Source organism: Citrus sinensis, chromosome 6, assembly GCF_022201045.2.
Source record: "Citrus sinensis cultivar Valencia sweet orange chromosome 6, DVS_A1.0, whole genome shotgun sequence".
Classification (NCBI taxonomy): domain Eukaryota; kingdom Viridiplantae; phylum Streptophyta; class Magnoliopsida; order Sapindales; family Rutaceae; genus Citrus; species Citrus sinensis.
Genome location: NC_068561.1, coordinates 17,466,660 through 17,578,618, shown reverse-complemented (window position 1 = coordinate 17,578,618; position 111,959 = coordinate 17,466,660). Strand labels below are relative to the sequence as shown.

At 33.2% G+C, this 111,959-nt stretch overlaps 11 protein-coding genes, 1 long non-coding RNA gene and 1 other non-coding gene across 22 annotated transcripts; 8 read left to right on the top strand and 5 right to left on the bottom strand.

Annotated features, from left to right (window-relative positions):
- Positions 1 to 8,569: 8,569 nt before the first annotated feature.
- LOC102612783 (uncharacterized) lies at positions 8,570 to 10,887 on the bottom strand. Its single transcript, XR_370992.4, has 2 exons — positions 9,988 to 10,887; positions 8,570 to 9,140 (listed from the first exon to the last, which is right to left on the bottom strand). It is a non-coding gene; the product is annotated as an uncharacterized LOC102612783 (long non-coding RNA).
- Positions 10,056 to 10,294, bottom strand: MIR164A (microRNA MIR164a). Its single transcript, NR_161477.1, has one exon. It is a non-coding gene; the product is annotated as a microRNA MIR164a (primary transcript).
- An 8,552-nt stretch (positions 10,888 to 19,439) lies between the features above and the next one.
- On the top strand, positions 19,440 to 35,037 carry LOC102620172 (uncharacterized). Of its 2 annotated transcripts, XM_052443008.1 has the most exons (24): positions 19,463 to 20,220; positions 20,640 to 20,711; positions 20,837 to 20,880; positions 20,970 to 21,081; positions 21,196 to 21,267; positions 21,626 to 21,688; positions 22,154 to 22,231; positions 22,312 to 22,404; positions 22,840 to 22,959; positions 23,213 to 23,299; positions 23,407 to 23,616; positions 23,704 to 23,751; positions 24,393 to 24,647; positions 24,816 to 24,922; positions 25,180 to 25,424; positions 25,815 to 25,883; positions 25,975 to 26,039; positions 26,235 to 26,404; positions 26,556 to 26,634; positions 27,075 to 27,330; positions 27,697 to 27,742; positions 33,071 to 33,179; positions 33,411 to 33,473; positions 34,736 to 35,037. In XM_052443008.1, exons 1-24 carry the CDS (start codon positions 19,903 to 19,905, stop codon positions 34,814 to 34,816), a joined length of 2,862 nt encoding a protein of 953 aa, XP_052298968.1. In that variant the 5' UTR covers positions 19,463 to 19,902; the 3' UTR covers positions 34,817 to 35,037. The 2 variants fall into 2 exon arrangements, with proteins under 2 accessions (XP_052298969.1, XP_052298968.1); XM_052443009.1 differs by lacking the exons at positions 25,180 to 25,424; positions 25,815 to 25,883; positions 25,975 to 26,039; ... (5 more) ...; positions 33,411 to 33,473; positions 34,736 to 35,037 and having other exon boundaries at positions 19,440 to 20,220; positions 24,786 to 24,922.
- An 817-nt stretch (positions 35,038 to 35,854) lies between these two features.
- Positions 35,855 to 38,464, top strand: LOC102612179 (uncharacterized). 2 transcript variants are annotated; one of them, XM_025100210.2, is made up of 2 exons: positions 35,855 to 36,040; positions 36,510 to 38,464. In XM_025100210.2, the coding sequence occupies exon 2, from the start codon at positions 36,613 to 36,615 to the stop codon at positions 38,311 to 38,313; it is 1,701 nt and encodes a 566-aa protein (XP_024955978.1). In that variant the 5' UTR covers positions 35,855 to 36,040; positions 36,510 to 36,612; the 3' UTR covers positions 38,314 to 38,464. The 2 variants fall into 2 exon arrangements, with proteins under 2 accessions (XP_024955978.1, XP_006481137.1); XM_006481074.4 differs by having other exon boundaries at positions 35,856 to 36,040; positions 36,502 to 38,464.
- Positions 38,465 to 38,962: 498 nt separating this feature from the next.
- On the bottom strand, positions 38,963 to 39,696 carry LOC102611888 (wound-induced protein 1). Its single transcript, XM_006481073.4, has one exon. The coding sequence runs from the start codon at positions 39,575 to 39,577 to the stop codon at positions 39,086 to 39,088; it is 492 nt and encodes a 163-aa protein (XP_006481136.1). The 5' UTR covers positions 39,578 to 39,696; the 3' UTR covers positions 38,963 to 39,085.
- Positions 39,697 to 51,863: 12,167 nt separating this feature from the next.
- Positions 51,864 to 53,104, bottom strand: LOC102611586 (short-chain dehydrogenase reductase 2a). Its single transcript, XM_006481072.4, has 2 exons — positions 52,924 to 53,104; positions 51,864 to 52,779 (listed from the first exon to the last, which is right to left on the bottom strand). The coding sequence occupies exons 1-2, from the start codon at positions 53,004 to 53,006 to the stop codon at positions 51,945 to 51,947; spliced, it is 918 nt and encodes a 305-aa protein (XP_006481135.1). The 5' UTR covers positions 53,007 to 53,104; the 3' UTR covers positions 51,864 to 51,944.
- Positions 53,105 to 66,041: 12,937 nt separating this feature from the next.
- On the top strand, positions 66,042 to 73,177 carry LOC102611298 (protein SCAR2). The gene is made up of 9 exons (XM_006481071.4): positions 66,042 to 66,465; positions 66,953 to 67,116; positions 67,467 to 67,590; positions 67,696 to 67,822; positions 68,350 to 68,411; positions 68,493 to 72,153; positions 72,239 to 72,325; positions 72,444 to 72,548; positions 72,630 to 73,177. Exons 1-9 carry the CDS (start codon positions 66,311 to 66,313, stop codon positions 72,678 to 72,680), a joined length of 4,536 nt encoding a protein of 1,511 aa, XP_006481134.1. The 5' UTR covers positions 66,042 to 66,310; the 3' UTR covers positions 72,681 to 73,177.
- Positions 73,178 to 73,320: 143 nt separating this feature from the next.
- On the top strand, positions 73,321 to 75,583 carry LOC102611004 (putative pentatricopeptide repeat-containing protein At3g08820). The gene has a single exon (XM_006481070.4). The coding sequence runs from the start codon at positions 73,477 to 73,479 to the stop codon at positions 75,541 to 75,543; it is 2,067 nt and encodes a 688-aa protein (XP_006481133.1). The 5' UTR covers positions 73,321 to 73,476; the 3' UTR covers positions 75,544 to 75,583.
- A 587-nt stretch (positions 75,584 to 76,170) lies between these two features.
- Positions 76,171 to 79,299, top strand: LOC102610400 (hypothetical protein). 3 transcript variants are annotated; one of them, XR_370991.4, is made up of 5 exons: positions 76,234 to 76,655; positions 76,967 to 77,036; positions 77,142 to 77,229; positions 78,212 to 78,265; positions 79,058 to 79,299. XR_370991.4 is itself a non-coding variant. In XM_006481069.4 (4 exons), exons 1-3 carry the CDS (start codon positions 76,428 to 76,430, stop codon positions 77,189 to 77,191), a joined length of 348 nt encoding a protein of 115 aa, XP_006481132.1. In that variant the 5' UTR covers positions 76,249 to 76,427; the 3' UTR covers positions 77,192 to 77,229; positions 79,058 to 79,299. The 3 variants fall into 3 exon arrangements, 2 of the variants coding, with proteins under 2 accessions (XP_006481131.1, XP_006481132.1); XM_006481069.4 differs by lacking the exon at positions 78,212 to 78,265 and having other exon boundaries at positions 76,249 to 76,655; XM_006481068.4 differs by lacking the exons at positions 77,142 to 77,229; positions 78,212 to 78,265 and having other exon boundaries at positions 76,171 to 76,655.
- A 9,675-nt stretch (positions 79,300 to 88,974) lies between these two features.
- On the top strand, positions 88,975 to 92,945 carry LOC102609874 (solute carrier family 40 member 2). 3 transcript variants are annotated; one of them, XM_025099807.2, is made up of 8 exons: positions 88,975 to 89,367; positions 89,543 to 89,693; positions 90,354 to 90,550; positions 90,636 to 91,118; positions 91,364 to 91,535; positions 91,705 to 91,842; positions 92,026 to 92,136; positions 92,418 to 92,945. In XM_025099807.2, exons 1-8 carry the CDS (start codon positions 89,303 to 89,305, stop codon positions 92,544 to 92,546), a joined length of 1,446 nt encoding a protein of 481 aa, XP_024955575.1. In that variant the 5' UTR covers positions 88,975 to 89,302; the 3' UTR covers positions 92,547 to 92,945. The 3 variants fall into 3 exon arrangements, with proteins under 3 accessions (XP_024955575.1, XP_006481130.1, XP_006481129.1); XM_006481067.4 differs by having other exon boundaries at positions 88,976 to 89,403; positions 92,455 to 92,945; XM_006481066.4 differs by having other exon boundaries at positions 88,977 to 89,403.
- Positions 92,946 to 95,935: 2,990 nt separating this feature from the next.
- Positions 95,936 to 99,536, top strand: LOC102609404 (F-box/LRR-repeat protein 3). 3 transcript variants are annotated; one of them, XM_006481065.4, is made up of 8 exons: positions 95,936 to 96,782; positions 96,964 to 97,089; positions 97,411 to 97,515; positions 97,603 to 97,996; positions 98,081 to 98,210; positions 98,368 to 98,662; positions 98,761 to 99,003; positions 99,216 to 99,536. In XM_006481065.4, exons 1-8 carry the CDS (start codon positions 96,144 to 96,146, stop codon positions 99,267 to 99,269), a joined length of 1,986 nt encoding a protein of 661 aa, XP_006481128.1. In that variant the 5' UTR covers positions 95,936 to 96,143; the 3' UTR covers positions 99,270 to 99,536. The 3 variants fall into 3 exon arrangements, with proteins under 3 accessions (XP_006481128.1, XP_015386726.1, XP_006481127.1); XM_015531240.3 differs by having other exon boundaries at positions 95,937 to 96,782; positions 97,411 to 97,553; positions 97,683 to 97,996; positions 98,761 to 99,012; XM_006481064.4 differs by having other exon boundaries at positions 95,938 to 96,782; positions 98,761 to 99,012.
- Positions 99,537 to 102,335: 2,799 nt separating this feature from the next.
- On the top strand, positions 102,336 to 105,335 carry LOC102608921 (probable WRKY transcription factor 33). Of its 2 annotated transcripts, none has more exons than XM_006481063.3 (5): positions 102,336 to 102,832; positions 102,955 to 103,089; positions 103,697 to 104,334; positions 104,419 to 104,580; positions 104,670 to 105,335. In XM_006481063.3, the coding sequence occupies exons 1-5, from the start codon at positions 102,539 to 102,541 to the stop codon at positions 105,136 to 105,138; spliced, it is 1,698 nt and encodes a 565-aa protein (XP_006481126.1). In that variant the 5' UTR covers positions 102,336 to 102,538; the 3' UTR covers positions 105,139 to 105,335. The 2 variants fall into 2 exon arrangements, with proteins under 2 accessions (XP_006481126.1, XP_006481125.1); XM_006481062.3 differs by having other exon boundaries at positions 103,694 to 104,334.
- An 80-nt stretch (positions 105,336 to 105,415) lies between these two features.
- On the bottom strand, positions 105,416 to 107,200 carry LOC102608629 (CASP-like protein 4B1). Its single transcript, XM_006481061.4, has 3 exons — positions 106,621 to 107,200; positions 106,393 to 106,528; positions 105,416 to 105,836 (listed from the first exon to the last, which is right to left on the bottom strand). Exons 1-3 carry the CDS (start codon positions 106,887 to 106,889, stop codon positions 105,645 to 105,647), a joined length of 597 nt encoding a protein of 198 aa, XP_006481124.1. The 5' UTR covers positions 106,890 to 107,200; the 3' UTR covers positions 105,416 to 105,644.
- Positions 107,201 to 111,959: the final 4,759 nt, after the last annotated feature.

Genomic DNA, 111,959 nt, shown 5'->3' with positions numbered 1-111,959 from the left:
CAAAACTAACCAAACAATTTTGTCATTTTTCACATTTAATCTTTGAAACTTTTTTCTATTATAACTAGTTAAACACAAGTTTTTTTACCCCAAAATACCCTTGTTAGTTCAATCCCAACTTCTCTCCTCTTTATCAAACCGAACACAATTTTTCCCTCTTGAATCATCGTCGGTAGCGGCAAATGGCAACGGCGACCGGTAACGGTAATGGTAAAAGGGGAGTTCGATCAAATTTAGTCGAATCCAACACCAATCCGACACGATTCTAACAAAGTGAATTAGAGTCCAAAATCTAGATAAGTTAATTGAAAAAAAATTAGTTTTGTAGAAGTATTGCACATTAAGTGTTTGATAAAATGTTTCTTAAATTATTTATTTTTTGTTTTTGCATCACCAAAGTGTTAAGAGGCATTTGTTGAGTTGATATGGTGCGACAAGAGTTTCGGTGGCATTGTATGTTGGTGTGACAGGTAACAGATAGTTGCACGCACACTGTCTCTTGGTGTGACAGGGTGTCTATCGCACCTGATCAGGTGCTATGCCTAGCCATGGCCGGCACCCCACACCCCCACAAATTGGCCAGCACCCCACACCCCTACAAATTGGCCATCACCCACTCCAACAACTTCACTCAAGCCACCAATATCACAAACTATTCAATCTTCCCTCACCATCACCAACACAACATAAAAAGAAGAAAAGATAATAGAACATGCAATAAAATTTAGGGTTTTTGAATTAATTATTGATTTCAGATTTTGGCCAAAATTTTGGTGACGTTGGTTGCTGAGAATGGACTCTGGAAAGTTGTCGGCGATGAGTGAACTTGGGAGAGAATCGTTCGTTAGAGAAAGAGGAAGCTTGGTGAATGAGAGGGGCATTTTCGCCACTTTGGATGTTGTTTGGCTAATGTTGATAGAAATAAATTTGGAGGGCTAATTTTGAAATTTGACCAAAGTTTTGGGTTAACAATTGATTTTGATATTCCTTAAATCCAATGGATAAACATAATTTTAACATAAAACAAAGTACAGATGTAATAATAATTTAAAGAAAATTTTTATTTTTAATCACATATTTACTTATTTTATCAAATAAGTACTTATTGATTTTTTAATAATTAAATGGTTTTGTCATCCATCTCTTTTACATTTATTTTTAAAACTTTATAAAGTTTTTACTATATTTTTATAAAGATTTAAATGATTATTATATTCATAAAGATCCACAAATTTTGAATATATTTTTATGCCTGTATTTATAATTTCTTGTCTCTCTTGAGACATAGGCTAGATTTTTCTTCTAACACACACACACACACACACATTCAATCTATTTTTCATCCTAAATACATACCATCAATGCTGTCACATAGATTTTGTAATCTAAATTTAGTATCCTGAATTATAAGAAATATTATATGTGATAACTATCTTACGAATCTAATGAATTATTAAAAAGATAGTATAATGAATAAATTACCGGAATCTTAATGAAAAATATCAACCATTTGATATGATCAATGATTCAAACATGTGAAGAAATAATTAATTAAATTGAATGTCACTATATTTATTAAATAAATTAGAAACCCCAAATTTATCTATAAATGACATAGAATGGGTAAACAAAATATTAGAAATTAATAATTTCAATGAAGGAAATATAAAAAAAAAATTAAAAAGTTAAGAGATCAACTAAGTAAAGAATTTAATAAAGTTAAACAATTTATAGAAGACTTCAACATTGAAGATCATGATATATTAAAGCAAGAGATCATTAATATAATCGTCACTTATTCAATTTGCCACCTTTGGGTTCCAATTTAGGCATAGTTGAAGGACGAGCACCAAATAGTCTTTGTTTGAGTTATATATCCTCTGCTGGAAAGAAAGTTAAGTTGCTATCCACCTGATTTCCGCATCACCTATTGTGCCTGCCATTTGTACCTGATATTGGGCTTGCAAAGGTGATGAATTCTGGCCTGCATCTACGCTATATATAACATCAACCTGACCCCCAGTGCAATTTTTAAAATGTAAGGACTTTGCTGGTAGTTAATTTGTCCGACAGATCCCAAGTTAACCACTAGGATGCTGAAGCTTGGCATATTAGCTGGAGGCCTTTTGCATTATCGTTTAATGGACATTCAGAAGCATGCATTTCCTTTTATAATAGCAATGCACAAATATGCTGTCAGCATTCTTTCTTCAGTTTCTTGTATTCTTTCAATGGATTGCTTGTGGTAACAGTGCAGATGCTTCATCACCTTGCAGTATATTGCTCCAAATTCTGCCAGGTGGTATGGTAGCCAGTTGTAGGGTGATTAGTCTAAGAGCATCTTTACTTCCAAGTTCCAAGTTAGAATATCACGAAACGGTTTCACAGAAGAAACGAACAGCTTGTCCAGAGTTCCTTAAGTGGTGCAGTTGATCTATGCGACATTTTGCGACAAATTGGATCTTATGTTCTGGAATCCTAAACAGTTTGTCTACAGTTTGAAAGAGCGGGGGACGTGTCGTTTCTTGGTAACGAGATCATTCGGGGGAGAGATGTCATGTAGTTTAACTGTTCATTGCTTCTCCTTTACTCTCTTTGACGAATTTTCAACAGTCAAATGATTATTAGACAATTACCGAGTGATCTCGCTGTATTGAAAAGCTTAAACTTCAAGATTCAATTCAAAGCTTTAAAACTCCAAGAGAAAATACTTTTCTGAACCACAAATTCATGTAACTTTGCTTGTAGCTGACCGTGCCAGCTGGGAGCTGCAATTGTGATTCTAACCAGCCCATTTGCTTGCTTTTCTAATATGCTTTCATTAATATACTTTGGTCTATTTCTATCGTTTTCTTTATTTATATATTACTCAACAGAGACTTATTGCTTATTGATGTCGAATTATTTAAGTTTGTGGTTCTAATTATTACATATATGATGTCAGCTTGCTTTAAATGATTCGTTCACTTTCACCCGGCAAAAAATGTGGGACAAGAAGTTTGTAAATAAAGGAGAATAAATTTTACTGTCTTTTTAACTTTTTTTTTTCTTTTTTAAAGAAATCATTGAAGTTGGAAGCATCCTAGGAAGCATCCTAAGAGCACTCTTTGTGTCAATTTTTTTATTCCTTTCACAAAGTGAGCCTTGTTGATAATATCTCATATAACTTGGGGTGGTAATTTAAGTTAGGATTCATTGATTTAATTCTATTCGAGTCGAATTAAATGAGTTTGGGTTTAAAAAAATTAATTTGTTTACTAAATATATAAATTCAATTCGACTCATTAAAATAAACGAATCAAATGCGGGTTTGAGATCGATTTGTTTATTTGTTTAGAATTTGTTTATTAAGGGGAAAAGGACAAGCACACCCTCAACGTTTAGGTAAAGAGACAAAAATCCCCCTAACATTTTAAAAAAGACATTTACACCCCAATTTATTATAATTTTACCATTATACCCTTCTAGCATATAAAAAAGTTATTAGATTATCCAATTTATCTATATATTGTTAATAAAATTATAAATATACCCTCATTGCCTCATTCCTCTATTTAAATTTTTATCAATAACCAATTTTCAAAAAAGACATCTACACACTTAAAAAAAATTGTAAATAAATTATAATTTTATAAATAAAATTGGTTATTAATACCATAATAAATAACATAGAAAATTGGTTATAAATGTACAAGTTTAAATGATTGACATGTGGAGAATTGTTAAATATACAAGTTTAAAGTTTAAATAAAATTGATTATTAATAACCAATTTTATTTTTAAAATTATAATTTATTTATAATTTTTTTAGGTGTATAGATGTCTTTTTTGCAAATTGGTTATTGATAAAAATTTAAATAGAGAAATTGGGCAATGAGGGTATATTTAAATTTTTTTTATAATATCCAATTTGTCTATTTACAATTTTATTAACAATATATAGACAAATTGGATAATTTAATAAAAAAAATTTATATGCTAGAAGGGTATAATAGTAAAATTATAATAAATTGGGGTGTAAATGTCTTTTTTGAAATGTTAGGAGGATTTTTGTCCCTTTGCCTAAACGTTGGGGGTGTGTTTGTCCTTTTCCATTTATTAAGTGAATAGAATAATAAATGACCCTTTGAATAAAATTACTTATATACCATTAAAATTGAAAAAAATGTTTAAACACTCCAAGGTATAAGGTTATTTTTGTAATTATGAAATGATAACAAACCCAAAAAAAAAAAAGAGAAAATGAAAGCAAGGGCATGATCACTCATCAGCCCACCCTAGCTCCACTCTTCATTTTCCTTCCTGCATCGTTGTCTTTCACCTGGAGTTGAAGATTAGTTTCTTCATTCCCCTAAGTGGAAGCCAAACTAGACACTCCCAAGATCATATCAATGCTCTCACTCAAAATTTTCCAGTAAGCTTCACTTACGGTAGTGATAAGGTCTCGAATAGTCACATCCAGTGGTAGCTTTAAGTATAAGCAAACAAGACAGTCGCCTAAAGTCCCAAGAAAGGCATCATCTTTTGAGTATGTCCTTAATAATTTTTTAATTAATGAGTTTTTTTTTAATTATGTATTGTAGGAAAGGCTATCTATATTTTTTAATCTTAGTGTTAAAGAGATAAAATTAATAATATTATCTAACTATTAATTCATTCACTATTAATCTTTCCAAGAAAAAAAATTAAATTATTTACCTTTTCAGTTTTCTAGAAAACTTAATTATTCAACATTAGAATCTTTAACTTTTTGTATTCCTTTTAATTTCTATTAAAAATCTTATAATCTCAAAAATCAATTGATGAAACAATTTCTTGATGTCTTATCTACAAAGAAAATTATTACATTCATTAGTTCATTTAAAAAAGAAAAAGTTAATTACTTAAAATATAAAGCCCATATCCATTATCTGATTATCAATTCATCTTTTCAACTTTCTATGTTCTGCAATTCTAGATATTCTATTTTAAAATAGTATTTTTCCTATTTATTTGTTTGTTTATTTTTTAATGGTTCCGATGGAAGTAAAAAAAAAATATCTTCTTCCCTTTTAAAAAAAAAGATATCTTCTTCACTATTTTTTAAGTTCTATTTTTAAAAATTTTTAAGATCTTCTTAATTATTGTTGAAATTCAAGAACTAAATATAGAATAAATTTTGAGATTTTTATGTTTCTTGGAGTATTGAAGTTGCAGAATAAAAAGAGACCTCATAAAAAAAAATTCACCTAAGGCCCCAAAAACTTTAAAGCCGGCCGTGGTCACACCTGTTGCTAATTCGACCATCAACTTTGTCCTTCCTTATGCCTTTGAGTTTCTTCAGTTTCTTGTTTTTGGATTGTATTTGTGTTTGATTGGATCTAGTTGTAATGAATCGATTTTGTTTATTAATAAATGAATTTAGATGAATCTATTTGATTCTTTATTAAAAAATTAATTTATTATTTTATTTAATTTTATACAATAAATGAATTGTAAACGAATATTCATTTATTAAAATAATAGAATCTGAATCCATTGAATTTTGATTTGATTCATTTATGATTCGACATGAATTCGATTCACTAAATCGTTACTACCCCTACATGACTAAATAATCAAAACAAAATAAGAAACAAGTAAAATAAGAGAACACATTAATCGTTTTCTCTTTATTATCAAGAAAGATAAGTATGCAATCTATATTTGAGCACTTGGCAAAGTACCAAATCCATTTCCTATATCCTACATTTTCTAAGATTTGAATTTAGGTGGCCAATCAAATAATGATACTTCCACTTGGTCAAGCCTCAAAAGGCAAAACTCTTCTACCGATTTACTTGTTGGAGTAGGAATGGGGAGTGTTACTTCCTCTCACTCCAGCGTTTACTTTCTAATTTAAAAATAAGGATAAGAGTTTCACTCTGTAAGTCCCACTCATTTTTAAAGTGAGGAGTGAGATTCTCATTCACATGGAGAAGGTGGGAGTAGAAATTCTTTTTTTACCTTTCTATTATTAAATATCATATAATTATATTTATTAAAATAAAATTATGTTACATTTATTTAAAAATAATAATATCATATTATTACTTTTATTAAAAATACTAATATTAAACTTATTTAAATATAATATTATTATATTTATTTAATTTAAATATATTATATTTATTTAATATTAATAATTAATAATAAAATAGATAGTTTATCTACAAATGTACTTTTTATTACTTTGTAACTAAAACTATAATTCTTTAAATATGAGTAAAACTATGATTTAAAACAATTCATTCTCAACCAAGATAAAATAAACATATAAATGAAATTTTGATTCTTATTTCACACTCTCATTCTAATGTGAATAAGCACCCTACTCCAATTCTCACTCTCACTCTACGCTCCCAATCCAAGATTCTCGTTCCAATTCGAGAAGTAAATGTTACCTTGGTGTATTATTTTAGAAGCAGTGAAAACCTTCTCCACATACTGAGATAGTTTTTTCTATAATGAATATTGGCACTACAACAAAAATGGCTTTAGTAACAAACAATTTCGTCGTTGAAACATACAATTTTCGTCGTTAAAGGCTATAATGACGAAAAACATTTTGCTGCTATTTCGTTGCAATAGGAGCCTCATGTTAAGTCTTTGGCATCAAATTTTTAAATTTTGTCGCTAAGATTATTTTTAGCAACAAAATTGTTTTCATTGCTAAAAGCACATTTGGCGAAGAGAATTCTTCGTCGTCGAAAGTACTTTTGGCAACGAATTATATTTTATCACCAAAAGTTCTTTTAGTGACGAATTTTCTTTCATCACAAAAATAACTTTTAGCGACGAATAATAATTTTCGTCTATCGTTTTTCTTTTATTTATTTATTATTACTATTGTTAAAATATTATTATTTTAATACTAAATTTACAATGACAATTAACACCATTATGATAAAAGCAAAATTAGTTATTTTAAAAGAATTATTGTTATTGATGAACAATACAAAAATAATCACAAAATTTGATATCCATTTTTTGAAAGAAAATTGTCACAAATGAATAGAAATTTCTTGATTTTCTTCATCTTGATGTAACTGATCTTCAATATTCCCTACAAATAAACACACAATAATTAGGTAACATAATAAACACAAATATAATAATAATATAAGTTGGAATAAACAAGATAAGTAAAAAAAATTACACCATATTAAAAACAAAACAGAAAAGAAGTATAGATTAAATTAGAAAATGACAATTATATATTTAGAGATGAGAGAATTAAAGACTAAAAGTAAGGGAATGAGAGAATGAGACAAAGAAAGAGACAATGAAATAAATGATATATAAATATGATACAAGAGTTTTTAACGACGAAATTTAAAATTCATCTCTAAAACTTAATTTTAACGGAAAATAATCTGCCAAATTTTTAAATCTTAACATTTTTTAGCAACGAAATAAATATTTCATTGCTAAAACTATATTTAATGATGAAATCTAATTTTCGTCATTAAAAGTACACATTCAGCAATGAAATTCAAATTCATCACTAAAAGTCTTAAATTTTAGTGCAAAACATCCGCCAAATTTTTTTTTTAGATTTTCACTTTTTTTTAGCGATGCAATACAAATTTCGTCACTGAAGGTACACATTTAGTGATGAAATCTAATGTTCATTGCTAAAACATGGTCTTTTGACATATCAAAGAGTTTTAACGACCAACATATTTCATCACTAACATAGTTCGTCACTAAAACTATGTTAGTGACGGAATTTATTTTCGTCGCTAAAACATACTCTTTTGGTATATCAAAAAGTTTTAGCGACTAAATTTGATGAAAATAAATCTTGTCGCTAAAACTATTTTGTAGCAACGAAATTTATTTTTGTCACTAAAACATACTCTTTTGACATATTAAAAAGTTTTAACTACAAAATATGTTTTCGTCACTAAAACATGCTCGTTTGACATATAAAAGAGTTTTAGCGATGAAGAGTTTTGACAATAAACAAAATTTTTGGTCGCAATATATATTCATTGCTAAAAGTAATAATTAAATATTATTTTTTTATTATGAATTTAGCAACAAAATTTTTTTCATTGCTAAAAAGTACTTACAGTGATGATAATGTTTTCATCGCTAAAAGTTTCATTGATAAAAACCAATATTCTTGTAGTTTGGAAATTCTAAAATATTGATTTTGAGTAGTACATCACTATTTTGTAACAAAATAACTATTTATTGTTGTTAAAAAGAAGAAGCATATTATTAAGGAATAAGAAATAAAGATGTGCTATTCAAATTTACATTTTCTAAAGCGTGAACATGAACTTGAGAATTTTTCACATATTGATAGTTTAGGTTCATTAAAAGATCTGTCATCAAGAAATTTATGCGTGTGTGTTTTTGATAAAATATAGGCAAGGCAAAGCAAAGCAAATTTATTGCATATGAAACTTAAAAGAGAATAAAATAATAGGTTAGTGCTACTTCTTTAATATGTTTTGCAAAATCATGAACAACAAATATTACAAAAAAGAAAATGTTCAAAGAAAGCGCGCACTTAAGGTCAAGAAAGAAAATATTCAAATAATCGATGTCTAACTCTTTTTAATATGAATTAATTTTATATTCTGAAAAAGTTGGAATTTGTACACAACAAAAGCAAATAATATTTATGATCAGAAAGTACATGTAACGATGTATGCACACATCCTTTTCTATGGTATCTTCCAAACAGCTATTAAACAAAAATCTGTGATATATTGGATTCGGAAACCGAGAAATCATTCTTGGGTTGAAGAGCAAGCAATCGCCTAATCTATGGCTTTTCATTTTCGATCCAACGTGGATGTGAGGAGAAATGCCAGAGATTAAATAGACTTGTGTGCGGTATTGTAGTTTTCTTGAACTGTCTCCTCGGTGGTGGTACCAATTCTCTTAGCATCTTAATTGATCATGTCCTTAAGTAATCTCTTTTCTTGGGAATTTATGCTTTAATTCCTTAACGTGTCCTCAAGTTTACTAATCTCATACTAAGCAAATAATAATAATGATAACAATAACAATAATAATAATAATAATCTGTATAAAAAGAAACCAGTTTAAATATCCAGATTCGTTCCTGTCCTTATTTCTTAAGCCTTGAAAAGCTTCATGTCCTGAAAAACAAAGTTAATAATAATAATAATTAAAAATACAATGTTCTTTTGCGACTTCAGCTTAGGTGATAAATTCAAATGAATGTAATTAGAACAAAGCAAAGAAGTATGATATAAAAAGTAGTGCTTAATAGAAAATTAACTCGAAAAATAAGAAAACAACAAGAAGTAATCATCGATCAGCAACAGGAGGAAGAATCTTGGGTTGGTGCGAAGTTGCTTTTTTTTGTTTTGTTTCCCAATTGAGTATTTTACTTGATAAATATCGTATGTTAATAGAGAAATGCTAAATGGGTTTCTGCTTTGGGAAAATCAATTAAACAGAGAGTACGTATATTTGTCAGAAGACTTGTTGTACTTTATTTTTACATGTACACAGACAGCACACGTAATTCCAAACAGCTCTTTCTAAGTGAAAGAGAACGGAAAATTGAGATTCGAAATCCTGAAGTGAAGTTGGAGATCATTAATTTGATCAAACTTCACGGCGAAGATGGTGACTCTAAGTAAGCAGCTAGCTAGCCCTAATAATTAATTTCGTGATCAATGTTCAATTAGTCTCAAGATAGGGTCACGTTTTTATCCTGATTATGACAACATAGAATGATAACTATTCGGTCAATGTTTATCCAACCATAGGTTGTTGAACGTTGAAAAAACGGAAATTTCACTCTCACAATCACAATATATGTTCCACATCCGTCAGTATTGCATGCATATTTTTCTTACAGTCCTTATCGCTACAGCAGCTTATTAATTAGCTTCTCGGTTAATGTTAATTCAAAATTTTGCTTCCATGACAACAAACAGAATTTTCTTGCTAGGTTTTTGACAAGAATGGACTGACCTGAAATGGCGAGCTTTGCGGCTTTGGTAGGCTTTAGATTGGCACATGAATTTTGCTAAGAAGAAATTCAGATCTTGAGCTGATCCCTGATGATACACACACACACACAAGGTGCCGCGGTCATGATGGGGAAGAAGGGCACATGAAGAAATAACTCAACTCATGACTGAGCTATAACAACAGAAAGAGCATGCTGCTTCTTGATTTGGTTTCTTCAAAATGTGTGGATTAATTAATTTTTGTTAGTAGATGTATGTGCGGTTGAGTTAGTAATGCACGTGCCCTGCTTCTCCATCTTGCTCTACACACACCTTCTCATGCTGATGATGCCACAATTATATTAAAAGAAGAGAGAGGGAGAGAGAGAGAGAGAGAGAGAGAGCAGTTTTCAGGACTGATGATGGCTGGCTAGCTGTTAATGAAAATGGTGGATTTGGGATACTCACAGATGCAAATACCTATGCTCCATGCCCACTCATTTATAACAAATGAAGCAAGTTAATAAGCCATGCTTAAAGGGCACATGATGTAATGAAAAAGAGCTTAGTTGGGTGGGGGACCCCTGCCCCAAAACAGCTAATTGCCATCGCAATTTGTGTAGGGCCACTAAAGCAAGCGCCTATTTACTTTCATATTATTACAAAATTTACCCCCATCCCGTCCGCGACAGTGGCGGTAGGAGAGTGGGATGGGAAAAATGAAAAAAAAAAAAAAAAGAGAGAGAGAGACTGATCTCGCCGGTCTCGTCAATGCACGTGCTTTTGCCCTCAACCCTTTCACACCAAGTATTAAAGCTTCCCCTTTAAAATTGAGGTATGTTTGGAACAATCATACTACTCTTTTTTTCATTTTAAAAGCACAATATATAAAATATTAAGCAAATATATGTGTGGCAGAACTGATTTTGATTTGACGGAGCTATAATATAAAAATCATAAACTTTAGTAGGTTGTAACGAAGAATTAGTAAAATTGAGAGGCCGAAAATGAGGACCAAAATGGAAAAAATGTACTTAATTAAGCTACATGATTAAAAAAATATAAAACTAGGCGCCAAATGAAAATTTTACATAAATTAGTAAAATTTCATTGCAATCCTTTTCATCTGAAACTTTTTCCGGCTTCCAGGACTAGACCTAGTTCCGCCCCTAGCTAATGTAACAATTAACGACAACTTATACTTAATTAGCAATTATAATGATTCTATTAATTTTACCATATGGATTCAAATTATAGGAATGAAAAGTTTCTTTCTTTCTTTCTTTTTTCCTTCTGAAATCTTCTTTCTCAAAAAACTAGGTTATGACAAGTCTATTCATCATGCAAAACTGTTCAAATCCCCATGTACTGTATAGCCTATTCATTCCCTGAGCAGCTGGGTAAATTAACTCAATAGCAAATTACGAAAGTAGCATCATGCTTCATAATTAAGCACAAGGCTTCTAGCTAGTTCATTCTTAAGTATAAATTGCATCTAGTAAACAAATATCATAATATATATAAAGTTGTCATTATCATCATTGTTAATGCATAAAAAAGTAGGTATAATAATTAAATTAAGATTGATGTAGATATAACTTCCATATTTATTAGTTCATTAATTAATTTCAGTTTCGTTATTGATATATAATATGCCCCGCCGGCAAGGATATTTCATTATTACCGTCCATAATTCATATTTCATTTTTGGATAAATGGTGCTAAAATAAAATAGAGACGGTTGGTGTAACCACTGAGAAATGGACAGGTTATAATTCTGGCATATGAGCCTATCTTCTTCACAATTCAGTCAACATTAATCTTTATTTTCATGTTTATATTCTGGAGAAGCTGCCCGCCACAGAACATGCAATTTTGTGTCATAATCAGAAACGTTGCTGTCTGAATTTTCGCGACCAAAAATTATTTTTACATAATCAAAACTTACAATAACTAGAGAAATTAAGAATATGAAAACATACTAGTAAAATAAACACTCTAAGCAAGAATAGAATATTATTGCTCGGAAGTGAAGCAAATGTAATTTTTTTAGTTTCAAAACCTTTTTCTGTAAAATAAATCCGGAAGAAACCATTCTGAGTAAATTGTGAAAACTTCTCTCTCTCTCCATACCATCAACTGATTTGAGAATAAGATTTTAGGTCAAGCGATAATTGATGGCTTAATATGGTACTACTCAGGGGATTCACTAATTTAAGCTTAAATTTTTAGATCGAGTGATAATTAATAACTTTATTTATTATTAGAATAGGACTTACCATATGGTCTTGTGTTTAAATGATACATGGATATAGAAATCTTTCCCATGAATAAAATAACCAAAAAATAATCAAATTTTGGATGCAGATGCTACATAACAACTTTAAGCTAGTGATGCGCTCCTCTCAAAATTAATTGACCTAAAGCCATTTTGAAAAATTTTATTGGCTGGTCCAAAGATTGTGGGGAAAGCTCTAAGAGAACAGTGGAGCATATAGGCATATATATGGCACAAAGCAAGGAGGTGACTAGGGTTTTGTGGCCCTGGCAACTTTTGGTTAATTAATTTCTTTTGATTCTTTTTTCTTACGGTTGAAGAAGGTGGTGTGTAAGGTGTTTAAAACCTTCATGATTGTACCAATTGTCGTTTTAACTAGACCCACTTTCTCAACTGAAGGGACTCAAAGTCATTTTCCAAGTCCACTAATACTTCCCTTTGTGGAGGTCACAGATGCTTCTCTCATGTCTTGAAACATGGGCTAATAGTAGAATCTTTCTCTTTTTCCTTCTTATCACTCACAAATTATGTGCTTGCATAGGGAAAATCTAGTGTATGATTAGTCATCACAAATTGGAAGCGTACACATCTTTGATTAATAATGTTGCTTATTTTCTAGGAATTTTTCAATTGTTATTATCTTATTGACCCCACCATTGATCTTATATTATTAGTTTAATTTCCATTGAACATCTAATAATATAAGATTGGAACGAGGAATTTCAACTTAAAGAAAAGCTAAGTAATACAAGTCGAAATTCCTTACACGTTGATAACATTGTTAAGGGTGATGTAATCCTTAGATCATGGAGGGGAATGATTATGCAATTTTATACTTACAATAAAAAGTGAATATTAGAGAAATATACAACTCATAAAATTTTGGAGTAATTCTTTTCTATTGACAGACTTTCACATATTAAAAATGTAAATTTTGAATAATATAGTGTTGCTTTTATTGTAAAATAATGATATATGATTGTGAGAGAAAATTCTTGTCAGTACAAAATAGTAGCATATTGCTCAAATCCATATTCTGAAACATAAATACGTTCGCATCCGAAATTTCCATATGCAGGAGCAGGGAAAAAAGGACTTTAACGATAGAAACTATTTTGTGAGTAGACATCCATAGTGCCCTTCACAAGATTGTGGAAATCTTTGCCAGCCTATCAGAAAACAATAAAAACTTATACCTAATCCTGAGGAATGAATGGTCCAAGCCAAAAGCAACTTGGTAGATAGGCAAAGATAAAATATTTATCGATGACAATTTTCTGTGCTTCTTGACAATTCCAAGGCCCCCATATATTTGCTTCTCCCAAAAAGATTTTTAGATAAATAATTTGAGCACGAGTATGTGCTTATTTTGTTCCTTATCTCAAAATAATGTTGCAATATTTCCCTCGATGACAGTAGCATAACATGAATGGAATAAAAGATTATCAGTAGCAAACCCTAGGCTCTAACATTTCTCAATACATAGAACCAAGTGAAATGTGACATCTGGCAACCTGAGGTTCCGACAGATCATCGACTGTAAAATTTATGAAATAAAATATCAAATTGGAGATAAAAGATATAGCCATTGAGCACATTACTTGAATCATATTATAATTAATCTTTTTGGTAATCCAACCAAATAATTAACTTTATGGCTGGATGGTCTTGTTTTCTTGTGCTTAAGAATTTGTTGGATGCGGTCCATTGACCTGGCATTCCACTGAGACAGTGATAGTGATACGAGTAGGAACACAATTATAAAAAAAAATTATATAAAATTGCTATGCTATGGAAAGAAAGATACATTTTAGAATGTCTTTTTGAAAAAATTGAAGTACTGCATATATTTCTAAGTATGTCAATTTAAAAGCTATACTTGACATCAGATTCAAAAAGAAATAATATTTATTAACTATGAAGCGAAAAGGATGTGAGTTCATTAACTTGGTGGTTTATGAGGTGGGTGTATGCTAGTTAGATTAAGAAAAGAAAAAAAAATAGGAGACAAGCATGGAAGTAGGTAATTAAAGATGCCATTAAACAATATTGGTGTAAATGGAATACTTATCACTTAAAAGCAAAAGACGAAACAGTAGTGGAGTGACAAACAAAGATAATTATTGGACTCATCACCTTAATTAATTTGATATAATTTAAATTAAAGTAAGAATATATAAAAGAATGTGAGACCTACATACCATCAAATCATGGAGTGCACCACATTTTTGTCTCACATGTTGACAAGGCCAGATTTCAACTGACAACAGTGCGCTTGATTTATGTAAAAACTCAATTATTTGGAGTCCCATCACATTCTTCACAACTAATTCTTGCTTGACTGATTTTACACCATTTCTTTTTACTAACTAACTAAGTTATGCAAGCATTAATCCCTTATCTGTTTCTGTATATTTGAATTTTGTTATACCCTTTTTCAACTTTTTTAGCCAACTTTCAGTAGTGTCATTTTCTTATTGATATTTTGTGCTAATAAATTGTGAACTTTAGTCACTTGTACACATTATCAAATATAATAGGCGACAGTTCAGATTTTGTGCCATCAAATGTGCATATAACTTTATTCAAATACAATTTTTAAGTTGGGAATTTTGTATTCTCTAGGCGGTATTCATTTGTATTTTCATCATGGCATCGTCATGTTATCGCAATGTTTAGGTCATGAAATCTAACAATTTCCCTCTTTTGTGTGGTTAAGGGCTTGTTGTTGATTAGCCGCAGTTATAAGATCTAATCTGATTATCTGAAGCTTGAGGACAAACGGCTCCATTACTCAAGTGAGTGACAAGCATGATTGCATTGTTTAAATTTAAAATTTTTTTGTCTAATCAATAGAAAAGCAGGAGAAATTAAGTATTATTACCACTTTTTAATTTATTGTCTTATCGCTTTTGGATTCAAAGTACATTTTTTTCAAAATTATGTAATGCATGAATCACCTTACGGTTCTGACCGAATTGAATTCATTTAATTTGTTCATAATTCAAATGATATTTCGATTAAAATATAATTTCGTTTCAACTTAAATCCACCAGCTAGCATTCCATCTTTCCTTAATTTCTTGAACTGGACAGAAAAAATATTCAAATAAATTGTATTCTACCAGTTTGTGTTTCCGTCTTTCGTCTCATTGCTAATTAAACCCAAGTACTGAGAATCTAATCACAATTATTCTCCACTAGCTGTTTAATTAACTTTAGTCGCACGAAACTAAGAAAACTTGGGAAAACAAACGAAACCTCTCTGATATCTAATGGAATTAATTAATAATTTCCTGTTACTATTTCAAAATATACCAAAATTCCTCTATTGTCAAAACACTAACGAGTATACACACTTTTTGAAGGGCATTTAATCTTTTAAAAAATAATTATGTCACTCGTCAATTAAACTTCTGAGTTTAAAAGTGGGTCTATCCTAATTTTTCAATAATATGAGGAGGATTTTGATCAATTTTAAAATAGTATAGAGAAAATAGTTAGTTTTGTCAAGAGAAATCATATTTAGTCTAAGAATTGACATATCTACACAGATGTTAGTTTTTGTCTCGTCTTTATGGATGAAAAATAAAAATAAAAATAAAAAAAACCTCGTGGTCCTTAAATTTTATCAATCGAATTAATTGATATCTACAAAGGAGTACATTAAATATATTATATTATTTATGATTCTCTAATGCAAATACCTGTGTGCTTTAAATTGTGGAGATATAACTAGATGCAAGACAAGGTGAAAATTGAGAAAAAAAAAAAAAACTAGATCCTACGTCATCTCTACGTTTTACAACAGGACACAATGTCGCAGGATATGAAATTTTTCATACTCACATGCTAATCACAAAATACAGAGAAAAACATACACGTGAAAACATTTTATTGGGGGAACGCACTGCACCAGGTGAGTGGAAAATCTTTCAAAACCAAAACATGGGGGTAGTTAATTAGTAGTAGCTAAGATTAGGCTCAAAAATCAAGTTGCAAAAGAAGAGATCGATGGCAGTCATTTTCCATAGCTTTCAAAAATCTTGTTTCTTCAGAAAAAGCCAGCTATGATTTAGAATCAGTGTATAAAAGAACCCCACAAGAAAAAGAACTTTGGCCAGTCAAAATTAAAGCTCTCTAGGTTGCTTCCTCTTTGTTTCTAAAAGTTTTTTTTTTTTTTCAAATAATTGAGTTTGAATCTACATTATTCTTGGAAATATATCAACAACAAGATTGAAAGTTGGATGAAAGTGAAAGAAACCCATGTCAGTATAACAAACGACAGAAGCCCCCACTTGAAAATCTTGATCAGCTTTTCAATTCAAGATTTCAACTATTGCAGATATGTACGTGATGGTGAAAATTAACCAAATTGTTAATAGCAATGGATGTGCTAGAGAATTCTTTGGATCTTCAGTGTGTTTAGTGTGCAAAAATGAATGACTTATAATGAAATATTTGATAAAGATACTCGATCCGCAAATTGTTTTCGGTTGGTACCACCAAAAATCATTTTCATGATATTGTGATTTTGATGTCAAAGCTGATGAATTCAATTTTAAGACAAATTCTAACATTTTTTTTCCCTTCTACTCTAGCTTATTTCTAAGTTCATGATTATAGAAATCTAAATTTGAATAACATGAACATGAATATTAATTAAAAATAGAGATACAAGAAGAATTGGATTCAGAGTATTTTGGAATTATATATTTATTGATTATGCAGAAGTCCAAGACAATACATACTCAAAAGTTAACTTATTATAAATTGAGAGTTGCGTGGTACTTATAATCAAAGTCTATAAATTATATTTAACAGCTGTAAGATCTTCTCCTTAACACTGTTGCCACATGCATACCAATTTCAATCAAGTGAAAATGTAATGTGCGCCCACATGTTCATGAGTTTAACTATGATACTAGATAAAAAATTCATTAGTCTGTTTGTATTAAAAAATTCTAGCTCATTAGTTGAAGGATTTAGTTCAAAATAAATTCTTAGCCAATGTGAAGGCTGGGACTATTTGCACTCTAAAAATTATTTTGAACACTCTAATTTAAAAAAAAATTTACAAAAAAAATTATGTGAATTACTATTAAGGACAATTATTATAAGTTAATATTACATAATTATTTTAAACACTCATATATCATTATTCAATTTATAATTCTCATGTCTAAACTTTTACTTTCAGCATCTTCACCTATATTTTGAAAAAGTTTTCACTATTTTTTCAAAAATAAATTAAAACGAGAGTATTGTAAAATAGCCCTTTGTTTTTTTTTTCTTTTTGCATTTGACCCTTCTTCTTGTACTCTTCTTCTCTTTTTTTTTTTTTCTGGTAGTATTTATAGATCAATTTTTTGTTATTTTATTATGTTTTTACTGCAAGTTGTTTTGGATGCCCTATTAAAAATAATTATTTTGGATTCTGCATCTAATATTAATCAGAAATAAACAAAAAAATTGGTAAATAAAATTGCGTTACATAATTTTTTTTACACGTTGTGTTGATTATATGATTGTAACTATGTATTAAATCTCTTAAAATTGGGTATGCTGAATAGTTTTATTGGTGTTTTAAGTAAATACAACTAATTAATTTAAATAGTTTAGCAAGGAATTTTTTTTTTGGGAATTGTAAAAAGTATACAAACTAAAACTTAATTTTTTAATTTAATGTATGAATGATCAGACTATTAAAGTATTCAAAGTGATTTCTAAAGTGCAAATAGTCTTATCCCAATATGAACAATTCCCTTAACAATATATATAATATTCTTTGAAGTTATAAAATTTATATTGTAAAACTACAATTTTTATAATTTTTCTCATTATATCATATGTGTCCACCTAAAATTGACTAAGAAGATTAATTTTCTAGATTTAAATAGTCTCACGCTAATTTATTTTGAACATATATACGTTGCTATATGAAAACAAAAATTGCTTTCAAGATATTGGGCTCAGCATAATGTGAGTCCGGTGGATCTGTCTCGGGCCTGACTTTTTTGTTTGAGTAACTGGGCTAACATATGTATTACTTATTGGGCCAACCCGACTACTTACCACTCAACAAGTCAACTTCTTAGTGCTTACTTTTGCATTTTATATTTCTTAAAAAATTCTCAGTTTAATTCATAAAAATAGATACATTATATTAAAATTAACTATCTTCTCATTAACTTTCATCCTTAAAAAAAAAAACTTTTAAATTTTTTATTTATAAAATTCATACAAATCCTAAAATTTTAAACTATCTTCTTCTTTATCATATAATTCTTTTATTCTCCATAACTCTAAACTCTTATAACTTTGTTAAAAAAATAATATTTTTTAATTAAAATTTTAAGTACAAATATAGATTTTGAAATAGTACGGGTACAAAAAGTCGGTTAAAAGAATAATTTATTGAAGTGTTTAATTGAAATCTCATTAAAAATAAGAAATGAATTAATTTGTAAGGAATTTTAAAATGTGTCGATAGGTCTACTCCTTTATTAAGTTACTTTGCTTAACATAATTATGAGTAGATGTAAACGGAGCCCGAATTAGTATCTCATTTGAAAGATTCCAAGCACTCAGCTTTTGTTTCTAGCTGTTCATATTTTATTTTCAATGATCATTGATGTTAAATTATAATTTTAGATTATAATCAAGTCAAATCAAACTTCCAAATGTAAAGGGAATCTGGTAATATATTGCTTAAAGACATGCGAGCAGTCCTAATATCAACCTCATCATTTGGAAGCTATATAAGTTCAAAAATTAGGACATCTAAATCTATACAATATATAACCTGAAAAATTGCAATTAAAAAATTAAAATACGTAATTAATGTATAAATATAGTGTTAACATGTATGGTATATTTAATGTACTTAAGAATTCTGAGAAAACTTTGTAAGCATTAAGCAACATTCCCAACACTCATGTACAAAATTATATAATTAAAATCTTACCAAACACACACACACATATATGTAGATTAAGTTTAATTAATTTTTGTTTAATCCATGAATATGTGAATATTGTGTTTTTGCATTTCACAATTGGTGTCTGGGATTAGTATTAATACAAATGATTTGGCTAGTCCGAGGAGTTTTAGGTGCTGTTTTAATATTATTCCTCAAAGCTACTGAACGTCCTGATCTTAGCCATAAATGTTTGCAAGAGGATTTGTTATTTCTTCAATAATATTTCTTCTTAAAATACTAGAGAGTAGGCCGGAGGAGGGATATCAAACAAGTCCGGCCGCTCAAGGAAAAGACAAAAAAGGTGACAAAGAAATTTGTCTTATTATAAGCCAGACTGGGGCAGTTAAGTAGTTAACTATTTTGTCACTAATCATCATAACCATGTTTACTAATGAAAGGAGCTTCTTACTGATCAAATATCCACCGCGAGTCCACGAGTATATTTAATCTCCGGAATTCAAATAATCCAAATAGTAGATCCATCCGATAAAACGACGCCGCCAATAGCCAATGACGAACGCACGACACGTTCTTCTTCACTTGGCGTTACTTTGCCGCCCGAAAATATGAAGTCATTTTTTTAATGCAGATTTATAAAAATAAAAAATAAAAAATAAAAAATAAAGAAACAAACTCCGCTCCCATGCTCACTCTCTTCAGTCTTCAGTTCATCATCTGATGACTTCGCTCGCGTTTTCTTCAAGCTTCTCTTTCCTCCGAAACGACGCCGTTGGCGGAATAACTTTCCGGTCTCCGAAAGTTTTGAGCCGGAATCGGAAGCTGAAGTTGAAGAAGAGCGCTTGTCGTTACGCTACGAAAACGACGAGTTTGGGAGTCGAAGGTACACGCGCCAGCGTGGAGGTGTTGGAAGATCAAACTATGGCGAAGGAAGCGCGCGGTGGTAGGGTCTTGAGAGTCGGTCTCATCTGTGGAGGTCCGTCTGCTGAGCGTGGAATTTCGCTTAACTCGGCTAGATCAGTTCTTGATCATATTCAGGTATATATTCATTCACATTTAAATTTTGTATATATATACAGTACTGATCTATTTCATAATTCTGAACTTCTGAACTTTATTGAAGATTGAGAAAACTATTAAGTTATGTGATTTAATAATATAATATTATTACATTATTATTATAACATATGATTCAATAATTTTTTTATCATTACACTATTAAATTATATGATTTAACAGCTTTTCTGAATTTTAATAAATTCAAGATTCTAGTGTGTGTGTGTGTGTGTGTGTGTTAAGTGCTATGTTCAAATTTTATTAATATGCATGAAAATTATCATGTGCGGATTTCTGAATTTGGTGAAAAAATGTGAATTCTAATGCACTAATTAGATATTCAAGTAATGATGCATATCATTAAGGATCAATAACTGGATTTTTTTTTTTTTTTTTGTTAGGGAGATGATTTGCTTGTGAGGTGCTACTACATTGACCGTAATCTCAATGCCTACGCAATTTCCTCTGCTCAGGTTTGTTAAGTAATTAAGAAAAAAATGAAAGGTAGTTCATGTCTTGTTGATTCTAATTGAGCTTCATATTGTTGCTTGCTTTGAAACATTTTGGTAATTATCTTGATCCCATGTCTGATTTATAGGTGTACTCAAATACACCTGCAGATTTTGATTTTAAACTTGAAAGGTAAGCTGATTTGATTGTAAATTAGCTGTTACTAGTATTTGGTTAATCGAGAAGTGAGAATGTGAAGATTGGCTGATTGTTTATGGCAGCCTTGCCCAAGGTTTTGGGTCGTTGTCTGAATTTGGAGAACATCTTGTTGGAAATGTGGATATAGTATTCCCTGCTATACACGGTCGATTTGGTGAAGATGGTGGCATTCAGGTGTAGTATGCTATAATCGTTCATACAAGATTACAAGTGTGTAAAGAATAGGTGCATATTTTGTTAAAGGTTCTGAATGTAAGATATTGTTTCTACATTTGATGGATTATTCAGGAAGTTTTGGAAAAATATAATGTTCCATTTGTTGGCACAGGATCTCGTGCGTGTCGTCAAGCCTTTGACAAGGTAGATTAAGCTTTTTTCTTGGTCATTTTCAATGTTCTCTAGTTCTCATAGAGATTTATGGGGCATACTTTTATTTTGGAACCATAGAAATGAGTCATGGGTTTGTATATATATCACATATAGTGGATCTTACTTTTGTTGGCTATGTTCTTCCAGCAGCATCTCTTATTACCTATTTTAAAGAGAGACAGATTTTGAGTTTAATGTCTGCATCAGCAGTTGATTAGGGTTTTTGAAAATGAATACCTTCTGCAAGACGTCAATATAAATCTGACCATATCAAGTTAAGATACAGTTGTGATTTGTCCCTCAAACAAAGAAATGACACTAACACACTGTTCTTTTTTGTTATTGGCAGTATGATGCCTCCTTGGAGATGAGCAAACAAGGATTCATAACAGTACCTAGTTTCTTATTGCAGGTATTCTTCTTCAAGTACTTGCTTTTAATTAATTGTATTTCCCTTTTTTCTTCCCTGTTTTTCTTGTGTGGAAATGCATGTATCATACGTTTCTGCTTAGTGTTGCCTGTGGATCCCCATGGAATTATTTTATGAGTTGATTATTGAAAATGTTTGTCAGCCTCATTTATTCCCCATATTTTTTAAATTGACTCCATTTTCATTGCAACCTTTCTTCAAAGTAGATTTATTAATTTTAGATATTTCAGATGTAAGCACAAATGGATGCAGAATTTTGTGTGTCTGTATGTTCTTCAACACCCCCCCCCCCCCCCCCCCGCCCGGGGGGCATTGGGGGGTAAAGGTTCTTGATATGTTACTAATATGCTCTTTCACAATATCACTTTTGATATTCGACGAGACAATCATTAATGGGTCCCATTACTCTTAGCATTTTCTTTCGCTGACACTGGAAATGGCATTTAGGGAAGTGAAGTGAATGAATCTGAATTATCAAACTGGTTTGTTACTAACAAGTTGGACCCTAACTCTGGCAAAGTTGTGGTAAGGCAAATTTCCTGGTTTTTGGTTTAGTTTATCATGAAGTTTCCATAGCTAAAGATCTCAATTATACTCTTTTTCAGGTAAAACCGACAAGAGCAGGATCAAGCATTGGTGTTACAGTTGCATATGGTGTCATTGATTCCCTTAAAAAGGCTAAGGGAATTATGTTAGAGGTATTGCAGTTTCTCCCAACACTTAATAGTGATGCATGATTTAGGGATTCACTCCTTATGTGCTAAAGCTTAGACTAACTTGACATGGAGGATACCCAGTTCACTTAAAATTTAATTTAGACACTATTTGTCTGTTTTCTAAAATAAATCATTTAAATATACACTGATTGTATTGTTTTGCCTTTTTGATTTATTTGTTTTGAGTTATTGGGTATGAAAAAGTAACCATCCCAAAAAAATTGAAGCAGAAATTGTGAATTTCAGTAAATCAAAGTAGTAATTTCAATTAAATTTTCTTCAAAATATGCCTCAAAAGTCACAGGCTGGTTTAAGTTTGGATTTGGGCTACAATAGAGTTTACGGAAAATTTATACCAGTCGACTAAGGTTGTATAAGTTCAATCGTATGATTTATCTGTTTTTTTGTTTCTGATAGGGGATTGATGACAGAGTTGTGGTGGAATTATTTCTCGAGGGAGGAAGTGAGTTTACAGCCATTGTCCTTGATGTGGGATCTGGTTTTGATTGCCATCCTGTTGTCTTACTGCCAACTGAGGTTTTTTTTTTTTTTTCCTACTTGTTTGCATTATTTTCCCAGAATATATCCTAATTTTGGCTTAATCCTTCTTTGGATGAGTCGAAATATAAGATAGATACTCTAGATGAATTTATGAGAAATAATGGGCCAGCTTACTTGTTTTTGTAACTATCACTTTCATTGAATCATATACCAGAGTTTGGGTGAAACATAGTTATTTATCTTAGCCTAATAAATGGTTGGATATTAATATAATGGTGTCAATGTCCAGGTGGAGCTTCAATTTCAGGGCAGTGTTGATGTGAGGGAGAAGGATGCAATTTTTAATTATCGGAGGAAATATCTTCCAACGCAACAGGTAGTGGAGCATTGCATCCTTTGAGTTTTATTTAGTGACATGTAAATATTTCATTTAATTGCATCGTTCCAATTTCTTATTCTGAGAAATTTATGTATACTCTACAGGTTGCTTATCACACTCCGCCTCGTTTTCCTATTGTTGTTATTAATAGTATTCGGGAAGGTGCATCTCTGTTATTCCAGCGGCTTGGCCTATGTGATTTTGCTCGGATTGACGGATGGTTTCTTCCTTCTTCTACACATGTATTTTCATCTTCTGAAACCAAATATGGAAGCACTGAATGGGGAACAATTTTATTTACTGACATTAACCTGGTGAGACAGATCTCTGATTTTCCTCTACTTTGATTTTTGCCACTATTTTCCTTAGATATCTCATTTCAATGTTTTTCATATTATCAGATTAGTGGGATGGAACAGACTAGCTTCTTATTTCAGCAAGCATCAAAGGTAATTTGAAGTTTGTATATTGACAAGCATCGCAAGCTCGTAGCAGATTTATTATGTCTTGTAATTCATTGAGGATGAATAAATCATATGTTCTGCAATGTAGCTGGAACATCATTCTAGATGCTTGCATAGTGTAGATAGAATCTGCATCTGAACTATACCTAGTGCAGAACAACTGTTCTTTAGCAATTTCATTGCAGCAATGTTGAGTTTCGTGCTTCCTGAATGAAGTGTTCCAATAGATGACTACAGAAACTATGCCAACAATAATCTCATATATCTGTTTTTCTGATGTCAACATTCTATGTATTTGCAGCATAGTATTATAAGATTTTGAAGTATGGCATGTTCAGAGTTAAAAGAATTTTGATCATTTATGTGCATTTCATTGGCATGAAAGTTTTCGCAGGTCATAGTTTTAAAGTGTGGGTTGAGGAAGGATAATCTTTAAGAATTAAGATTTATTAATGAATGTTTCATATGCTTTTCCTAAGTTACTGTGCACATTCTTTCAAAAAACAATGTTTTCTGTGCAAATTGTTTTCATGTTCAATATGTTGCATACTTCTTTAATTTCTTGTAATGATTCATCCTTTTCCAAGCTTCCATTATCCCTCAGAAAGATCACTGATAATGTTTAGGTTGGATTTTCTCATTCAAACATTCTTCGAACCATTATTGGTCATGCTTGCTCGAGGTTTCCCAATCTTGCATCGTATAATAGTGTATCAAGTCATTTGCCTGGAAGATCAAGTGGCTCAAAACCTACCGAAGCACTCAACAAACGCGAAGGTATTCGTAAAGTTTTTGTCATATTTGGTGGTGACACCTCAGAGAGACAAGTATCCCTTATGAGTGGAACAAATGTATGGCTCAATTTGCAAGCATTTGATGATGTAAGTTCATAAATTCTTAGCATAAGACAATAAGACTTGTATGATTATTTATTGCTTATGGCCTCAAACATGGGTGAGAATAAATGATAAATCAACTAATAATCCAACTTACATTTTCCAGAGGTTGCCATTTTACAGGCATGATTGTCTCTTATTTGGTATCTACAGATTGAGGTAACTCCTTGTTTGCTTGCCCCTTCAATTGACTGTTCTTCTGGCATGGATGCCAATATAATGGATCCTGATTCAAGCTCCAGAGTGGTTTGGTCACTGCCGTAAGTATAGATTTTACATTTCCAGTCTTTTTTTAGGGTTTCTCTTTTCAACAAATATGTGAAGATATATATCACCTTGTCATAGTCATTTATTCATCTAATATTTGTGGGGTTCCCATTTCCTTTCTGCTGCTCATTTGCATACTAGTAGATTTTAGATCTTTAGTGATTCATAACCGTTTAGGTTCTCTTTCTCAGGACTTACATATTTTCTGATTCCAACACTGATTTTTTTTCTTCTCTTAAAAAAATTCCAGTTACTCTCTTGTGCTGAGACACACAACAGAGGAAGTTCTTGCTGTGTGCATAGAGGCAATTGAACCAGATCGAGCTGCATTCACTTCTCACTTAAGGAACCAAGTGGTAAATGATCTCGTGGAAGGTTTGAAGAAACACAGTTGGTTTACTGGGTTTGATATAGCTGATGAACTACCTATGAGACATTCAATAAATGAGTGGATTAAGCTTGCCAAGGAAAATCAGGCAACAGTTTTTATTGCAGGTTCTGTCTCTGGCTCTGCTCTTTATCTTTTTTTTTTTTTTAAAAGTTGTTTTGGGGGTGGGGTTTGGGGGGGGGGGGGGGTTTCTTTATTACGATGATTGCTCTACAGGAATTGTTAACTCTCCCTCTCCCTTAATCCTCCCAATCCCTGATGAAGGCAGCAGTGGATCTTAAGTCTTGCATTGGCATCAAGTTACTAGCTAGTTTAACTGGGACCTACTGTATATGCATCAAAATGTCCGGAGTGTAATTTACATAATATTTATATTCCAAAAATGATTGGTCTAGCATAATCTGTTCAGCCCTAGCAACTGTTAACTTAATCAATCAAAGTTCCCCCCCCCCCCCCCCCATCCGGTCATTATTAGGTTTATATACTTTTATATGCAGTTCATGGAGGCATCGGTGAAGATGGTACACTTCAGTCTTTGCTGGAGGCTGAAGGAGTTCCTTACACAGGTTTATTCTCACTGACACTTGGTAAAATAATATGTTCTCTGTGTACAAGATTACTCATTTTCCCTTTTGCTTTTGCTTCTCCTGAATGAAGGTCCTGGTGTGATGGCTTCTAAAACCTGTATGGACAAAGTTGCAACATCTTTAGCGCTTAATCATGTACGATAGCAAATAACACGTATTGTGTTCTCCAATAAAAATGCTGATCTTATCTTTCTCTTGAAAGCTTAAATTAGTTTCATTGCCAACCATTATTCCCATAAGCTTAGTTTTAAAACAGAGGTCCAAAAATTAGTGTTTAAGCTCTTGCCATTTTTTCTCTGTGGACTATTGAAATCTCCTCGATTTTTCCAGCTAGCAGACTTGGGAGTTCTTACCATAAATAAAGATGTGCGAAGGAAGGAGGATCTATTAAAGACACCCATAGTTGACATTTGGCATGAGCTGACCTCAAAGCTTCAGTGTAAAACACTGTGTGTTAAACCAGCAAGGGATGGGTGTTCAACCGGTGTTGCAAGATTATGGTAGGTTATTGCTTTGTGCTGATCTCTCTGCACCATAGAAAATATTGGGATGCTTGTAAAAATGGCAGGTCCTCATATGATATACATCTATGGCAATACTCTGTTTTCGAATTACTTTCATTCATATTGTGCTCCTCCATTTGTTATACAGCTGTGCTGAGGATCTCACTGTGTATGTGAAAGCATTGGAGGAGTGCCTTCTGCGGATACCTCCTAATAGTTTTTCAAGGGTTTGTAAGCCTGAATATTTCTTTTGTGGCATCTCTTTCTAAAATGTTTTATACAGATATCTTATCTCATTAAAAAAAAAATGATGACATTATTACTCAGAGAATATGTCTTATGTTATTAATGGAAATGTCTTAAAATGATAACTTGCAAGTGCCAATTGCAAAAATGATAACTAAAAGAAGTATTAGGTAAGAAAATTGGTGAAATTTTATCAGGTATTTGAAATTGAAGTGTATGAAATCTATGAACACACTTAACACCGTCGTGAGTGTAATTGATACATGCATCTAATGCTTTCCCATGAAAATCTTGTTCAATTGGTCAGGGTAGAGGGTCGCTTTTGTTTTTAAAACAATAGGAAAATTCTCTCACTTGGCTTTTGTGTTTAGAATAACAAAATCTCATGATACTTTTTTCTTCTTTTTGGAATACTATCCAGGCACATGGAATGATTGAGATGCCAAACCCTCCTCCAGAGATCTTGATCTTTGAACCATTTGTTGAGACTGACGAGATTCTTTTTTCATCGCAATCCACAAACAAAAATGCAGATCGCCTCATGTGGAAAGGAAACAGTCGATGGGTAGAAATTACTGTTGGTGTTATAGGAAAACGTGGATCGATGCATTCATTGATGCCTAGTGTTACTGTCAAAGAATCTGGTGACATCCTATCACTCGAGGAGAAATTTCAGGGTGCATCTTCGCTCCTTCCTTTCTTTGATAATGATACCCATGGAATTTCTTTGGTTTATTTCTTTTGAATTTTTGATCCTCAAACTACAAGGCAACATAACAAGTTAACAGTAACAGGAAGCAATAATTCAATGATTGAGCAATCTATTAAAGCATCATTAGAAGAAGCAGATAGATATACGATATCTGAACAAACTAGGATTTTGATAGCAGATGTCTTCTTTAGGCCCATAACAGAAACTTGTGTAATTCAAAGTTTGACTTGAGTTCTGTATAATGTATTTTTCAAGTAGAGTAGGAAAATGGTTGGATCCTTATGTCTAGAAAGGCATTTTTCCATGTGCTTACGTGGGTATTGTTTGACAGGTGGAACTGGCATCAATCTAACTCCACCTCCAGCATCAATTATGAGGTTAGTTTATGACCCTCAATTTTTGGAAGTTGAAGTTACATATGGTTTAGTTATATATGGTTAACTGCTTCTTTTATGCAATATTCCGTTGTTCCTCTTAGTTCTATAATGGCCCATGCTGGAATGTTATGCATGCATAAATTTCTTTTTATATTATGAAAATTGGATGTTTAGTATTTGGTTCTGTAGTAAAAAAGGAAAAAACAGAGAGACAAAGCTATAGAACTTTTCCTTATTATTATTATTCAAAACACAGTGATCGGTAGAAATAAATAGGAAAACTAGAGAGCAATTCTAGGGCTAATTTTTAGGACCATAAAATCAGAGTGTATCTACTTTCCTGATTTATGGTATTTTCCTATTTTATTCAAATAACAAGAAAATAGCTAAGAATCCCTAAATTATCGACACCCCCCCTCAAGTTGGCGCAAAGATATCAATCATGCCCAACTTGCTAACTTGAAGTTCAAATGGCTGTCTCATCAAGCTCTTGGTGAAGACATCTGCAAGCTGCTTCACAGTGGGAACAAAAGGAGTACAAATTATCCCTTCGTCAAGCTTCTCTTTTATAAAATGTCTATCAATCTCAACATGCTTTGTCCTGTCATGTAACACCGGATTATGGGCTATACTAATAGCTGACTTATTATCACAGTACAACCTCATAGGGAGACTAAATGGCTGTTTAAGTTCTTCTAGAACCCGTTTTAACCAAAGTACTTCACACACTCCTTGAGCCATTGAACGAAATTCAGCTTCAGCACTACTTCTAGCAACAACACTTTGCTTTTTGCTCCTCCAAGTAACTAGATTACCCCATATAAAAGTGCAGTATCCGGATGTTGATCTTCTGTCAGTGATTGAACCTGCCCAATCTGCATCGGTATAAACTTCAATTCCTCTTTGCTAATTTTTACCAAAAAACAGACCTTTCCCCGGAGTTGCTTTCAAATAACGAAGAATTCAAAACACGGCTTCAAAATGTTCCTCACAAGGAGAATGCATAAATTGACTTACCATACTTACAGCAAAAGCTATGTCAGGTCGAGTATGAGACAAATAAATCAACTTCCCAACTAACCTTTGATATCTGCCAGCATTCACATGAACTCCTCCTTTCACTTCTCCAAGCTTCACATTTGCTTCAATTAGAGTCTCAGCTGGCTTACACCCACTCATACCAGTTTCTTTCAAGAGATCCAAGGTATATTTTCTTTGTGATACCACTATACCTTCTTTTGATCTTGCAATTTCTATTCCCAAGAAATATCTTAATTGCCCCAAATCCTTTATCTCAAACTCCTTAGCTAAACATTGCTTTAATCGGTTCATTTCTTCTGTATCATCTCCTGTCAGAATTATATCATCTACATAAACGATTAAAACCGAGAGCTTGTCTTTGGTGGAGACTTTTGTAAAGAGAGTATGATCTGCTTGTCCTTAACTATAGCCCTGGCTCTTCACAAACTTTGTAAACCTTTCAAACCAGGCTCTAGGTGACTGCTTTAGACCATATAATGATCTTTTAAGTCTACATACTTTGGATCCGAACTTCTCAGTAAAACCCGGTGGAGGCTCCATATAGACTTCCTCTTCAAGATCACCATTGAGGAAAGCATTCTTTACATCTAATTGATTTAAAGACCAGTCAAGATTTGCAGCAACTGACAAAAGAACACGAACAATGTTTAGTTTAGCCACTGGAGAGAAAGTTTCAGAATAATCTATTCCATAAGTTTGTGTATAGTCTTTCGCTACCAGTCGAGCCTTGTATCGTTCTAAGGACCCATCAGAGTTATATTTCACAGTGAATACCCATTTACAACCAACACCTTTTCCTTGTGGTGGATCAACTTTTTCCCAAGTAGCATTCTTCTCCAGAGCTCTCATCTCCTCAAAAATAGCCTCCCTCCATTCAGGAACCTTTAGAGCTTCCTGTACATTAGTTGGAATAACCACACTAGAGACTTGTGAAATAAAGGCACGAAAGGAAGGGGTCACATTTTTATAAGAAATAAAGTTGGATAAAGGATGTTTAGTACAAGACCTAACACCTTTCCTAAGAGCAATAAGAAGATCTTTTTGATTTGAGGAATTTAACTCAAAATTACCTGGAGGATTCTTGTCAGAATTTTCGTGATCCAACCTCTGGTCAGATTCTTGGTGATGCTGTAGGACAGTGTTCCTCTTCTTTTTTTGTTCTAGGTACTCCTTTGAATACACAAGACCTTTATACCGTTTCGTGCACATCTTTGACATTCCAGAATTTTGGTTATGTGATGGCATTAACGGAGGTTGTCTAGAATTTTCAACAGTTGATTCATTTGGATTCCCTTTCTCATTTTCTTTCGGCAAAACATCATTATTAATACAATCAAATTCAATGTTTAAGTCAGAATCATTTAAGCACATATCATTTTCACTATTGTTTTTCTCCCCTTGAAAATGAAAATTGTGAGAATATGATTGTCCTTCGAAGAAAGTGACATCCATAGAAACAAACATTTTGTTCAAAACTGGATCAAAGCATTTATAACATTTTTGATTTGTAGGATAGCCTACAAAAATGCATTTATGTGCCTTTGGATCGAATTTTGTTCTTCTAGAGTCATGGTTATGAACAAAAGCAATACTGCCAAAAATTTTTAATGGAATACTTGTTATTAACCTTGAAGTTGGAAAACATTCATTGAAAAGATTTATTGGTGTCTTAAACCCTAAAGTTCTTGTAGGCATTCTATTTATCAAAAATGTGGCTGTCAAAACAGCTTCTCCCTAAAGATACTTTGGAACTTTAGTTGTAAAGCTCAAGGCCCTAGCAACTTCAAGGAGATGCTTATTCTTCCTTTCAGCCACTCCATTTTGTTGTGGAGTATTGATACAAGAACTTTGATGTATAATTCCTTTTTCATCAAAAAAATTCCCTAACACATGATTAAAAAACTCTTTGCCATTATCACTCGGAAAAATCTTAATCTGAGTTTGAAATTGTGTTTGTACCATAGTATAAAATTTTTTAAACACACTTTCAACATCAGATTTATCTTTTAGCAGAAATACCCAAGTAACTCTAGTATGATCATCAATAAATGTAAGAAACCAGCGTTTTCCAGAAAAAGTTGCCACTCTAGAAGGGCCCCATACATCACTATGAATCATAGTAAATGGTTTTGATTTTTGGTATGGTTGTGGCAGAAAAACAGCACGATGATGTTTAGCTAATTCACAAACTTCGCATTGAAAACTGAAAGCATTTTTATTCATGAATAATTTGGGTAATAACTGCTTTAAATATTGAAAACTTGGATGTCCTAATCGAAAATGCCATAACATAATCTCATTGTTACTGGAAATAGAAATAGAATTGAAACAAGTCTGCTGGTCTTGCCTTCCAAAGTTTGAACCATTATTAAAGAGGTAGAGGCCACCGTCTTGCCTAGCATCCCCAATCGTCTTCCCCGAGGTTAAATCCTGAAATTTACAATGAGAGGACCAAAAATTAATTTTACAGTTATGATCACGAGTTAATTTACTAACTGACAAGAGATTATAAAACAAATGAGGAACATGAAGAACATCTTTCAAAGTAAGAAGAGGAGAAATAATAATTTTTCCTTTCCCTGCAACAGTTGCAAAGGAACCATATGCTATTTTGACCTTTTGATTTCCTGCACAAGGTGAATAAGAAGAAAACAACTGCGAGGACCCAGTCATATGATCAGTTGCTCCAGAATCTAATATCCAGGATGTGTTTGGATTGATACAGGTAAAGGTTGTGGTGAAAATATTACCTGATTGGGCTAAAGAACAAGATGAACTAGAATTTCCTACGGATTGGGATTGAAACATCTTGTACAGGTGCTCCATTTGTTACTTAGTAAAAAGAAGAGATTCTGAGGATGACTGCTGCTCTGGATTAGTGGTGCTAACCTGGAAAGCACGATTATCTCCTGCTGGCCGAGCATCGTCACCTGATTTCTTCTTCCAATTTGCGGGTTTTCCATGGAGTTTCCAACAACTTTCTCGTGTATGCCACGGTTTCCGACAATGATCACACCATGGCCTTTGTTTGCCTCATCGTCTATCTCTTTGTTGCTCATTACCACGAGCTACAAGGGCTGAACCATCAAGATCAGTCTTTGGTTCCTCTACTCGCTTTAACATCACATGTCTCCGAGCTTCCTCGCGACGAACCTCTGAAAAAACTTCTCTAATAGAGGGTAGAGGTTTTCGCCCCAAAACTCGTCCTCGAACCTCATCAAGGTCTATATTTAGTCCTGCCAAAAATACAAACACTCGACTTTGCTCAATTTGTTTTTTGTATCGAGCGCTATCGTTTGGACTCTCCCATACCTCAACTTCAAACATATCCAATTCCTGCCACAAAATCATCATGTCGTTATAATATACAGTTACATCTCTATCACCTTGTTGCGTCCGCCACATCCGAGTGTTTATTTCATATAATTGAGAATGATTCTCTAGGTCTGAGTATGTCTCTCTAACAGCCTCCCAAACATCACGAGCAGTTGGCAAAAACATGAACGGCTTTCCCAAAGTAGGTTCCATGGAATTAATAAGCCAGACGGTAACCATTGAATTTTCTGATCGCCACTGTAGGAATTTTGGGTCATCAGCAGCTGGAGGTTGAATTTCTCCATTTAAATATCCAAGTTTGCCTTTGCCATCAATCACCAAACGCACAGACTGCGACCACTCTAAATAATTTTTACCATTTAACTTGTGAATGGTTATTTGTAAAGTGTTTTCACTAACAGGCACAATTGGGGATGGCTGGGAAATCCCTTCAGAGGATGTCGCAGTGCTGTTAGCGTCGGAGGAAGCCGAATTAGAGCCAACCATGGCTGCTTTGTAGTTCATGGCCGAACCCTAAAGCTCTGATACCATGTAGTAAAAAAGGAAAAAACAGAGAGACAAAGCTATAGAACTTTTCCTTATTATTATTATTCAAAACACAGTGATCGGTAGAAATAAATAGGAAAACTAGAGAGCAATTCTAGGGCTAATTTTTAGGACCATAAAATCAGAGTGTATCTACTTTCCTGATTTATGGTATTTTCCTATTTTATTCAAATAACAAGAAAATAGCTAAGAATCCCTAAATTATCGACATTGTGACTGGTAATACTGATACGCTTGCTGAAAATGGTATGCTCTTTTGGCCACAATTGTGACAAGAAACAATTTTGAATACTACAGCATTGTTAAACAAAAATCAAAAGATTGAAAATTTATTTGTAAAGCTTGTAACTTGTTTAACATTTCTTTTGTTGAATAATTTTTTCTTTGTTTTTCTTTTTGTTTCAGCACTGAGGCTCTGGATAAATGTAAACAACATATAGAACTAATTGCAAACGCTTTGCAGTTAGAAGGTTTTTCACGAATTGATGCATTTGTTAATGTTGATAATGGAGAGGTACAGTGATTTTATGATGCAAAGAATACGTTTCCATTTGTTGTTTGCCGAATTAGTAAAAGAGCAAGATTTAAGCTTCCTCCTTTTTTTTTAAAAGCCTTTTCTTGTGAATTATGTGGTTTATCTTGTGAATGATTTAGATTTTCACAATTTATATACGGGCATCCTATTCACTTGCTTTTGTTATCAATGAATAATCTGTTTACTTATTGCCAATTTCATATTTTTCAGGTATTGATTATTGAGGTGAATACTGTGCCGGGAATGACTCCTTCCACTGTATTGATACATCAGGTAATAACCAATTCCCAGATTCACATATTGTTTCTATGGATGGCAATGGGAAGGGGAGGGGAGGGGAGGGGACCAATTTCCCCTTACCCATCCCGATATTTTGCGTATGTCCCTGTCCTCGTCAGAATTACTTGAGAAAATCTTCATCTCCTCCCCGAATAATAACAGGGGATCCCCGAGGGTCCCCGATCCCCGAATAACTAATACATTTTTTGTTTTCGATTTTGAGTTAATCATATTAAAATAAAAAATTCAAATAAAAGTAAAGTTTGAAATATATCTTACATTAATATCCATTACAAAAGTCAAATATATTAAATTAGTAAGTAACGTAGCATGTAAGGGATACAAACTTTTTTTACAAACTATCGTGAATAAATTAATAGTCTAATATAAAATTGTTACAAATAAAATCGAATTTAGATTCAAAATTAACTTTTTCAATGGTGGCGTGGACACTTTATAAATGTGGATTATTCCCTTTACGTCACAATAGTTAAGTTGGAGCAAATCAAGAGCAAATATTAGATTAGATATTAAAATTGTGATTCGTTGTGGGCAATTATAACATCTTAAAATAAATAAAAAATAGAATTAAGTTTAAAACATTTAATGAATATTAAAATAAAAACAAAATTTTCGGGCTAATAAAATTTACTTAGTTTTTTTAATGTCCTAAATAAAAATTTAGGACTTTAATTAGTTAATTAGGCTTAAAAGTTTAATAATATAAATATTTTGATATTTTTTATTTTTACCAATATTTATAATTTTATAATTTATTTACTAGTAATTTTAAAAAATTAAAATTAAAATTAAAATGGAGAAATGGGTAAGGGATAGGGATTCCACCTCATCCTCGTCCCCTCCTCGAATAAGAAATTTGGTAAAAAATTTTCCTCATTCTTTCCCTAAATAAGAAATTGAGTATGAAATTATCTTCATACCTTCCTCGAATAGGAAAAATCTCTGAGTATAACCGTCCCTGTGGGAATTTTTGACATCCCTAATTGTTTCAACAACTTAGATTGTTTTGGTGTCCTATGGAAATTTGACTCAGCTAATGGTTCTGATAATTGCTCTGTAAAATCTAGTTTGTATCACCGAATGGAGAATTTAGAGATCATTTTATCTAGAAACGCTTGAATCATCTTAGCTCCTATCTAGAAGAAACTGACTAGTTCATGTTTTTTATGGAGATATAATTGACAAAAATGTGAATGTGGGTCCTGACATATTTTCATTGTGCTGTAATGTCTCAGGCTCTATCAGAGCAGCCACCCATGTATCCCCATCAGTTCTTCCGTAAGGTGCTTGACTTGGGGTCAGAGAGGTTCTTGTGAAATTGATATTTTATGCAAGAGTCAAACATTAACGGCTGATGCAATGCTTTCAAACAAGGGAGTAAAGAAATTTACAAAAAAACATTCGGTCAATAGAAATACAAATCGTTCTCCAATTGTACCCAGTGCAAATGTAATTTTTATAGTGCTGGTGAAATTGAATAGTACATTCTCTGCTGTAGAACGTTTGGACAAAGTCTGATCAACCCACTTTTCTTTTACCTTAGTTCGCTTTATATCTTTAATTATTGAAGGATATTGGACATGTGGCATAGTAGAATTTAATGACCATACAAAACCGGGCAGCTTCAACAACCTACTAACAGATTAAAAAAAAAAATATATATATATATATATATATATATATATATATATATATGAGGTGGTATTAGAAAAGTGAAAAGGGGTAAAAAAACGCCTTGCGCATGCAGTACGCGGCAGGCGCTGGCGCCGCTTGACGAAGATTTTTCTTTTATCTTTAACATGGACTAATAACGGCAATGGGGAAAGTGAACCCGTGTATTCTGGAAGACAGAACAGCCCCTACATGACTACGTCTACAAATTCAAAAGTGACGCCAATATAAATTTTTTTTTTCATTTATTAAAAAAAAGGGAAAGAAATTATTTGGAGAACCAAAAAATAAAAGCTACTATCATTTTAACAATTAATATTTACCCCAAATTAAAGCTAAGGGGATTGTTTGATATATTGCATCAACATGGTACAGATCCTTTGATGAGCAAACCTTACTTGGATTTTAAAGTTTTATTTATAACTATTTTCTTTTGTTTTTGTTTTTATTTTAAAAAAAAAAGCCTTCAAAGGGTCCACCACGCTGCTGCTTTGAAATGTATATCAATAACAAAAAGATATATTTTTTTCTCTTTATTGGATCGTGTAACTATGTAACTGCACCGAAATGTCCTTGAAATCAAGTACGAAAAGACAGAACAAGACAAAATAAATAAAGGAAAAAGTAACACTAAAAACAGAAATTTTGTATTCAAAATTTGAAACCCAATTTTAAAAAGAAAGAAAAGTGTAAAGTGACAATTCTCTTTAAAGCCAAAAATTTTGTCGGTATTAAATTTAATTCTCGGCAGTTTATATCTCGGGTTCACAGATATGTTGTAAGCCCGCCAGATGGTTAAAGCTTCTAGTTCCATGGAAACAAGTGGTGGAGACAACAAAGGTCGAGCTTCTTTGATGATCAATCTTTAGGTAAGTGGGTTTTAGTGTAAAGTTTTATTTTTTGTTTTCTCAATTACTTTGTTTCTCAAATTGCCATTAAGCTTCAGAGGTAATAAATTGTGTAAAAGCTTTCAGCTTTCACGCTCTGGATATATGAGTGCTTGTGTACGCTCTTTTTTTTTTTTTTAGTTTATAATTTTGCCTTGCGGTGGCTTGGATCATATACTTGACTGAATTCATTTGTGTTTTAAAGTATAATGGTTGTTGCGTTTATCACCAAAAGTCCTAACCATGTCTTATTGATGATTAAGTTTCTACCTTTCTCTGTTTACAGATTTTCATCATTTTCACAATACTAGTCTTGCTTTTAATTTCAAGGACCAAAATGCTCTTAAGTTCCAACTGGATTTGTCTTTTGATATCAAAGACTTGTACCTTGTCAATAAATCACCCTTTAATTTGTTGCGTCTGTTGTTTGTTCTTTTGGAAAGGTCTTCAGAAAGTTAAGCTCCTGTGGTGGTGGCAGTAACATGATTTTTGGAATTTGAGTGGAGAATTTTCTGGAACCCAAGAAACTGAAGAGAACGTTAACATTGAGGTAAATGGTTTCCAATAGTGATAAAGAGCTAGCAGAATTTCAGGAACATATGCCATCAAATGTGTCTCTGGATGGTCATAAAGCCAACGGCCAAAATGTTCTTCCTGTTTCGATGTCACAAAGGGGTTTGCTGAGTGATGAAAACCCCAGATTAGGGAAGTTACCACTTAATATTCCCAGCAGATTGAACTTTCTGAAATTTGGTTCCAGTGGAAATTTAACTTCTGCATCTGCTAAATTTCAGCAGAACACAGAGGAAAGAGATGTAGTCTCACATTCTATACCCTCGTCGAGTGGCCAAGGTATTCAAGGTTGGTTCAGTGGAAGTCTTGCTAAGAAAGTTGCATGGTCATCTCTGTGGAAAATCTGCAAAGAATGGATCAAGGATCCTTTGAACATGGCTCTTCTCTTATGGATCATTTGCGTTGCTGTCTCAGGAGCTATACTTTTTCTTGTGATGACAGGAATGCTTAATCACGCTCTACCAAAGAAGTCACAGAGAGATGCCTGGTTTGAGGTCAATAATCAAATCCTCAATGCTCTGTTTACTCTAATGTGCCTATACCAACACCCAAAGCGGTTTCACCACCTTGTACTTCTGTGTAGGTGGAAGCCAAAGGATGTCTCTACCTTGAGAAAAATATACTGTAAGAATGGTACTTACAAACCCCATGAATGGACCCATATGATGGTTGTAGTTGTGTTGCTCCATGTTAATTGCTTTGCTCAGTATACCTTGTGTGGCCTTAACTGGGGATATAAAAGATCTGAACGACCTGCTATAGGTGTTGGTATCTGCCTCTCTGTTGCAGTCGCTGCACCTGCAATTGCTGGTTTGTACTCAGTTATTAGTCCACTTGGGAAGGATTATAATTCTGAAGTTGAATTGAAAACCCAAGATCAAATTCCCATGAATGGCACTGGCTATTCCAGTAACCAGAGGTTGTCATTTGAGAAACAATTCTCGATTGCAGCATCAAACAAGCACAAAAGTGTTGAGTATGCCCCTGTATGGAGAGGGGGATTATTTGACATTTGGGAAGATATTGCCATATCATATCTTTCTCTATTCTTCAGTTTTTGTGTTTTTGGATGGAATATGGAAAGGCTTGGTTTTGGGAACATGTACGTTCATATTGCAACTTTTTTCCTCTTTTGCACAGCTCCATTCTGGGTTTTCAACTTTGCTGCCGTCAATATTGATAATGAGACTGTCCGGGAGGTTCTGAAATTAACTGGTCTTGTGCTTTGCATTTTTGGATTACTCTACGGTGGGTTCTGGAGAATTCAAATGAGAAAGAGGTTCAATTTGCCAGCAAATAACTCATGTTGTGGAAAACCAGCCATTGCAGATTTTGCTCAATGGCTATTCTGTTGTTGGTGCTCTCTTGCACAGGAAGTTAGAACAGCTGATTACTATGACGTTGTGGAAGGTAAGCTTTGCATGAAGCAAACAGATGAGAATAGCCAGCTTACACTGTCACCGTTACCTCGTGAAGATGGATCAGCTCAATTCAGATTGAGCCAAACTTCTCTCTCTGGAAACAATCCTGGGTTTTCGAGGATTGGGATTGGAAAATTTTCTGGTCCAGGCAGGTTTTCAAAAGATAAATATAGTCCCAATAGGCAGGCTTCTGAAGTGGAGGGAGAAAGAGATGCTGACTATCTTATGAAGCCACCGGTTCGACCATCGATTCAGAGATGAGACAATATGCTGAAGAAATCTGTATTGATAGTATCTTTGTAGCTTGTTGGACAATTTTGTCGCATCTCTGTGCTTTCACTTGCTACCTTATAGTGTCCACAACAATTTATTGAGCCATCTTTGCAGAAATACCAATCATAGTTTTGAATGAGCTCTTTTACTTGAGAACATAACCTTTACTGAAACCGTGGGTTTGTAGGAACTCGTGTTAATCATACAAATGCAAATACTGGACCTGAAACTCATTTTAGTTAAAATATGGTTTTAGACCACACATGATCACCATCTACAAGTGACCAAAACGGAACCATCACCAGTCATCATTGACCGCTCCGGTCCCTTTCAGCCTCAGGCTAACTCAAAATTTCAGACTTCACATCTACAAAATTGTAGGCAAGTCTAAGACCTAGATTCAAATTTAGAGGAAAGTTTAAAATTTTTTAGGGCTTTTTCAAATGTGGACGTTCACATTTTTTAAAATAAGAATTTACAATCCCAGTAATCAGTTATATATTTTATAGTTGCCGGCTTTAAGTGAAACGGCATACCACCCTTCAACTGGCAAGCAGCAAACTAAATATCAATTTTCAACAAAATAATCTCTTGAGATTTCCGTCAACAAAAGAAATGGACACCAACAATACGTTGATAACTTAAATAGCCCACATGCAAAATATACTTAAACATTAAATTTTACAGTTATTTCCAAAGCTAGCCAGCTAACCAAAGCTAGCTAGCTACATTTCCATGCAACAACAACAGCATCAAAAACCTAAATGGTGAGCAAAAGGCTAGGCAATGAGCGGCGAGCAAGATCCCTCGGCTGGCTCTGCCACAAAGTGTTCCGTTCATGTCTGACTCTGATCTCCCAACGCGGTGGCCTCAAATCTTTGACAGTGAGCCATGTATTAAAATACTCTCTAAATTGAGTGATCAAGCCATCTTTCACATTCACAGTCCACACATGCACCCAGTAAGCTGGAGCTCCTTCCCAGCCCTCAGCTATCACACAATCCCCCACCACCTCCACGCTTCGCGGCTCGAACTTGAACGTCGCTTTGCTTGATTCTCCGGTCAGCAACCTCACCATATGCTGGCATGTTGGTGGGCCATGAAACCAATACTCCAAGTCACTAGCCAAATATTTGGCCACGTTCTCCATTTCATCATTTGCCAATGCTTTGTATAGGGCTTTAACAATAGCCTCCTGGTTTTGTTCTGCCATTGAAGTTTCAACGTTGTTGGTGGTACCTTCCATTTGCATTATCAAAGTTGAGATAGCTAATAATTTGTTACAACAACTTTGAAGATCAAACGGAGCTAAGGTTTTGATTTTGGGTTGCTTGATTATTTTTGTTCATTGAGTTTGCTCCTTTTATAGAAGAAAATTAACAATGGAGACTGGAGAGTGGAGAGTGGGGTTTAGTCCTTTTTCCAAAAAAGAAAAAGAAAAAAGTGACGTATTATAAAATTCAAAGGTCTAGATTTGCTTATTAGAAGTTGATGAATTTAATGCTACATAATTGATAAGTTAACATCAACATATAAAAATTTAAATATATTAGTAATTTTCGAATGGTTCTTTACGGGACAAATCGATGGGGAGTTAATTTGTAGTTGGCACCGCTCCCACATAGCTACACAAATATCTACAATTTAATTTAACTTTTATAATTAAAGTGCCATTTCGTAGTTCGGAATGTCTGTGATTCCTTTGTCTGTTTGGCGTATAGACAATGCTAGAAGTTGACTCATTTGGTTTTATATTAATCGGGGGTTTTCTAAAATTTGTCCTGCAACATTTTGAGCCAGTGGTTGCTCTGATTGCTCCCTGGAACTAACAAAGCTGAGAAAGAGGACACAATTTGCAATTATGTAAAAATGATTGATTTGTTTAATTTCTTCGACATGTATACAAGTATTGGATCTTAAAACGGACAAAGCGGCCATTTTTTTATCATCCCTTTATGGAATAAAATTGACCATATTATAGTAACCTAAAATCTTAGAGAGTTTTGATGTTCTTTTCGTTGACACCAAACATATGGGAAATTAATAACAGCAGATAGATCGAGATCGTGCTTGCAAGTTGCAAGTAATTGTAACAATAAAGAATTTTTGTTGTTCAACTTTCACCCCGAGTTGCAGTTTGCTGGTTTTGGTAATAGAAAAATCTTAGTAGAGGCGTAGGTAAAGTGTAAATAACTTTTTGATTCCCTATCTTTTTTAAAATTTGAAATTGGATGACCAACTAAATAAAGTTTCTTGAAAACTACTTGTCAGACTCTTATCAACAAAAAACTTATGATTGAATATCTTGTAATGATATCACATATAGAATGTCCAAAATTATTTGAATTTTGACGAAATAACACCAATTCCTTAAAAAAAAAAAAACAATTCACATCAACAACAATTAATCTCTATACCAATCACTTATCCAATTATGCTTGAAAGTTTAGCGATCTTATACCATGTTTGCACCTCAACCAACTATATACCCTAGATATGTTAAAGATATATTAACTTTTCATTAGTGTTTTCGTCCTCTATGATTGCTATGAAAGTCTCTTTTAACCAGCTATTTTCATTGGGTAGACAAGAAGGACACTAGGAGTTAAGAGACAGTAAGTAGAGGACGAATATTTCGGCCATTTTCGGTGAATTACTAGATGGATGTGGCTCAAATTGAATGCCAGGCTGGAGGCAAAGTGGCAAACTTGACTGTTTTGACTCGTCTCTTTGCTTTAATTTTGTCCTTGTTTTTGATTGAAACCGAGACCAACCAAGGAAGCCGCCCGGTCACTTTCAGCGTGTGCTAATTACTGCTATTTGATAAAACCCTAAAAAGGCCGCAATTATTCTAAGGATGCCTGTATTCTAATTAAATAATTGTACCATGATTTGAAAGGTGAAGTGAACACAATTTTTCTTCTAACATGAAATAATGTTCCAAACAATCATTACTAACCATATAAAATTTTGAAAGATTTTATTCGTAAACTATGGTTGGATGAATATTAAGTTATTAAATTTAGGTCCCATTTGAGATTGAGATGCTATAGTTTTTAAGTTATAATTGTTGTAGAAAAAAGCTATAATTATCAAACAAAAGTTAATAATATGTAGTAAATATAACTTTTAAATAATAATTTAGACAAAATTATTAAAGAAATAATGTCAAACATTACAAAGTTTGAGTATGACAATGTCTAGTAATTATAACATTATTTGTTTGAGCACATCTGTGATATACACTACTGTATAGGGCAAAATGTGAATTTTCCAACTTTTAGGCATCTGTACAGAAGACTGACTCACAATAACAACGCGTAATTAACATAATTTGCCACATATGTTGTTGGGCAGGTGGTAAGGTAGTAGTCTTTCCTGTCATTTGGAAGGACAAAAGTTCGAGTTCCCATGAGAATTTAGTTCTTCCTTATAATATTTACATGTGCGACGTTGATTTTTCCAGAGGGAAGGAAGGTTCCCTTGGAGGGAAGTGACTGGAGCGAGTGAAGCGATCCGCCTGGGCGCCTTTGGCTTTCATCTTTTTATAATTTTTTGTGTTATTCTCCGCGAGCTTTTTAATTGTGCTATAGTTATATGATTTAAACTCCTACAGCTCCCAGACTATATATGTTTAAGTTTAATTGTATGAATTTAGACTTTTCCTACACAAAAACTATCTACTAAAAGTGCAATGGAGAGATAAAGAAATTAAGGAGAGTTGTTGGGTTTGATAAGAAAGTTCTACAAGAACAACATGGACCATTTCATTAATTTCTTCGACTTGCCAATGATCAAATTAAGTGGAGCCCTCATTGCATAATGCAAATCTCCTCGGTTGGAAAGCCCAAGGACCACAGCATTTTTATACCAAAAAGAAATAAATACTTGATACGTAAGCATGCATTTAAGCTACCAGTTGGATCCAACCAAGAACCCCTCGTGTACATGCATGAAGTTTTGGACATACATATACGCTCCTAATCCCAAACCCTACAATCATCGACTGAACGATCACATACACAAGCATATGGGGACTCAGTTGGCTATTATTGTGTCGGGTTTTCGATTCTAGCTGTCTGATAGAAGTATGGAAATTTCTTAAATGATATTTGCATTAACACTGCCAATTAAGTGCCTTTGCTTGATTGCTTCTGCACATTCATTTGAATCGTTTCTCATCCACTCAAATCATGTAATTAGCTCGTTGAGAGGTCATCTCAGCTGGAGAGAAATCCTTTTCAAGCAATGATGGCCCTTACTCGTTAGGTTTTCTTAAGAGGTTTGCTCACGAGGTCAGATGAAAATTCAAACAGAGGTACAAATATCATGATTTTCTTTCCTTGTAAATTGGTTTTCAAGGCGAATGATTCAAAATTTTATAGAGCTTTATTAATTTGACTACCCAGGGGTCTTGAAAGTTGAAATAGCCTTAGCGAATAGTCAGTGTCTTAATTTGTTCTGGAACATCAAATTAAATTGCAGAACTGCATTATGAAATCGGGCCGTTGGACCTACTGTGTTGCCATTAAAACTTTGTGGTTTTAATTTGTTAGAGATGGCCAAAAATATAAATGAGTGGTAAGAAGAGGACTAGGAAAATGGGGCCTTTGATTGATCGATGTGGTCTCTTTGATACAATACAAAGCAAGTTAAATGATTAACGAGAGCTCAGTCCTTTTCGATACAAATTAAAAAGGGTCTCATCGTTTGTCTTTGTTAGGTAATGAGTGCCAATCAATTTGCGATCCTGATTAAAGGGGTCTGTGACTGTCAATGTCATGGGATCATCATATGAGCCATGCGTGCAGCTTCATCGCCACTATCCAGAGTTTTTATGATCAAATGCATTGTTGTCAATTTGTCATAATTGGTCCAGTTGGTGACGAACTGTAGACAAGTTGTTAGTAGACAAATTTCGAACTCGCCAGCTTGAAGAGGAATGATACATGAAGATCCAAAGGAATCACATATAATCCTGAAAATCCTATGAATGATGAATTGGATCCTTCAGGACTATGAAGGTCATTATAAGCCATTGCATGCATGTATGGGGTTAGGCTACCTTATACAATCTGTAAGGTACAGTTCTCATAAAATGTGCAATTGGAAATCTTACATAATCTGTAAGCTATAACCCTCATAAAATAGGGTGTCTGGCTCACCTGCGCCCACCACTAATTACTAGTTTTGTGACCCGCATATACTACTAGAACCATTGACACCATGACAGGTAAATGTGACAAGATTATGACTATTATAGTATGTAGTTTTTAATATATATGGAAGAAATTCTTAAATTATGTAATTGATATGTCCTTTTATGCATTCAAATTTTGTATAAATTTGGCATTTGAGCCATATTCAATGAATAAGAGTAATTTTAAAAAAAAAGTTCGGATAATTAAAAGTCAAAAATTAAAATAAATTTTATGTTAGTTAATACAAGTAATTCTTGATGTAATAGTATATACTTTATTTAATATGTTAAATTATCAGTTTTAGGCTCATTTTGAGAGATAGTGTAAGTACTTGGATGTGGATGTAGTGCATGTTGGTAATTTGCTGTGAAGTTTTAATATTATTATTTGTGATTTTGTGCTGTTGCTTTCTCATTTTATTTTTTGTTACGGATTTTATAATTTGTAGTGAATTTTTAAACTATGTAAATTGTTTCATGTTAAACTTTATTATGTAAATTTTTTTTGATTTTATTATGTTGTTTATTGTTTGTGAATTTATGGACCGCTGATTGTTGTGATAATAATATTATATTACTATCATGTTGTTTTTTCATTGAATGTACAAGATAAAATTGCTCCAATCAAACAAAACAAGAACCAAACCGTGGAAACAAAATGAACTAAACTGAATTAATTTGATTGGTTCGGTTCGATTCTAGTATTTGGTTCCTGTTTAGTTTATAAAATTGTGAACTAATTGGTTTTGATTTTGTTCTGGGCTACAACGAAACTGAACCAAATAGTGCCTGGCCCTACTCAAAATAAATACCCAATCAATGCAGTGGAGGCTGAAATTGGGCTAAAGATGCATCCTCCAGCTGGGCAAGCACGGTTGTTTGGGTTTCTTCGGGCTCACTTGTATTGAATCTCTTTGTCTCAGAACAATAGAGATTCATATTATTGATTTTGAAATGAACCAGCTAAGATATGAAATGTTAAACATTCCATCACATTCACACTCATCCTCGCGTCATTACGAACACAAATATCTTCGATCTTTATTCTCCTCCTTTCATGATTCAACTCATATATCCAAACAAATAAAACTATTTAAAAACCATCCGATCAAAATAAATAAAATCATTTAAAAAGCATTAGATCAAATCTTTGAATCGAATTCTATCCTACTGCATTTATTTTATAGAATGAGAATAGACTAGGAATAAGAATAGACTAGACTGAAATAAGAATGAGGAATAGAAATGAGATTCCAATATTTACTTGGTAAAAATAAGTGAGAATATAAATGTGTTGAAATGTCATTGACGTGTTTACTTGACAAAATAAAAGAGAATAACGAATGAGAATGAGAATCGATTTACCCAAATATCTATAGTATTAAATAATATAATTTTCATTAACTAGATACATGTATAAATATTATTATAAAAATGATATTAATTAAAAAATAAAATTAATAATAATAAATATTAATAATTATAATATTAATAAAAATAATTAATAATTAATAATAATTAAAATAATAAAATTAGTAGAATTTAATAATAACAATAATAATGATATTTAAAATAATAAAATTAATTGTGATTTGAACGAGAGTAATTCGAAAAATATGAAAAAAACAGAGAAATACAAAAGTTAGTTCAGGAAATAGTAATCTCCGCTCCCAACCACCATGGAAATGGAATTCTCATTTCTTATTCCCAAATTGTATGGAACCCACACATTTTATTCTCATTCCCAAATTATATTTTGCCAAGTAAATATGAGTTTTATTCTCATTCCTTAAACACTCAAGTAAACACACCATTAATTTATATTCTCTCACTCGTAAAACTTTCAATACATGTATATTTATATTTACATAGTTAAATGAAATAATGTAAACAAATTTAAAATAAAGCATACATGATGAATTTTTAAGATGATCTTATAGATAAATGTGATAGACACATTTCAAATAAATTGAGTAGAGATAATTTTTTTCTCCTTTCACAAATTGTCAATAAAGTAAATATCTCTTAAATATTAATGAAAATAAAAGTTTAAAATTTGCTCCATAGATTTAATTTAAAATTATCTCAATAATTATATGATTGTATATATTACCAATTGTACTACAACTAATTATAATAATAGGATTGTTAAAAAATGAAAAAAAAAATAGGAGAAGGGATGATGACTATCAATGTTAACCCACTGAAATAATGACATGTGACCACACGGCACTGACAAGTGGCCATACAACTTTGTTATTGGATATTAATACATAATAGTTATGCTACAGTCATCATGCACACTTTCTAATGTGGCATTATTCTGGACTGATACATGTCCATACGTATTTGGTTACCTCTACAAAACTGGTTAATAACAATCCACTTGCTGCGTTATCTCTTATCTCATGCTACACATCACACAACCGATTAAAAATGGCATGATAAAGGCAGCAGGTGCAACACCCAATATTTTTAATTAACGTGTAGAAGTTAATAAAATGAAAATAATTATCGTATTAATTAATTATAAGTATATAAAACCCAATTAATTCGTGGAAACAAACGACGATTTTAATCTTATCTTATGGGTTTGTTGTTGTTGTGGTGTGATCACCTTGTTGATCATCACTTGTTGGAAACGTCAACCATTCATCAGGAGCTGTGTTTTGTTGATCATCACTTGCATCCACAGCAAATTTTCCTTCACCCAGTTTCAAATTATCCTGGCACCCAAACACCCTTGAATGTGGGTACTTGGAGTAATTTTCAACATTGTTAATCTTGCCATCCAATGTTTTCAGAAACCCCAGCCACCAATTATAAGCAGCAGCTTGGCTTTGACCCCACTCAAATTCTAGGCTTTCCATGGCAGCTGCTGCTGTTGCTGAAGGTGCTGCCGGTATTGTAGGTGCTGTAGTTGACCAAATAGGCTCGGGAATTGGCATTGCCTCAGTTAGTGAGTAGTAACAACACTGTGCTGATGACGATGTTGTCGCCGATGCTGATGTTGTTGTTGCTGCTGCTGCTGCTGCTGTTCTTGTTGATGATCTATGAAGCTGCAAGGCTTGAACAATCTCTCTTCTAGCTTCGGCCATGTTAATAACAGAGTCTTGGAGCATTCTTCTAGTTTGAGACCTCCTTCTCATTGGCTTTGATCCCCTTGAATCGTTTCCTTTGGAACCCATTTGGACTATAAATTGCGAGGAAAATAACAAAAGGGGACTCAAATGGGCCAAAAGAAAAGATTGAGATTTCTTAAATGTCAAGTGTTAAAGAAAGAGATGAGTCAGAGGAAGTAACACATGTAAGCTGACACGTGGTGGTGCTAAAGGACACATCAAATGTTTATCCCCCTTATTTTTAAGCAAAAAGTCACGGTAAAAAATAAAGTCCACGTCCACCGCTGGGTAGCTCTGTTAATTTGCTGCGTCTGGCCGGCCTTAAAGCCTCCTGATGAGAGGAGTGATCGTTATGATGATGCTACAGACACAGCCACTCTTTTGAAAGCAAATTTAAGGGAAAACAGAGAGGTTACTTCAATATTTGGTGTTTGATTTTTTCGAGGTCCAGCGGTATCTGGGATATTGCAAGCATATCTCGAACAGTGGCAATGTTGAGCATTTAGTCCTCGTCTGTTGCCTTAATTATAAATTGATTTGATGTGGGGGGAAGGACGACATCTCAACCCAACGGACTAGTCTATTCAGTGAACAGATTTATATTATTGATAGTTTCATCATTTCATTCATAATTTTTTCGTATTAAATCGCACAACTCAGTAATTTTCTTGCTTACAGCGAACCACTACTAACGATGAGACACCTGGGCTGGACTCTTTCATGGTTTCATCTGATAAACTTAAGTTATTTTTCCATATTTCAATTATTAAGATTTAGGACATCTTGATATCCGATCTAAAACATAGGACTTTATAATATACTACTCCTTTCAATTGGCCAATTTGTTTGGAGAAAGAAAAATGGAAAACTAACTTTATATCTTCTTAAAAGAGTCTGAAGATTTTGGCAACTTCTTGATAACTATCTAAAATAATGACAGAATCACAATAATTTTATACAACCTAATTGCATAAAATTATTATCAACTTACATAATTAAAAATAATAATTTTTATCATTTTTTAACTAATTTTTTTAGGCCACATTAGTTTGTACACATTAATTTATACAAAACTGTTTGTGGATCTACTATCATTGCATTTGATGAAATAAAAATCTCGTTAATTGATCTTAGAGTTGTGATATTTAATCTCCCATTATATCTTATCAGCCCTGACTAATCACTTCTATACTAATACATATGTTATACTTATGTAAAATGATTTAAAAGGGTAAAGAGCTTTTAAGTACACCCATATGATAATTTCTATTAATATCTAATGTAATTAATCTAATTTCTTAAACCTTAATTTCTTTAAAAAATTTTAAATTATTATTTCTTCTCAAATATTGTATATTCTACTTTTGTAATCATGGAAAAAAAATCAATTTATAGTACTCAATAAAGGATGATGAAGAAGTATCAAATCTTTTTCTATGGTTATGGTAATAATGGATAAAACTCTTAAAAAGAAAGAGAGAGAATATAGTGATGTTGAGAGTTTTTTTTTTCAATAGATTTTATAAGTTTTATATGGCGGATGATTGGAAAAAGGATAAAAATTATACTAACGTAAATCTGGGATTAAATCTGATATGTTGAGAGATAAAGATTAGCTTAAAATTTTTAATGGAATTAACCGAATAGAGGCTGATTAGATATAATAAAGGGACTAACTATTACTGCTCGTAATCTTATTTGGTAGTCTACTTGTCTTATTTTGGGTCAAACTTCATGGTGCTTCCTGAGTTGGAGTTTCTTCGTGAGGTCCAAATTCAGCTCTGCTAAAAAAGTTGAGCTTGGACTGGGACAAATGAGTAATGACCCTCAACAGTCAACCCAAATTTCAACAATTGGGCCGGATCCAAATCCAAAATTTCACCAAGTCAAAAGTATCAAATTCAAATCTTCCAACAATCTTAATCGGTTTGTTTAATTGATACTAACTAGAGAACAAGAAGCATTCAACGAATAATAATAATGAATAAGAAACTCTTTGACTGTTAAACCTCAGTCAAGTGCTAAACCAGGAAAAATACCTAATTAAGATTTCATGATTAATTGGAAAGGACACTTGTTTATCTGTCAAAGATTCGATTTTATCCATGCCAGTCAACTAACTGAAGAAAACAATACATATAATGAAATTAAATTAACTATAAATCCTATAGCTCTAGGTTCCACTTGTACAAAGTGGTGGACAAGTGCCAATTTAGTATTGCTCGTCAAGATCTCCTTGTGTTCTTCAAAGCTCTGAACCACGTTATGGGAATGTCATTTTTAGTACATTCAATAGTTTAATTTGCACCAAGATCATACAATAATAAACAATTATGCAACAATACGATCACCATATCCAATGGTCGGTCACTGGTCTGATCTTGAATACTTTGTATACATAGTCGTGAAGTATATTCTACAGAAAAGTGCAAAGATTCCTCACATATAGTTAATACAAAGTACATTACAATACGACTGACTAATTTTCTGAATCATGCTTAGCTGCCCCAACAAGCTGCCGCATATCTGCTTGGCTGGCCGGTGCCCGATGGTTAATCTTTTATGGCTTTTCAACTGAAATGCAAGTTTTATGAACGACTTAAGAGTCTATCCAAACCCCAAGCAAGCTAACCGATCGGCTGGACACTATATATGTGATTTATTTAAAATCTTTTGTAATACTTAAAAATTATTTTACAATATTATAAACCACCATGAAAATGATTATCTATGTAAATATGGCCATGGAGATATATTCGCACAAAATGTTTTATGCATACTTTTGTATGGACATTCCACTGTAGAAAGAACATTTGAGTGTGTGCATGAATAGTGGAGCACACCACAGTTGAGGTTCTTACAACTCATGCTTAGGTAATGTTTTGGTCTTGACAGCTGCTCAACGTTGAATTTCTCAAGTTTTATTGAGCTGTAAGTAAGCTCATTGTCGCCACCTGTTCAAAGTCTCTCTAATTTCTACAATGCAAGCCAGCTGCCAGAGAGAGACACAGAAAGAAATTAAGCTAGGTCGATTTCTAGGGAAGCTTTTCAGCTTATCTTATCAAGACAAGTACTGGCTAGCTACCTACTTGTTTGGTTTCTGAAGCATCGATCACGTGCCCTCCTCAAACCACTAACAATTCTTTAATGTTCCTCACTTTCAAGAAGGATCGTAGTAGTGGTAGACATTTCCTTCCGAAGACATTTTTAGTCAAGGTATATGGCTTTTAATGGGAAGAAAAGGTTTGTAGTGAAGGAGACGCAAGGTTTGAGTTATGTTAGGTATTGTATTTAAATTTATTTCAATTATTTTTAAGACGATGTATTATTGATTGGTTTGATCTTCAATAAAAAAATTATCATCCTCTTCAGAAAATAGATAAAATATTGTGAAAAAGCAATCACTAATTTTTTTTTAGGGATTCTTTCATCACCTCTACAACTTATTGGGAGTTTTTATTTTGTCAAAAACAGATGAAAATGACCAAAAAAAAAACTATCTTTAATCAATTAATGAGTAGTTAATAAGAAATGACTTCATTGGTACAAGTCAAATCTGTCAAAAAGATTTTAGTCTCTTTAGTGTACGTGGGGAAGGAGAGAATCACGCAAGTCTACGGGAATAGTAGATTTAATTTGTCGGAGAAGGAAAAGAGAGCAAATGGTCCGAGTTTTCTTTAACTAACACTAAAATCAAAGAGTGTTCTTTTTTTCCTCATATAATTAAAGAGTATTCTTAAACTAGCATAAGTTTATTAATGAGAAAAAGGCCACATCGCAAGGCAAATGCAAATGCTGCTGCAAAATCTACAGTTCATACTATCGGGCCTCGGCTTTAGCAGTTTTTGTTTATAAATCTTTTAAGGGTAATTTTTAAAAATCTCTCCTGAAGTTTTGGCTTGTTACAAATAGATGGCGAGAATTTATTTATTTATAAAAAACTCCCTACCATCAGTTAACTTTAATATTGACCGTTAGTTGACTGTGCAAAGACAATATTACCCTTAATAACGATTTGTAGACGGAAATAACTAAAAAAAATTTAAAATTGTTGGTTATTTTATCCTCTTTAAATTATTGATATTTTCTTAAAATTCCTACAAGAAAGATAAAATTAAAAAATTCTCTTTAAATTATTAATATTTTCTTAAAGTTCCTATAAAAAAGATAAAATTAAAAACTTGAAAATGAAATAGTTATAATCTTTACCTATGATATTGTAAATCTTTAGAATTGACAAGGATAAAATTGTCAAAAAATAGGATTTGTATTTTTCGCGCCAACAATTTTAATTTTTTTTTAGTTATTTCTGTCTACAAACTGTTGTTAAGGGTAATATTGTCTTTGCACAGTCAACTAACGGTCAATGTTAAAGTTAACTGACGATAAGAGATTTTTACAAATAAATAAATTCTCGCCATCTACTTGCAACAAACCAAAACCTCAGGGAAAATTTTTAAAAATTACCCATTCTTTTAAACATTCATGGCTGGCTTACATAAATCTTCTCTTCAAGTCCCTTTTCAAGAACCCATTTGTCGGGATTCATGCAATGGGGTCAACTCTACAGCTCCTATTTGTCCCCAAAAATGCATTTTTTATGTACCATCATCTACTACATAATGCATTAGTGCCCCAACCTAATGCCCGGAGGCCAGAGCTCTAGAGATTTGATCGATCAACTTGTTCCTTCAGTTAATTCATCTCTCCTCTTTCTTTGGAATAATCCCTATATATAATTAAACATTTTTTTTAAAAAAAAAAAAAAAAGAGAAGTCATAGCTAGTGCACCTAGTATTTCAAGTGGATGCTATTTAAAACAAAATCTAAGACTCACGCACCATGAGCCAACATGAGCCAACTGATTAATTATTAATCTCTGTTTCATAAGCATTGATTAATTAAAAAAATGTAGAAAAAAAATGAAGGTTATTCTAAAACATAAATTTTATCTGACTACTTCGACCAAACGCACAAGAATAAGCCCCAGCTTGGTAGGTGTGAAATTGAAAAAAAATTGATATACTTGTAATTTAGATTTAACTTAAACGAGTTTTCCCTGATTATATATGATAATGATATATGAAAAGCACCAAAGCCGTCCTCGTTGACACGACATACTGATTTTAATTTAATTCGTTCACATTCATGAATATAAAATGTAACGTTTAAAGTTGTCCATTCCATTGACAAATCAATCACACACCTCCAAGAAATTATACACAAGAACCGGTCTTCATTCATAACCTTGGAAATTGAACAAAAGTATCCCCACGAAAATAAAAATAAATTACTTGTTACAAGCCAACACAATTTCTTGATGTGGTGACACCACCATCTACAACAAGATTGTGTCCACTTACATATCTAGATTCATCACTAGCAAGATACAGAGCAGCCTCAGCAATATCTTTCGACCTAAGTGTCGTCCCTTTCAAATTCCCAAGCCCACTCACGAACTCTTCCATTTTTCTGACTTCTTTTTGACTGGGAATCCCAAAGTTCATGCACTCATCTTCTTCTTCGCCATCACCACTATTTCTCCATGCATTAACAAGCATTGACGTTGCCACCCCAAACGGAGAGATACAATTAACCCTAATCCCATATCGGCCAAGCTCACAAGCAGCATTCTTTGTCAGCCCCACAATGGCATGTTTCGAAGCCGTGTAAGCGTGGGGGCCTAGTCCCCCCATGACCCCGGCGACGCTGGCCGTGGAGATGATGCAACCACCTCCTCTGTTAATCATCACACGTGCGGCGTGCTTGATTCCTAGAGCCATCCCCTTAACGTTCACACGCATGACATTGTCAAATTCATCGGCGTCAAAGTCAATAATGCTCTTGTGCTTACGTTGATTCCCAAGAACCCCGGCATTGTTGTAGAGAATGTCGAGACGTCCGTATCGAGAAACCGTCGAGTTGATTAAGTTCTCGATGTCTTCTTCTAGGCTAACGTCACAGTGAACAAAGGTGACAGGCGCCGGAGCTAACGTGCTAGCAAGAACTGAGCCAAGTGTGTCTTCGACGTCGGCTATCACGACTTTGGCGCCGTGCCGGGCAAATAATCTCACCGCAGCCTCGCCAATGCCTCTGGCACCGCCCGTTATTATAGCAACTTTCCCCTCCAGCCTGTAAATTAATTAAATAGCAACAAATTAGCAAACAGTTAAATAAATTAATTAATTAAATGCAACATTTCTTATAAATAGCAACAAATTAGCAAACAATTAAATTAATTAATTAATTAAATGCAACATTTCTTATAGAAGCTACCTTCTGTGAGAAGGAGGAGCGTCATCCCAAGCCAAGACATGAATGCCTTGGAGATTCGTCTCAGGCATCACTTGAGCAGGCATGATTTTATGAAGATTAAATAGAGAGAAAGAGAGAGAGGGAGAGGGAAAGAGAAGACAGAGAAAGGAAGCACTTAACAAAGAACTGCTTTTGGTTAGAAGAATGAATGTATTTATAGGCATAGGAATTAATATATATATTTAATGTTTACCGGTTACGTGAATGGGCTGTTCCCTATTTAAAGGTAACTTCCTTAGAAATGTCCCTCACACAAAAGCCTCGCTTGCCCCTCAAGGACAGGACCTTGTTTCCTCATCTTCCTAGCTATACACCAAAACTTGTTTTAATCATAAATACTTTTCATACACAACTTATTTGACCAAACTAACCTCTGCCTCCATGGTTTCAACTTCAACTTTCAAACAATCACTATATATATTATTTGTAATATGTTGATCGTCTACAGTGACAGATTTGATCCGATTAAATAAATGTTATAAAGTTAATATCTTGGCGTGGCTCCTTTTTTAATTAATTAGAAAGCTCAAATGTCTTTGAATCAATAATATGTTTCTCACTTGGTTACAGAGAAGGAAATCAGGATTTTTCAGCCAATTGAATATTTTTGGGGTTAATTTAGGTCTGACAAAGTCCTTTTTTCTTTCTTTTCTTTTCTTTTTTTCAAAGTAATAACATATATTACAAGAGTTAAAAATGACCAACAATACGTCGTATTATAGGCTAAATACAAAGCCATATTTGACTTAAAAATTATAAATTAGGATAATACTTGAGACTTAAACTTAAGATTTACTATGCATGTCTTCTTTAAAAATGGTTATATTTTCAACCCGTAAATTGTGCGAACTCAACTCACCACACCTTTAAAAAATTAATAACAAATAATTCACATTTTTTTAACTATTTCAAATTAATAATAAATTTGAATAACTAACCAATTAAATCCTCATTACTATGATTATTAATTTTCAATTACATTGACCAAAAACTAACTAAATGTAGTTGCCAGATCATATTAGCTATGAAACTTATGTTATTATTTATCTCATGAAATTTATTAACAATGAGTAGGATCTAATCGATTAATTATTTAAACTTTTTGCCTATTTTAATTTTAAAAAAATAATGTTAATTTTTTATAAATACCTTTTTAGGATTTACAAAAACTGTAGCATGGAAATTCTTTTCATTAAAGATTTATCATGTGACTAAGGTTCAAATTTCAGACCTCTTATTTTTTACATAAGAGATTTTACCATTTCAATCAGATGAACAAACATTTTTTTTTTTTTGGTTAAAGCCAATAATCTAATAATAATATTTTTTTTTTTGTGAATCTTATTAAGACGAGGGAAAAGGTATAAAAGGAGTGTAATTCAAATAATTCTAAGAGGTCATTCATCTTAGGGCCAGCTTCAAATTTTGGTGGGTGATAAAATAAGTTATGTACGAATGAAAGAAATTGATGATAAAAGAAGTAGTTTAGTGTTTGGTAAATTAGAATATTACAGTAGTAGTAAATTTGAAAATATAATACATATATTTGGTAGATATGGGAGCAAATTTTGGTTCGAATCAACTAAATCGAACTTCGAGCCAATCGGGTTGAGAAAAAAAATCATTTGAACACAATCCAAGCTTATAATTCCATCCAATTTGATCAGAACTAAGTTTGAATCCAATTGGATCGAATCAAAAACTCAAATTAAGTTTTGATCATATTTGATGCTCTTATCTATAAGCAAGCGTTGGAGAGAATTTTTCGCAACTCGATTAACTAGGGAGGGGGGTGTGGACTTTTTGTGTGTGTGGGTGTGTCTTTTGATTTTGTTATTTTTTAAAATCCAATCGGACTGTCAAATTGGATTAGGCTTGATCTGATCCGAATAGAACCCGATTGGATTCACACAAAAAAAAAAAAAAACCATGCAATTGGGTTTGTCCTTAAATCAGCATCCGACCCATACTCAGAATTTTTGAGTCAAGTCGGGTCAAATCAGTCGAGTTAGATTTTTGCCCATCCTTATTGGTAAATTTGATTATAAAATGTTATTTTATTATATAACAACAAAAATAGATGGTAAGTTTAAATTGTCTTTTATTTGTATATTAGGGGTTATGGAAAATAAAATATAATGTTCTTTTTATTAAAATATTAAGGTTATAACTTATAATATAAGAATTTAAAAAAGATGTTGTGACTTATTCAATAACCTGCTTATAAAAAGTAACCCACACTTATTTTAAAACGCTATTATTAGAATGGAGAAATTTATTAAACAAGTAGCTTTTAAAAAAATTACCAAATATTATTTTTTTTCAAAACTTATGAATAAGTTGCTTATGGTATTTCAACCTTAATCTCAAACGAAGTCTTACAATATTGTTCTTTTCAAACATACGTGACTACGAATTTCTGATTGGATTCCCTACATTAGTGGTGATATGGTTGAAGCCTAAATTTGAATAATAATATATGAGGTGAAATATTAAAGATCCTCAACGGAATTGATCTAGTCACTAAACCATAGCTAAACATGTTAAACACAAATGCTAATGAGTATTGGCCGGCTAACCAAATCACAAACTTCAGCTACAGTCTAGTTGAGCGAAACACAAAGGCTAGAAAATAAAGAACCGCATGAGGCTGATTATGGTTTATCCAAGATGAAATTATTCATTGATCCACTAGCTATGGCCAGTCAGTATTTGAACGGCCGACAAAGATTTAGCTTCAGTTTTATTATTATTATTATTATTTAAACTGCGTTGCATGTGCATTATGCATGATACGCAATTTTGTTTCCTTTTTTTTTTTTTTTTTTTGGGCTGGGTAGAGATTAGACGGACCACAAGTAGATCCTTACGGCTTTAATAAAAGATTTGATCAAATCCAAGGTATATAATTTATCTGAAATTTAGTGTCAAGATCCTTCATCAGATTATCCCACATGGTCTTGCCAGACCTCTGTTTAAATATTGTGACGATTTAATTAATTAGTCAAATTGACGGTCCTCGTATCCATTGATGTTAAGTACATAAATTCTATATGCTTTTAATAAAGAGTAGTGCTAATCCCAAATTTTTATCCTAAAAAATTATCCCAAATAATATGTCATTAATTGAGTGGTTGATAATTTTTTATAAGATCCAAGTGAATTAATTGCATTATTTCACCAGCCAATTGATAAATGACACATCATTTGAGATAACTTTTTAGGATAAAAAATTTGGGATGTGTAGCATTACTCTTTAATAAATACAGACAGTTATTGATGCCATGGTCATGGCTTGAATTTGAAATAAGAATGAAAAATACAGGAACACCTATCCGGATTTTTATTTATCAAAGGCGGTTAACAGAATTTGCAAAATAAAAGGGAATAAATTTTTATTAAGTGCCATGTTTAAATTTAATTATTCTAATCCATAATGGCATGAGAATAATTTTAAATTGTTATAACATATGTGAGGATATATATGAGATTGTATTATGATCCAATTTGGTAATGTTGTAGTTCTTAAAATAATAACTATTAATTGTGCCGTAGAAATAATCAGATGTGAAAAGAATTAGTTAAACGTTTGGTAAAATTTATTTTAAAAAGTGTTACGAATTTAAGAGCAGTCTTTAGTGTTTAGTAAAACTTACTGTTAAACTGTTGTATGAATATAAATGACTATATTATACATAATATAGAATAAAATTTATTTAAACAATTATAAACATGTATATAAAAGTTTTTTATTGCGTACATACAATAACTGATAACTAAAATAAATGTTTTATATTGTTAATTTTATTTTATTTGATAATCTCAATATAATTGGTTGTAATAATAGTAGCTTTAAATTTAATGATTTTATGTATAAAGGTGATTATCAAAATCAGACTTTGAAAAGCCATTGCTTTCAAGCTTTTCAAAATCTATTATAAGATGAGATGATTTTGTCAAAAAATATTTACAAAAAAATTTACCAAATACTAAAATTAAATTTTAACTTTTCAAAATCACTTTAAAGTCTCTCAAAAGCAACCCAAATGGGCCATAAGTAAAAAACTGATTATGAAAATTGAATTTTAAAAAGTTATTTCTTTCTCATTTTTCAAAATGAATGGGGTAATTTTACCAAAAGCAATTCTTAAAAAAAAAAAAATCTAATGCTAAAATTAACTTTCAACTTTTTAGAATCACTTTTAGCCTCTCAAAAGTAATTCTAACCGGTCTCTAAATACAGTGAATAATGTAAACATATCAAGAAATCTTTCAAAATTTAGGCAGGTTTAGGTTATGAGAAAATCTTAATTTTAAAATTTTTATTCTTACACTAATTTGGGAAATATAATCTCAATGTCTATTTTATAAACTATAGAGTTGTCCATAGCTTTTTTTTCATAAAAGTAATCAAACGTTAAATAATTCAATATTTAATCAAAAAAACAAAAAGCGCGTTATTTTTGCAAAATACAGATGGCAGCATCAAAGGTATGACCATATGTTTAGTTAATTACCAGCCATACTCTACGTACTTTGACCGAAATTTAATGTTGACTTTTACTAACACTATCAGAATAAGCAGCCTCAAGGTCCTGACCAGATCTACCTAACTGGCCACCCAGCTGCCATTCGTTCAAACTCAACTTTTCAATTCATACATTCAAAGAGTTTCTTTAAAAGTTAAAACTCTGTGTCAACAAAATATTTTTTTTTTATGTCCTCTCTTATTTTGAACTGGAAAAAATGGTGGGCAAAGTCAAGAGAAATTAATGTTGAGAAGTGGGTAAAATCAAAATTAATTTTGTATCCCCTATTTTTCCATGATTCAAATTTTAATGAACAAATAAAAACTGTACGAAAGTCATTTCATCATATGGGCCCCAAGATCTTATTTCTGGCTTAGCCAGTCTGGCTTGCACGAAGTGAGTATCTATGTATAATTAATAATTTCATTTTTTTCCTTTTTTTTTTTGGTTAATTCAATTGCACAATCCCCAAGTCAAAAGGTCAAAGTCTTGAAGATTTAATTAATAAGCAGCCGTTTATGCTGTGATATTTGAGCTTTCAGGAATTAATAATTAACAATTCCTAAAGTCTTTGAGAAAAAGGTACATGTACGCTCTTTTTTGGTATATTAAATTATTTAATATTTAAAAATTATATTAGGTCTTGACTAATTCATATTCAAATTAAGTAAGGCTATTAAGACGATAAAACTCTCCTAATAAATATTTAACGCAGCTGCATTCTCAAGCCTCGAATCGAAAATTTTAGTTAAATTAAAACAATTCCATGTATGCTCTTTTGTTATGACATAAACAACAGGAGGAACTATGCTTGCAGCCAAAGCAAAACAATTATACAAAACCCTGAACTAGTTTCCAACATATTCTTATTGGCTTTGTGTATTGATTACGTTGCAAATTGGTCATTATGAGAAATCTTGTACGATTAGATCAATAATTATTATTTAGGGTGGTAGAAGGTACATATGGACCACTTTGTGTTTTTTCATGTTAATTAAATGAGTACATGTCGTCTTGGTGCATTAATGCGAAGTTAGCATCAATTGGGTGAAGTGGTAACGCATCATTTTTTTATTAAAATCTCGAGATTATTGCTCCTAATCATAAGCTTATATTATGCATTGGTAACCAAACACAACAATATTTTCGCTACGTCGTGATTCATGTGATGTGCAACTTGCTAGCAAGCAACAGCTAATGGCTTGGCTTTAAATTTTTTTAATAAAGTATTTTCTTTTAATGCAAGAGATTTGGTGTCCAAATTTTGATTGCTTGATATTATTTATGATTATTTTCCCATGAAATATGGGAATAGGTGGGCTCATTGAGTTTGGTTTTGAACATTTAGCATGTAGGATATACTAGCAAATGACCCATTTCTCTTAATTTTCAATTTTCTTTTCCCCACTTTTGGCTATGCTTCCCAATCTGTGCATTATATTTTATGTGTAATAATAGTTTAGGATTTATTAAAAAATGAGACATGTAACGTGAAATTGAGGCATCTAACAAAAAAATGGATAATATAATTTATAGTACTCTTGCTTATAATGTATAAAATGGCTCGTAACATGCATATGATTTTTATACTAAATATTGTTGGGTACGCTAGGAATTTAGACAAATAGTACTATCTATGGTAAGATTATATAATATTTCCAAACACTTTAGTCATAAAGAAATACAAAGTTTTATTTATTTGTTTTGTTTTCTCAATAATCTTCTCTTTGTGGGGAACAAAAGTAGAGGAAATACCTTCTTTTGACAAGGAAAGAAAAAAAAATGATCTTTCTTTCCTGTGTCTCTTTATTTTCTCTCATTCTAAATGAATGTATGATGGTGGTTACACATTACATATTGATGCATACCTTTACCTTCTTCTTTATATTTTTGGTGATAGTATAATTAAGAGATAATGACCGATTACATTGGAGTCCTTTTTTCTTATATAATGATAAAAATTAAGGAATATTTTCATGATCCCACATTCTTTTTCTTTTTCAATTATTTTTTGGTTCGATTATTGGTATCAAATTATGCTCAGAGTGCAAAGTCACGTCTCTTTCTGCTTCGTTACTTGGACCGCTTTTCTTTGACTTTGAAGCTTGTTTAAAGTCTCTAAAATGGGTTAAAAGGCCTTTGACATACATGCTGGATCGGAGACCCAACCCACAACAAAACAACACTTCTGAGTTTTGAGTTGTCTATCTACTATAAGATAACAGTTGGCCGTAACAGACACGTATGCACATTTTAAAATAAGATTTTTAAAATACCGATATATTACAATCAAATGACTATTTTTATTTATAATAAACTATGACTAATCCTATATCAATTTCATTATAACACAATTTAAATTTCTATTCTCTTATTGCGACGTATCCATCCTCATTAAAATATATATACTCTATTCATATTTGTAGGATGATGATTACCTACCTAATTATATATTGAGAAGAGAAGTTAGAATCTCAACTTAAAAATTAGGCTCAACCCCAAGGACGTGATCGAGTTGGTAACAGCATCAAGCTTGTGGCAGCTGATGCCTGGGGTCGAGTCTTTGGGGTAGTAAGGGGCAAAAATAAAAATATATTTGGACTTTGCCCACCCCCTACTTAAAAATAATAAATAAAAAAAAGCCGGGCTCGACACTACGCCCCCAAAGTCATAGGCGCAGCCTCGTAGGCTGCCACTGAGATATGAACCCAACGACAAAAAAAGAATTTAAAATTGAGTAATGTTGTCTACCTTTGACTAAATGTTATTTATAATCAGGGAAAGGATTAAGGCTCCGTTTGGTACAGCTTATTAAATAGAGCTTATAACAGTAAAGCTTATAGCAGTAGAGCTTATACCAATAGAGCTTTTGGACAAAAAGTCACTGGGTGTTTGGTAGTCAATAAAAAAAGCACTTTTGAACCATTAAATTGTGTGATATTTTTTATATTATATATTTTTAGAAAAGCTCTATAGCCTCTACTCCCAAAAGCTCAAATTTTGGGCTTTTACTAGTAGAGGTAAATTAGCTTATTTAAGCTAAAAAAACTCTATTAAAAAAATAACCAAACACCATAAAAAATTTTAAAAAGTGCTTATACGATTAAATAAGCACTTATGGCTCTTAAATAAGCCATACCAAACAGGCACTAAATATTCTTTTTTATCTAAGTTTTCCAAGAGTAAAATACTAGTGATTTATTTACCATATAAAAACATAACAAAAAAAAATCTACTATATAATATTACTAATAGACATGTATCACAAGATTTTTAAGAATTCAAGACACCTCATATTAGAAAATGATCATAATTTATAAAGATAATACTCTATGACTTTATATTCATATTTTTAAAACATGCGCATCCTCACTTTGTTAAAGTGCAGAAGCCAGTAATTTTTTTTTAAATATAGTTTTCAATGTATTGAATTTTGATTTTTTTATTTTAGTGATATCCTCGCTTTAACAAAATAAGAATGTCCTTATTAGAGAATAACTATATATACATATATATGTGCTAATTTGATACGGGATTCTAAACTTTATTAAAATTTAGAAAAGTTATTAAACTTTACAATTTAATAGTACAACATCATTACACTATTAAACTATACAATTTAACAGTTTTCACGATCATTGTACTATTAAACCACATAGTTTAATAGCTTTTCCGAATTTTAACAAATTTAAACTTTTAGATTGATGCATGTATATATAATCATTTTCAAGTGCAACACTTTTATTTTCTAAAAAATATAAATACCACAATCATTATGTCGTGGTCGACAATTAGGCTGAAAATATCCAACTATCATTGTGCATTTGAGATTTGACAACGGTGACGAGTAAGCATGGTAATGGACACTGTCCGCAGCGAGTTTGCCATTACTAAACCGATACCCACACAAAATTTAAATTACCAAACTAATTTTTTTAAGAAGATCCGCCCCCTGCAAGTTTTGACAATTACCAAATCCGCAATGATATTTAGTGGATTTTTTGTGGGTTTCTACATTTAAAATTACAAATGTTTAATAGGTGAATTTATAAAAAAAAACCTAAAATTCCACATAACATACTCAATTCTAAATTTAACTACTGTAAATAGAAAAATAAAATTCCAACATCAAGCCAATACAAATTCTCATATTTAAGTATAAAATACACAAATTCATAAAAAAAAACACAAAATAGTATCTAAACATAACAATTATCATTTCATATTGTCATTCAACACAAGCTCAAAGAAAATGTATTTATTTGATTTACCACTAACACGATTCCTACAATAATGATTAAGATTAATATTTTCTAAAGAATAATATGTTTTCGATACTAATCTAAAGAACGGAATTATAATAATTAAATAATCCATGCATTAACTTAAAGAATAATAGTCCATACAAAATTATAATAAGTAAAATTACAATATGTATATAATAATCCATGCATTAAGTTAAAGAAAATTCAATCAGAATTACAATAAGTATATTTTTAGATTTAATATTTTTCTATTAAAATTAAATTAAAAATAATTAAAAAAATTATGGGTTGGCGGATATTCATGCAGGTAACTGTTGGATATTTGCTAATATTAAATCCACCTGTAACTTAGTGTGGATTTCAATTTATAATATCAAACCCGCCTGCAACCCATAAAACTATCAGTAGCGGACGGGTTTTAACAGGCGAGTTTAGACAGATTTACGAGTTTGTGGATTCAATTGTCATGAGTGCCAAATTGAGTAAATTACATGTCATTTTCACCAGTTTAATAATAATAAATGCGATAGCGCCGAGAGATGAAAAGGATAAAAAAGATACAGCTTAGATGCTAGCAACCATAACCCAAAAAAAAAAAAAAAATTGGTCGGTTTACAATTTTGCCACCTAAAAGCACGTTCGGAAAAAGCAGCCCAACCTTGACGTATTAAAAGCTCTAATGTTCTATCAACATCTGCAAACAATAGAGGCGAGGGCCAAGAAAGCTTTTAACACCCACAAGCTCAATTTTGAGGCATCATAATGAGACACTAAATTTTCTCAAAATTTATTCAATTTCTTCAGCTTGCTTCAGCCAATTGCTTATCTAATGTTTATGGTCCTTTCTCCTATTTACCCAAATGTCCATTCGAAAGACAACTACCGGCAATTATATGTATACAATGAGCCAAAGTCTCCGTGTTCAAATATTTGGTATTAACATTATTTCAAAGATCAAACCAATATTTTCACATTGTTTTTAAATTCAGCGGACCGTCATTGAGACCTTGGCTTACCGGTGGGCCGGATCCTTAATTCGTCGAGAAAGAACTCTTTTAAAGAAAATAAATCCGATAGTATTTGAATTAAAAAAAAATTAAAGTGTTTTTATTGCTTTGTCGATTTCAAATCTTAAAAAGCTTAAACCACTTGGGCTTAGCCCAAGTGGCTAGAGCCCCTCCCTCACAAATGTGAGGGAAGGGGTTCGAGCCCCCGCAGTCGCATTGTAGGGATTTAATTTAAATATTCTTCCTTGGAGCCCTTGAGCTCGAGTGAAGACAATCTTTCTCCCAGGATGAGAGTTTGACATCCCTCGAATATTTGAGAGGGTTAAAAATCTGAGCGGTGTCATATCAGTATTCATATCAATAGGGCTCAGTATAAATATATGATTGTACATATTAATTATACTCTCATGTAATATGAGTTGTAATTTGAACTGTAATTTGAGCAATAGTCTCATGTAATCAAAAAAAAAAAAAATCTTAAAAAGCTTAATTCTACCCGAAAAAGATGAAGCCCAAACTGCATCATGAGTAGGGCCTATTACCCATAAAGTTGGCCTTCCATTTTTCAAGTAGCCCAGAAGGGGAAAAGGCAAACATTTTGGATTATATAGCATTATTGGAATTTACGCACAATTGATCCCCGTCACTACTTTTGATAGTTTCTAGAGATTTCTATCACTGTGTATAGCTCAAATCATTTGTTTCTCCCCCACATTTGATCCAAAGTTAGCCCAATATGCGAACAATTTTATGAGTAATATAGATGTTTTAGAATTTAGATAGTCCGTTTTCTAATTTTCTAATTTTCTAACCCATTTAACAAACAATACGGCTCCATTGGCGGCTCCTACTCACCGTCATAATCACACCATCTACTACAACAAATCAATAGATATAAATAAACTCCATAACAACCACCACTAGTGTATAAATTTTCCGGGAAAATTTACAAAAAACACTCTTTTCTTTGCTTAGAAAAAAGAAGCAGCAGTGTGACAGATAGTGGAGTCAACTGTGCAACAATGATTTTTTATGTTTTAGCTGCCTAAATTTGTGAACACGTTGCCCAAAAGTGGTTGTGGTTGCTAATGTTATTGTTGGAAAATGAATCGCAATTTTCAAATACACTAGCGGTGATGTGAGACGAAAGCAGCCCACCATATCTATCAACCAAAGCTTACAAGCAAAGATTAAATGATTATATCTATGTATATTAGTTTTATATTAAGTCATCCCATCTCATTATTTCTTTTCTTTTAACAGTTTCTTTAACTAAACATTTTAAAAATACATAACGTACTAAAATACTTTCTTTGGAATTATTTTTACCTAGTGATTCTTACCAACTCCGTAAGTGGACCCCAATCGTTTGATGCCGCTTTCATCCCATTTCAGCTTCATTTGCAAATGAAGAAATGCCATTTTGTTTTGAGATTTGCATTTTGATTCTAAGATTGTCCAAACTTACCAATATAAAGCTAAATCCATTCCTATAGCGAATTATTTGTCCATTTTTTACAAGATCTACTAATCTAAAATATGTTAATTTTTCTATAATTTGGGTATCAAATACCTATTCATTTTAAATTTCATTAATGTCGAACACATTTCATCATTAATTTTCCTTTTTTAATAAAAATTGTGGGATGCTAGAGGAGGCTGTGAGATTAATCTTACTAATATTAAATTAGTATCACAACTTTACTAAAAAGAGATCATTTTTTTTTTATTATAACAGATCTTCCTACATAAATAAAAACATCAATATAAGAAGAAAAATAACAAATTTAATAATTGGAAATAACATACAAACTCGGCTTAAATGTTGCTACTAGCAAGCTAGCTTCTTGGCACTGAGAGATGGATGATTCAATTCAACAAGGGGACCATCAAAATTTAAAATCAATGAAAAATGACAACTATATTATCTTACACGAAAATAACTTTCTCCCAATGAAGCTCCACCCAAAACCCATTTGTATTTCTATATCAGAACAACCACACTACCTGCTTACCTTATATTATATGTTACACAGGATAAAAAATTGATAAGTTAATCATCAATTTTCCACTACATTTCACAATTTTTTTTTTTGTATTATTCTTTGCGTTTCTAACGGTTCGGTTAACTTTAACGACCCTCCTTTGATTAATATTGTAACTTAACTGTAACCATAGTCAAAATATTAAATTTTTAAAATTTTTTTGGGAACCTAACTCTAAAGATTCGTATAAAAATAAATTGTGCAGTTGGTACAAGTTTTTTTTTGTCAAAATTTAGGAATCAAGTAATTATGACACCTTTCAGGAAATGTTCTTCTGGAAAAGAAAACAGGCAAAAAAAAAAAAAATCTATTAAAGACAAAAACATTAATGAAGCTTCCCAGATTTGATTTCACTACTGTTGGAAAGTAGTACTGATACGTCAGCTGCAGCCAAAAAGCACAGCCGTTAGATCACCAGACGTTACATCATCTCATTTATCAGGCGACTGTTTGGTTTGCTTTATTTTTTGCGCCTAGGGTCTTTGTCCTGATTATTCTCCTTAATTAGGGTCCATTATCCTCGAATTTTATCATTTTTTTTTTCCTTTTTTCCTTTTTGTTTCGAGGTTTTTAAACACCTCTAATGTTATTATCAACTTCAACGAGACCGCGATGGTGTCGATATAAGTGAATTGTGATGCCCATGTCTTAACATTCGTGGGCTCCACTTGAAAAATATAAAAATAAATAATTCCAGGTACGTATAAACGAAATATTAAATAAATTATATTATTTTATGTTGTATGCGGACCATGACGGAATGAAACCAAAAACGTAACAATTGTTTCTTTTTCTCCTGGGCCCACGTTTTTGTTCATTGTCTCTCCACGGTCGACTTGGTAAAATGATCTGAGCTACTGTTATTGGAAATTATTATAGGATCACGCTTAAGCATGTAGATCAAATTATTAATTAGTAATCCCCTGATTCCGAGTCTATGCTATGCCGATTGATTTCTAATTACTATCTCGTACCGTTGGATCAAGAAAATGTATTAGCGAATTTAATCAGTTTAGACATTAATCTTCCCTGGTCCGAAAGCACCTGATTGGGACTTGACTAACAATTAGTCAATTAAGATAGTATTTATTGTAATCAATTAAAAATGAAACAATTCAAATAAACACGATCCAATGCGGCGAGTGCATCATAATCGGCACGATGCGCGCCGAGCAGACGAAACATTTTGTACCCTCACGGTTTTTGTTTTTTGTTTTAAATTAAATTTGTTCTCTCAAAAAATCCCCGATTACGTTAAAAAAAATTAAATTAAAAAAGATCACATTAAATACTGTCTCACTCTCACAAGTCGCTCTTCACGTTCTCTGACTACTGTATATTCATTCATTTCATTTCACAATTCCAATCCCCAAGAAAAATCGCAGTCTATTTTTCTCTCTCTGCTCGATTTTACTGGAAATGCAAATGTGAGAAGGATTTTTGATGAAATTAGGGTTTCGAGTGGCTGAATTGCGAGGAGAGAACTAGAAAGAAGAAGAGGAATGCCGTTGACGAGGTACCAGATAAGGAATGAGTACAGTTTGGCGGATCCGGAGCTTTACAAAGCTGCGGATAGAGATGATCCCGAAGCGCTTCTTGAGGGAGTCGCCATGGCTGGCCTCGTCGGCGTGTTGCGCCAGCTCGGTGACCTCGCCGAGTGAGTTTCAGCTTCTGATTTACAAATTCGGCTTCGTCTGAGCTCGAATTCTGATTTTTAAGCTTAATGCCAACTTGCTAGAGTCTGATTTTTTTTTTCAATTTTACTAATATTAAACTTGCGTTTTGAATTTGATAATTAGAGTTAGATTCAGATTTTATATTACATTGAATAGATGATTTTGCTTCTGCCATCTTCTAGGTCCATGCGGATTCAGGATTCTTTCGATGTTGATATTTATTTATTTATTTTTTTCAATTAGATTAATCAATTTTTTTTTATTGGTAAAATTCAGAGAAGATTTTGGATAACAGAAGGTCTAACTGACGGTTGAATTTAATGTATGAATTTTTAAATTGTGGCTCAATAGCATTTCATTATAATGGATTGTTGTCTGTGAATTTTCGTTCACGAATTGTTTAGCAGAGCTAGCATGAGAAATTTGATAATTTATTTGTTTGTTTCTCTTTGTTTGTGGTTGCCATAGGTTTGCTGCTGAGATATTCCACGACTTGCATGAAGAAGTAATGGCGACTGCTGCAAGAGGCCATGGTCTAATGGTTCGTGTCCAGCAACTTGAGGCAGAGTTTCCTTCAATTGAGAAGGCATTTTTGTCCCAAACCAATCATACATCATTCTTTTCCAATGCAGGTCAGGCTATTTTCTCTGCTCTTTTAATCTTTTACTGTAGATTTGTATATGTTAAGCATGCTTGTTATTGTTTAATTATTTGATTGCTTTCCTGTGATGTATAAAGATTTAATACACATTTGGATAATTTGAACATGGAATTCCTTTCCCCATTGCAAGCTTCCATAGTACTAGTTCAAATGTTTCTGCATTTGGAGCTTCAAAGGGCAGGATCCTTATGAATTTCATATTGTGTATTAGTTTATAACAATTTCTTTGAGGACCTGATTGGGTTACTGTGTCTGTAGAAATTAAGTATTGAAATGCGTGCTAAAAGTTGATAGTTATTTAAATGCATAATTTTGTTTCAGGTGTTGACTGGCATCCTAATCTACGCACGGAGCAGAATCTGATCACTCGTGGAGACTTACCTCGCTGTGTAATGGACTCTTATGAGGAATGCAGGGGTCCGCCGCGATTATTTCTTCTTGACAAGTATGATTCGCTGAATTTTTTTAAATTTTAGCAATTCTCAAATAAATTTTTAAATGTTTGCTTTAAAAGCTGAAACCTTTAATATTGTTGTGTGATATTTATCAGATTTGATGTTGCTGGGGCTGGGGCATGTTTGAAGCGTTACACTGATCCGTCATTCTTTAAAGTTGAAACAGCACCTTCTGAACCATCTCTAGAAGTCCATAGGGAAAAGAAATTCCGAAAAGTGAAGGTATTGCAGTGAACAGATTTTCACCATATGGTGAACACATTTTTTTTTTTTTTTTTTTTGGGTTAAGCATTGGAGTACTGTTTTTTGTACTTTAATCTATAGATTCTATGTGGGCAAGAGCAAGGACAGAACTAGCATTGGACAAGTGGGGGTAGCTACCCTCGCATAATTAAAAAATATCGTAAATGACATCCATGATTTAAGCCCCTATGAACTTAATTAAAATGCTCCTATGAGTTGAAAAATTTAGACCCTTGCCCCTGTGAACATAATTGAAATGGCTGACGAGTTGAAGTTGTGATAACTTCTCTTGAATACATTGTTAAATTACCCCTTTATGAACTAAATTTCTGGCTCTGTCCTTGAACTAGAGTCCACATTAGTTAACTTAATTTACCAAGTGCTGCAGTTGGTTATTGTAGTTATTATGACTTTTTTTTTTTTTGTGGATTTGGTGTTCTTCCTTTTGTTCTATGAAATTGTGCCCTCATATGACTAAGGTATAATTTTATCATTTATTTCTGCAGAAGAAAGGATCACGCTGGAAGAATGGAGAAACCCCAGAAATTGTGCCAACATCACATGCCAAGTGAGGCCTCTAAATGCATTCTTATGCCTTATTTTGTGATTGATAAGTGGCAAAGTGACTCAAATTATTTTACATGTGCAGACTGCATCAATTGTTTTTGGAGGAGAGTGTTGAGAAGGGCCTCAGTGACCCTGCACGTCTTGTGAAGTTAAAAAAAAGGCAATTGGACGCATCTCCATTTAACTCAAGATCTGGGAAAAGTTACATGGAAAAATTCTTGGAAACTCCTCCAGAGCGCGATGAGGTTCGGGAAATTTCTGTTAATCCGTTGCCCTTGAAAATGGCATCAGATTATTCTAGTGAATCAGGGCTTGAAATATATGAGATAACTACAGTAAGTCCTGTTAAAGAAAAATCACAAAGAAAGGAAAGCACATGTTCTTCACCTAATGCACATGAAGTAGTTCTAAAGCCATCTATGGATGAGCTGTACGGAAATGACAGACAGATTGTGATGGTGCCGGAACCAGGTACTGATGGTGAAAGAGAAGAAATTCCTTCTATCCATCCTAAAGTGATGGTTGAAAGGGATATAGCAGTTGATGGAGAAGGAAAACGAGAGGGGAGTGTGGATGAGGACAACTCTGATGATATGACTAGTGAGGTTGACAATTACATGGATGCTCTTACTACCATGGAGTCAGAAATGGAAACAGACCATGTGTATAGACCTAAATCTGATAGTGGCTTCTCGAACGTTGCAAAACGTGGTGTGGATCCTGATAGGAATGGGGAACTGCTAAAGTTCGAAACCCATTCTTCTGATTCTCAATCAATTGGAAACGTTTCAGCATCTGATGATGGGAACAATTCATTGAAGAAAGGAAGATCTAGCTTTTCTTGTTCTGATACTCTCAGCAATTTGGGGGAAATTCTACCATCGGATGGTGAAGGATCAGCTATAGTGGTTCCTGCTTCTGAAGCTTTTATGCCCGAACATGCTGAGGCACAATCCAACCAGTTTCCTGAAGATATGGCAGTTAGGTGCATTGATGAAGATAATATCAATAGTCTTGGAGAAGTATCTGGTAATTCCTCTCTTGCTGATTCAAATCATCCTCAGCATCCGCTGGACCCTACAGCAAGTTCAATGCAACACCATCCAGATGAAACACCCTCTGAGCCAACGAAACTTGGTTCTGCATTATCACACACTGATGAAAGAGAGACTAACTTGGTTGAATCTTCAGCAATTGTTACTGACACAACTTCACAAACAACGAATGGTAGTCCTTTTACAGTTTCTGCTGAATGCCATTCTCTGGATAAGTTGGATGGTGGAGATTGCCATATCTCTTCTTATGTTTCATCACATTTATCAAACTATTCAGAGCTGGCTCCTGAAGATTTTGCAGAAAAAAGTAATCCAGATAACACAGTGAACATTAAGATTGGTTCACCTCGGTCAAATACTTCTTCACCTGCAGAAGAGCAGGTCCATTACTCAATTTTGTCAGAAGTAGAAGATTCAGACGTTGGGAAGCGTGATGATTTAGTCTCTGAAGATGTTGATGCTTTGCCAGAAACTGAAGTCTACAGGGAAAGTGATACTTCACAGAATTGTAACTTTCAAGAGCAGCACATATCAGATATTGTGGATAATGTACCACAAGATGAACTTGAATCAGTAGAAGAAACACCTGTTTATTCTGAGGAAGCAAATACTTACTGTACTGCAGACATTGAGAAAATAGGCGCATCCACCTGCAATGTAGATGCAGTGGATCAAGAGGCTGTCCCTCGTGAATTCCCATCTAATTACCAGGATTGTTCAATACTTGAGGATCATGCAGGCTTAGATGATTTAGTAGCTGAAGGTGTTTTGGTAGAAAATATGGCTGTGTCTGCCACTGTTGTGTCTGCTGAGGCCATTGCTGACGATGATGTTGACGTTGTTTATCCACTACAGGATTCACTCTGTTCTCCATCTAATGATACCGTGAATTCTGAGACTGAGGATCCCCTCAAGGATGGATTGGAATTTAATAAGGTGGTTTCCCATGATTGTCTTACAGGACTAGAGGCAGAAAATGAAACAACTCAAATGCAAGTTGCACCTAAAGTGTTTGACTCGGCCTCATGCAAATTGATCTCTCATGATGAGTCGAATTCAGAGATGGTTAAAGGTGTCCAGAACTCTTCAGCTGAGGTATCCCAAAATAGTTTGCCTGCAGGTGATGTCACCATTCCACCCACATCTTCAGGACTCAGTGACCAGGAGCTGGAATCAGAATCTCTCCATCAGAGTCATCTTCTGGATGGTGGAGCAAATGCCATGTCTTTACCTGCTGTTCAACTCCCAGATCCAGAAACTTCCTCAGAGCAGCCACTGGAGTTGCAAACTAATCAACTTGATTCGGAATGCATGGCAGCGAAAGCAAGTCCTAATTCACCAGATCATTTATCTGAACAGATACAATCTTCTATTCACACAGATCAGCAAAGACTCTTTAATGATGTTTCTGAATCTTGTCAAGCAAACCTTCCAAACGAACTTTCACCGTGTGGGTACTTGCAACAATCAACTGGATTAGAAATCAACATTACTGAACAAGAATTGGATCCATTGAGTTCTGTCTTTCCTAGTTCTGGCCTTCTTCCTGAGGCAGCTCAAGTCAACCTGGAGGAGATGCCACCATTGCCTCCTCTGCCGCCAATGCAGTGGAGATTAGGGAAGATTCAACATGCTCCTTTATCCCCACAGAGAGAATTCATGGATCATAGTCAGGAGTCATTTCCATCAATTTTGCCATTTAGAGATCGTGAGAAAGCACAATCTGCTTTTCCAGCTGAACAGAGTGACATAATGCAGTCTGCAAATCCATTTTTGCCTGTTAGTGTCGTTGAAGTGGAGAAGCCAAATGTGCCTGAACAAGTGGGTGATGCGATGCAGCCTACTTTGTCTCCACTGCAATTGCCATTTATGGCTGAGGATGCAAATAGTCCAAACAGCCATCCTTTGGAGGGAACTCAATCCCTGAATCCGTTCTTAACTGAGAAGCCTGATCACGGTTCCCTTGCTTCAGAGCATGAAGTGGTTCAATTAAGTTCAAACCCTTTCTTGTCTTTACCAGCTAATGAAGATACTGCTTCTGAACATGATCCCGTTTCTTCATCAGAAAAACTAATTCACTCTCTGAATCAATCAGCATCAGAGCCAGGACTTCCACACATGTCAGAAAATTTTGAAGGGGAACATGGAAATTCTTCTGATAAATCTGCGCTGCCACCCATAAAGGTTGAAGATACAGCTTCTAAAAATGGCCCTGTACCATCTCCAGGGAAACCAATCCACCTTCTGAATCAATCGGTGTCAGAGCCTTCACTTCAACACACTTCAGAAAATTTAGCACGGGAACATGGAAATCCTTTTGATGGGTCTGTGCTACCACCTAGAAATGTTGAAGATGCAGCTTCCAACTATGACCCTGTATCTTCCCTGGAGAAACCAATTCATCCTCTGAAACAATCGGCTTCAGAGCCAGGACTTCAACACACTTCGGAAATTTCAGAAGAGGAACATGGAAATCCTTCCGATACCTCTGTACCGCCACCTAGAAAGGTTGAAGAGCAACCACACCGTGGTTTGTCAAGTTCTGAGGGAAAATCAACATGGCCTTCTAATCCATTTGCTCTATTAACAACCTCTGAAGTTGGACATGCAAATGGAAGATCAACAGTTAAGCTTCCCCGTCCTCGGAATCCTCTTATTGATGCTGTTGCTGCTCATGACAAAAGCAAGGTGATGATGACTTCAGGTGTCCGTTTCAGATTTCATTTTGTTTTCTTGGAGAAGTATTGCTTACTAACCATCTCAATTTTTGCAGTTGAGAAAGGTAACCGAAAGGGTTCAGCCTCAAAGTGAACCAAAGGTTGATGAAAGAAATTCACTGCTAGAGCAAATACGAACCAAGGTAAGGCCTGACTCTCATGTCAGTAAACACCACCCGTCACCTAGCCTATAATTCTTTCAGTAAATGAGAAATCAGTGGTTGCATAAACTGCTAGTTATGAACTGTTTTCTCCTTGCAGTCCTTTAACTTGAAGCCTGCATTGGTGTCAAGACCCAGCATTCAGGGTCCTAAAACTAATTTGAGAGTTGCTGCCATCTTGGAGAAAGCAAATGCTATTCGACAGGTCTACCTCCCTCTCCTACTCTCTTTCTGTGTATTTTTATGAACTGGTGTTACATATTAAAAGTTACAAATTCTGATATAGGCTACGGCTGGAAGTGATGAAGATAATGATGAAGATTGGAGTGATTCTTGAAAACTTCTCCCCTTGACAGCACTTGACTCGCAATTTGAAATGGGTTGAGGCTATTATTCTTTCCCTCATAGTGAATAGGAATGTTTAGCTCTGGTGTATTCTTCTCTCCACGCAAAAATCATGTATTATGGTCTCGCCGTCCTCCTCCCCTCACTCTCATGTTGATTATGTATATGTTGCCGTATGATTCTATGGTATTTACAAAAAGTCGGGGACTTTACCAAAAGAATGATCATCGAGGCATGGCGTGCAAGCGCTATACCAATCAAGTTCTATATATCATTGTGGTAAAATTTTAGGTGTAAATCTTGTTGGTGTGGTATAAGTTTTGAATAGTGTAGGTTGCAATTTTGTATTCATGCAGGCATTGTGCTTATGATGCATAATTGCATGCAGTTTATGGTTCATGTGACCGGCTGCTTCTTTGTATGTAATCCGACAGCTTTAGTATGTATGATTTACTTTCAGAAATACTAATATATGGTAGCCCACTGAAATTCTATGTCTTCAAGGGCGGGATACAAAGATCATGAAGAATCACTGTTACACAAAGGCAAGCATTGGTCGATTGTGACTTTGTGAGTCCACTCCATAGAGATAAGTAGAGGGAAAAATGCAATAATGGCATCAGTGACGCATAAAACAAGTACATTAATGAGCTAATTGGAGTTTTTGTTTTTCTATGCCTCCTCCTCTTTATCTGGTTCCCTCAATAATCTCTCATGTGATGGTAAATTGACTCGCGTAAACTAATACAAAGCTATAATCTGAATGAGATATTGGCGGGAAACAGGCGATGACCGTTTTGACAAACACGACGTCTCCCGCATTTGCAACGGCTCGGGAGATCAAGAACCGCCTGCTTCAAGGCTTCAACTCCATCAAACAACTCAAGTATGTGCATGCTATCCTCCTCCGCGTCGGCCTCGATCAAGACAGCTATCTTCTCAACTTGCTCTTGCGCTCCTGCTTCCATTTTGGTCAAACAAACTACACTCATCTCATCTTTAGTCAAACCAAAGAGCCCAATATTTTTCTATACAATACTATGATTCGAGGTTTTGTTTCTAACGATTGCTTTCAACACGCCATTGAATTTTACAATTCTATGCGCAATGAGGGATTCTTGCCCACTAATTTCACTTTCCCTTTCGTCTTAAAGGCTTGCGCGAGAGAACATGATTTCCAGTTGGGTGTAAGGAGTCATTCCCTTATCGTTAAAGCGGGTCTTGATTGCGATGAGTTTGTTAAAACCAGTTTGCTTAATTTGTATGTTCATTGCGGGTACTTAGCTGACGCGCTTAAAGTGTTTGATGATATTCCTGACAAGAATGTTGTTTCGTGGACTGCGATTATTAGTGGGTACATTAATGAAGGGAATTTGGAAGAGGCTATTAATATGTTCAGAAGGTTATTGCATAGGGGTTTGAAACCTGATAGTTTTAGCATTGTTAGAGTTTTGACTGCGTGTACTCAGTTAGGGGATTTGAGCACTGCAAAATGGATTCATGGATATGTTAACGAAGCTGGTATGGGAAGGAATGTGTTTGTAGCTACCTCTTTGGTGGACTTGTATGCAAAGTGCGGAAACATGGAGAAAGCACGACGTGTCTTTGATCAGATGCCTGAGAAGGATATAGTTTCTTGGAGCAGCATGATTCAGGGTTATGCATCAAATGGATTTCCGAAAGAAGCTTTGGATATGTTCTATAACATGCAGAGAGAGAATCTGAAACCTGATCGTTATACTATGGTCGGAGTTCTTTCTGCTTGTGCAAGTTTAGGGGCATTAGAATTGGGAGTTTGGGCTAGCAGTTTCATGGAGAGAAATGAGTTTCTATCGAATCCTGTGCTGGGTACCACCTTGATTGATATGTACGCAAAATGTGGGAGAATGGCTCAAGCATGCAAAGTCTTTAGAGAGATGAAGGATAAGGATCAAGTGGTTTGGAATGCTGTCGTATCTGGGCTTTCAATGAATGGATATGTAAAAGTTGCATTTGGGGTTTTTGGTCAACTAGAGAAATGTGGGATTCAACCTAATGGTAACACATTTGTTGGCTTGCTTTGTGGGTGTACCCATGCTGGTCTTGTTGACGAGGGTCGTCAGTTTTTCAATAGCATGAGTCGCGTCTTTTCCTTGACTCCTATGATTGAGCATTATGGATGTATGGTGGATCTTCTTGGTCGATCAGGTCAGTTAGATGAAGCCCATGAGTTGATCAAAAGTATGCCAATGGAGCCTAATGCCATTGTTTGGGGAGCCTTGCTGGCGGGATGTAGATTGCACAAGAAGACTGACTTGGCTGAGCATGTACTAAACCAGTTGATTGCATTAGAACCATGGAACTCTGGAAACTATGTTCTCCTATCAAACATATATTCCGCCAGTCATAAATGGAATGACGCAGCAAAAATTCGGTCAATGATGGGTGACAAAGGGATCCAAAAGATACGCGGATGCAGCTGGGTTGAGGTAGATGGTGTTGTTCATGAATTCCTTGTGGGCGATAATTCCCACCCCCTATCTGAGAAAATATATTCAAAGCTTGATGAGTTAGCAACAAAACTGAAAGCAGCTGGTTTTGTTCCTACAACTGACCATGTGCTGTTCGATATAGAAGAGGAAGAGAAGCAGTATTTTCTTGCTTGTCACAGTGAGAAACTGGCCCTCGCATTTGGTCTCATCACCACTGCTCCAAAAGACGTAATTCGAATTGCAAAAAACCTTCGAGTATGTGGTGATTGCCATGAAGCCATTAAGCTCATTTCAAAGATCACAGGTAGAGAGATAATTGTTAGAGATAATAACCGATTCCATTGTTTTATCGAAGGTTCATGTTCATGTAAAGATTTTTGGTGAAATCAAAGCATAGTTGATTAAGCTAATTTTTCTCAAAGAAGCTTGTCATTGACTCGTGTCTTAGAACGAATGGTTATTTTAGTTTTTAATATTATTATTGAACTTGGAATGAGTTTCAACCTAAAAATTATAAAAGAAATGGAAGTGGGTAGAGTCGGTTACGGCACTTTGAACTGGCTGATGCTCAACTGCTTAAAATTATCATCCTAATGTTGTCATTAGAAGCTCAACGTACGAACCAACGAATGCAGAAAAATAAGTGAAAGCATTAACACACTTTGACAATCTGGCAAACTTAAGAGCTGCTTTGTCATGCCTACTCAATTATACAGTTTTGAATGCTTACTTACTAAGTAAGATTTTGTCATGTCTATATAAGCATTTCTCGTTGAATGCTTACTTACTAAGTAAGATTTTATTATCTGCACTTTTGTAATTATGTGAAAATATAAATTATATAATTAAAAAGCAGCCACCGGCAAGAGCAAAAGAGAGAGGTCAACGGTGGCCCGGAACTAAGGACCTCAAGTGCGGGCAACGACGTCGTTTTACTGACGACTCTCAATAGCAAATTGCGAGGTCTTTTTCTTTCCACTCAACTTGTAAACCCTTCTAAATTCTCCGGCTTCTCTTTCGGATTTGAACGCATTTCTTTATCTGACATAAAAAAATATTTTTAATAAATAAATAAGAAAAAGGCCAAAAAGGATTAAATAGACCGGCATTCAAGCTCAGAAACTTTTTTACGGGAAAATCGTTTCCCAATAACAAAACCAGAATAAAAACTCAAAAAATTTCTTAACAAGACAGCGAAACAACCAAAACCCGCATCCGAAACACGATCGACAACTGAAGTTCAAGCAAAAGATTGCAACTTGAAGAAGATGGAGGGCGCTGGCAGCAGTAGCGTTTCTGATAACGGCAGCAGTAGCGTTTCTGGTAACAGCAGCAGTGAAACGACGCGCGTGCCCTTATCAGAAGTTGTATCTGATTGCGTGAAGCGGTGGTTTAGGGACACCCTTAAAGAAGCCAAAGGTGGTGATATCAATATGCAAGTGCTGGTGGGTCAGATGTACTTTAGCGGCTATGGTGTTGCCAGAGATGCCCAGAAGGTTTTCTTTTTCTTTTCTTCTTGTGGTTTAAATGAAGCTCTTGTGTTTTTGATTTGGGGGGTTTCTGGTAGTGAAGAATATCATGTTAGTGTTTTAAAATGTCACTGGGGTTGAATTTGTTTGACCAACTATAGCTAATCGAATGAAATCACTGACTATTGAGTATAAGTGAGTGGGTGCTTGGTAACATTCTCTGCTGCACTGCATCGGTTAGCCTTAGTGAAACGTTAGAGCTTACTTTTGTGATGTCTATTTTGCAGGTTTTTCTGTTTTTTTTATGTTGCTTATGTTTATATTTGTTGCGATTACAGGGAAGAATCTGGATTTCAAGAGCATCAAGGACTCGGTCCTCAGTTTGGAAAGTTGGTGAAAAGCATCCAGGTTGACATATATTCTTATTCTTTATGCATTTTTATTATCTTTAGCATGTCCTCGTATTGTGGTTAATTGATCTGGCACTTGTTTGGCTTGCTGCATCTTTATTAGGTTATAACGCGAGTGATTCGGATTCAGATGAAATGAAAGAAGAATCTTAAAAATGACCAAATTAGGCTTCTTGCTCAAACAATTGAAAGTGAGTTACTGTCTGTTAGCTTTTTATTTTGTTTCTTGCGCCTGTTTTTTATTTGGTAGCCCGAATCCTGAAGCTCATGAAGAGTTTGGGCATCTACGCTTTTAGGTTTTAGCTGGTTGTGTTGCGTTATAGTTTATGATTATGTTTTGTTGTTATTTAAGGCAAGCTATGTGTGAGATTATGGAGTTCACTGATATTTTGAAATTTATTAAGTTGGACAATTCACTTTCCTTTTAAGGCTATTCAAGCTCTTCTTAAGTCAACTGACTAGTGGAAATTTGAATTGCTACACTTTCTTTTTCAGTGCACGCACCCTCGTATAAATTGTCATTACCATAATCTTAGAACCCATTTGATAGATCAGTTAAAATACAGATAGGATGACTCTTCTTATGTAGTGTTTGGTATGCTTCGAAGGACCAGTAAGATTGAAAGGATGCGATTCATCCATAGTGGACTGAATAAGACGATCAGTTGAGGGCAGTTGGGATAAACATCATCAACAACTTGGTGAATGACCAAAAATGTTATATATTTCAATTTCCCACAATTCTTCTGTGTTTGCTGGACAGTTTTTAACAGAACCTACAGGGAAAACCTGTACATTATTTTTCCCACCATTCTTTTGTAGCTCAGGGATTTCTAGCCAACACATTTACTCAGGAAAATCAAATTTTCTGACCATTTGAAAACTCAAAACAGACAGGAAACAGAAATGAACTGTTGGTTGATGGTGATAGTGTTTGTGCTATTCTGAGGGCTTTTGTCTTCTTTATTGTATTAGGATCTGTGATGCTTCTGATGGGAAACTTATTAGGTTTTGCTAGCCAATGTGATATGTAATTAATGTTTTTGAGTTTATAGGATACGATGGGATTTTAGAATATCTAACATGGTCAAGGCAGCAAGTAATTGCATGTGGTAAACTAGCCTTGTGAGTATTATTGTTCCAAGAGATTCTAATTTCCGTTATCTTTTTAAGGTGTGCGAACTGACTGGCATGGCTAAGAAGAAAATGATTATATTCTAAATATTGGTAAGTTTATATTCATTTAGGCTGACACTCTATTAATATTTAAAAAACTAATCCTAATCATGTAGTAGAGGAAAAGGTGTCTTTTTCTTTTGTCTCTTGAAATTTTGTATACATTGCCTTCAATGTTGTTTCATTTAGAGGATAATCTCTAGTTGCTACTTAAATTATATGCCTGCACTTTCCTTATATATTTTCTGTCTTTTGTAACATATATCTCTTTTTCATTGATTCATTAGAGAAATGAATGGCTAAAATTACCTGTTGAATAAAGTGGACAGTATGAACCATTGCATTCATAAGCACCTTCAGCTGTCATTTTATTATCTTATTTCATAAGATATTTATACATGCTTGCTTAGTTCATCCTGCCTGATCATAGGTGAAATTTTTCTGTCATTTTTATTCCCGTGCTTTTGGCTTCTAGCAAGCAATATTTGTAGCATATAAAATGTTCAGTGGCCAGAGATGAAAACCGTCACCATACTGAACATGGTTTAAAAGATGGTAACAAGCTGAATTAGTGCAGGCATGAAGTGATTGAACAACTCATTGAAACAAAGTTAAGTTTCAATAATCTGTAATGGGGACATGGCCCTTGAATGAGTCAAGTTCCAGTATGACTCTCTATTGAGAGTGTTCTGCAGTTGTGCTGCATCTCACTTGCAATAACATTAATGCCTTGGCAAATGATGAACATTGTATTCCCTATAGCGGCATGTATTTTTTTGCTACCTTGTGCTTTTATATTACTATGTATGTATACTGATTGCTGTGTTTCTTGTTTTTTTGTAGGGCTGCCACTTCTTCACCACCTCAAACACGCCTGTAACATTCTTTTTTCTTAACCTCTTTGGTTGGTTTGTTTTTACCACTTGTAACTTTGTAAGCCCATTTGTTCATCATATAAACAAGTATAGTTACAGTTTTACAGGCAAGAATACATTGTGGATTTAAATTTTTGAAATACTATTTGTTCATTATATTTTTCAAGATCATGAATAGTGAGTGGCGAAATAACTGTGTTTCAAGGACTACATTTGATCCTCAACAAATTGCCGGTTAGTAGTTTGTGATGCCTGCTTGTTTTAGGCTTTTAGCTGTCTTTGCTCTTCTATTAATGAGAAATGTCTCTGTGCTCTCAACTCTGAAGGTTAAAGCTAATTGGCAATAGCCAATAGATTTGAGTTTGGTTTGAATCCTTGATGGATCTTATTTAGACTGTTGTGATGTTTTTATTCATTAGTTTTTTTTTTTTTGGATCGACATAAGCCATTTTAATTTTGAGCAGTGCTTGCTTTTGAGTGACATAGTTAGATACCAGCATATAAATATTCTTCCATTCAAAAAAAATAATGATAAAAAATAAATATTCTTGTGGCTGTCAACTCATAATCTGTAAGCATGCAAATGAGTTACATAAAAATAATTCTAATGAATTGGCTCGCATGGATTACAGGGCCGCCGTGATTGATTAAATGCTGCTATTTGTTGTTTAAAGATTCAGTTGGTTCTTGGTTCTTGTTTAATTAGCAAAAGTCCGCGATTCTCTTCTGGTTTGGGCCCATTTCTCTCTTTCTTTATTTGGGCCTATTGGGCTCTCATTTCGTAAAGCGCGCTATGGCCGATGTGCTCTCTGTTTACGGTTCTGCGAGGGACAAAGAGGTTTAGGCAATTCCGCTTATTTATTTTGGTCTAATGGTGGGTTTACTAATTTGGAATTAGAATGGTCTAAAATTAGAATAAGTATTTATTTTGGACTCATGGTATATTTACTAATTTTGAATTGGAATGGTCCGAAGTTATAATAGGTAGGAATGAGAATGGGTTAGAATGAGAATGAGGAATGACAATCAGAATAAATTGTTTACTATAAAAATTGAAATCATAATGAGTTGAATTACCATTAATGTGTTTATTTTTTTATGGAATTGGAATCATAATCAAAATGGATTATATTATAATAAATTACTAAAAAGCACTTAATGAACTATTGTCATAATTATTGTTTTGTATTTTAATTATTGTGATTATTTATTTAAAATTAATTACTATTATTAATTATTGTTAATAATATATTAGTATATTAATTAATTGTAAATTTTTTTTATCATTAATAACAATAATAAGAATAATAATAATCAAAAATTCAAAATACATTAATAATTAGAATACTTATATTAATCAATTAGAATAATTATATTAATTAATTATAATTATTTTTAATTATTTTTAATTGAGGACATAGTGGGTATTTTTTATTTTATGGAGGGGCAAAATTGTCAATCTTGGGGATGGGAGATTGATTCCCATCACCTCCCTTGGGAATCAATCTCCCATTCCTCATTCCCAAATTCATGCGACTCACACGATTTTGATTCTAATTCCAATTTCTGCCTCCAATTTACGAAGTAAATACCGTCAATGATTCCGATTTCGAATTCTGATTTCATAATCGTGGAAGTAAACACACCATCAATGTACTGGGAATGGGAATTTCAACCTGAAAAATGCGACAAATATGTATCTATCAAATAATATTTTATATCGCAAATGATATCTTAAAAAGAAAAAATCATCCAAAATAAAGTGGTAAGCTTATCAAGTGATGGTATAGTTTTCATATTTTCTTAGGGGAAGTGTAGCAACATCCTATGGCCTGAAAAAATGGTCATATAATTTTTTTTTTTATAAATAGTCATAAAAATTCTTTTTTATTAGTTATACCCAAATAAAATAAAATAAGATTAAGTGAAACAGCATAATTATCTAAAATATGATTTATGTGGCCATTCTAAAAATACTCCGTTTTCATGACCATTTTACTAAAGTTTAGGAATTTTATTGTCTCTTTTTTTGTGATTTTTAAGATAATTTATTGTATTATTTTTTAATGAACATCCCGAGTGCCAAATAATTTGTGATGAATGTTTTAATGGTGTGTTTACTTCATGGAATAGGGAATGAGAATGAAGGAATGTGAATGAAATCTATATTTACTTGACAAAATGTAATTTGAGAATGTGAATAAATTGTGTGGGTCCCACATAATTTGGGAATAAGTAATGGGAATCTCATTCCCATGGGGGGTTGAGAATGAAAATCAGGGAATGAGAATGTAATATATGTTTACTTTTGTATCCCTCTACTTTTTTCATATTTCCTAAATTACCCTCATTCAAATCACAATTAATTTTATTATTTTAAATGTCATTAATAATAACAATTATTATTATTAAATTTTATTAACTGTATTATTTTAGTTATTATTTATTATTTTTATTAATATTATCATTATTAACAATAAAAATAATGATAATAATAATAATTAATAAAAATAATTAATTTATCATTATTAACAATATTATCATTATTGTTGTTGTTGTTGTTGTTGTTATTATGATTATTATTATTATTAAAAATAATAATAACAATAATTAATAATAACTAAAATAATAAAGTTAACAAAATTTAATAATAATAATAATGTAATTTTCATTATCTAGATACATGTATAAATATTATTATAAAAATGATATTAATTAAAATAATAATAATAATAAATAATATTAATAGTAATTAATAATAACTAAAATAATAAAGTTAATAAAATATAATAATAATAATAATAAATATTAATAATGATAATATTAATAAAAATAATAATAACAATAATTAATAATAACTAAAATAATAAAGTTAATAAAATTTAATAATAATAATAATAATAATAAATGTTAATAATGATAATATTAATAAAAAATAAATGTTAATAATGATTATATTAATAAAAATAATATTAACAATAATTAATAATAACTAAAATAATAAATTAGTAACTTTATTATTTTAGTTATTATTAATTATTATTTTTAATAATAATAATAACAACAACAACAACAATAATGATAATATTGTTACTAATGATAAATTAATTATTTTTATTAATTATTAATACTATGGGTATTTTGGTAAATTGATTCACATTTCCATTTCTCATTTCCATCTATTTTGCCAAGTAAACACATCAATTGCATTCCAATACATTCTCATTCCCATTTATTTTTGGGGTAATTTTGAGGGACCTCCCCTGAGGTTTGAAGTATTAACACTTTGATAGAAAGTATTAATGTAATTACACATATCTCCCTCGCCGTTAGTATAAAAATACGTATGGTGTTAGTATAAAAGGATAAATATGTAAAAGCTTATTTAAAATTCAAAATAATTTAAAATTAAAGCCTTAAGCTTCTTGATGTCTGGGAAATCTTACTTGCTTTACTCCATTATCCAGTGTGTAATGTCCAATGGACAAAATAAAAAAAAAATCTTCACAAAATCAAGCCTGCACTTAGCTTTCTCTTTCATGAAAGCAACGCCCAGCACCATTTTCGTCTTCCTAAGGTTGTGAAGAAGCAGCTACATTTGCCTGAAACATTTTCAAGATTAAAAAATATTTTATCTTCAATTACGAACAAGATGAGTTCTGATGATGGCCCAAGCCTTTCACAAAGCGAGCACCAGCGGCGAACGGCTTCATCCGCGACTGGAATTGGAGCGAGAAATAGGTAATCCTCATTTATTATAGTTTAAATATGTGAATCACATGCAGTAGATGATTTTGTTGAACCTAGGTTAATTAAACTTGAAAATGAGTTCTTTGTATTTTGAATTTTTTTTGTGCATGCTGATTTCAGCAACTATGAGTTTTGATTTTCTTCATTTTGAGCTAATTTGCATTCACTGAATTGAGCAATGTGATTGCTATCAATTGACAAGTTAATTAAATCCTCTGACAAGGAATAGTAATAATTTCTCATCTAATATTTTGACATTAAATCGATAAAAAAAAAATTTCTTACTCGTTGTAATAATTGTGACTCTTATGGATTTTATAATCATGCAATTACACAAGTGTTGAGTCCAAATACTTATTCTAGTTTAATTTGTTTTTCATATGTAGCTGTCTGTTACATTTTATTTTCAAAATTTTACTAATTTTTTTAAACAAAAATTGATACAATAGATTTAAATGTAAATGGGTTCTTTGAATTTTATTGTATTGATTCTCTGCTCATTGAGTTGATGATTGTGTTGAGCTTGCTAATTTTACATTTTTCATATGTGGATTAAAAAGGGTTATGATATTGTGTTTCGCAAATTTCATTTTTCTCTAATAGTTCAATACTTATACAAAAGGAATGAAAAGAGAGAGAAAAAAGAAAAATCCCTTCTCAGTATTTTTTCTTGAGTTTTCCTTGTTTTGAATTCTTCCGCATCATCATCGTCAGTAATTGATTAATTTGTTGCTGGAAACTGGAGAGACTCGAACAAAATTCTAGCTTATATGGCATCTCCTAGATGTTGAGATATAATGGTTTTATTTTAAACACTTTGGCATGTTTTCGGCAATTATTAGAATTTTCGACAATTTCGTGTTGGTTCCAAAATTATTATTTTTTCCTTTTTTCTTCGCTACTCCTATTGCATTCTCTTTTTTGGTTTTTTTTCTTTACTTATATATAGCCCCTACTGTTTTCTCTTCTTGTTTACCACTTTCAATTATTTAAAACTTTTTGGATTCTGTCTATAATTCTTTACAGTTCTTGTGCTTTGATTTGTCTAATCATTTAAGATGTCATCTTGACGTGGACAGGATATTGTAAGAACTATACATGTGAATTCTGTTATGATGGAATTTTTTTTGCACTTTTGCTTAAATTTTGGGTATGTTCTAAAAAACTAGCGAACAGTCTGGAAATTTATACAGCTGGTGTTTTTAGGAATTAGTGTATGTTAGCTAGATTTTTATATTTTATGGCAATTCATCAGCTGCTTGTAGACAATGATAATAGCAACCTGTCAGCCACTCTTGCTGTGTTGTTTATATTTATTGTATAACGTTGTTGTGTGATTTTTGTTACTTACAATATGCTATTGTTTATAATTTGTAGCCATGTTTACATGGAGATAAGGGTTGTGGTAGCTGGCGAAAAGATTGATGTAGCAACTGTAATTCCAGAGCAATACACCTTAAAGAAGTTGTGGCAAGATGTAAAGGATGTGTGCTTTGACAAGCCTATAAGACATGCTAATGAAGTGAGAGTTTATGTCATGTTGCCATGGGAAACATCTAATATGCATGTAAAAACTGACTTTGACCTTCAAGACGCATTAAAAAAGCTAAAGCAGAAGAGCTATTCTTGGGCATTATTTATTATTAGAACGGAGTTAGATGTAACACCTATTTCTCTGGATCAGAATGAAAATGAAGAGACTCCCCCTGGCCAGTTTCCTGTTCCACAAGTTTCTGAGCTTGATTGGTTTGATTTTGTTGAAGTAAATGAATTTGCTTTGCCTGACTTGAATGCTGAAATCAGATCTGTCGTTGGATGTTCCGCTGCTGCTGCTGAAGTTAAAAATTCAGTTGAAGAGATTGAAGGCAACGAAGATGATGATAGCACAGCTGGTGGGTTTGTTAATATTGATGATAGTATACATGTTCCTGATCATGAAAATAATGCAGAGGAAGTGGAATCTGATGTAAGTGATGATGAATTTAATTTTAACAACGAAGATGAGTGAGATGCGAGATTGGATGCCTATGAGTCTAGAGATGACAGTGGGGCAGATTCAGACGGTGAAGATGAAAACATTCAGGCTGCTGCTTGTAGGTATGAAGCAAATTCTGGTGGCTTCGAGTTCACTCCTGATGGTGACAATATTATACTTAGAATTGGACAACTGTTCAAGACAGTTGATGAGTTCAGAAATGTTGTCAAAGTTTTCGCAATAAAAAATGGCTTTAGACTTAAAAGGGTGAAAATGAGAAGAGTAGGGTGACAATGAAGTGTTCGGCTTCAGGATGTACATGGAGAATACACGCGAGTCCAAATTGGAATAAGAAACATTTCCAAATTAAAACTCATATGCCCGAACATACTTGTGAAAGAAACAACGAAAATTATGAAGCAAATTCAACATGGATTGCTGCTACATTCCTTCATTTATTCAGAGCTAACACAGAAGTTCCTATTGATGTGCTCGGGTCAGAATTATTCAGAAATTATGGGATAAAATGCTGCAATCAAAGGCTTTACAGAGCCAAGAACAAAGCCTTAGAGCTGCTTGGTCAAGACCATAAGGCCAGTTTCACAAAGCTATTCAGGTACATGCATGCAATCTTAGCCTCAAATCCTGGTTCAACAGTGTCCCTAGAAAAAGATTGGCTTGGTGGTGGGGTGAATCCTCACTTTAAAAATTTTTTTGTATTCTTTGATGCATGTAGGAGGGGTTTTTTTTAGGGTTGTAGGCAGTTCATTGGTGTAGATGGTTGTCACTTAAAGGGTCTGTACAAAGGGGTTTTACTATCTGCTGTTAGTGTAGATGCCAACTATGGCATATATCCACTGGCCATGTGTGTTGTAGAAACTGAAAACACTGAGTCTTGGGTTTATTTTATGGAGAAACTTTATGATCAAGTAGGCTGTAACGATGGTGAGGGTTTGTGCTTCATGAGTGATAGACAAAAGGGTATATTGAATGCACTTGATATGGTTTTTCCTCGGGCCATGAGAAGGTACTGTTGTAGGCACATATATGCAAACTTTAAGCTGAAATTTCCAAGAATTTTGCTTAGGAATGAATTTTGGGCAGCATGTAGAAGTGGAAACGAAGTGGAGTTCAATAATCACATGGTTGAAATTAACAGCATCAGCCATGCTGCCCATAGGTGGCTGTTACAAATTCCTGTGACATGTTGGGCCAAACATTGCTTTTCCACACAAACCAAATGCTCACATGTCACAAATAATATGACGGAGTCCTTTAATAATTGGATAAGTAGCTTTAGAGGCATGCCAATAGTAAGAATGCTTGAGGAGATTAGGAGAAAGATTATGATCCTCATACATAAAAGACATGAGCTGGTCAATACTTGGCAAGATGAGCTGCCTCCACTTGTTAGGAGAATAGTAATGGAAGCAATGGTTGAATCTAGGGCATTATCTGTAATATTTGGGCACAATAAATCATTTGAAGTTATGGAAAATGTCTCCAAGAGGTGTGTTGTAGATCTAGGCAGCAAGCACTGTGATTGTGGGGAGTGGGATATATCAGGCTTGCCTTGCAAGCATGCTATGTGCTGTATTGATGCAATGAGGTATAATGTAAATGAATATGTCCATTCTTTGTTGAAAAAAAGTGCATTCATGAAGACCTATCAGCACCAATTATATCCAGTGCCAGATGAAAGTAGATGGCCATTACTCCCACGTGATAACTTGCTGCCACTAACTATCACTAGAGCTGCTGGCAGGCCCCAAACTAAAAGAAGAAGAGAGAATGGTGAAAGACAACCATTTAAGAGGAGCACAAGTGTAAGATGCTCTAACTGCGATGAGTGGGGCCACAACGTGAGGAGTTGCAAGTCTATTACCAAAGCTGGAAAAAATAAAAAATTAGTGAAGAAGAATTTCTATCAGGTCTTAGTTACTTGTTTGTAATGAAGTTTTTATATTGCTTTTGTTAGTCTTTGTCTATTTAAATGATGAACTAAAATATTTATTAATTATTTAAATGTAGGATCGAGGAGCGACATCCAGCTGTAACAAAAAAGAAGTTGTCACATGTGGTCCAGCCATGAACACTCAGAACAGTGTCCATGAAAATGGTAAGCATTTCGTGTCTAGTTTATTTTTTTTTTACACATATATACAAGTTTAATTTCACCACTTGTTTTGTTTTACTAATGTTGTAATTCCAAAATAATATGTTACATTTTAATTTTTGTACATTTTATTATGAAGGACAACTTACCCAAGAATGACCATTGCCAAGTTAAAGCATCCAGCAACATTACAAATACCTTTTTTGTAATTATGGAAAGAGCAACAGTGAAGCTAATCCCTTCTAACAAATTCTTTTGAGGGATCAGATGATGCATCACCTTAACTGTAAGCATTGCTATGAAGATGTCGTATCATCTTTTTGTCACTCAACCATAGATATAGGTTTGAGTTTTTGTACATTTTGTAGTTGTGTGGTACATACAAACACACACTTTTAATGGGGCAATATATGCCTTGCCTATTTTTGTCATTTCAAGTAGATATTATAGGTGCTGACTTCCTGTTATTCTAAACAGAGGGTATTGTTATTTGTATTGGCTAATAGGAATTCAGCCATTGATGACATGTGATACTCTTATTGTTGCTGGAATGCATACGTCTTTATAATCTAAATATAAAAAAATTATGTGCTTTATATTGTTTCAGTACTTCATTCCTTATTGATTTTAATTTGTTGATTAAGGATTGAATATTTTATGGCAGTCAAGGGTTAACTTCAGCAAAGGCTTATGTTCTTGTTATGTTTGACATTGTCAATTTGAACAGCAGCATTTCCTCTGCTTGTACATGTTATTATGAAATGAGACTTGCTTTGTTTGCAAGGACAAATGGATATATAGTTTGTGCATATTGTTGTGTGTTATTAGATGTATGTTTCTTAAGAAATTAACTTGAACAATGTGCTATGTTTGTGCTTGGTGTTATGAAGCGAGTTGCTTGTATGTACTTGTTGAACTTACTAAAGGATATAACTGCTCATGTGTGTTATTTATTGTGTGTGCTGGATATGTATAGATATGAACAGCAACATGTGTTGGGTTTGTGGTGGTTCTTATGAAATAAATTGCTGTGTGTCAGTGTGTGCTTGTTGTATTTTGAACAACAGCAGCTTCCCATTAACAAAGTTCTTCCAAGCTGGCTCATAAATTTGTTGCATGCTTGATTGGCTGGATGTGTTTGAGCTATCAGAATCCATTTAGTTGAGACAATGCAACAGTTTCTTTATGTTGAATGCTGTTGTGGATGAGTTGAATGAATGATGAGTTTGAGACAAATGCAAAGATTTTTTATACCTTTGTTGAATGCTTCTGTTGATAAGAAGAAAATGAAGAATAAATTGTACTTTGTGATTTGCTAAGCCTCCATTTATAGCAACTGTTGCTGCTCAATTTTTTACCGTTTACTTACAACTGCTACTTTTACAAATGTATTTTAGTTTTACTTTTTTTTAATAAGCAATGTCAATTACTTCATATAGTTGGACATTTTGGTCTTTTTCTGATTTTTTGTGATTCCCGCCATTTTTAATACCCATCGGTTCTCATTCATTTTATTTAATAATTTATTATTTTGGCGGGAAGGGTATTTTAGTAAATTTAATAGTCAACTAACGGTCAACTTAACTTATACTTAACGGCGAGGGAGGTATGTGTAATTACATTAATACTTTCTATCAAAGTGTCCCTAATAATGATAATATTGTTACTAATGATAAATTAATTATTTTTATTAATTATTAATACTATGGGTATTTTGGTAAATTGATTCGCATTTCCATTCCTCATTTCCATCTATTTTGCCAAGTAAACACATCAATTGCATTCCAATACATTCTCATTTCCATTTATTTTTGCCAAGTAAATATTGAAATCTCATTTTCATTCTTCATTCCCATTTCAGCTCATTCTCATTCCTAACCTATTCTCATGAATTAAATGCACTATAAATATTGGCAAAATGGGAAATATGACTCTTGATGACAAATTAATTCTAGAAAGAGGAACTTGCTATTTTTATTGTTATCTATATAAAGAACAAAGGGGAATCTGACGCATCCTCCTTAAACTGATGTGTTTGTTTGTACTCTTTTGTTTAAGGAAAGAGAGTACCAGAACCAGATGTCTTTACAGATGTCTTTACGATTCACTTGATACGAGCCCATCTAGTATACTATGTTTGGTCAGAGAAGGTCAAAACAAACACAAGAGCCTCAGCAACTTGTCAGCAATATCTTAGTGGCAAGTAGCAACGGACACATAATAACTGCACCACATAACACTCACCAACTACGTTCTCCCCCATGCCCCGGTGCTGGTGCTGATGCTGATGCTGATGATTAATTGATGCATGTTCCATACAATCATCAAGATCAGAACAAATTATGACCAAGAAGAACATTAAGTGACTGAAAATGGAGAGTGAGCCACTCATTGTTCAAGAACAACCAGCTATCACTTCATTTCTGACCACATATTTGTACGTCGCTCACTTCTTAGCAAGATGGGGTGCCAGGTTTGGTTAACATTATTCTTTGTACTTGCTTGCTTTAGGGTTTGGTTTGGATCTGTCATTTTCTTTCTATTAAATAAGAAAAATCCATCATAATTTTAATGGTTGATGAAATGGGAATTAACTGTTTTGGTGTTTGCAGAATGTGGGAATTCTCTGTTGGTTTGTATATGATCAGTGTGTGGCCTGACTCTTTACTCTTTGCTGCTATTTATGGCGCTGTTGAATCTGCCTCCATTGCTTTGTTTGGTCCCATTGTTGGTCATTGGGTGGACAAATTGACCTATGTGAAGGTTTGTTTGCTCAATCTTAGATTCATTTGGTGTGTGTGAAAATTCTTGAATTGACTGACTAAAGTCATTTGGTGTTCATCTCCAAGTCCAAGATGGAACTTAAATGAAAGAAATAGAGCATGAGTTGAATAATGCTAGTTGAAAAAGATAATATAACAGGAACTAAAAGATGTAAACACAAAGAGAGAAAGACAGCATAAGTTCTATTATATTCACCATCTCAGTATATATAAAATGCATTCTTGTTTTCCAAGAAATGCTCAGTACAATCACAGCTTTAATGTTAATCGAAAGGTTATCCTTAATTCTATCTAATGGACATCATTCACTATCCTTCGCAAAGGACATAGTACATTTGTCTTTATGTAATTTGTCATTCTTATCCATGAGCTCTCTAGAGAGTTCCTTAGAGGCTGCTGATATCCTTATGAGTCACCATCTTTTGCTGAGTCATCATCCAAGTCAGTGCTTGCTGAACAGTTAGCTGTTGTTGTAGTTCATACCTTGATTTTTCATTGAGACATTTCATCCAGCAGAGAGTTTAATTCATCAAACACTTCTCTATTCTAACACTGTTTTGCTTGCTACTAGTTTTCTCTTGATGATAAAATTTAATCTATTGATAAGAGTTTCACAATTTCAATTTATATATATGGGCAGGTGCTTCAAATTTGGTTGGTAACCCAGAATCTCTCCTTTATTGTTGCTGGAGTTTCGGTGATTACATTATTGTTCTTCTCAAGTTTAAAGTCCACAAACTGCATAGCATTTGTCTTATTGGTGATAATAACCAATATTTCTGGAGCTGTCGGTGTGATATCCACTCTTGCTGGTACCATCTTGATTGAAAGAGAATGGTAATCACAATTCTATTAATGAGAAAGGATATTGTCTTCAGATTTCAACAATGCTAATGTTGTTACTCATATTTTGAAAGCACAGGGTGGTGGTGATATCGGAAGGTCATCCTCCAGAAGCATTGACAAAGATGAATTCGATTATTAGACGAATTGATTTAACCTGCAAGTTACTAGCTCCTGCTATAACCGGTTTCATTATCAGCTTTGTATCACTACAAGCATCTGCTATGACTTTAGCCATATGGACTACTGTAACTGTTTGGGTGGAATATTGGCTCTTTATGTCTGTTTATAAGGGAATTCCAGCTTTAGCTGAAAGCAGCCAGAGGAGGATCAGGAGGAGTATGCCAATTGATATGGAACAGAGCACATCCATGCCTCGAGAAAGAGAGAGCTTGCTTTCTCATGACGAAAACAATGCAGAATTGGCAGAAAAAAGGTGGAGAAGGAAAATAATTGATTGGATTTCAAATGCCCCTTGTGTTGGGGCATGGCAAGTCTATTTAAAGCAAGAAGTTGTCCTCCCTGGAGTTTCCCTTGCCCTGCTATTTTTCACAGTCCTCAGGTAATTAACAATCTAATGCAATTTGCTTCATGAACAAGTAATAAGATATACAATCAAATTTAGTTTTCTTTTAGCATGATTTACTTATATGTACCAGTCTCTGACAGTGGATTTCCTCAGTTTCTACCAATTTTCCTTGAGACATATCAAAAACCTCTACTGCTCTTTCCGTATTGTATTTTTTATTGGCAATAGATGACTAGTTCCTGACTCTGTCAAGTAATTCATAAGCATTGTTCTTTCAGCTTCGGAACTTTGATGACAGCTACATTAGAATGGGAAGGTATACCCGCATACATTATTGGAATAGCACGGGGAATCAGTGCAACTATTGGAATAGCAGCGACAATTCTGTACCCAATTTTACAGTCTCGAATTTCAACTCTCAGAACAGGACTCTGGTCTATCTGGTCACAGGTATTAGAACCTTAAAAAATATGCATTTTGGGATATCATTTTACAGTTCATTGATTAACATGCTAATATTTTCATCACCATCCATTTCGTACTTCCCTATAGTTATATCTTTAATAGATATTTATTGAACATGTTATAATTGTATTTGGTATTTCTGCTTCCCATTCAGTGGTTCTGCCTCTTGATATGTGTTGCTTCAATATGGATCCATAATAGCCTTGTAGCTGCTTATATGCTGATGGTTGGAGTGGCAACATCTCGGCTTGGATTGTGGATGTTCGATTTATCTGTCATTCAGCAAATGCAGGTAGAATCCCTCAGGTTAAGCCAGTGATGAATTTTTTTATAATAAAATCTTAAGCATTCAGCCTTTCAATAGTCTAGGGGAAGTTATTCCTGCACTTTTTTCAAGGAATTACAGTAGTTTTCTTAATATTCTTGCAAATACTTTAAATATTTTCCTGGGTGTCTCCTTTAATTTCCTGTATAGGATCTTGTTCCTGAGTCTGATCGTTGTGTAGTGGGAGGTGTTCAGAACTCCCTTCAGTCAACTATGGACTTGATGGCTTATATCATGGGAATTATAATCTCGAATCCACAGGTTAGCCTCTAGCATTTCCTATTAGTTCAATGTCAATGATCAATTTATCAATATCAATAGTGCATATATATTCTTTTGAGGTCTCACAGTATACAGATAAACTCAAAAAAAACATCTGTCTTATGCGGGAGTTCTCACATAGGTGAATGTGAGGGCAATATGGTCCATAATGTTGCAGGGGCCAGGGAGCCAAGCCCCAACCTAGCACTTGTATCATGTTCGATGTTTTTCAGATTTAATATTTTAGGCCTCACAAGTTCTGCTGTCGCATAATTTTTCAGGATTTCTGGAAGTTGATCTTGATATCTGTTATTGTAGTAACATTGGCTGCAATACTGTACACTTTCCATCTATACCGCATCAGGAAGCACCTCTTTCATTTTGACAAGCTATTAGCATCCGTTCAATGAATAATCAGGTGATTTAAAGTTGCAAGCCGTGATAGGGAGGTGCCACATTTTGCATTTGCTGGCCTGGGTTCTGATAGACATCAGATCTGTCTATTAGCATTTATTAACATATACATGAAAGTATGCAACTGTTACAAGATGCGAAGAAAATAAGTTTATATGAAAGATTGCTTGTCTGGCTAGTAAGGCTAGTTCATTGATTAGGACATGGACTTGAAATAAAAACTCAAATCCTGGCCACTGATTCAATATTGAGCACAAAATCAGTTGAGCTCTAAATCCTTGTCCACAACCTGTGCTAATTCCCTAGATATTGAATGGTGTATAACACCTTTCACAGCAAAAATCTATTTCCCTAGATATTGAATGGTTATAATATTTTTATTGTTTCAAGTAACATCTTAAACTACCAAAAAAGTCCTTATCTTGAGAAGGTGTCATCTGGCGGTGCCAATTGCCATGCCTTCCGTTTTCTCTTACTGGTGAGGATGCATAATGCATGTTGCTTTATGATTTTCTTTTTTGAATTTTGAGATTTATTAGGATTGAAAATGAAGTTGATGGTGTATGACTTAGATGGAGACGTAATAAAATTGGAATTAAGTGATCCTTTTTTTTTAATGCGGGATTAGGCGTATGTCCGTACTAGTTTATTACGTTCACTAAGGTGATATTTTACAAATTTATTGACTCTTGACTTCTTATATAGAATTAATAAAACCAATGGTGTTTGTGGGAGAAGGAATATTATGTGGAAAAAAGGACACTCACATATGTGCACGCATGTGTTGGGTTGGATTGGATTAGTGAAAATTAAAACTAACCCACTATTGATTGTGTTAAGAAAAATCAACTCAATCAAACTAAATAAACACGTACAGTCGGAACCAATCCAATCCTTTAATCATCAAGTTGAGTTGAATTAAGTTGATCGAGTTGATTAAAATAAAAAAAATAAAAAAAAACCATTCGATACTTCTAATGATTCAAATAGAAAAAAACACATTAACTCTCTATCATGCATTAAAATTTGTTTATTGTACCTAGCCTATATTAGTTAACAAGGCAACAAAAATAAAGATGGTATAAAAAAAATTATATAACGTAATATCTAAAAATCTATCAACTTACTTTTAGTTAAAATTTGGGTTTAATTACTTAATTTTGAATTTGGAGAATTCAATCAATGTCAGTTAAACTAGGGAAAATTGGAAAGAGTTTTTTTTTTATAAAAGAATAAAAAGACTTAGGTTTACAACTGATATTAATTTTGTTATAATTTTTGGATTGGGATTGAGTTATATGAGTCTATGAACATGAATCCAACTCAACCCAATCATTAATTAAATTAAACAAATTGACCCAATCAATTTATTACAACTCAATCAACGATCTAAATTTAGTTAAATTAAGTTGGATTGAATTAATTTCATTGGATTGGATTGGATTGAGTTTGTCTAACCCTTGTTAGTTGTCAAAAGCTTAACTGAGTTCATATTCCTCGTCAAATGTCAACCAAAGAACTGATCCGCGTACGGACAGGGTACTTACCAAGCCGTCCTGAAAGTTGTTTTATTTATCAGTTTTTGTGGACTTTGATAAGTCCGAATCTCAATTCTCAAGCTTTGATTGAAAAAAAAAAAAAAGAACATTCCCTGCCAGAGAGGCCAAAACCATCATCGCGAGCCGAAAGAAATAAAACTAAATATTTTGACTGTAAACCAAAAGTGTCTTAATTTAACAAGAGCGGAGTTCGATTCGATTCTCAATTATTTAGTATCATTCTAACTAAAAAGCCTTATCTCAAGAATATTATTTTTTTGAAAAATAATTATCAATTTCTCTTTTCACCCGCGTAAAAAAGCAAATAGAATTTAAACCCCAAAATTATTGTATTATTCGAAAAAAAAATTCATTGATCGAATAAACGGCCCCTGGTGTCTGGTCAAGGACACCTTAGTACAACCGCAAAATACAGGACACATTAGTACAGCCACAAAGAATCATTTTCCCCCCACAAAATGGACGAGAATAATAAATCCACCATCCAACCGAGGGCAAAAGTCAGAAGCACTTTGGAACGGAAAGTGCTTCTCTCTCTATATTTGTCCATTTAGGCCCTGTACGAGTCACAACCTCCCTGACCCAAAAGTCAAAAAGCTTCTGTCATACTTTATTTGATTTCCTCTCCCACATCACAACTTTTATTTTTTTTTCCGTTCATATCTGAGAAAGGTTGGTACTATGCAAGGCCAGCATAAGTACGGCCGATTTCTTTCCATAATTTCTTTTTATTTTTAATTTTTTAAATTTTATGGCACGGCTGTTTTATATTTATTTTTCATTAATTAAAAAAATGGGGGATATTTGTCAATTTGATTCGTACTGATTGCACTTGAATCTGTCCTTCCTCACATAATCCTCCACCAAATGAGCTGTTTTTATGATGAGACAATTGACTTTTTATTAAATGACCTAACTGCCCCGTCAACTCCCTTCTTCTACTTCTGTCCTTTCGCGTACGAAACGTGTTTGACGTCTGAAATGACCATTTAAGCCTTTCAACTTTTCCACAGGATTAGATCCCTGAGTGTTGACAAAATTACAGATACGAACACAATTTCCAGTTTTCTTCTTCCAGATCCCTGCTCTTATGCTAAATCTAATAGGGATAACTTGACTCTTTTGAATTTTTTGCCCTTATAGTGATTGTTTTACCAAACGATATCGCTGACAAATCGAGGGCTTGAGTGAAAGAAAAATGACAAAATGCAATATTACAAGAGTTATGAAATAATAACATTGGGTCTCTTATTTTGACATAATTATAAATAAAAATACTTTATATTTTGTACATGATTTTCTAAATTTAAGTTATGATAATTGGGCATTAGGGATAAAAGAAAAAATTATAAATTTTGTGCCCTAGAATTTAGAATAAAGTGTATAGAAATTCTTAATTTACAGGTTTTTTTTAGGCATGTTTTTAAAAGTAAAAAAAATTATCTTCTTTTCTCACAAAATTTCTACTTAACTTTAAAAGTTAAAATAAAACATTTTCAAATTTTACAGGTGCTATTACAATTTTTAGCCATATGTATGCTAAATACCCATTAATGAAAATATCTAAGAGGCCTATACGATTCAAAACTCAGTTATATAAATAGATTATGGATAAACTACAACCAACATATGTATTTTTATTTGAGATTTTTTAAAATATAGGGATCTATATGCTAATATCTCATTATATACCTAGGCGCAAAGAATTGAAAGTATAAAGGGGTAATATTGTCCATAGGAATCAAAGGAACACAACCTGACCAACTCTTTGAAAACGACTTGCAAGGCTAAAACAGTAAACTAAAATGTCCTTCTTCTTCATCACTTCAACTGCCTATTGCCCAAAATAAACCCCACCATTTTTCTGTTAACGGTTACTTCTGAGCTTCAAAAAAAGAAAGAAAAAACAGCAAAAATCTCATTCTACAAAATCCATTTTCACATTCACTTCTCTTCATCAAACAAGCCTAAGAAAAAAAAATTGTAACATTTCCTTTGATAATCTTGTCAAATTTTCAATTTTTTTTTTCAATCATGAAGAAGCAAAGGTGCTCCGAAAAGATCAATCTTTTCGATCTTCTATCAGAAGAGATCGTTTTTATAATATTGGATTGCCTTAATACGAACCCTTTTGACAAAAAATCATTTTCTTTGGTTTGCAAATCGTTTTACATTACAGAATCAAAGCACCGCAAGAAACTGAAGCCTCTTCGCCAAGAGCACTTACCAGCTGTTCTCATTCGATATTCAAACACAACCCATCTTGATCTCAGTCTCTGTCCACGCATAAATGACCATTCTTTATTTGCAATATCGAAAATCACTAGCTTTACACTTCAATCTATTGATCTTTCACGTTCTTGGGGCTTTTCAAGTTCTGGGTTGCTGAGTTTGACGTTGAGCTGTAAGAATTTGAAGGAGATTGATATTTCAAACGCCGTGAGTTTAAAGGATGCTGGGGCTGCGGCTTTGGCTGAGGCAAAGAATTTAGAGAAGCTGTGGATGGGGAGATGTAAGATGGTTACTGATATGGGTGTTGGTTGTATTGCTGTGGGGTGTAAAAATTTGAAATTGATTAGCTTGAAGTGGTGTTTAGGTGTTGGTGATTTGGGTGTTGGTTTGATTGCTGTTAAGTGTAAGGAAATTCGAAGCTTGGATCTTTCTTACTTGCCGGTAATTTTCTCTTTTGTTTTCTGTTTTCTAGTATTATTAATTACATGGCATTTTTTTTTGCGTTAATGATCTGGTTGATTGTATTTAATGAGTTCAATCTATTGTAAAAGTGTAAACTTCAAAATTTTACGGGCTCAATTTAATTTTTATTAATTTTCTTTCCTGCTTCGTTGAGGTGCAGATTACAAATAAGTGTTTGCCATCTATATTGAAATTACAACATCTTGAAGATTTGATTCTGGAAGGATGCTTTGGAATTGATGATTGCAGCCTGGCAGCCCTGAAACATGGATGCAAGTCATTAAAGGTAATGATTATAGATTTATTTCTCCGCTTGTTAAAAATTGAAGAATTTTCTCATGACATACATATTTCCTACCTTTTGCCTTTTGGTGTTTAAAGTTTAAGGTGCTGACTGTATTGAGCTTACCATGTTTATATATGCTATATAAGGTGGCTTTTTTGTTAATGTTTTGTTGTGTATTTTTCAGTGAATTATGTTTGGGTATGAGAATGTATTACCCATGTTAATTCCACTGAAAGCAACCTAAGGATATGTTTGAGTATTAAGTTGACTGTATTGAAGTGTTTAATTAAAAAAAAATCTGCCTATTTTGCATTTGTACAGGCGCTTGATATGTCCAGTTGTCAAAACATCAGTCACCTTGGCTTGTCTTCTCTAACAAGTAGTATTGGAGGTTTACAGCAACTCACCTTAGCACATGGCTCTCCTGTATGCACCTCAACTTTGTTGTCTTCTTATGTACTGAGGTTTATCATTTTTAACTTATAATTTACAGTTCCCATTTCTGATCATCAGGTCACTCTTTCTATTGCCAATGGTTTAAAAAAGCTTTCCATGTTGCAATCAATCAAATTAGATGGTTCTGTCGTTACCAGGGCTGGCCTGAAGGCCATTGGAGATTGGTGTGTATCACTGAAGGAGCTGAGTTTAAGCAAGTGCGACGGAGTGACAGACGAAGGTCTCTCATATGTTGCAACAAAACACAGAGACTTGAGGAAGCTAGACATCACGTGTTGTCGCAAGATATCTGATGTTTCCATCACCCACGTTACTAGTTCATGCACTGGTCTGACTTCTCTTAGGATGGAGTCTTGTACCCTGGTTCCTAGAGAAGCATTCGTGTTGATAGGACAGCGATGCCGTTTTCTTGAGGAGCTTGATCTGACAGATAACGAAATTGATGATGAAGGTTTCATATTTTTCATTTACTCTACTGTTTTTTGAATAAAAACCACTTATTAATTTGACATGCTTATGCTTTTACTCCATACAGGTCTGAAGTCCATTTCTAGGTGCTCCAAACTCTCTGTTTTGAAACTAGGAATTTGTCTAAACATTACTGGCGAGGGACTTGCCCATGTTGGCATGTGCTGCTCGAAACTCAAAGAGCTCGATTTGTACAGGTTTGTGACCTGCAAAATGCAAGTTTGTTTCTGCTTCTCTGTTTCGTTTCTCTTTGTGAATTATCAATCGAAGCTTTAAGTCTTAGTTTGATTAAAGCAGTGTTGGCCTTAATGTTGCATGAACTGATTTGTATCTGAATGTGGTTACTTTGATTAGATGTGTGGGAATAACGGATTCAGGCATTTTGACAATCGCTTGTGGCTGCCCTGACCTTGAGATGATCAATATAGCCTACCTTAAAGACATTACTGATAGTTCCTTGCTATCCTTGTCGAAATGCTTGAGGTTGAACACATTTGAATCTCGAGGATGTCCTCTTATCACATCTTTAGGTCTGGCAGCAATTGCTGTTGGATGTAAACAACTAATCAAGCTAGACATAAAGTGGTGTCACAACATTAATGATGTTGGAATGCTCCCACTCGCTCACTTCTCTCAAAACCTCAGACAGGTAGACTCCCGCTGCTTTCTTCTTTGTTCTTCAGTGACTTCCACATGTCATAAAATGGAAGTTGATACCACTTGTTGTGATTCACACTTTTCTTGCAGATTAATTTATCATATACCTCAGTTACGGATGTGGGGCTCTTGTCCCTGGCAAGCATCAGCTGCCTACAGAACATGACTATCTTGCACTTGAAGGGCTTGAGTCTGAATGGACTAGCGGCTGCTTTGTTGGCATGTGGAGGGATAACAAAAGTAAAACTCCAAGCAGCCTTTAAACAGTTGCTTCCGCAGCCTCTTATCGATCATTTGCAAGCACGGGGTTGTGTGTTTCAGTGGAGAAATAAGGTATTTCAGGTACGTGTATTTGAATCTGTTATGAGGATCGCAAGCTCATTATTTATTTCTCTAATCAATTGCATGGTTTGCTTACATTATCTAACCAAAAAGTTGACAAACATGCGAACAAACCTACCTGCATGCTAAGGCACAGAGAATAATTTTGAATGAAAAATTGCTTATAAAATTGTTGTTGAGTGATTCTATAATTCAATTGACAGGCTGAACTGGATCCCAAGAGCTGGAAGTTGCTGTTAGAAGATACGGTGCCGTAGAGATTTTTTAAGGTCTTGCCAGGAAGGAATAAGACCGTGACCCGTTCCAACATTCTATACAAATATAGATTCCGTGCTCAGAAACCCATCAAAGTTGACAGGAAACCGGAATTTTTCGGTCTGTCTCCTAATAATTACTCATACCTTTGGTGAGGGAATTGTTTTAGCCTTTTGATAAGAGAGCTATGTTGTGTAGTGTGTATTATTGAAGCTTCACAAAATTTTGGAAAGTGCATCATTCTGAATTTATGATCTTAATTCTCTTTACCCTGTTGGAATAAAAAAGAAAACTGTGATGAGAAAAAAAACTCGGCTAATCTGATGTGATCTTTATTTTGTTTCTTCCTCGAGGAGGCAAAGATTTCATCATGCCCACATGCAGAACTAAAACCAGATTTAGTGGATTGATGCTATCAAACTCCATCCAACGACTAGGGGTGCTCGCGGATCGTATTTTATGGATTGGACATCAATCCATATTCAATCCACGATTTTGCGGATTATAAATTTTTAATTTAATTCAATCCACAGGTTGGTGAAATTCAATCCATACATCTGCGGACGGATGCGGATTTTATTCAAAAACTAACTGAATAAAAAAATTAATATAAAAATAATTTTACTATTGATCAAATTTATAATCAAATAATATTTAAATTAATTAATTTTTTTAAATAAAAATAGAAAATACATTTAAAATTTCAAAATATAGCAAACCAAAAAGAAAAAAAATATCATTTATTTAGATCAGTACATGAAAATTAACTGTTTAGGAAGCTATATTTATTTATTTATTTATTATGTTATATATTATCAGATAAGATATAATATAATGTTAATGTAACTATATTTTAACTTATTTATTTACTAATAAGTACTAATGTCACATTTACAAATTTTATTTTTTAAGTAAATAAATACATTTAAAATTTCAAAATATAGCACACCAAAAAGAAAAAAATATAATTTATTTAGATCAGTACATGAAAATTAACTGTTTAGGAAACTATATTTGTTTATTTATTTATTTATTATTTTATATATTATCGGATAAGATATAATATAATTTTAATGTAACTATATTTTAACTTATTTATTTACTAATAAGTACTAATGTCACATTTACAAATTTTATTTTTTAAGTAAATAAATACTTTTTATATTTTTTACGGATTTGTGGATTTACAAAAGTAGATCTATATCAAATCCACCGATTACGGATTATCAAATTTTTAATCTAATCTAATCTATCAATCCACGGATCGAATTTTTATAGATCAGACGAATTGAACAAATTGGATTGGATTTTGAACACCCCTACCAAAGACCACCCAAAACATATGATTAATAACTTATTCTGTACGCATGTTTTGAAGTTTAAATTAAGATCAGATGAGTACGAGAGAAGCAATGGAGGTGGGATTGGTAAGATGACAGCATGCATCTTTTGACATAGAGAATGGTTAAATTAAACTGGTAGTAAGTACTTCATATTTATTACTTTTTCGTCCTTTTAAATTTTTGGGTAAATATTGTTGCAGTCTTAATCATTAGTTTAAAATTTATAAAACTGTCATTGACTTTTGAATCCACAAATAGAAATCATAAGTAATTAAAAAATTTGAGTTAAATTTTCATCTTCCTACGGACATCGTAGTCTTGAAATATTAGGGGGCACATAAGTTGGTTGACAAAGTCAATAATGGAAATAACTTAAAAATCGATTTTATAACTAGGCGGCCATGTAAGGACGTGTCAGAATTAGAGAGTGAGGGTGACCATGTCATTTCACGCCCAGAAAAAGACAAAACAGAAAAAGATTTGGCTTACAGCCACCAGCTCCACAGCCTTAAAATATTTCTCTACGTTGGCGACTTGGCGGCTAATTTATGTCATTTGAATTGGTCAATATAGTTAGTCAATCAATATTATTGACTGAATTTTTTTCTCAATCATTGGATAATAATACTATATATAAATATGTACATTAAACAGTGACAATTTTGGATTAAGGGGTACGTCTCAAGGAAATGAGATGAATGTTGTAATTTACAAAAAGATTTGTGTTTACTTAGTAGCTTTTGTAAATAGATTATTATGTAAAAAGTATGTATTTTCATAAAAATATTTGATTATTGCGGATGAAAATATATTGAGATCTAGTTACACTTTAGACTCTAAAATAATCTTTGAAAGAAACACTACTTTACATATAATCTTAGCTTATTTGAAACAGATTTCATTATTTTGGATCTTTTGTTTCACCATTTTCTTTCATTCTTTTTTTCTTTTTTTTTCCCATGTTCTTGGAGTGCGATTCTAGATAATGCTCTTCTTACTAATGCTTTTTAAATTAATTTAAAAAAAATATGGCTAAAACCACGAGTTTTTGTTCTACAAACTATTTTGTAAACATTGATATAATGTAGGAATATTACTGAAATGAAAAGACTGTACAATCCAAATATTTTTTTATTTGTTAAATTTTTATTTGAATTATTTGTGTCATCTCACATTATTTGTATAAATAACTTTTAATTCCTTGAAGCAGAATAATTTGCAAATTCTTGCATTAAAAAAAGCATATTTCAAATACTTAATTATTTTTCAGTTTTATGATATTAAATTTAAAGCACTTCCAATGCCTTTGATAATCAATCTTCTTAAAATTTTTAGTTACTTTTGGTAAAATAAAAAAATATTTGGCAAAAAAATAAAAATAAAAATTTAAGCTAACTTGCTTTTTGTGCCAACATTTTAAAAATTTGTAATTAAAATTCAATTATATGCTACAAATACATGCGTGATTGAAAATTATTAGAAGCTAAATTAAAAAAAAAAAATCTAAATTGAGGGTTAAAAAAAAGAGTATACGTGGCAAACACCGGTGTGCCTGTCTAGGAGCTGTTTAAGCCGACTGAGAAAATATCAAACGGCTAACTTAAGCTAAGCTTGGGCAAGTCCAGTCAAACCCACAAGGTTTGACCAAGAATAATTTTTTTCCACGGTCAAACAAGGCTTTTTAAGCTTCTGAGAAGAAGCGATTGTTCAAAGTCACCTTAACTTATTAATGGGAGACAGACCACCACCATCAAAGTCACCTTCAAAAAAATACAACACAGACCATCATAAACTTCATTTCTTTCTTTCCTCTGCTACCACAAAGACTGGACTCCAAATTCTAATACAATTTAATTCGTCTATAATTTCCAGACGCCGTCTTGTTTCTTCTCGACAAAAAGGAAACAAGAAAGCTGAGCTTTCATTTGATGGCATCCTCTTCATTTTTTATGAACAACAGCATGGACAGTTTCAGCCAAAACAGAACAACTACTACTGCTAATACTACTTCTTCTTCTTCAACTATTACTAGTAGCTGGGGATTCACTAATTATACAAATTCTGATCATCAAATTGGCCTTGAAATTCCAAAGTTTAAATCACTCTCACCGTCTTCACTTCCCTTATCTCCTCCTCCTGTTTCTCCTTCTTCTTTCTTATCGATCCCACCTTCTGGTTTTAGCCCCGGTGCGCTCTTGGACTCCCCTGTTCTTTTCTCTAACGTAAGTTTTTTATTTTTCAAGTTAATTATGAATTATATATAAACATGATATTATATATATGTTTGTGCATGATCGTCATTATAGTAATAATGGGTTTCTTTTCTTTTGTTTTTTGGGTTTAGATTCTTGCTTCACCAACAACTGAAGCCTTCAACTGGATTAGCAATCAGCAAAATATCTCCAAGATGGAAGAGAATAACTACTTTGATTTCTCTTTTCAAACCCAAACAAGGCCTTCTTCCAACTCTGTTTCAGTGGTATAAACTATACACACACTTCAGTTCATTTCATTCTTTTGCTCATATTTCATCCTTAAATATTTATTGCTGTTACTTGTTTAACTTTGCCTTTTAGGAACAGATTCTCTTTTGTCCATTTTTAGTTTCTTCCTGTTTCAGGCGATTTTTAAAACTCTTGGTGCCTGTCATTTTTGCACCCTTTTGTCAGTCTCTGTACTGCTCATAATAAGCTTATAATTTAAGCACTAGCGCTTTTGTTTTTTATCTTTTTTTCAATTGGCTTACAAATTTGAACAAGCGTCTTTGGAACACATAGAGCTTCTAGACTTCTAGTTTTATGTATATAGCATGAAAGTTATGCGATATTTTGGCTCATACATAGTTTGTTAAAATATTATATTATTTCAATTTTTAAATTTAAAAAAATTATATCATATTATTTTGTAAACATAGAATTGTATCAGGACTTTACTAGTTAAATAAACGGTAACATTCAATAAATTTTGAAAATTTCATAAAAGAAAAGGCTTATTGGGACAAATAGAGTTTTGAGATACATTATATGCATATATATTGCTTATCGTCAGTTTTGATTTGATAAGTTTCAATCATTTAATCTCAGCAGGAGGAATCAGTTAAGAGGCAACAAGAACCATGGAACTTCAATAAGCCCACAAAGGAATCTGATTTTTCAACAGAAAATCCAGGGGTGAAATCAGAATTTGCCCCAATGGAAAGCTTCTCTTCAGATATGGCATCATATCAAACAAATGTTCAGAGCAATGCTGCTCCTCAATCTGGTAATTACGGTCATTACAATCAATCATCTGCATATACACGAGAGCAGAAAAGATCAGAAGATGGTTATAATTGGAGAAAATACGGGCAAAAGCAAGTGAAAGGAAGCGAAAATCCCCGGAGTTATTTCAAATGTACTTTCCCGGATTGTCCGATGAAGAAAAAAGTTGAGAGGTCGTTGGATGGACAGATTACTGAAATAGTGTATAAAGGGAGTCACAATCATCCCAAGCCTACATCTACTAGGAGATCATCATCTTCTCAATCAATGCAACACTCTACATGTGCCAATTCTGATCTTTCTGATCAGTCTGTCGGGCCGTTAGGCAACACACATACAGACTCTTTCTCTATGCAGAATGAGTCTTCAACCTCATTCGGAGAGGACGATTTTGTTGAGCAAGGATCACCAACGAGTAATCCCATAGGAGATGATGATGAAAATGAACCTGATGCTAAAAGATGGTAAGCTTTCGCAAATATTAAGTGCTATTTGTGTATGATGAGCTTGCATATGGGTTCTGATTATAATGGTTCTTGATTCTGCAGGAAGGGGGAAAATGACATTGAGGGTGTTATTGGTACCGGGAGCAGAACTGTGAGGGAGCCAAGAATTGTAGTTCAAACAACAAGTGATATAGACATACTTGATGATGGATACAGGTGGAGGAAATATGGACAGAAAGTAGTGAAAGGGAATCCTAATCCAAGGTGATTATTACTCTTTGTTATTTACCACCTTATTTTTTCAGAAACCGTTATGAATTTGGTTTCTTATTGCAAGTTTTCATCATATGTAGGAGCTACTACAAGTGTACAACTACTGGATGTCCGGTAAGGAAACATGTAGAGCGAGCATCACATGATATGAGAGCTGTGATCACAACCTATGAAGGGAAACACAATCATGATGTTCCAGCAGCTCGTGGTAGCGGCTATACGTTGACTAGACCTTTACCTAATACTAATACCGGCAATGTGCCTGTGCCGATAAGGCCATCTGTAACCGCCATGGCTAGTCATTCTAATTTATCAAATTACTCTAACTCCCTTAACAACACTAGGTTTCCATCATCATCAGGAAGTCAAGCGCCATATACAGCCGCAATGCTGCAGAGCACAGGGAGTTATGGAATCTCAGGATTTGCAAAGCCAACAGGTTCATACATGATGAATCAGACTCAACAATCAGATGGTTTGTTCAATAGAGCCAAAGACGAGCCACGGGATGACTTATTCCTGGAATCATTCCTAAATTCAAATAGCTAACTTGGGAGTGCATCAAGTTCTATCAATTAGCAATGAATTTTTATGTTCTGTAGATTTTGGGACCCGGATAGGTAGACTTACATGTATTTATTCATTTGTTTGAGGCCACACTGAACTTGACAGTTCCACTGACCTCCCTTAGAATTTTTTTCTCTTCTTTTTATGTCATTTTTGTATCCAATAGCTGATTTCTGATACTTTTTATGTTGTTTAAGTCACAACACATACTCATTACAGATGAAAGATTAAGCATACAAAATTGAATGAAAAACATAGCTGAAAATCAAAGGAACTTCAAAATATAATACTGCACAATTAGAATAAAGCATCTAAGCGCGTTCCTTTGTCACTTTGGTTACAAACAATAGTCTAAAAAAACGAATAGCAAGAAGAGCTTTGCCGCTGATAACAGCTCTCTGTACAAACTCGAAATCTTAGATAAATATGTTATATAGGTGAAAAATTAACAATGGATGCACAAAACATTGCCAGCGAAATTGCCACCCTTAGATGTAAGACTGAGATGATAACTTATACCCCGAAATGAGTGCTGAAAATGCCAATGCTAGGAATGCTAAGAACTGCATGCTAATGGAAGCCGCTAAGGAGTCTGTAAATAAATTATCAGCTCCCTCTCTCATCCTATTTGTCATGGGAACCGCCGAAGATGCTGATGATATCAACAGATAAGATATAATCTGCGTGACACACAAAAAAACCCAAAGACAAGTCTTTAAATTCAATATAGCTTAGAGAATAAAAGCTTGTATTCGAAGCTGCAACTGTGACATAAAATATAGTATTGCTAAAGATTCCAAGTTGTTACGGATGTTCCAGATGCTACCAGGACCCCCCTTCAATTTAGGGTAGGCCTATTTGACCAAACACAAAATATAAAGGCAAAAATGAAGGAGATGGCAATTGCCCTTTTACCAATTCGCCCACCTTATCCTAAAGTTGGTTTTAAACTAACTGATTAACATTTGTAATTATCTGAAATGTTTCCATATCTCAATCATTTTTCCCTGAGAAAAAACTATACTCCCTATTCTATCAAATCAACCCAGCAAATATGAAAAAAAAAAAAAGCTTAATAAAATTTAAGATCATATTATTCTTCTTGACTACAAAAAGTGTGTGAACTTTGAGATTAACGCATCAAAACCATTAAATTATTTTATTTTATTTTATTTTCTTCAAGTAAAAGCAACATGACAAGGCAATAGAATTGAACTGTAAAGCAAAAACTCAAACCTGATCTCCAAAGAAGTCAATTAATGCAGAGGTTCGCTTCTGCATCATTTGTCTGCCTGTTGATAACTCGTGAACATGACGCAAAACTTGCCCTAGAGTATAGAGAGTCGAAAGAATTGCTATCGCCAAAACATATCTGCAAAAACAAAAAAAAAAAGATCAAAATTTGATCAAATCAGACAATACGGGAAAATCTAAAAAGAGAAAAATCAAAACTAAAATTTTTACCTGAACTCTTCGTATTTATCAAAATCTTTCCAATCACCATGCCGGTTACTGGCCATGACAATGAAAGCAAGCAGAGAAAATACCATAGCCAATCCCCTCAAAGCCAGAGACCCTCTCTTCAGCAAATCCTCCCTCTTCCATCGCCTTGTAATCGCCGCGACACCGAACCCAGACGACGGCGTCTGGTTCTCCACGTCAGCCGTCGGCGCATCCATTCGGGTCTCGAATTGTGGTGACTCCACTCCTTTTTTCTCCTCCATTTCTGACATCTCCCAGTACGAGGAAACAACAATGTCGGAACTGAGAAAGTGTGTTCCGTGTTTATGTTTGTAGATTGAGATGGGATTTTAATAAATGGTAAAAAAAAATAAAAATTGTCTGGACAAAGATCAGAAGAAACTGAAGAAGGCAAAGAGGAAGCCTTGTGATTTCGTTTCGGTTTCTAAATTTGTTACCGAAAGGCATGACAACTCAGCTTTGTCTTTACGGAGACACAAACTTCGTAACTAACTTCATAGTTGATACGGTCTTGCAGTGAAACAAAGCCGGCCTTGAGATTTATCTGGCTACACGTGGACCAATGGCGTTATTTTCGTAAAATGGCTGTAATAAAGTTCCATTTTTTGTTCTATTTTCTCCCTATATTTAAATTGCAATTCATTTGTCGGGTTTTTATCTCTCGGAAAAAATTATATATACAAAAATTTCTTATATTATAGTTATTATATTGTTTCACAATTCATATTATGTTAAGGTTCATGCATTGTGGGGAAGAATTCTTCTAATTTATTTAGGCGTAAATTTAGAAGTGAGTTTAAAAAATTACCTATGATATCTTCTAGGAATGAATAAATATTTATATATCACTGTTTGAAATATTGATCATTTTCAATGCTAAGTAATTGTCATGAGTCACGACTTAACAAAAATTTACTATTATGAGCAATTATTATTTGATAATACCTTAAACGCTTTCACCATTTTCTCGGCCAAAGTATTGGTGGCCCATTATTTATATAAGTTCATATGACTTAAGTGTCAAAAGTTGGATATTATATATATATACATATATATATATATATAATGGACCACTAATACTTTAATTTATTAATAATAATGGAAGTTTAACGCGGAGACACTGCCAACCTATTTTTACTAATTATTCATCATGACGGCATGAACCAGATTGTCATAGCCTATTAATGTATAATCAAAATACATAATTGTATTTCTTCACTTAGAGCGACCCGACGGCAAATCGTTACTTTTCTGGACGACAAATCGTTAGATTGAAAATTATTGTAACGACAAGTCGTGCTCTCAAATTTCAATAGAGAACGGGCGAAGCAAGTAAATAGAGCGAAGACAGAGCTGCGTGAGAATTTCTTTGTTTTCGCATAATCGGTCACCTTGAAAATATAATATTAAAGTAGGGAGAAACATCTTCTAGATCTTTGATGCTTTCACCAAGAATGATGAATGAATGTATGCTTCTTTAAAGAACCTTGTAGAAGAAATAAATAAACGAGAATAAGAAGATTGATTCTAGCCCAAACAAGTTGATATTATATACCTTTTTTTTGTTTTTTTTTTTCAAATAGTGATACACACATATATACATATTATAATCAGAAATCTATCAAGATTACTATACATTAATAGTGCATTTACTAAACGGAAATCAGAATGAGCTCAAATCGGAATTAGGAATGAAATCATAATAAATTTGTACTTTAACTATAGGAATCAGAATCGAAATGAGGTGTATTATCATTGATGTGTTTACTTTGTTTTAAAATTGAAATTAGAATGAGTTAAATTATTCCAAAATACTAAAATGTCTTAATTAACTATAGTCATAATTATTGTTTTGTATTTTAATTATTGTGATTATTATTATTCAAAAATTATTATTATCAATAATTATTGTTATTAATAATAATAATAGCAGCAGCAGCAGCAGCAACAACAACAACAACAACACTAATATTTTAATTAATTATAATACTTTTTATCAATAATAATAATAATAATAATCAAAATCGGACCAACTGGAACAACGGCAATAACAATGGCATCAACAACAGCAACAACAAATTGGAATTGGACCGGCTGCTACTGGATTGTGACATCATCGTCATCATCGACATCATCGTCATACAAACTACTTGATTGCACCAAAGGCCGATGTATACTAATCATTCAATTGAATGATCAGATGTGTTGAAAGATTGGGATACAATAGTAAAACTACAATGCGGAAAAAATTGTAAATAGGGTTAATTATAAGATCCATATTTTCCCTTAAATGTAGTTTATAAGGCCGACTTTGATTGATGTCCACCCTGTCAGTGAAAGCCCGAGATAGAGGCCCATCATCAATGCTCACGAGCAACCCAGCCCATTTATCTTATGTGACAACTAGTTCCACATATTTTTAATATCACATGTATAACAAACAAATTAATAGCTGGTGAACAGAAAAAAATGGAAAACAAAACGCTGATTGTCCTGGAAATGGTGGAAATATACCTGGTATTGTTTGTGTCAATGTGGTTCACACAAAATCTAGGTTTATCTCTTAAGCTGACTATTAAAACTCAGATCGACGACACAACCCGACCCATTTGCCTTCTCCGATTGTGTCATCACCGAAATCCCATTCAATTCCGCTTAACATATATATAACATGCGAGATAGAAATTTTAAAATATATCAAAGTAATTGCGTCAGTTATATAATAATAATCCAATGATATTATATCGTGTGTGTATTTATTTTAAAAAATTAAAAGTTATATTAAATTCGATTATGCTTATCAGTTAATCATTCAATATTTACATTATCTGATGTACCAAATAGTTTATATCTTCGTCAGAACCTTAACTCTTAAGCACATTAAACTCTGATACCGTGTTGGCACAGCAGTATTGGCCCGGTCCATTTTACACCTCTTAACTCGAGGTTTATAACGTTTTATAAATCCACACAGCCGGAGGGGATGCCGTTTAGATCTGGACAAATATTATTTAATAACAAGTTCCATCTATTCTATCACCCATTGGCTCTTCTTGATCAGGTTACTGGTTTGGGTCCCTTAGCTCAGGTTGCTGTCAATATCTCTCTGACATTACCATTTGCAAGGCAAGACCATTTTTCCGCTGCCCGGCAGTTTGAGGAGTTGTTATCAAAGGGAGGCTCCTTTGGTTTGGTCCACTCCTTACAACGATCTCTGGCTGGGTTGTATTTTTGATGATTAGGACAATAAATTAAAGACAGAGGGTTCTGGGTCCTTTCCTTAAAACGTTCGTTGTGTCATTTAGCAATTTAATTTTTCAGAATTTTTTGCCAAAATTGCTCAGCTCATATTAGATTCTGAACGGTACTTGTGATTAGCAGAAAGGCTGTTTCTTTCTTTCGATGTGACATTGTTTGTATTGTAGCTACAATAAATTTGCAATTAATGAGAAACAATTAACTTCCCTTCTTTCCCCCTTCCCCCCCCAACAAAAAACCAAATCTATAAATTGCCATTTTACCTTCTTCTAGTCATTTGAGCTAGAGTTTACAGTTCAGTATGTGATATGAGACAAATGTGTTTCTAAATTTTACGGAAATAGCTGTATACGAGTTGTCTTTATGAAAGAATTACTTCATGTTATAACGAGAAGTGCGAAAAGTCAAAAAGAGTAAATAGAATAATGAAAGACGAGACATTATGATAATAAAAATTGTATTTGTTTTGATAACAAAAGCAATTAATTCATGTTTGTGTACGTAATTAGACTATGTTAAATTCTGTGTCACATTTATTATATCGCCCCAACTTATTTAATTTTCTAATTAACTACATTTCTAAGTCAATACTTTTTTATCTTATTGTTACCAAAAAATTGAGGAAAAAATCTATTTTCAAAATTTTATTTCAATTTATTAGCTCATTTTTTAAGTTCATTTGGCTTCTATCTTAGTTTACATTTATCATGAGAGTGTCTGTTGAGACTTATTTTAAATGTTATTATTATATTTTTACTTATTAGCTACAACTTAATATTTGGGCCAAACAATTTTTTTTTTTAATTTCAATTTGATATAGCAAATTAAAAAATCCTTGGCATAATTTGCGGCTTTTAAATTGGACTATTCATAAGTTAGCTAAATATACTTTAAGGTTCACTAATTAATGGTACGGTTGGAAGATTTACCAGCCTTTAACCCTGATACATCGTAATTCTTTTCTCTCTTGAATAAAAATAAATTAATTTTAAAAAATGAGCTAAAAACACGTTAAGTGATTCGATAAAAAAAAATTAAAAACACTATAAATGTTTTTGGCGATAAAACACTTTTATTCTAAAACTTTTTTTATAGCAATACTCTCCAATGTGCGAATCGTGTGGCCGATCTACATCGACCCCAAAATGACAAGTCGTTTTTTTAATGACTAACAGCATGTGCTCTTTTCCAATTTCCTCTGCTGCTGCTTCTTGTTTGGCAATCGGATGCATGTGCGCGTTAGCCATCATAATTAGAAACCCTAATAATTGTTCTCGCATTAAACTGTAACATAGCAACACCCACTTCACAACAGCCCACCGACTACTAAATCATTAAATCTTTTATTAATTATATATTTTTGTTTTTCTCTAAGAAAAGATTCTCTAAAATCTTATTAACGATTATAATCTAAAATCTTATTAACGATTATATATATATATATATATATAAAGTGGCTTAATGTTATGTATCAAGAAACAAAAGTTTGTAAATTTTTATACAAATATACACTTTCGATAATGGACTGATGAGCCTAAAATTATCTAAGTACATACGATTCTATGCAAAAACAAAATATGCTAATGTAATGATGGGATAAAATGAAGATGATCAGGTAAGTCTCTGAATAGGTGACACAATTATGTGGCTTTTTGTACACTATGAATTAACCAAATAATGTCATGTGATATTGTCAGGTGAGCACTATTGCTTCCTACATCATTATTTAGACTATAATTATTTGATTTTTATTTATATGTAAAATGGCATTTGAAAAAAAATATTACAGGAATGGTGATATAACAAAGGTTATAAACAATCTCTATGCAATTATTTTTTATATTTTCATTTATCATCGACATGCAATTACATTTGATATTTTAATTTTAGGCATGTGAAAAGGAAAACTGTTAAGGAGAACTTTATAACCTAATTATACTCAATCAACCTTTTTTTTTTTTTCAAAAGAAAGTAAAATTAAATTAAATAATTCAGAATTCCAATAACGAAGTCAAGAACTCTTCCTTTATGGAATTCACAAATTAATTAAAGCTAACGGCCAA

Bases quoted from the DNA above. Each gene is read 5' to 3' on its own strand.
- LOC102620172 (XM_052443008.1), top strand. From the start codon at position 19,903: ATGACTTCGCTCGCGTTTTCTTCAAGCTTCTCTTTCCTCCGAAACGAC. The intron at 21,082-21,195 runs GTGTAGTATGCT...TGGATTATTCAG, and splicing joins GTGAAGATGGTGGCATTCAG to GAAGTTTTGGAAAAATATAA. The intron at 25,425-25,814 runs GTTCTGTCTCTG...TTTTATATGCAG, and splicing joins GGCAACAGTTTTTATTGCAG to TTCATGGAGGCATCGGTGAA.
- LOC102612179 (XM_025100210.2), top strand. From the start codon at position 36,613: ATGGTTTCCAATAGTGATAAAGAGCTAGCAGAATTTCAGGAACATATG.
- LOC102611888 (XM_006481073.4), bottom strand. From the start codon at position 39,577: ATGCAAATGGAAGGTACCACCAACAACGTTGAAACTTCAATGGCAGAA.
- LOC102611586 (XM_006481072.4), bottom strand. From the start codon at position 53,006: ATGCCTGCTCAAGTGATGCCTGAGACGAATCTCCAAGGCATTCATGTC. The intron at 52,780-52,923 runs GTAGCTTCTATA...ATTAATTTACAG, and splicing joins GCTCCTCCTTCTCACAGAAG to GCTGGAGGGGAAAGTTGCTA.
- LOC102611298 (XM_006481071.4), top strand. From the start codon at position 66,311: ATGCCGTTGACGAGGTACCAGATAAGGAATGAGTACAGTTTGGCGGAT. The intron at 72,154-72,238 runs GTGATGATGACT...CAATTTTTGCAG, and splicing joins CTGCTCATGACAAAAGCAAG to TTGAGAAAGGTAACCGAAAG. The intron at 72,326-72,443 runs GTAAGGCCTGAC...TTCTCCTTGCAG, and splicing joins TAGAGCAAATACGAACCAAG to TCCTTTAACTTGAAGCCTGC.
- LOC102611004 (XM_006481070.4), top strand. From the start codon at position 73,477: ATGACCGTTTTGACAAACACGACGTCTCCCGCATTTGCAACGGCTCGG.
- LOC102610400 (XM_006481068.4), top strand. From the start codon at position 76,428: ATGGAGGGCGCTGGCAGCAGTAGCGTTTCTGATAACGGCAGCAGTAGC. The intron at 76,656-76,966 runs GTTTTCTTTTTC...TTGCGATTACAG, and splicing joins TTGCCAGAGATGCCCAGAAG to GGAAGAATCTGGATTTCAAG. The intron at 77,037-79,057 runs GTTGACATATAT...GTTTTTTTGTAG, and splicing joins AGTTGGTGAAAAGCATCCAG to GGCTGCCACTTCTTCACCAC.
- LOC102609874 (XM_006481066.4), top strand. From the start codon at position 89,303: ATGGAGAGTGAGCCACTCATTGTTCAAGAACAACCAGCTATCACTTCA. The intron at 89,404-89,542 runs GTTTGGTTAACA...TGGTGTTTGCAG, and splicing joins TTAGCAAGATGGGGTGCCAG to AATGTGGGAATTCTCTGTTG. The intron at 91,119-91,363 runs GTAATTAACAAT...TTGTTCTTTCAG, and splicing joins CTATTTTTCACAGTCCTCAG to CTTCGGAACTTTGATGACAG.
- LOC102609404 (XM_006481064.4), top strand. From the start codon at position 96,144: ATGAAGAAGCAAAGGTGCTCCGAAAAGATCAATCTTTTCGATCTTCTA. The intron at 96,783-96,963 runs GTAATTTTCTCT...GTTGAGGTGCAG, and splicing joins TGGATCTTTCTTACTTGCCG to ATTACAAATAAGTGTTTGCC. The intron at 97,997-98,080 runs GTTTCATATTTT...TACTCCATACAG, and splicing joins TAACGAAATTGATGATGAAG to GTCTGAAGTCCATTTCTAGG.
- LOC102608921 (XM_006481062.3), top strand. From the start codon at position 102,539: ATGGCATCCTCTTCATTTTTTATGAACAACAGCATGGACAGTTTCAGC. The intron at 102,833-102,954 runs GTAAGTTTTTTA...TTTTGGGTTTAG, and splicing joins CCCCTGTTCTTTTCTCTAAC to ATTCTTGCTTCACCAACAAC. The intron at 103,090-103,693 runs GTATAAACTATA...ATTTAATCTCAG, and splicing joins CTTCCAACTCTGTTTCAGTG to CAGGAGGAATCAGTTAAGAG.
- LOC102608629 (XM_006481061.4), bottom strand. From the start codon at position 106,889: ATGTCAGAAATGGAGGAGAAAAAAGGAGTGGAGTCACCACAATTCGAG. The intron at 106,529-106,620 runs GTAAAAATTTTA...TTGTTTTTGCAG, and splicing joins GATAAATACGAAGAGTTCAG to ATATGTTTTGGCGATAGCAA. The intron at 105,837-106,392 runs GTTTGAGTTTTT...TGTGTCACGCAG, and splicing joins TTGACTTCTTTGGAGATCAG to ATTATATCTTATCTGTTGAT.